The sequence below is a fragment of the Equus quagga genome, unplaced genomic scaffold (genome assembly GCF_021613505.1).
Source record: "Equus quagga isolate Etosha38 unplaced genomic scaffold, UCLA_HA_Equagga_1.0 220_RagTag, whole genome shotgun sequence".
Lineage (NCBI taxonomy): Eukaryota > Metazoa > Chordata > Mammalia > Perissodactyla > Equidae > Equus > Equus quagga.
The window spans coordinates 1-115,363 of NW_025799647.1; the positions used below are offsets into that span (position 1 = coordinate 1).

At 38.1% G+C, this 115,363-nt stretch overlaps 1 protein-coding gene across 1 annotated transcript; it reads left to right on the forward strand.

Moving 5' to 3' along the window:
* Positions 1-38,913: 38,913 nt before the first annotated feature.
* LOC124233750 (cytochrome c oxidase assembly protein COX16 homolog, mitochondrial-like) lies at positions 38,914-113,831 on the forward strand. Its single transcript, XM_046650921.1, has 6 exons — positions 38,914-39,084; positions 62,395-62,531; positions 72,965-73,060; positions 95,143-95,214; positions 111,688-111,750; positions 113,446-113,831. The coding sequence occupies exons 1-6, from the start codon at positions 39,021-39,023 to the stop codon at positions 113,560-113,562; spliced, it is 549 nt and encodes a 182-aa protein (XP_046506877.1). The 5' UTR covers positions 38,914-39,020; the 3' UTR covers positions 113,563-113,831.
* Positions 113,832-115,363: the final 1,532 nt, after the last annotated feature.

Below are 115,363 nucleotides of genomic sequence, written 5' to 3' on the forward strand. Positions count from 1 at the left end.
ATTGTATATATGTACCACACCTTCTTTATCTATTCGTCTGTTGATGGGCACTTAGGTTGCTTCCATGTCTTGGCTATTGTAAACAGTGCTGCAATAAACATTGGGGTGCATAGGACTTTTGGGATTACTGACTTCAAGCTCTTTGGATAAATACCCAGTAGTGGGATGGCTGGATCGTATGGTAGTTCTATTTTTAATTTTTTGAGGAATCTCCATACTGTTTTCCATAGTAGCTTCACCAGTTTGCATTCCCACCAGCAGTGTATGAGGGTTCCTTTTTCTCCGCAACCTCTCCAACATTTGTTGCTATTAGTTTTAGATATTTTTGTCATTCTGATGGGCTTAAGGTGATATCTTAGTGTAGTTTTGATTTGCATTTCCCTGATGATCAGCGATGATGAGCATCTTTTCATGTGCCTATTGGCCATCAGTATATCTTCTTTGGAGAAATGTCTGTTCATGTCTCCAGCCTATTTTTTGATTGGGTTGTTTGATGTTTTGTTGTTGAGTTGTGAGAGTTCTTTATATATTATGGATATTAAGCCTTTGTCAGATATATGACTTGCAAATATTTTTTTTCCCAGTTAGTGGGTTGTTTTTTTGTTTCAATCCTGTTTTCATTTGCCTTGAAGAAGCTCTTTAATCTGATGGAGTCCCATTTGTTTATTCTTTCTATTGTTTCCCTTCTCTGAGAAGGCATGGTGTCCGAAAAGATCCTTTTAATACTGATGTCAAAGAGTGTACTGCCTAGGTTTTCTTCCAGAAGCCGTATGGTTTCAGGTCTCACCTTTAGGTCTTTGATCCATTTTGAGTTTATTTTGGTGAATGGTGAAAAAGAATGGTCAATTTTCATTCTTTTACATGTGGCTTTCCAGTTTTCCCAGCACCATTTGTTGAAAAGACTTTCTTTTCTCCATTGTATGCCCTCAGCTCCTTTGTCAAAGATTAGCTGTCCATAGATGTGTGGTTTTATTTCTGGGCTTTCAATTCGGTTCCATTGATCTGTGCACCTGTTTTTGTACCAGTACCATGCTGTTTTGATTACTGTAGCTTTGTAGTATGTTTTGAAGTCAGGGGTTGTGATGCCTCCCGTTTTGTTCTTTTTTCTCAGGATTGCTTTAGAAATTCGGGGTCTTTTGTTGCCCCATATGAATTTTAGGATTCTTTGTTCTAATTCTGTAAAGAATGTCATTGGGATTCTGATTGGGATGGTGTTGAATCTGTAGATTGCTTTAGGTAGAACAGACATTTTAACTATGTTTATTCTTCCAATCCACGTACATGGAATGTCTTTCCATCTCCTTATGTCGTCATCCAATTCTCTCAGAAAGGCCTTGTAATTTTCATTATATAGGTCCTTCACTTCCTTAGTTAAATTTACCCCAAGGTATTTTATTCTTTTTGTTGCGATTGTGAATGGTATTGTATTCTTGAGTTCTTTTTCTGTTGGTTCATTACTGGAGTATAGAAATGCTACTGATTTATGCAAATTGATTTTATACCCTGCAACTTTGCTGTAGTTGTTGATTACTTCTAACCGTTTTCCAATGGATTCTTTGGGGTTTTCTATATATAAGATGATGTCGTCTGCAAACAACGAGAGTTTCACTTCTTCCCTCCCTATTTGGATTCCTTTTATTCCTTTTTCTTGCCTGATTGCTCTGGCCAGGACCTCCAGTACTATGTTAAATAAGAATGGTGATAGAGGGCTCCTTGTCTCATTCCTGTTTTCAGGGGGATGGCGTTCAGTTTTTGCCCATTGAGTATGATGTTGGCTATGGGTTTGTCTTATATGGCCTTTATTATGTTGAGGTAGTTTCCTTCTATGCCCATTTTGTTCAGAGTTTTTATCATAAATGGCTGTTGGATCTTGTCAAATGCCTTCTCTGCATCTATTGAGATGATCATGTGGTTTTTATTCCTCAGTTTGTTGATGTGGTGTATCACGTTGATTGATTTGCGGATGTTGAACCATCCCTGATACACAAGCGCATTTTTAAAAATTTTTATTGAGGTATGGCTGATATTATACTAGCTCCAGGTGTATAACATGATGATTCAATATTTGTATATATTGCATGTGATCACCACTGTAAGTCTAGTTAACATCTGTTACCATACATAGTTATAAAAATTCTTTTTCTTGTGATGAAAATTTTTAATATCTACTGTCTTAGCAACTATCAAATATACAACACAGTATCATTAACTATAGTCACCATGCTGTATATTACATCCCTATGGCTTATTTATTTTATAATTGGAAATTTGTACCTTTTGACCCTCTTCACCCATTTTGCCCACCCCTCACCTCCCACCTCTGGCAACCACCAATCTGTTCTCTATATCAAGGCCAGGGCATTCTTGATGGTTCCACAGCCTCACATGTTATATGCAGTACAGCATGCCTACTTCTCCTGGCCTTGTTCTACCAACTCCCATGGAAAATTAATCATTTCCACTGTGCCCAGGATGGGCTACTGCTTTCTCCCTGCTTCTAAGTGTCACCCTAGCAATGAGTATGCCCCATCTCCTAGGGTGGTGCCCTTGCCAGGATGGTTCTTGCAGCTACTTCAGTGTGTAATCTCATTCCTCTCATATCAGGGCATATATGTCTTCAGCCAGGTTATGCTCACACAGCAGCCCAGATATGAGGTAGGGCAGCCAGGAAGAACAGCGGGGACAGTTCCTCATGGGAAACAAGCTGTGAGCATTCATATGGATCTGCAAAGCCAATATCTTCAGGGGCATCTACCCAGATGTCACCATCTCATGCTTAAAGGTCCTGGGTTTTCCCAGGATAACAGACTTGCTCTGGATGACCCTGTAAAAGTCTCTGGCACTCTTGGACTCCACCTAATCCTGTGACTGCTCCTCAGCTATGATTTCACATCCACCCAGGAGTTTCGGGCCCTTTGGTAAGCAACCAGAGAAGCCTTCTGGAATTCACTTATAGCCTTTGCCTTTGAGTAAACTAGGGTAGTTACCCTAGTTCTCACGACCTTTTACAAGGCAGCAATACAACTTAGCGATAATCACACAACTCTGCCAAGCACATAGACATTGCTGCTTCCATATCTTTCAAACGCGTAAATCATTGCACGTGAAATAAAGTTCCCTCCACCAGGACCTTTTCCTGGGTCACCACTGGTAAATGCTTCAGCAGTGGGCTACCACTTTTTGATAGGGATAATCTTTTTCTCACGTTACTCTTAGGATAGAGTCCTCCCTGCCAGCGGAGTGTTGATTGAGCAGCTCCCAAACCCCATCCTGCTGTTTTGTCAGGCCACTCACAGCACCACTTGCATCATTTCATGTCCTTCGAGAAGCAGATGGCAAGACAGAATTATACATAAAGGAGGTTTATTGAGGGAAACATCTATAAGGATAAAGGGAGAGAAGAGAAGAAAGAGAGAGCCTTCAGGCCACGATGCATTTCCTGTGAAAGGAAGGGAAAAGAGAACTGCACAGAAGAGCCTCAGCCACAGAGTAGGTCTGAATCAGGTTCATCTAGGCCAGTGGGGAGCCCTTGAGCCAGAGGGACTCACAATTTCCTATGTTGGGCAGCAATGGCCTTATTCAAGTCTTACCATGCCCATACATTGGTTCAAGAGAAACATGGCCTGGAGCGAATGTCTCCATAGATTCAAAGGAGCCTATTGGTCTGTGATACTCCCTGCAGTGGATTCTGCCAAAGGGTGACCTGAGCAGGGCACCTCTGTGGCCCACAGAACAAGCAATTGCCATAATCAATAAGGTTTTTGTCAGGGGCCACACAAGAATCTTAAATGGAAATATAAGATGGACCACTATTCTTAAGTCCTTGAGATAAACATTATCTCTGCAAGTGCCTTACTTACATAGTCCTCCTGTGTTGGGAGAGGAGGCAGCTTAAAGAGCTTCCACTCGGCCTTGGCTGCTATAGAGACCCTTACTCTTTACGCCGGGGAACCCATGGGATCATTCTGCCAGCCGCTGAGAATATCCATAAATTTTTTGGTGAAGTACAAGGAAAATGACAGCAGGCACGTCTGTCAACACTTTGCATAGGATATGAAAGGACTTGTGCCAGCAATCTGTTTGTTACCTTACCTCCATATGCCCCCACACTAATGGAGGATAAATGGTAGCATTTTGTTTCCCTTGTTATCAATGTCAGCTCAGACCCTGTGTCTGACAACACTGGTAAAATCTGAACATCTCCCTTTCTCCAAGATCTGAGCATCATTTGAGCAAGGGGTTAGGGAATGGACTCTATAAACACATTTACTGTTGCCTTCAGAATCTTCCTTTGAGAGGATCCTGCTTCCACTCCAATAAATGAGTCTGGGTCTGAGAACTGGCTCAGGTCTGGCCATTGGGTGAGGGACTACGATTTTCCATTATGGGTACTAACATCATCTTTTAGATCTTTTTGCGAGCATAAGTTATGCTATACCCTCACGGACTCCCCATCTATCTCTATCATAGGAATATCATGTTCTACTAGACATCATCATAGACCCCTCTGGGTCAAAGTTCACAGGGTTGACATTCCAACCTTCCTTAATGTTACATGAATTACACTTTGCCTTGCTTGGTTAAATGTTGCCACCTGGCCCCTGCCATTCTGGAATCATGTCATCTTCAATGAACCTAAGGGGCCCAGTTCCATAGCAGCATCAACCTAAGTCTACAGAAGATAACCACTACTGACCTTCTCATGGGTGCCAGTGCCCCTTTCACCAGTGCATTCCTTGCACATGTAGTGAAGAGATGCCTCTGAGCCCTTCCAGGCAACATGTCCAGCTGGTGGATTTTCTAGTCTTACATGTTAAATTCATTCTAGCATGCCCACCTCTCTGAGCATTAGGCCTGATTTTCATCACACTCTGCCTTTAAGTTTCAGGAGAAGAGTACCCCTTTAAATGGAACCTTTCTGGGTTTTATAAGGTACTCCAACTTGAGAGCTGGCTGATCTGAACATTCAGGGATTCTATAGAAATTTAAAACTGCCATACAATTTCACAATTATAGTTACCATTGCTCCAGGACTTTCAAGAACTAGAGCTCTTACCTAAGCCATTGCATCTCCTTGTTTTACAAGATTTAAATTTCTATCTATAATATAATATTTCTCATTAAAAGTGCTCCTAATCTTTCATAATTGATGTTGCTATTGTAAATGGGAATTTCTCTTCCATTGAACCTTGTAAATAGTAATAGTTTATATATGTGAAAGCCATATGTTTTAGAGTTGTTTTCTCTTGTGTTTAATAACTGAATTCATTGCTGTTTGAGTTTACTTTTAATCATCAATTTAATCATTAATTCACCTGGGGTTTCCATGTATATTTTGACATCAATTGTCAATAAGACAATTTTTATTTCTCACTTCCTAGTTCTTCTGCTGTTCACTATATTATCTTGCCTGATTGCTTTGGAAAATAGTTTTTAAATGTTAAGTCATGTTGGAGATAATGAGCATCTAAGTCCTTTTCCTGTCTTTAGCGGGAATGCCTCCCCTGTTTCCTCCACTGTTTCCACCTTCAGTAACATACTGACTTTAGAGCTAAGAAAATATTGACTTTACTGTATTAAGAAGGCATTAACCAATCGCAATTATGTGGAGGGATTTCACTTCTAAATCAGGAATGGGTACTGAATCTTGTCAAAAACATTTCCAATGTTCCTGAGAGTAATCATATTTTTTTTATTTTTAGACATTTTAATGTATTGAATTTTACTGTTTCTCATAATCATGGGGGTTGGTGAGCCAAGGAGTCGAAAGAAACATTTCTTGGACTCTCAAGGTCTGGCAGTAGTGCTCTTTCATTTAGAGAATAGTGTGGAATAGCATGGGGACAGGACCCATGGGCAATCAGAGCTGCTGCTGTATGGGGACAGGACCCATGGGCAGTCAGAGCTGCTGCCATGGGGACAGGACCCATGGGCAGTCAGAGCTGCTGCTGCAAACATGGGTTGAGGGTAGGGCTAAATTTAAGGCATAGGTATGTGAGTTATCTCTTTACAAGACCAAGGAAAGAATATGTTAAAAAGTCATTAAAATGGTATCAGTGCAGGTGGGGTCTGGTTATTGGGTGGTCCTATAACTTTAGATAAGAATCACACTGGATTAAGTCAGGATGTCCTATGCTTCCTGGAGGATGTTGGTGGTGGGGGAGTCAGCTACGTGAGGTTACCAGACAAGCACAATAAACAAGACTTAAGTCCTTGCCGTCCCCATTAAGAGTTTCTAGAGATAAGGTCATCCCCACTTCCTCCTGGTGCAGAGAGGGAGACACCCCCACAGATGGAGACTTCCTTCACAAATGCAAATGTCTCTAATCAAAGGGCAAGCAAATTCCACTCCTCAGAGCCTCCTTCCCATCCGCAGTTTTTAAAAGTAACTAGCCTAAAATAATCCTCATCAATAATATCTATCCATCTTTACATATTCAGAATGAAAACTATTTGATCATTCTGTATTATATTTTGATAAGAAATTGGTTTCTGATTTTTCACTTTATATGATTTTTGCATCGCTATTCATAGATTGGACTATATTTCATTTTGTGAAAATTTCAGCAGGTTTAGCTACCAATGTTATATTAACTGTTATTTCCTCAAATAAATTAATGTATAATGTACATAAAATAAAAAAGAGATTTCAGTATATAGTTCTGTCAGTTTTGAAAAAAGTGTATATCCATATAATAACCAATCCAGCTGAGATAAAGAATATGTCCATCACCCCAGAAAATTCTCATACTTATTTTCAAGCAATCTCCCCATCCCTGATCCACATAACCACTGATCTGATTTCTTTCATAAAAGATTGGTTTAGCTGTTCTAGAAGTTCATATAAAAGTAGTCATACCATACCATATGTAATCATGATGTCTGGTTTCTTGCATACAACATAATGCTGTGAGATTCATCCATGTTGTTGTGTGTCTCCACATTTGTTCATTGTTATTGCTGTATAATATTCCATTTTATGGATATACAACATTTTGTTTAGCATTCCACTTGTTAATGAACATTGGAGTTGATTCCACTTTTTGTCTATTCTGAACAAAGCTGTAATGAACATTCTCGCACAAGATGTATTTGGATGTAAGTTCCAAGGAGAGGAACTGCTGAGTCATAGGGTAGGTACAAGTTTAACTTTAAAAAACTGCCAAACTCTTTATAAAGTGGTTGTACCATACTACAGTCCACCAGAAGGGTGCATGAGTTTCAGTTGCTCTACAGCCTCACCCAAACCAACTAATCTTAGGCATGCTAAGGGATGGGAAGCAATATCTCAATCTGGTTGCAATGTCCATTTCCCTGATAACTAATGATATTATGCATCCTTATTATGTTTACTGAACAGCTCTATATTTCCCTTTATGAAGTGACAGTTCAAGTCTTTTTGCCCATTCTTGTGTTGGGCTATTTGTCTTAGTGTTACTGAATTGTGAGAGCTCTTCATATATTTCAGATACATATTTCTTTGCTCTTATGTGTATTGCAAATATTTTCTCCAAATTTGTGGCTTGTCTATCCATTTTGTGAATGAAATCTTCTGAAGAGCTGACATTTTTCATTTTGATGAATCTCAACTTATCATTTTATCATTAATGTCTATTACATCCTAAGAAATCTTTGCCTATCCAAAGTTAGCAAGAATATTTGCTTTATTAAAATTCCTAGAAATGTAAGCCTTTTAGCCTTTATCTTTAGTTGTAAGATCCTCCCAAGATAATTTTTGTGTATGGTAGGTGTAAGAGTCCAGGTTAACTTTTTTCACATAAACATCCAGTTTTCCCACCACTGTGTGTGAGAGACTGTGCTTTCCTCATTAAACTATCTTGGTGCCTGTGTTAGTTTTCCATTGGTCCTGTAAAAATTAGCACATATTTAGAGGCTTAAAATAATGGAAATTTATTATCTTACAGTTCGGTAGGGCTGTATTCCTGTATGGAGGCACCAGGGGGCATTTGTTTCCTTGCCTTATTCAGCTTCTAGAGACAATCCACATTCTTTGGTGCGTGGCCCCCTTCCTCCATCATCAAAGCCAGCAGCACAGCATCTCTCTGACCATTCCTTTGAAGTCAGCCTCTGACTACAGCCTAGAATAGTTCTCCTCTTCTAAGAACTCAAGTGTTTAGATTGGGCTTACCTGCATAATCCAGGCTAATCACCCCATCTCAAGGCCCCTAACCTTAATCATATCTGCAAAGTCCCTTTTGCCATGAAAGATTACATAGTCACATGATCAGGAAATTAGGACACTAACATCCTTGTGGTTTGGGGAGCATTATTCTGCTTGCTTTTTCAAAACTAAATTGATTTTTTTTGATTCTTTAAAATATGTTTTTCCAATTGTGAAAGAAATACATGCAAATTGAAAACTTTTTTGAAAAAGAAAACATAGAAATATGTAAAGACTCGCATAAACCCCCCTAAAACTCTTAAGATAATGCTGTTAACACTTTTGTGCATTTTCTTCTAGCGTACAGCCTTAAATTTTGTGGTTTTTTTTCATATAAAGTTATGTAATGAACATTTTCCCATAATTCTTGAGGGCAACAACTGTGTTTATCATTTTTCAAAAAATTATTTTATTGAGGTCACAGTTTATAATATTGTGTACATTTCAGATGTACATCATTATATTTCAGCTTCTGTTTAGACTGCATCGTGTTCACCACCAAATGTCTAGTTGCCATTCATCACTATACGTACATACCTCTTCACCCCTTCTGCCCTCCCTCTACCCCCTTGCCCTCTGGTAACCACTAATCTGTTCTCCTTATCTATGTGTTTCTTTGTTTATTTATCTTCCACATATGAGTGAAACCATGGTACTTGTCTTTCTTTGTCTGACTTATTTCACTTCACATAATAGCCTCAAGGTCCATCCATGTTGTTACGAATGGCATGATTTCATCTTTTTATGGCTGAGTAGTATTCCATTATATGTATATACCACATCTTCTTTATCCATTCATCAATTGATGGGCACTTAAGTTGCTTCCAAGCCTTGGCTATTGTGAATAATGCTGTAATGAACATAAGGGCGCATATATCTTTTTGAATTAGTGTTTTCATGTTCTTTGGATAATACCCAGAAGTGGAATAGCTGGATCATATGGTATTTCTACTTTTAGTTTTTTGAAAAATCGCCATACTGTTTTTCATAGTGGCTGTACTAGTTTACATTCCCACCAGCAGCATATGAGGGTTCCTTTTTCTCCACATCCTCCCCAACATTTGTTATTTCTTGTCTTTTTGATAATAGCCATTCTGATACTTGTGAGGTAATATCTCACTGTAGCTTTGACTTGTGTTTCCCTAATAATTAGTGATGTTGAACATTTTTTCATGTGCCTGTTGGCCATCTGTATATCTTCTTTGGAAAAATGTTTGTTCATATCTTCTGTCCGTTTTTTGATCACGTTTTTCGTTCTTTTGTTGCTGAGTAGTATGAGTTATTTATATATTTTGGAAATTAATCCCTTATTGGATATATGATTTGCAAATATTTTTCAATGTTGTGCAGAAGGCTTTTAGTTTGATGTAGTGCCATTTGTTTATTTTTGCTTTTGTTTCCCTTGCCTGAGGAGACACTGTATTCGAAAAGATACTGCTAAGACCAATGTCAAAGACCATACTGCCTAAGTTTTCTTCCAAGGGTTTTATGGTTTCAGGTCATACATTCAAGTCTTTTATTCTTTTTGAGTTAATTTTTGTGCATGGTGCAAGATAATGGTCTACTTTCATACTTTTGCATGTGACTGCCCAGTTTTCCCAACACCATTTACTGAAGAGACTTTCCTTTCTCCGTTGTATGTTCTTGGCTCCTTTGTCAAAAGTTAGCTGTCCATAGATGTCTGCATTTATGTCTGGTCTTTAAATTCTGTTCCACTGATCTGTGTGTCTGTTTTTGTCCCAGTATTATGTGGTTTTGATTACTATAGCTTTGTAGTATATTTTGAAATCAGAGAGTGTGATACCTCCAGGTTTGTTCTTTTTTCTCAGGATTGCTTTGGCTATTCAGGGTCTTTTGTTGTTCCACCTAAATTAGGATTTTTTTGTTCTATTTCCATGAAAAATGTTATTGGGATTCTGATTGGAATTGCATTGAGTCTATAGGTTGTTTGGGTAATAAGGTCATTTTAACTATGTTTACTCTTCCAATCCATGAGCCTGGAATATCTTCCCATTTCTTTACGTCTTCTTCAATTTCTTTCAATAACGTCTTACAGTTTTCATTGTATAGATCTTTCACTTCCTTGGTTAAAATTATTCCTATGTATTTTATTCTTTTTTTGTGATTGTAAATGGGATTGTATTCTTGATTTCTCTGTCTGCTAGTTTGTTTTAAGTGTATAGAAATGCAACAGATTTTTGTATGTTGATTTTCTACCCTGCAACTCTACTGTATTTGTTTATTATTTCTAATAGTTGTTTTGTGGATTCTTTGGGTTTTCTATCTATAGAATTATGTCATCTGCAAATAGGACAGTTTTACTTCTTCCTTCCCAATTTGGATGCTTTTTATTTCTTTTTCTTGCCTAATTGCTCTGGCTTGGATTTCCAATACTATGTTAAACAAGAGTGACAAGAGTAGGCATCCTTGTCTTGTTCTTTTTCTTAGAGGAATAGCTTTCAGTTTCACCACTGAGTACGATGTTAGCTGTGGGCTTTTCATAAATGGTCTTTTTTATCTTGAGGTACTTTTCTTTTATACCCATTTTATTCAGAGTTTTTATCACAAACGTATGTTGGATCTCATCAAATGTTTCCTCTGCATCTATTGAGATGATTATGTGATTTTTATTCTTCACTTTGTTAATGTTCTGTATCACATTGACTGAAGTTGAAGCATCCCTGCAAGCCTGGAATAAATCCCACTTGATTGTGGTGTATGATCCTTTTAATGTATTGTTGTATTCAATTTCCTAGTATTTTGTTGGAGATTTTTGCATCTATGTTCATCAGTGATATTGGCCTATAATTTTCCTTTTTTGTGTTGTCCTTGTCTGGTTTGGGGATCAGGGTAATGCTGGCCGTGTAGAATGAGTTAGGAAGTGTCCCCTCCTCTTCAATTTTTTGGAAGAGTTTGAGAAGGATCAGCAGTAAGTCTTTGAATGTTTGCTGGAATTCACTGGGGAAGCTGTCTGGTCCTGGGAGGTCCTTTGTTTTATGGGAGGTTTTTGATTATTGTTTTGATCTTCTTCCTAGTGATCGGTCTACAGATTCTCTATTTCTTCTTGATTCAGTTTTGGAAGGTGATAGAATCTATCCATTTCTTCTAGATTGTCCAATTTTTTGGCATACAGGTTTTCATGGTATTCTCTTATAATCCTTTGTATTTCTGTAGTGTCCACTGTAATTTCTCCTCTTTAATTTCAGATTTTATTTATTTGCGCCTTCTCTCTTTTTTTCTTGGTGAGTATAGACAAAGATTTGTCAATTTTGTTTATCTTTTTAAGGAACTGACTCTTAGTTTCACTGACTTTTTCCTTTTTTTTAGCCTCTGTTTCATTTATTTCTCCTCTGATTTTTATTATTTCCTCCTTTCTACTGATTTGGGGCTTTGTTTGTTCTTCTCTAGTTCCTTTGGGTGGATTGCTAGATTATTTATTTGAAATTTTTCTTGTTTCTTGAGGTAGGTCTATATTGCTCTACATGTCCCTTCTTAGTACTGCTTTTGCTGCAACCCATAAGTTTTGGTATGTTGTATTTTCATTTTCATCTTTCTCCAGGCATTTTTTTCAATTTCTCTTTTGATTTCTTCATTGATCCAATAGTTGTTCTGTAGCATGTTGTTTAGTTTCCACATATTTGTGACTTTTGCCACTTTCTTCTTGTAGTTGATTTCTAGTTTCATACCATTGTGGTCAGAAAAGATGCTTGACATAATTTCAATCTTCTTAAATTTACTGAGATTTTTTTTGTTTCCCAAGATATCATCTGTCTTTGATAATGTTCCATGTGCACTTGAGGAGAATGAGTATTCCACTGTTTTTGGATGAAATGTTCTATATATATCTATTAAGTCTATCTGGTCTAGTGTTTCACTTAAAACCACTGTTTCCTAGCTGACTTTCTGTCTGGATGATCTACCCATTGACGTAAGTGGAGTGTTAAAGTCCCCTACTATTATTTTGTTATTTTGTTACTGTCAACTTCTCAATAGAGGTCCGTTAATAGTTGCTTTATATACTTCAGTGCTCCTATGTTAGGTTCGTATATATTAATAAGTGCTATGTCTTCTTGATGGGATGTCTCTTTTATCATTATATAACATCCATCTTTTTCTCTTGGTATCTTTTTTGACTTGAAGTCTGTTTTTTCTGATATAAGTATGGCTATACCCACTTTCTTTTGGTTGCCATTTGCTTGGAGTTTCATCTTCCATCCCTTCACTCCGAGCATATGTTTGTCTTTATAGCTGAGATGGACCTCTTGGAGGCAGCATATTTTTAGGTCTTGTTTTTCAGTCCATCCCACAACTCTGTGTTTTTGATTGGTGAATTCAATCCATTTACATTTAGAGCAATTATTGATATATGAGGGCTTTATAAAGTCTCATATATCACATAAATACTGCCATTTTACTTTTGTTTTCTCATTTTTCTCTCTATTTCCATTGTTTCTTTTTCCTTTCATTCATTTCTGCCATTTGTTTGTTGGTTTTCTGTGATGTTTTTCTCAGTTTTCTCTTTATTTATGGTTTGTGACTCTGCCCTGATTTTTTATTTTGTAGTTACTGTGACGTTTGTATAAAAGATCTCATAGATGAGATAGTCCATTTTCTGCTGATAGAAATCTTATCTCCATTAGCCTATGCAGTTTCTGTCCTATTCTTCTTCCCCTTCTTTGTTTTTGTTGTCACAAATCATCTTTTTATTGTGCTGTGCTTTTGTGATTGATGTGGCTTTAGTTATTTTTTATGCTTTCTTTCCTTTTAGCCTTTATGTTATAATTAATTGTTTACTGATCTAGTCTGATAAAGAGTTCCAATTTTCAGATTCCATCTGTCTGCCTGTCCCCTTGCCAGAAGCTTTGTAAACCTTTGCCTTTTTGTTTCATGCATGAGCGTTCCTTTCAACATTTCTTGTAAGGCAGGTCTAGTGATGATGAACTCCCTCAGCTTTTGTTTGTCTGGGAAAGCTTTTATTTTTTCTTCATATCTGAAGCATAACTTTGCTACATAGAGTAGTCTTGGCTGATAGTTTTTGTCTTTCAGTATTTTGAATATATCTTTCCACTCTCCCCTAGCCTGTAGAGTTTCTGCTGAAAAATCCACTGATAGTTTGATGGGTGTTCCTTTGTAAGTCATTTTCTTCTCACTGGCTGCCCTTAATATTCTTTCCTTGTCATTGATTTTTGACAGTTTTAATATAATATGCCAGAAGAAGGTCTTTTTGTGTTGAGATAATTAGGAATTCTATTATCTTCATGTACTTGTATATCCAGTTCCTTCCCCAGGTTTGGGAAGTTCTCAGTTATTATTTCTTCGAATAAGCTGTTTGCTCTTTTCTCCTTCTCTTCTCTTTCTGGGATACCTATTATCCTTATGTTGCTTTTTCTAATTGAGTTTGATATTTCTTGTAGAATATCTTCATTTTTTAAAAAATCTTAGTTCTCTCTCCTCCTCCACCTGAATCTTTTCTAGATTTCTATCTTCGAGCTTGCTAATTCTCTCTTCCATATTGTCAGCACTACTTTCAATGCTTTCTATTTTATTTTTCATCTCATTAATTGTGTTCTTCCTCTCCAGAATTTCTGTTTGGTGTTTTTTTAGAGTTTCAATCTTTCTGATAAAGTACTCCTTCTGTTCATTAATTTTACTCCTTAGCCCATTGAACTGTCTGTCTGAGTTTTCTTGTAATTCAATGAGTTTCTTCATGACAGCTATTTTGAATTCTCTGTCAATTAGATAACAATCTTCTGAGACTTCAAGTTTGGATTTTGGAGAGTTGTCATTTTCTTTCTGTTCTGCCATGTTATTGTATTTCTTCATGGTACTTGATGAGTTGATCTTCTGCTGGCACATTTGTGGTAGTAAACACCTTTCTTATCTGGGTAGGGCTTTGGTTACTTTGGTTCAGAGCTGCTTCTGGTTGTATTTGAGAGCCTGTACTTTCCACCATCCACTGCATCTGCTAGAGGCATTGTCAGTGCCCTCCTTGTGCTGTTTGTGCCTCTGAGGTTGCTGGTTCTTTGCTGCTTATGATGTTGCTGTAGTCTCAAGTATCACTATTAAGGTCACCAGGCTGTGAGCACTTCTACTGCTTCCAGAATTGCCTGGGTCTTATGTTCTTCCACTGGCTCTCCATGGGCTCTCCACAGGCTCGGGTGCTGCTGCCCCATATCCCCCCTCACTGATGTTCCTGGGTTGCCTGGGGGTGCTGGCAGCAGGTGACAGAGATGCTTGTTTTATGGGTGCTGCTGTTGCTGCCAAGGGCCTGAGGTCTTATATGGAGCCTCTGATGCTGGTAGAGGCAGTGTCAGTGGTGCCACCACTGGGGGCCGGGTTAGGGGTTCTGATTTGGTTTCTGTGGCCTCAGGTCACAGGTGCCACCCACCTCTCCTGGGGGGTGAGGCAGGAGTTAAGCTGAAAGTGAATGTCATTGCTGTTCCTGCAGGCTTCAGTCCCTGGCACACACTGGTTTGCTTGCAAACCTCAGGTCAGGGCATCCCTCTCCAGCCAGGAAAATCCACATTTTGGAAAGTGTTCCTACTGCTGAAAAGACTGGCACCAAGCTGAGGGAGGGAGGTGGCTGAGTCACCAGCTCCACTGTGTCCTGAAGCCTCAGGACATGTGCACCACCTGCCACTGCTGGGGGGGCAGAGGCCAAGCTGTGAGTGAGTTTCATTGCTGCTGTGCAGCCTCTGGTCCCTGGCACACACTGCCAATGTGAGGGTCCCTGTTTTGGATTACTGCTGTAGGGGAAGGTGTAGAGGGCTATTCCTTTAGCTCCATTGCCTCCCAGATGTCCAGTCCACTCACCTTCAGGTGTATAGATGCAAGGATCTCTCTAGCATTCTGGAACTCCGTGCAGGGAGTCCTTTGTTGATCAATGGATGTTCAACTGGCTGTAACTTAGAGGGGAGAGACAAAGGGAACTCACTCCATCATGATGCTGACATCGTTCCTCTTCAATTTTGTATATTCGTTTATCGCTGGATGCTATTTTTTTCAGTTACCTATTTGACCATTCTTATGACAATATACATTATGTTGATTACTGTAACTTCATAATAACTCTTGATATCAGCAATATGTATGCGAGGGATTACTGTGAGCATCTTTGCAAACAATCTACCACAGTGATAATGTAAAGATACTGTTTATTGCATTTAGTTTTCCAAATGTTAATTGTGAGGATGTGGAGATGCAATAGAGTTTCTATATTATACTCACAACTTGGGCAAAATTTACTTATCAATTCAATAAATTCTGCATAAATATCTTAGGGTTTCCTAAATAAACAATCACGTTGTCAGTGAACAGCAACAAAAACAGCAGTTTTACATCTTCTTTCCAAACTCAACATTATGTTTATTTATTTTTCTTGTCATCCTATATTAGCAATTGTTCCAGTAAAATGTTCAATAGATGTGGTCAAAGATGGTACCCTTTATTTTTCCCAATCTTAGAGAGGAAGCATTCAATACATCTCCATTCACTATGAAAATAGCTGTTTATTTGCTTACTTTTGGTGTATGCTGTAGGGGAGAAAGACATTTCCTCTCCCCAAATGGGGGTTCGTCTGGCCGGAGAATGAATTAAATTCACATGAGACAGACTAGCAAGAGAAAATTAAACAAAGCTTTAATGAGGAACCATGGCCCGGGGCCTTTCTTCCCGAAGGAAGAAAGGGCACCGAAGAAGTGGGGTGCACGTAGTGGTTATATACCCCCAAACAGGGTGTTTCACATGTGATTGAAATGTCCCTCCCACAATAGTCACAAGATTGCCCTGTCGGCGCAGTGCTTGATGGGCACAGCAGGTAATGGTCTGCTATCTCGGTGGGCATAGCAGGAGGCAAGTCTATGTCCGGAGTTGGGCGGTCACAGGTGAGCGCAGCAGCAATCGGTTACTAGCCTAAGGAAAGATGCTTAATCCTTAAGGAATGCCAACATTGGGAGGGGGAAGGAAGTCAGTTACAGGAGGTTACCAGACTAGCACAATAAAATGCAGATTTTAAGTCCTTGCCTTTGGTATTGATTAAGAGTTTTTAGAGAGAAGGTCATCTCCTTTCTTCTTCCTGGTACAGAGAGGGAGGCACCGTTTACAGATAGATTTACCTTAGAAATGTAAACGTGTCCTAACAAAGGGCAAGTTCCATTCCTCAGAGCCTCCTTCCCTGTCCCAGTTTATCAAAAGCAATCAGCCTCAAATAATCCTGATGCCAAAGAGACATATCTTGGGGTGGCCAATTCCAGGTCCCCACAATGCTCTTCATCAAATTGAGAAAGCACTCTTCTAGAGTTTGTCAAGTCCTTTTTAAACCATGAATGGTGCTAAAATTTATCAAACACTTTTAATGCATTTAAAAATTTCATATGACTTTTTCATGTATCTTTTCACAGAATACTTAGAATTAACATTGTATCACTGCATGCCAATATGCTTTATTTTAACCACTCCCATCATTTGTGTGATTGTGACCTTATATTTTACTTCTTCATATTTTGTGAACACTGCAATATGTTATTAATATTTCTTGGAATAATTCAATGTTTTCAAAGAATATTAAAACACAAAATAGTCCTGTATATTTACCCTTGTGATACACTATTTATTCCTAGTATCATTTCACTTGTTGCTGAAAAAATTCTTTTAGCATATCTTGTAGTATAAGTTTTAAAGTAACAAATTCTTAGCATTTGTTTATATGAAAATCTGTTTATATCCTATTTTATCCTCAGTTTTATTGAGGTATAACATAGAATAAAATTCACTCATTTACAATATACAGTTCAATGAATTTGGACAATCTGTGCAATCACCACCGCAATCAAGACAGAATATTTTCTTCACCATGAGAAGCCTGTAGTGCCCCATTGCAGTCAATGCTCCCATCCACTGATGCAGAAAAGCAATTACCTGCTTCTAGTCACTATAGATTAGTTTTACCTGTTCTAGAGTTTCATATAAATGGAATCCTACAAATTTATCATTTTGTGCCTGACTTCTTTCAGTTGGTATACAAACTTTCAGATTCATCCATGTTATTGCAAACATCCGTGGTTTATTCACTTTTTTCAGGGTTTTCTCTAGAAATCTTCATTGTCCTCATCAGAACTCAATAAAAGAAGGGAATAGCTGTCTTCATAAGCTCAGAACTAGAGGCAGAAAGTTGAAAAGTCAAAACTTAAATTTATTTTATTTTTAGAAACCAAGCTCTACTAATCCTGATAATTTTATGCACTTTAGCAACTTTTATCCTTAGGAAAAAATCCTAGAATTGTAATAAGAAGTGCATTTTAAGCCTTTTGATCTGCGTTGCTAGGTCAATATTGTAGAGGAGGAAGAAATTTTCCTCTATCCTTCTAGGTTCTTCTGACTGGTCTAATAATTAAATTGACATGAGATAGAATAACAGGAGAAAATCAAACAAAATTTAATAACATGCACACATGGGAGAAACCCAGGAAAACTGAATAACTCACCAAAATGGCTGAAGCCACCACCTTAAATATCACCTTCAGCTAAAGACAAAAGAGGATGTTGGGGGTAGTGGTTTGGGACTTCAAAGAGAGGAAGGCAATTCATGTGGAGATAGAAAAGCAAATGTTTGGTAAACAAATGTTTTCGAAGCTTTGTAGAGACAATGGGACGTGGAAAGAACTCTAATCAAATTGGCCTTGCTAGATTCCTCCCTGTCTGCCACACTACATAGTTTATTTTATACTACAGCTATGTATGGTGAAAGTTCCTTCCTGGAATAGGACTTCTAACTTAAATTCTTTTAGTCAGCTGGGGGGAAGATCAAAGTTTCTTCCTGAGTGTTTTGTTCTTAAAATAATCAATTCAAAGAGACAGGTGGTAAATTCTGTTCCCCTACAATATATATAGCCAAGTCATATTTCTTGGGTGGTATATGACAGGACTGTGTTCCCAACACCCTTACCTATACTGGGGACTCTTCTAAACCTTTGCAAATTTAATAGGTGAAACAGACCTCATCATTTTAAATCACGTTAAAAATTATGAATGAAGATGAACAATTATCTTATGAATATTTCTCATCTATGTTTCTTCTTAAGCAAATTTCTTGTTCATGTCCTTTCTCTATTATTCTATAAGATCGTTTGTCTTTTCTCCTGATTTGTTGGAACCTTTCATATAAGTGACTCCTTTGGTGTTTAAGTTGATTTATATCGCTTGTTATGAAAATGGCCCATTTACTTTAAAGAGCTATTGTGTTTGCAATAGAAGAGAATTAAACAGAAAAGTATTTGGTTTTAACATAACAGCACTAGTAAGACTTTTGGTTTAAAAAAACTGTAAAGTAAACAAGAATTTATTTCTCTTGGGGAACTTTTCCCTTTAGTTTCCATCTCTTAAGTTTACTAGGATTTGCGTTCTTTAATTGGAACTACTGCTTTGCTGTGGCCACAGCAACACATCTTAGCTGCCATGAGCAGCACACACCTTGACAAAATATTTTTTTAGCAAATGGCTTTTAGATAGAATTCATTATCCAATGTGTTCATGGAGAATCTAGAAGAATTAATGTGTGGCAGACCCATAGTTGTATAATAATAATAGTAATACAAATAATGAAATTAATAGTTACTTCTATTGATCACTTACTGTATTCCAGCCACAATGTTAAATGCTTTATGTTATTTCATTTTATCTTCACTGTAATACTAGGTCACAGATGTTATTATCCTTATTTCATACATAAAGAAACTGAGACCAAAGAGCTAGGCAGCTTGCCCTGGGCTGCATAGTTGCTAAGTAGTGGAGCTGGACCTTGTCCCTGATGCTGTGCTGTCTGAGTCTTACAGGCTTATTACAGAATGCCATTGAGGTATACACTTACTTCAACAGTGGCAGCATGTGTGGTAAATTATCTTGATTGTCAAAGCTTGAGTCAGTAATACTAAACTAAGACAAGATGAGGATCAATGGGCCACAGCAAGTCTTCTTCTTATAAAAGTCAGAGATGCTTTATTGGATTCAAAGAGCCAAAAACATAGCTGCCCCAATATATTATACCTTACAGATCTCTTGATGACCATAGAATTGGAATAGGGTCTCTAATGAGGAAAAGATGGAGTTGTAAGACTTCTTACACACTAGGACAGATTGACCACTTTCTGCCCCCACCCCAGGGTTTTGAGGTATAATTGACAAATAAAATTGTGTGTGTGTGTGTGTATATGTATATATATATATAAAAGCATATATATGAAGTGTATAACATGGTGATCTGATATATGTATACATTGTGAAATGATTACCACAATCAACTTATTAACACATCCATCACCTCACATGGTTTTACTTTTCGTGTGTGAGTGTGTGTATGGTAATAATGCTTAAGATTTACTCTGTTAGCAAATTTCAAGTATACAATACAGTATTACTAACTATAGTCATCATTTTGTGCATTATATCCCCAGAATTTATTAGTATTATAACTGAAAGTTTGTATCGTTTGACCAACATCTCTCCATTTAGCTACCCTTCAGCCTATGGCAACCACCACTCTACTCTCAGTTTCTGTGAATTTGACTTTTTTAAAAAAAATTCTACATGTGAGTGAGAGAGTGAAATCATATAATATTTGACTTTTTCTGGCTTATTTCACTTAGCACAATGTCCTCCAGGTTCACCCATGGGTTGTCACAGGTTGCAAGACTTCCTTCCTTTTTATGGCTGAATTTTATATATATATATATATATATATAATGTGACATATATAATTATGTGAGATACATATATCATATTTTATCTATTCATCCATTGATGGACACTTAGGTTGTTTCCAGATCTTGGTTATTGTAAATAATTCTACAGTACCATGGGGATGCAGATATCTCTTTGAGATACTGATTCCATTTCTTCCAAATATATTTCCAGAAGAGGGATTATAGGATCATATGGTAGTTTTATTTTAATTTTTTGAGGAACATACATACTGTTTCCCATAACATATGAACCAATTTACATTTCTACCAACAGAGCACAAGGATCCTCTTTTCTCTACATTCACACCAACACTTGTTATAGCTTGTCTTTTTGTTAATTGCTGTCCTAACAGGTGTGAGGTGATACCTCATTGTGGTTTTGTTTTGCATTTCTCTGACGATCAGTGATATTGAGCACCCTTTCACATACACATTGGCCATTTGTATGACATATTTGGGGAAAAAATGTCTATTCAGATCCTTTGCATATTTTTTAATCAGATTTTTTTTTTTTACTATTGAGTTGTATGAGTTCCTTATATATTTTCAATATTAACCCCTTATCAGATACATAGTTTGCAAATTTTTTTTTCATTCTATAGAGTACCTTTCCATTTTGTTCATTCTTCCTTTTGCTGTGCAGATCTTTTTGGTTTAACATAGACCCACTTGTCTATTTTTGTTTTTGTTGCCTATGCTTTTGGTGTCAGATTCAACAAATCATTGCCCAGACCAATGTCAACAAGATTTTCCTCTATATATTCTTCTAGGAGTTTTATGGTTTCAAACATTACATTTATGTCTTTAATCCATTTCAAGTAAATTTTTGTGTATGGTGTAAGATAAGGGTCCGATTTCATTCTTTTGCATGTAATTACCTGGTTTTTCCAACACCATTTATTGAAGAGACTAACCTTTCCCCACTGTGTTTTTTCTTGGCACCTTTGTGAAAGACTACTTGCCTGTATGTACATGAATTTATTTCTGGTGTTTCTAGTCTGTTCTATTGGTCTATGTGTCTGTTTTTATGTTAGCATCATACTGTTTTGACTACTAGAGTTTGTAATACAGTTCGAAATGTGGAAGTGTGATGCTGCCAGCTTTGTTCTTTATCAAGGTTGCTTTGACTATTCAGGGTTGTTTGTGATTCCACACAAATTTTATGATTGTGTATTCTGTTTCTGTGAAGAACACCATTGGAATTTTGATAGGGATTACATTGAATCTGTAGATCACTTTGGGTAGTATGGACATTTTAACAATATTAATTTTTCCCATCCATAAATATGGGATATTTTTGCATTTGCTTGTGTCTTTTTCAATTTCTTTCATCAATGTCTTATAGTTTTCAGTGTAGAGATCTTTCATCTGTTTGGTTAAATTTATTCCTAAGTATTTGATTGTTTTTGAAGCTATTGTAAATGGGATTATTTTCTTAATTTGTCTCTCAGAAAGCTCATGTTAGTGTATAGAAATGTTACCAAACCTGAAGTGAGTTTGCTCACCCGTTGTGCAGCAAGCCAATCTCTGACACCAGGGGTAATGGAAGAAAGTAGGGATTTTATTTTTTGCACAGTGCTGAGCAAGGAGAGAGGGCAGCTAATGCTGAAATCCCAAACTCCCCAAAAAGCTAAAAGGAAGGGTTTTCATTGGGAGTTTTAGGTAGGGGAGTGGGTGCATATGGCCTTGCTGGTCAGAGCTTTCTCACCAGCCTGTCTTTGGCCTTGAGACACTTACAGAGAGGAGGGAGCCTGTGACCTTGCTGGTCAGCAGCTTTCCCACCAGCCTGTATCTCTTTGCAGGGAGGAGGTGATCGGGGTGCTTGTCCCTGACGGTGTCTGTCTCCATGGAGGATAATGGATTCTGGATCCAAGAAGCCAGAGAGTAAGCAGGGAATGAGTGTTTTGGTTTTAACCCCATATATGCTGGGTTTAATGTGGGAAAACTGATATCAGGGTCGATATCAGAAATGCAGTTGATTTGGTGTGTAGAAACATATATTGATTTTGTATCCTGCAACTTTACTGAATTTGTTTATTGGTTCTAACATTTTTTTGGTGTAGTCTTTAGCGTTTTCTCTATACAAGTTCATGTCATCTGCAAGCAGAGACAATTTTACTTTGTCCTTTCCAATTTGGATGCTTTTTATTTTTTTCTTGCCTAATTGCTTTGGCTACAACCTCCAATACTATTTTGAACAGAAGTGGCAAGAATGGGCATCCTTGTCTGGTGCCTGATCTTAGAGGGAAAGTATTAGCCTTTTACCATTGAGTGTGATGTTAGTTGTGGGCTTGTCATATATGGCCTTTATTATGTTGAGGTAAATTCCTTCTATACCTAATTTTTTTAGAGTTTTGTTTAATCACAAAAGGATGTTGAATCTTGCAAGTGCCTTTTGTGATCTATCAAGATGATCATATGATTTTTATCCTTTGTTCTGTTAATATGGTGTATAGCATAAGTATTGCTAGTTTCCTTTCATACAAACAAAATAGAGATTGAAAAACAATAGAGAAAATCAATGAAACCAAAAGTTGGATCTTCAAAAGGATCAACAAAATTAAATTAAAGATAAATCTTTAGCTATATGAATTTAAAAAAAGAGAGAAGACTCAAATTGCTAAAACCAGATAAGAATATCGGGACATTACTATTGATTCTACAGAAATAAAAAGGAGTATAAAAGTGTACTATGAACAATTCTACATCAACAAATTGGGTAACCTAGGTGAAGTGGACACATTCCTAGAAACACAAAACCTAATAAGACTAAGTCATTAAGAAATAGAACATCTGAATAGATCTATAACTAGTAAGGAAATTGACTTAGTAATCAAAAATCTCCTGACAAAGAAAAGCCCTAGATCTGATAGCTTCACACATGAATTCTACTAAACATTTAAAGTACAACTAATACCAATACTTCTTAAACTTTTCCAAAAAATTAAAGTGGAAGGAACACTTCTTAACTCATTGTATAAGGCCAGCACTGCCTGATAACAAAGCCAGACAAAGGCTAGAAGGCTACTTAAAAAAGAAAACTATAGACTTATATCCTTATGAACATACATGCAAAAATCCCCAACAAAATACTAGCAAACTGAATTCAGTAGCATATTAAAAGGATTATACACCATAACCAAGTGAGATTTATTCCTGGAATGGACAAATGGTTCAATATATGAAAATTGATCAATGTAATACTCCACATTAGAAGAATGAAGGGAGAAAACCACATGATCATTTCAATTGATGCAGAAAAAGCATTTGACAAAATTCAAAACCTTTCCAGAAATACACACAACAAATTAGGAATAGAAAGAAACTATCTCAATATAATAAAAGTCATGTATGAAAAACCCACAGCAAACATAAAACTCAATGCTGAAAGACTAAAAGCTTTCCTTTAAGATCAGGAGTGAGACAAGGATGCCTTCTTTTACCACTTCTATTCAACATAGTACTGGAAGTTCTAACCAGAGCAATTTGGCAAAAAAAAAAAAAAAAAAAGAAAGAAAGATAAGAAAAGAAAAAGAAAGAAATTAAAAGCATCCAAAATAGAAAAGAAGTTAATTTGTTTTTTTTTTTTTGCAGATGATAAGATCTTATATATAGAAAACCCTACAGATCTTACAAAATAACTATTAGAACTAATAAATGAATTCAGCAAATTAGAAGGATACAAAGTCAACACACGAAAATTAGTTGCATTTCTATACACTAACAATGAACAAACTGAAAAGGAAATTACAAAACAAGTCCATTTACAGAAGCATTAAAAAAATAAAATATTTAGGAATTAACTTAACCAAGGAAGTAAAAGTCATGTACAATGAAAACTACAAAACATAGCTGAAAGAAATAAGAAGACATACATAAATGGAAAGGCATTCCGTACATGGATTCGATGACTTAATATTGTTAAAATGTCAATACTGGGGATGGGCTGGTTGCCTAGTGGTTAAGTTCAGTGTGTTCCACTTTTGCGGCCCAGGTTCAGTTCCTTAGTGCAGACCTACACCACTTGGCAGCAGCCATGCTGTGGAGGTGACCTACGAACAAAATAAAGGAAGATTGTCAATAGATGTTAGCTCAGGGCAAATCTTCCTCAACCAAAAGAAGAAGATTGGTAACAAATCTTAGCTCAGGGCAAATCTTCCTCAGGAAAAAAAAAAAAAGTCAATACTACCTGAAGTGACCTACAGAATCAATGCAATCTCTGTCTAAATCCAATGATGTTTTAGGCAGAAATTGAAAAACCCATCCCAACAAAGAATGAATAGACAAATAAGATGTGGTAATACACACACATACACATACACACACAAACAAAATGGAATGGAATACTACTCAGCTATAAACATGAACGGACCTCGAGGGTATTATGTTAAGTGAAACAAATCAAATGTAGAAAGACAATTACTATACGATTTCACTCATATGTGGAAAATAAACAAACAAACACATAGAAACAGAGAACAGATTGGTAGTCACCAGAGGGGAAGTGGGCAGGGAGAGGGCAAAAACAGGTAAAGGGGCACATATGTATGGTGACGGATGGCAACTAGACTTTCGGTGGTGAACACAATGCAGTCTATACAGATGGTGAAATATAATGATGTACACCTGAAATTTATATAATGTTATAAATCAATGTTACCTCAATAAAAACAAAAGAAAAACCCATACTAAAATTCATATGATATCTCAAGAGACCCCAAATAGTCAAAAAATCTTGAAAAAGAAGAACAAAACTGGAGGACTCACACTTCCTGATTTCAAAACTTGCTACAAAGCTAAGGTAATCAAAACACTGCAGTATTGGCAGGAAGACAGACATCAAGATTAATGGAATAGAATAGAAAGCCAAGAAATAAACTCTCACGTACACGGTCAATTGATTTTCAACAAGGGTGCCAAGGCCATTAAATCAGGAAAGGACAGTATCTTCCACAAATGGTACTGGGAAAACTGAAAATCCACAGGCAAAAGAACGAAGTTGGACGCTTCCCTAATATCACATATAAAAAATAACTCAATAGAATTTTCAGTAAAGTTAAGGGGAATGGTAATCAAATTGTGGTCAGAACCACAATATGGGACTGCAGACTCAGTAGTTAGTTAAATTTTAGATGTTTGGGAGAGCTTCCCCAGGGCATTCTCCTTCCTTCATGAGGAAGGTCCCAGTGACAGTTCTGAAAGACAAAGTTTCTTGCGTCCCTCTCTCCTCCATACCTCCCAGGGTCTAAGGCATTCCTTCCTTCAGTTCTATGGTTGTTCCTCTCCTTCTACTGCTACGAAATTGGTCTTTGTCATCCCTGTAGGCAAAAATTCACCTTTGAAAAATCTTTTTTAAATCTCCTACTCAGACCTACACCTTCCTTCTGGAGCAGCCAAGAAAAAGAGGTACCAGGGCATTTTTATAAAATTTAACATGAATTAAGCTTCTATTCAGGCTATACTCCTTCTATTCAGGCTGCCACCCAGAGGATGTACTGCCAGGGTGGTACACCTGGGGAATGAAAGATGCATCATGCCTACAAAGGGTCATGGCAGAATCCAGAATTTTCAAAATAGTGCTATAAACCCTTCCACCCCTTTTGTCCTGATCATTATCTAGGAAGGAATGATGACTTGGGGATGATGATGAGGGAATGATTCCTTTCTAGAGATAGCTTCATTAAGTGACTAAATCACCTTACTAAATTATGTGAGCCAGGAGGAGATAAGGGAGGTAGAAGCAGAAATATTCTTCAATCAATTTTGGGGGAAGCTGTTCCAACACTCGATAATACCAGATGTCTGTGGATCATAGAGAAGGTGGAAGGTTTGCTGAATACCTTGGCTGTCAGCCCATTGTTGAGTGGCTTTAGTGATAAAATGTGTGTTTTGTGTAGGTCTCAGCCTATCAAAAATGATGCTATTGACTAGGAATGCCTGGGGGCACTCATCTGGGCCCGTGCTACTCCTAGTGAGCCCCCACAGACATTTCCCCCACCAGAGCCAATGTTGTGGCTGGACTGGCCCTTGTGGTTCTTATAATGATTGCAAGACCCACTTAAGCAACCATCAGGAAACTTTGAAAAAAATCAGGTTTATTACTCACAAGTCCTAGATGGGTACACAGCACACCTGGGCCACATGGCAAGGTTGGGGGAGGGTGTGGACCTGGAGTTCTGCCTTTACTGGGGTCAAGGGTGGGGTGCCTAGGGTTTTGCAGGTTTACTCCTTATTGGTGAATTTAAAACATAAGAGCAGGCATTAAAGTGCAGGAAGGGAAAAGTAGGTTCACTCAAGCTGTCAGTTATCTAGGTTACCCAGGGCTTTCTAAAAGGGGAACTTCATGGGGGAGTGGCCTGGCTATATACTTGTATGGCTAGCAATACGTTTATTGAGATGGTATCTTTGTTTTTTATTTTGTTTTGTGTTTTTTTTTTTTTTTTGAGGAAGATTAGCCCTGAGCTAACTGCTGCCAATCCTCCTCTTTTTGCTGAGGAAGACTGACCCTGAGCTAACATCCATACCCATCTTCCTCCATTTTACATGTGGGAAACCTACCACAGCATGGTGTGCCAAGTGGTGCCATGTCCGCACCCAGGATCCAAACAGGTGAACCCTGGGCCGCTGAAGCAGAATGTGCGAACTTAACCACTGCACCACCGGGCCGGCCCCAGAGATGGTATCTTTGAAATGGATGCCTCAGCAATCAAAAGCTCAACTTCAGGCACTTACAAATTATAATCAGAAAAGCCTATTGTCAGGCACTTACACTACAATGTGCACCATTGTCAGGCTGCAAGTGGTTCAGAAAGCCGAAAACATAACACAGATTAGTTTCAAAGGTCACAACTGTGTGGCTGAGGTCTGTTGATCAGTCTGGAACAGCAATACTGTAACTTCAAAAAGTGTCAACAGTGGTAAGGCACCACTGGTAGCCCCAAGAAGGGATTGTGGTAGATCAGAATTTGCCACCCCAAAATATGTCTCTTTGGCTTGATTTTTTTTTCCTGAGGAAGATTAGCCCTGAGCTAACATCTGTGCCACTCTACCTCTACTTTATGTGTGGGTCACCACCACAGTGTGGCAGATGAGTGGTGTAGGTCCATGCCTGGGCTCTGAACCCACGAACCTGGGCCACCAAAGTGGAACGCGCTGAACTTAACCACTACACCATGGGTTTGGCCACTGGCTTTTTCATTTTTAAGAACAAAAGACCCAGAAAAAAACTTTGACCTTTCCCCTAAGTGCCCAAAAGAATTCAAGATAGAAGGCCTCTTCCAAGAAGGAACTAATATCTTAAGATACCTATAGTATAATATAAACTAGGTGTGATAGTGTGATAGCAAGGCCAATTTGATCAAAGTCCTCCCCACATCACATTATCTTTGCAAGGTATAGCAGACATTTGTTTACCAAACATTTGCTTTTCTATCTCCATGTGAATTGCCTTCCTTCCCTTTAATTCCAAAACCACTGCCCCCAACATCTGCCTTTGTCTTTAGCTGAAGATGGTATTTAAGGTGGTGGCTTCAGTCATTTTGATGAGTTGCTTAGTTTACCTGGGTTTCTCCCAGGTATACATGTTATTAAACTTTGTTTGAGTTTCTCCCGATGTTCTGTCTCACGTCAGTTTAATTCTTAGACCAGCCAGAAGGAACTAGAGAGTAGAGGAATGGTTCTTCCTCCCCTACAGGATCAAAGTTCTAATGTGGTCAATCTGCCAGGAGCAGGTGGGGGCAGCACTCACGCACCATGGGCTCTCTTATTGTGAAACAAACAAGTCAACTTTTAGCAAGAATCACAAGTCTGGCAGGCAGTGGTAGCCTCTGCATCAGAAACAGAGTCTTCTACTTTCTGCCTAGTATAGTAGAAATTGATGTGTCATATGCTTGTAACTCCTGAAAAATAAGCTTGTGCCCAGTATATGATGGTAGATGTTTGGCCATATATAGTATGATGATGGGTCTAGGCAGCAATGACAGCAACCTAGGTAGTACAAGCTCCGTAATTAGTTTGATTACCTAGGATCTCAGCAGAGAACAGGTCTTTAGCAGAGATATCTACATGAGTGACCCAGATGGTTCAATCTCCACAACTTGCTTCCAGAGTTTTGGGCCCCAAAAGGGTGTCATTAATGTGCCAGTCTGTAGTATTCTAAGTGACAGACCAAGCAGGTAGGTCATTGGCAACGGGCAAAAATGAGTAAAAGTACAATAAGGTAAATCAAGGAGAGTATTGGCCAGAGTTATGAGAACAGCCTTGACTTCTGCAGAGTGATAATTTCTGCTTTTGGTTCTGCATAGTTAGTACTGAGGCTGAATAGCCACAGCAGCCTAGTGGATACCAGCTTAGAGGAACCATCAGTGAACCAGACCCAGGCATTTAGGAAACCTCTGCAATTGAGAGCATCCCTGAGGCAGTGGTTTTGCTGCAGGCAGGTGATAGGAGGATAAAATTTCACCCAAAGGGAGAGTAGTCATTTTTTCATGTAATGCTAAGATGCTGCTGAGGTCAGGCTGGTTATATTCTTGAATATACCACCTACATTTGACAAGAGAGAGTGAGGTTTATTGGGCCATTCCCTCTTATTATCTGCTTAGTTCAAGTTTTCCCATTCCAAAGTGGGAATATCATAAGAATTATAAGATCTTCATGGGTCAGCCATTCGGTCTAGCCAAGAGCCAGCAGAAAACTAATAGCTGCTTTTCAAAAGGGGTATACCTGGTAGCCACATTGGAGAGCTAATGAATCTGAAACCTCAAGTGAGAGGGCCTCTGAATAGAAGCTGCCTCCCTTTGCCAGAGGCTTCAATTGTAATATCATCTAGTCATAAAGACTGGTAACTCAAAAGGTTCATGGTTGTGGGGCTTCAAAGGTAGAGAGTAGGCAACAACTTGCTGGGCAGTTTCCAACATAGCCTGCTAGTTTGGATCTTGTCTTGGTCCATTTGGGTTGCAATAACAAAATATCATAGATTGGGTAGCTTATAAACCACAGAAATTCTCATAGTTCTGACAGCTGGGAAGTCTAAGAGCAAGGCATCAGCAGATTCGGTGTCTGGTGAGAGCCTACTTCCTAGTTAATAGCCACTGCCTTCTTGCTGTGTCATCACATGGTGAAGGTCGCTAGGGATATCTCTAGAACCTCTTTTATTAGGCACAAATCTCAGTCGTGAAGGCTCTACCCTCATGACTTAAGCACATTTTAAAGACCCCATCTTTTAATACCATCATCATTGGGGGTTAGGATTTCAACATACGAATTTGGAGAAACACAAGCATTCAAGCTACAGCAGGTCTTACTCAAAGGATGTTGATTTCAGATTAGCCAGTATAAAGAACCAAGTAGGATGCCCAAATGAGGCATGCACTCTCTTCAATATTCAAAGAGTTCAAAAGGTGCTGAATTTAATTTTTTGTGGTTGGGGGTCAAAGAAGCAGCAGTTTTTCTTTGTCTGCCAGAAGGATTGACTTTTGTAAATTCTCCCACAGAACCCTAACTAACTTTGCTTAGTGAGAAGGCCCCTGGATTTTGTCAGGGTTTATCAGCCAGCCCTGCTGGTGTAGGCGTGATAAAATCTGAGTGAGAGCCATGAGAATGTGGCTTCTGACACGCTAACTAACAAGACATCATCTATATAGGGAAATCTTTGGGCATTAGAGGACAGAGACACTTACACTAAATCCTGACTCACTCTGCTTATGGGTCAATGAAATTAACATCTAAAGTTTTTGGCCTACCCAATCTCTAAATCTTCATTGTAGACATCATTTATTTCTGCTTTGAGGATGTCACAACTCAGTTTAGCTACAGCCACAGTGCATTTTAGCTGCGGCTGCAGAGCTTTCTGCCTCCATTGTCATAATGACATCCCTTCCCCATCCCACTTTGGAGGAGAATGAGCAACAATCAAAGAAGCATTTGATTGACTTGTTTTAATCCTAACTCTCGCTGTCCATCCTCTAAGCATTTATTAAAAGTAGGACAGAGGGAAACTCTTACTTCCTTCTTGTCCATCACTTGGGCAAGAGCATTCACTCTTGGATCCTAGGGAGTCCTGTTGTATCCTCTAATCTGGCTTGTGGGGGCCTTTGTTCTTTCTATTCCAGAAAGCCATGTGTCTGTCAGCATCCCATCTTTGTCACCAAAAACTGTCAAGAAATGTGATAGGTCTGAGATTTTACCTACATGCAAGCTAACAAGTTGGCCTGCCACAGTTTTATGGATGCTGGCAGAAGATAATGAGATACTTAGTTCAGAGACAAACAACTTTGTTACTCACAACACAGCAAGGAACATGAGTGTCATGCTCTCATCAACTTAATTTACTTCAAAATCTCATGGGGGCAATGCAAAGGGGTCCTAGGGATACTGCACACATAGTGATTTTACATTGCAGCTGAGGAACTCTGAGCTTTGGGAAACTAAATCTTTTATGGTAGGCTACTAGCAAACCTGCCCAATTTTTGCCCTGGGGGAAGACATTATCTTTATTATATTGGACAGTAAACAAACCTGCCCTCTTCTCTGGAGAGTGAAATTTTATCTTCCAAGTCTGTCCACTATATAAACATCCTTGAAATGATAGTCTGGAATAATATCTGTCAGCACCTCTGCATACAAGATGTACAGAAATTGAAGAGATCCACGGAGAATTGTCCACCAACAGACAAAGATTTAGAAACATAAATATAGATAAACGTATTATCTAGTTCAGTCTTCTGAGAGGGATTAGAAGCAATTATACCACAGTAGCAATGAGCACACTTAATCCTCAGATCTTGTTTTATAAATATCATTATCTGCTCAAAGAAAGCACGGATCCTTGGGAGCAACTGATAATTCCAGAACCGGGGTAGGTAAAATACAAGATGAGTCTAAAACATTTTGTGTGAAAAAGTAATGAAATGCTCAAAGAATGAAGGAGATATGTTGAAAGGACACAGAGGCCAGCTTAAAGGTGCTCCCAAGGGTCAAATCCAAGACAATTTAGCATTAAAATACATAAATAAGAGTAATGGATTATAAACCATTTAATTATATAGAAATCCATGAGTCCACACTGATATAATAAATAAATGAAATAATGGAAAGGGGGAAGCCATTTCTTATAGTAGAATGCCAAACAGTACATGTAGATGGAATTATGGTAGAAAATCATCATTTGACAATATTTATTGTAATAACTGTTTCAGTGGATGATAATCAATGAATGCTGAAATTAGTGGGTGAAAATTTGATGAAGAAAAGAGTAATTACATAGTCTTAAAGTAATTCTCCATAAGCTTCCTATTAATTATAAAGAGAAACTTAGTCACTTGTTCAGTGGAGCCATCTGTTGGACAACACTGCAAGAGTTCAAAGTTAACATAACCAGCAATAGGACCAACATCTTGTTCCTACTGATTAATATGGACTGAGATGAACATAACATCACTGTGGTAGTACTGCTTCCAAAAATAAAGCAGTACATTAACTAAAATTGATGGGTTTTCTGCAAAACAGCTGTTCTGCATTCTTGTCATGAAAAGACAATGAAAGACTAAAGAACCGGTTCAGGTTGAAGGAAATTTAAAAGACACGGCAATTGAATGAAATGTATGATTCTTGATTAGAACTCAGGCGGGGAAAAAAGATATAAAGGGCATTTAGGGAAAAGATCAATATGTCTGTGAATTAGACAACAGTATTGTATTAATATTAAAAATTCTGATTTTGATAACTATACTGTACTTATGTATAACACCTTTTCATGTATTTATGTGTCCCCATCTATCTATCTCCCTCCATTACTCCTTCTCTTCCTTTCTTTCTTCCTACTATCTTCTTTCTTTCTATTAATGTACATTAATACATACATATGTATATATATGCATATATATATATACACACACATACACACACATACCAAGAAAGCAAGAGTAAGAGTGAGAGAGAGAGAGGATAAAGTGAAGGGGATACATTATAAGAAACTGGAGAAGCAGGTAAAAGGTCTATGGAAGTTCTGTGTAATCTTGCAACTTCTCTGTAAGAGCTAATTCAAACCTATGTGGAAAAAGGAAAACACTCCAATAGAATAATGGGAAAAGAGCAAGACTTTTCAGAGAAACCAAAAAGGATAACAAATAAAAAGAGCCAATAAATATATTAAAATAATCTCAACAAGATGCATAAGTGCAAAAATTCAAATTAAAATAAAATATTATTTCCCAACTATCATTTTAGTAAGGATATACGGGTGTGATGATAATTCCAGTATGGAAAAAAGACATTCTCATATAATGTTGGTAGAAGGATGATTGGTGCAAGCTCTTTGAAGTAAAATTTGGCAATATTTTTCCCAAAATTAATACATACCTACACCTTTGACCCAGAAGGTCCACTCCTAGAAATTTTATTCTCCTGAGATTCTCACACTGATTCTGAATTTTCACTTAGAATTGTTTGTTGTGGGAATAAAACTTAAAACAATCAAAAGACCCATCAATGGAAATTAAAAGTTCATGAAACTTCCATAATATGAACTATACTACTACAGATCAAAGTAGATAGCCTAAATATAATGTTAAACAAATCAAGCTGCAGATAGTTATAGTGCAGGAAGTAATACTCTTACGCTTCCCACCCTGTATCCATCTTGATCCACAGGAAACTCCAATTGTCTCAACTCCACGACCACCTCTTAATTAACATAATAGTGAATCTGAAGAGTTAGGGTTTGACCCTTTCAGAACCAACTTTATGGGCCAACACATTGAAAGCCAAGACTCCCTGGCTATTCTCTAGTCTTCTTTCGCCATCCTCCCAGAGGTAGATTATAGTCCTTATCATGAAGCAATAGGATCAGTCATACCTCTCCAGGAAAACCTGCAGGATACTAAAATCTAGATTTTGGGCAAGAGATACCAAGCTTATCTTCAGCCTCATATGTAAGCCATATTTTCTGACACAGTTGTAGGAGGAGCACTAATGTTGGCGGTTTGGGGGTACTTGCTCAAATTAATAAAATTGGTACCAATTTGTGACTCATCTAATGATCATTTCACGTCTACTCTGCTGGAAAGAATACAGAGAGAAAGAGTGTGCTAGTATGACTTGGGTCTCCTACCACTTATAATGTGACACAGAAAAAAATAGTGTATTTGGGTTTGTGTATGTGTTTGTGTATATTTTGCTAATTATTCACTTGTATCACAGTAGTAGGCCTACCCTTCTCTGCTGCTTTTTAATACTAGTACTGGGACTCTGCAAACTACATTTCCCAGATTCCCTTGATAGCTGCCTTCTGGATAGATTCTGCCAACTGGAGATATTAGCATGAGTTCAGAAGTTGGGAAAAGGGATTTCCTTCTTGTTTGTAGTTTCTGTTGGCATTTCTCTCTAGCAGCAAAACACAGTCTGGCTCCAACTTCCACCTTGTTTTGGTGATCCCATCACCAGCAGTGCTGTCCCACCTTAAAACTACCATCACTAGCTAGCTGTGAGCGCTGGGTGGGCAATTCCCTGTATTGATTAAATCCATGTAGTTTGAAATATTAGTATGGCTTTTGTGTTCATGACTAGACTGTGAATTTTGTACTAAGAATTTCTAGACACTTCAATAAAAAATATTTAACAATAGTTACCCTTGGGGAGTGGGACTGATAAAGATGGGGGAAAAGGAAACTTTTACTTTCCATTTTAGTCCTTCTGAATTCTGTTTTATATTTACTATAAACTGTTTTACTCCTACCATAAATTTTGCTATGATGTCCATGATTTAGTTCATAATAATTCAGCATATAGACTTAGCTGCCTTAATCAGAAGTATCAACTCCAGGGATGACTGGCTAGGACTGAACAGAAAACCCGTACTCCAGAAATGATTACTACTTGTCTTTTAGCTTTCTTTACCCTAATCAACACCAGAGGTTTTATTAATGAGCTTAGTGAATTTTAGAAACAGGTTTTCATTGTTCTACTGAGTGAGGAATAATTAGAAGATCTTTTGAACTTTTGCCAAACTCAAAGTCAAAAAATTAATATCTCATTATTTTTTTATGGGGCCAGCCCCATGGCATAGTGGTTAAGTTTACCTGGCTCTGCTTCACTGGCCTGGGGTTCACAGGTTCAGATCCTAGGCAAGGACATACACTACTCATCAGCCATGCTGTGGCAGCATCCTACATACAAAATAGAGGAAGACTGGCACAGATGTTAGCTCAGGGCTAATCTTCCTCAAGCAAAAAAAAGAGGATTGGCAACAGATGTTAAGTCAGGGTGAATCTTCCTCACCAAAAAAAAAAAAAAAAGATAGATATCTCATTATTTTAATTGGTGAATCTGAGTATCTTTTCATATGGTTCTTGGCTATTTTTTTTATTTTTAACAGTGCGTAGAAAAACTTTTTATAACTGAATAAATGTCCCTGTGTTGTATTATTACCAGAATAAAACCAAGCAAACACGCAAAAAAAAAGTCATAAACTACTATATACAATAGAGTTCTACTTTTTTGTCAAAAGAAATATAAAGAGATATACATATATATATTGATATAGATACATAGACACATTTATATTTGTACCAAGACCTTGGGCTAAATATTTGCAACTCTGATCTCATCATTTTCTTTCTCCAAGTTCTCTTACTGCACATAAAGCAACTAACCAACCCCACATTTCATAAATGCTTTATTTTGACTAAAATGTTCTATGGCAGCAGATATTTGACTCCAGGTCACCACTGGTGATAAATTAAGTAACTGTTTTGCCGCTGAATGCTATGGAGAACCAACTGCACATTCCCACCTTAGATTCTATTTCTCTGGAACAAGCTTTGGTACCAATAACTATATCATTCAGCACTCAATCAGGGTTGCAGAATCACTATCAGTGTTTTAGGATAAGGGGTCCATATAAAGAAATTAGACCTGGGCTGGCCCAGTGGCGCAGAGCTTAAGTTCACACGTTCCGCTTCGGCGGCCTGGGATTCCCCGGTTCGGATCCCAGGTGCGGAAGTGGCACTGCTTGTCAAGTCAAGCTGTGGTAGGTGTCCCACATATAAAGTAGAGGAAGATGGGCACGGATGTTAGCTCAGGGCCAGTCTTCCTCAGCAAAAAGGAGGATTGGTGGCAGATGTTAGCTCGGGGTTAATCTTCCTCAAAAAAAAAAAAAAAAGAAAGAAAGAAATTAGAACTTAAACAATTGTGGAGAAAGTGGGGAAGTGAAGGTCCAGAAGGGGGTCCTGGTGAATCAGAGAAGGGATCATCAACCAACCAATCTGAGAAGCCACGCACATCCAGCTTCCGAAGTAGGAATATAAAGGGAAGTTGTTGCCTGTGTTCCTCTGTGTGTCTCCAGTCAAGTTTCTGGTGATAGGCCTGGGGCCACTCGATCATCTGGGACAGGAAGAAGAGTTGTCGATGGAACAGAGGAAAACAAGGACAAGCTAGAAGCCACAAGTCACCTCTGCATCTGTCCATCATCATACATAACTGCAAAAGACCTTCAAAAACTACTACTCCACTTCTGCCTTCCAAATCAAGCACACATTTTTCTTTCAGCAAAATCTAATTAGAGCCATACAGGGAGAAGGATTCTGGGAAACTTAGTTTCTAGCGTAATCAAGTTCAGCCAGATTTAGCACAGCACAATTCATGACATTACCACCACCATTACTGTAATTATCACTACTATTTTTCTAATTTCACCTGCTCTATGAGCAGTGAATTTGAAATTCAGAAATGGTTATTAATGTAGTTGGTCCGAATCTACATGCTCATTTCTGAACGCTGAATTATTATAGCAAGCTACCAGGAGTCCTAATTGTATCAGAGTCTCTGGGACTCGGGGAGGGAGACGTACTGGAAAGAACATCAACACTTAAGCCCTAAATTCAGATTCTGACAATGCTTCTTTCTAGTCATGCACTCTTAGGCAAGTCAAAGTCTTCCCTGATCCTCAGCTTCCTTATATATAAAATAGACTCAGTAGTACTTACTCTAAAAGTTACTGTGAAGATTAAATCAAATAATATAGTGAAACAAATCCACTTCACCCCACCACTAGTTAAATGATAAAGTGGACTTCAAGATTGACACTAGAATTAAATTTAACAAACCAAGAGATGATAAAGGCTGCTCTATAATTGGGGAGTGGGCATGAGGGGAGAGCTGGTTTAGAAGGAATAACTGAGAGGGGATCTTGTAGTCTGCTCAGAGATAACAGTTAATAGCTACCTGAGAAATTGATCCTGTCACTCAAATATCCTCTGGTCCAATTCCAGGACACTTAAGTTATTTACTTATTCAACAAATATTTAGTGAATAATCACTACGGATGCATCATTGTACAGGGGATATAAATAGGAAAGACACAGGGGCTGGCCCGGTGGCACAGCAGTTAAGTTCGTACATTCTGCTTCAGTGGCCTGGGGTTCACTGGTTTGGATCCTGGGTGCAGACATGGCACCGCTTTGCAAGCCCATGCTGTGGCAGGCATCCGACATATAAAGTAGAGGAAGATGGGCACGGATGTTAGCTCAGGGCCAGTCTTCCTTAGCAAAAAGGGGAGGATTGGCAGCAGATGTTAGCTCAGGGCTAATCTTCCTCAAAATAAATAAATAAAAATAAATAAATAAAATAAATAGGAAAGACACAATTCCTTCATCTAAAATCTAAGGTAAGTGGACAGATAAAATGTATAGCTTAATACAATGTGATAGAGGCACATTAGAAATCTGAGGTACCCAGATAGAAGGCAACTAAACTAGTCTTGCCTGGGGAGGCAGAAATTGTCAGGGAAGTCTGCCTGGAAGAGATAACCTCTTTACTAAGATGTAACGATAAACTGAAATTATCCAAGAAGAAAGGCTAGAAGAATAATCAGGGTACAGGGAATAAATAGAATATGCAAAGGCAAAGAATTTTAACCACTATGCCAAATGTGAGAAACTGCTTATAATTGAGTATGGCTTGATATGAACTTAGATTCTATTGAGAAGGAGAGTGAAGATAAATAAGTAAACATATAGATGAACAAGATAATTTGAGATGTAGTGATAAATTCTACAGTAAAGAAGAAAGGCCTAATGTTCAGTATTTAGTGGTTAGGAATGCCTCACTAAGGAGACAACATTTTACTTGAGATGTGAACAAGAAGTCAGGCATGTGAAGGTCTGGTAGCAGATGACCCAGTGATGCTTTGGCTGAAAGCAAGAACATGTAGAGAGTAGACCAGTGTGGCTGCAAAATTGGGGGGGGGGGGGGGGGGGGGGGGAGAATGGGGGAGGGTTGCAGAGGATTGGGATAGTAGGAAGAGGGAGAGACTGTGGTAGTAGATGAGCTAAAGAGCTAAAAAGGGACCAGATCATATAGGCCCTATAGGCATCATTAAGACTTTGGCTTTTCTTGTGAAATGGATAGCTATTGAAGGGTTTTGAGCAGGGACATAACATAATCCAATTTACACTTTTATAGCAAGAAAATGTTAGAAAGAAACATAAAGGTCAGGAAAGCCAGATCATGAATTACTGTGTGCCCTACTAAGAAATTTGGCTTTTACCTGGAGGCTAAGAGAAGACACTGATGGATTTTAAACAGGAGAGTAATAGCATAAAATTTGGATTCTAGAAAAGATAACCTGGGAACATGTGGAGGATGAATTTAAGGTGTATGAGACTATAGTCAAAGAAACCATTTAAGAGGTTCCTAAAACAATGCAGATAAGATTTCAAGGATATTAACTAAAGAAATTAATTTAAAAACAGAGAGGAAGAAATAGTTTCGATACTTAAGCACTAGGACTTACTGATTGATTGACGGAGGGAAGGCGGAAGGAAGGAAATTAGAGAGAGAGAGAGTCTGGGCTATCTCCCTGGTTTTGTGCTTAAGTTGCTGGGTGTATAGAGACATGATTCACCTAAACAGAGAATAAAGTAATAGGAACAGATATTTTTTCTGAACGTCTTAACTGTAGGGACTATGAGACTAGTCAAAAGTTTCTTAGACAAATTTATCTCAAGCGCATGTCAAATTTTATTAACTTCTTAACAAACAATTCAGTTAGGTGACTAAAAAAAGAAAAGTGGACCAATTCAGAGACATTATGAAGGATTATATAGGAGAGAAACAGAATACTTACGTAGGCAGCTAACCGTTTTTTTAAAATAAAAAAGATTGAAGATTCATTTCATAAGGTCATAAAAAGATCATGTCCATATCAATTGTTACAAAAGAAGTCTGTGGAAGGATGACTTAAGACGTCAGGCAGGCAAACTCTCTCCAAAAGGAAAAAATAGCACATTTAAGAAGCTATGATAATACATCTGGGTCTGATATTGGAATAACAAGGTTACAACCCAGGAAAATTTTTTGTAAGGTCCTGGGAGCCAACTCTTCCAAACGTAAATAACCAAGGAAGTTAGTGCCCCATCTCCCTGTCACCACAGGAGTTACCCTAGGTGCCTTGCTCCAAGCTTCAAGCACGCGCTTGTTGTGGAGATGGACAAGTTTTATTTTCCCTTGAGATAAGGCAATTAACTAACACAGATGGCCACACCCAGGGTGACCTACCAAAGCAAACGGTGTTAAGTCCTCTTACACAAGAACATGCATGTAACCGATGTTATCTGCCCGGCTATGTAAAAAGGTGAGATTTCTGTATCTTTGCAATCTCATTAGCGGATTGCCTGTGACGCCCATCCCACTCTGGTTTAATGCTTACTGAATAATACAATTCTCTTTTTTTTTTCCTTTTCTACATTTGTGGAGATTTTCTGAGAAGGCAGATTTTATTTTCAATTTTTCCTCTACAATATCATTTATCTCTCTTACCTTTACTATCCCCCACCCCCAACCCCTCCCCCAATGGTAAATTAGAATGGTAACTTCCCGCTAGCTCATCTCACACGTTGCTTTGAGGAGCGAGTAAGATAAAGCAGCACGTCGGCGTCCAGAACCACAACTCCCAGCATTCCTGGCGCGTCCAGCGCTCCCGACTTCCTCTTCCGGTCCGGGGTCTGCTGAAACCGAAAGTGTTGTGCGTTGGGCGCCCGCGCGGAGGTTGGTTCACCTCTACCTGTGTGAGTCGTAGTTGACCCTGGGAAGCAGACAAGCTGTAAAACATGAACGGAAGGGTGGATTATTTGGTCACCGAGGAAGAGATAAATCTTACCCGAGGACCCTCAGGTATGTGCGGAACAGGTCACCTCTGGGAGTAGGGTACTGGAGGGTGTAATTGCAGAGCAGGCGCTTCTGGTGCTGAGCCAGATTCTTTTGGACTCCGAGCAGGCAGGCCGCAATCTCGTGGTTTCCTGCAACGCTTGTGAGCACGTAGAAGGATATGTTGGCATCCATCGTTAGCCAGACACGGATCATCGGAGGGATCCACCTCGTTTTGCAGTCGATCACCACATGTATTTGTAGTTAGGAAGGGTTTCTTTGTGCTACTGTTACTAGAAAATCCTGGACAAAAGCCTGCTTTTTACCTAGAGTACCGTGAACACCCCACCCCTCCTTCCACTGCCTGCTCTATCCGTGTTCCTGTGAGAGACATTAGTAAAAGTGGGGGCATAAGTGGTGTGAACTGTAAACGCATAGGGAGCATGAATGGTGTGAACTGTAAATGCATAGCCGTTTTCTTGCTGCTGTACCCACCTTCCTTCCTTTCATTTCTGGGAAGTTCATTTAGCGTGTCAACTAGAATGTTAAAGCAGAAAGAGAACTTAGAGATCTATTACAGGAGTTCCCCAATCTGGGTCTGCCTAAAAATTACCCGGGGTTTTTTGGTTTTGCTTTTAAAAAGTTAGTTCCTAGGTCCCATCTCTAGGAATTTGGATTCAATGCAGGGTTTTTGTTTGGTTTGTTTGTTTATTTCTTTTTTAAGCAAGTGCATCCCGTGATCCTGATACCGCCAAATCCTCACTTACCCCTCGGTCCTCTTCCCCACTGACGCTTTTCTGTCGACTGGGGTCTTTAACATTGCTGCATGCTGCCTGCTTTGGATTTTGTCGCCTTTTCTTTACAGCTGTCTAGTGTATCGATGAAGACCTTTAGCTTTGGGATTATGTAGGTCCGAGCCTGGTACCTAATCTCTCACTAGTTCTTTGATATTTATTGGCTGACTGACTTTACTGATGTTAGCCTTAGTTTCTCATCGTAAAATGTGCATGATGATAGAATACATTTCATAGAATCCTGAGAATGAAATGAATGAACCTATGTAAAACATTTAGAACATTGCCTGATATGGTAAGTACTCTGTATGTGTTTGCTGCTTTGTTGTTACTGTAAATAGCTGAATGGCTAGATTAACATGGTAAATCCTGCTAAATATTGTTATTCCAAGAGTCTCCAATAAGTCATCAAGTACTGTGAGCTCTCTACTCTGTAAGCCTTCCATTCCTTTCTGTTCCCATCACCACTGCCTAGAACAGTCCGTCGTCTTTTCTCATCTGGAATTTTGCAATAGCTTGACCACCGCTCATGGATTATTCTTCATAAAATATGGCTTTCAGAATCATCTATACTTTTTGTCTTCTTGCGTGTTATAAAACACTGGAAGCCAACTTTATTTATGAGACTATAATTCATTGCTAATCTGCATAGTTTAGTGTCACGCTCCATATAAGCTCCTAAACTTTTGTCAAAAGCTCATTCAGTATGCCCAAGTCTCTTCGATTCTCTCTTTCTATTTTATGTAGATTTTTCCTTCTCTCACTCTTAATATTTATTGAATTTTGAGGCTAACGTGGAAAATTATTGTTAAAGCAAAATCTGTTTTTCTGTACTTTTCATTCCTGAGTACTTGTTCTTCTCAGGGGCAATTAAAACAACGGTAGTTCCTTTCCTGATGCCCGGCAAGTATTTAAAGGCATCTAATTGTTCTTCTCGTCTTGTCTCTTCCTTCTATAGCTTTAATCTCGCTAGTTATTACATTAACTCTCTTGTGATATGGTTTGAGGTTTGATTCTTGTCCCCTTGCTTAAGAATTTAATGTACTTTGACATTGTCCTTTTGCTGCAGCACCTGTAGTGTTTCCAGGATCTCCTGACAGAGCAGAGCAGAACTCTGATATTATCTTGCGCATTCTAGTCACTAAATACATTTAAAGTTCAGTATAATATCACTTCAGCTTTTTGAGTATTTGCATAATCTGTTGCTTAATGTTTGGCTCACCATTCACTAAAATTTCTGATGTTGTTGATCTTGCGGACGTGAAGTTCCTAGTGTTCTCATTTTTCTGAATCACTGGAGTTAGGACAAACTTCAAGGGACTGATGAAGAAGAATAATTATACCTAACTATTATGTTTCCCCCAAAAGTGGTTTAATTTCTGTGTTGTATGTGCATTTATTCCACATGAATGGATTTATTCACCAAGTGGCTTCTTTAATTTTCCTAAGCATTTTCCTGTCTTACTCATATAAGTTGATAAACTTAGAGTTTAGGAGAGTAGAACACAAATTTAGGATTGAACTTGGGTAAAAACAGTCATTAGAACTTTGGTTGGTTCAGTTAACAAGAAAAGGGTTCAAGTTTCTGTTTGTCACCTCCCAGAGCTAATGCCCTGATATGTGGGACTCCTAAGAAGTCGCAGGGTCTAATTCAGCTTTTCTTCAGTGTGTCATCATGAAGATACACAGGTAAGAAGCGGTTATCACCACTAGAAACTTCCAATAATTTTGGTCGTCCCATAGAGATCTTTCTTTGTATAGAAGAAACATGAAAAGCTTCCAGTTCTAAGTATGTATTTCTGTTTGTAGTCAGCATTGTCACTCTTTGTCTGTATACAGCTTCCTATGCAGGGACTTGCTAGTTTAATCAGGTAACCGCAAGAATGCATATACTTTTACTTTTTTGTGCCAGTGTTCTGTCAGAGGCAAGAGTCTTAGATATTTCCAGTTTGGGGGCCCGTTTTGCAAGGCAAATGAGCCTATTCTCTCTCATCTTGCTTACTGCAAGGGAAAAAATAAAATCTTGGGGAAATTATGACAATGAAGTGAGTATCTGGGGAGGCAGAAACAGACTTGGCATGTAGCTTGGCATCTCTCTTACGCCTACTTCCTCAACTGTGTAAGGAGAGGCTTAGGCTGGATGACTTTGGAGGTTTCTTCCACTTCCAAGAGTTCATGATTCTTTGGCCCGTTCTTTGTGTTATTTTATCATTCCTGCCATTTTGGACTGAAAGTGGGTGGTCTGAAGAATCATCAGAGGCAGTGGTCACAATCTCAAATGCCTTTAGGAGTTTGAAGAGTTCACCTTTTATCCTTTATGGGACAGTATTTATGTCTTTTCTTTCTGTGGGAGTCCAGCTTGATTGCAGTCTCTAAGCCTCCCACTTTTTCCTGTATCACATTGAGAGTTCTTGATTTTGGAAAGACTCAATTACTCTAAGAAGTATGACAAGAATCTAATCTAGCTTTTTTTCACTCTTAACCTGTAGGGATTGTCCAAAAAGACAACCCCAGTACACATTGGGTATTAGGATTAGGATTCCTTCTTCAGGACTGAGGCCTCAATGGGGTTCAGGAAGTTGCTCCTGGTATACTGTCTAAAAAGGGAAAAGAATCTGTGTTTTTCTACTTTCTTTAAAGCAGTTGCAGAGGATAATGGGTTGGTACAATGTTTTAATAATGAGTAATTAAGGAAGTATTATCTTTCTGGCACTGTGCTAGTTACTTTGTATACTACCTCCCGGTATGGTAGCCATGTCTAAGGAGTTGACTGCCAAGCTTTCACCTGACCTTTATTTTGTTATATCATGGCTTATTCCCAGAAGGATTTGAGACATCTTAAATGATTAAGACAATCTACAATGGAAAGTTTTTGATTTTTTACCTTTAACAACTTATTTTCTTTAACCCTAAAGATCCAAAATATTTCAGTATGTAATCAATTTCAGCAAGTAATCACTATCAAAAAAAAAAATTTTTTTTTTGACTTCTTGTTATGCCGTTTTATTTTTGGTTTTTTTGATCATCCCCCCCCCCCAAAATTATTATTTTTTTATTGAGGCTATGATAGTTTACAACATTGTCAAATTTCAGTTGTACATTATCATTTGTCAGTCACCATATAGGTGCATCTCTTCACCCTTTGTGCCCACCCACTGACCCCCCTTCTCCCTGGTAACCACTAAATAGTTCTCTTTGTCCATGTGTTTGTTTATTTTCCACGTATGAGTGAAATCATAAAGTGTTTGTCTTTCTCTATCTGGTTTATTTCACTTAACATAATACCCTCAAGGTCCATCCATGTTGTTGTGAATGGGACAATTTTGTCATTTTTTATGGCTTAGAAGTATTCCATTGTATATATATACTGTATCTCCTTTATCCAGTCATCAGTCAGTGGGCACTTGGGTTGCTTCCACATCTTGGCTATTCTGAATAATGCTGCAGTGAACATAGGGGTGCATAAGTCACTCTGTCTGGATTGTTGATTTCAGGTTCTTTGGCTAGACACCCAGTAGTGGGATAGCTGGGTCATATGGTATTTCTGTTTTTAGTCTTTTGAGAAATCTCCATACTGTTTTCCATAGTGGCTGCATCAGTTTGCATTCCACAATGGAAAGTTTTTACAGTTTGCTGTTGGTAGAGCTAAGGGCATATCAAAGTGAGAATCTAAAAACAAGAAACACCATTAAGTCCAAGCATTTAAGGCCCTACAGACCTGTCATGTGATTTGCATTTAACCCTGAGACTGTTGCTAACAGTTTTCTGATCTGTTCCATCATGTACTAAATAGATCTGACATTAAAGTGCTGTATCCTTGCCCTCTTTTCTCTTGATAAATGAAGCCTAGCCCTCATGGAATCTCTGTTCTAATGGAGACATGACATTCACATGTGAAAAGTTAAATCAGTGCAAAGGTGTAGATGGTTAGGTCTAGGATGAGCATGTATGTAGTGGGAGGGCAAAGAAAGTGTGGAGGAGAGTGTGTTAATCTGACCCTCTGCTGGGAGAGTTCAAAGACTGGAGGCATGATAAGGGCCAGACTGATCAATTACAAGAAGGTGGAACTTATGTTGGTCTTATGGACAGGCTTTAGGCTAATACTAGGAACAGGGACAGGTATGACCTAAGCAGTAATAGAGAAAAGAAAAATAAAGCATATTCTGAGGTCAGTGAGTAAACCAGCCTGGATAAAGGAAGCGTCATTTAGGAGAGTTAAGGGAGATGAGGTTGCTGAGGTAGGTAGAGACTGGGTTATGAAAAGTTCTCAATGCCAGTGTGGAAACTTAACCTTTCTCTAAGGTTCCCTCTTGATTCCTTCCACTTCCTATGCGTTGGTTAAGACTCAATTCAAGAGTCACCTCCTCCAGGTGACTTACCTAGGCTTCCTTACCTAGGCTAGATGCCCCCTTATTATAAATATCATACTCCACTTACTGAGTGCCTGTCATGATTTCTCAAACTAAGCACTTTATTTCATCTATTCCCAAGCAGGAACAGATGAAATGGTTATTGTACATTTTTCAAATGAGAAAACCTTGACTCTTATGTCACACAACTCTTGTAAGTGGCAGAGTTAAGAATTGGATCCAACTCTGTGTGACTTAAAAATTGAGGTTCTGAACCATCATACAAAGTTTTTTTCCTCCTTGTGCTCCCACAGGGCTCTCTGCATGCCCTAGCTTACTGTTTTTTTCTACGTTTGGTTCCTTACTTGTGTCTCTTCCTCCCTCTACTTCACTCTGAGCTCTTCTGATTCAAAGGATATGTGTTTCATCTCTTGTTTCCTGGTGCATGACACAAAGTGGTCAGTACAAGTTGATGAAATGACTTAGGCAGGCTGATGAATATCAGAAAAATATGATAGAATGTTAAGAGAACTAGTACCATGGTCTGTTTCAGCTTTCAAAAAGTGATTAACAAGGTTCTCCACTAAATACAATTTAAGAGAGAAGGAATGAATTTGGACATAATGTGTTATAATGGGTAGGAAACTGACTAAGATACAAGAAACAAGGAGATGGAATAGATGGAAAACCACATAGAGCGAGAAGAATATATGGTACCAGTCTCTGAAGATTGCTTCAAGGATCTGTCTTAAAGATTTTTTTCAAGACAGTTCTTAATAACTGTAAAGTAAAATGTCTAGGAGTTACTTTGGAGAAGTAGAAAGGCAAGTTGATAGATGCTCAACTGTAGAAACATTTTGTAAAGCCATTTGACTAGGCAGCCAAGTAGCCAGTGACTGTATTTGAATAAATATGAAATTATTTATTGAGGAGAAAATCTATACTTAGATGATAGAATCAAAAGAAACTCTTGGTTTCAGGAGACTCAGAAACAAAGGGAAACTGTTTGTAGAAATATCATTTAGTGTTTACTGTGTGCCTACACTATGATTAGGAATCATGGATACTAGAATAAAGAATAAGAAATGATCCCTATTTTTAAGAATTTTGCAGTTCAGTAGGAGGATAATTATGAAAGGCATGTGCTAAAGTACCCTCAAGATGTACAATAACCAAAGAGCTATGGACCATCATAAGATATGTTCTGTTGCTTGTGAAGTCAGACTCAATGGACCATTTCAGATAAAAGACCCAGTGATTAAGAGCCAGAATGCCTGAGTTCCTAGCTGTGTGACCTTGGGCAAGTTACCTCACTTGTAGGCCTCAATTTCCTTAGCTATAAAGTGAGAGTATTAAGAGGACCTACTCATAGAGTTGTTGTGAGAATTAAATGCATTTGTTTTTTGTTTGTTTTGCAAATAATTTTATGGTGTTGACTCTGTACCAGGTACTGTTCTAAGCAATTTACCAAAAGATAACTTATTTAGGGGCCGGCCTAGTGGTGCAGTGGTTAAGTTTGCACGTTCTGCTTCGGTGGCCTGTGGTTTGCTGGTTTGGATCCCAGGTGTGGACCTACCCACCACTTGTCAAGCCATGCTGTGGCAGGCATCCCGCATATAAAGTAGAGGAAGATGGGCATAGATGTTAGCTCAGGGCCAGTCTTCCTCAGCAAAAAAGAGGAGGATTGGCGGGGGATGTTAGCTCGGGGCTAATCTTCCTCAAAAAAAAAAGATAACTTATTTAATTCATTTAAAGTGCTTAAATGGTGCCTGTTATTACTGCTGCTATGCAGAGAATAGCTTTAGTGGGGCAAGGGTTGAGTCATCTAAGAAAAGCAGGGTAACCTGTGTCATGGGAATTTTAAGGATGTTGGGTTTCCTCTTTTATATTTTCCTTCTTTTCTTTTGTGCCTTCTTTTTCGAGTTATGAAAAAGCCTCCCTAGAGGCTCACAGAGACATTTTTAACCTTACTAGATTTCCCCAGGCCTAGAGATATTAGGAATTTCTGGCTTAGGTGTTATTTCCAAAGGCATTAATAGTCACTTGACACCAACTGAATTCTGTATATGTACTAGGTACTATATGGGCACAGGAGACATAAAACAAATAAAAGCCCTATCTGTGCATGGATGTTTATAGCAGCTTTATTCATAATTGAACTAATTATTGCAGTGGGATAAAGAGGTAATTAAACAAGTCATTTCAGTGAAGTATGTTTCCAGGCAAAGGGAGGAAGACATCAAAGGCATGGAGATATGGAACAGCTGTGTGTGGAAGGGTGAAAAGCAGGGAGGTAGGACTTATTAAATTTTTTAAATTAAGACTATTTATTTAGAGCAGTTTTAGTTTCACAGCAAAATTGAGAGGAAGGGACAGAGATTTCCCATATGCACCTCATCCCCACATATGCATAGCCTTCCCCGTTATCACCATCCCCTACCAGAGTGCTGCATTTGTTACAGTTGATGAACCTACACATTGAATCACCCAAAGTCCATAGTTTACATTAGTTCACTCTTGGTGTTGTACATTCTATGGGAATGGACAAATGTATAATGACATGTATCTACCATTATGGTATCATACAGAGTATTTTCACTACCCTAGGTTCTCTGTGCTCTGCCTAAACATCCCTCCCTATCCGCCAACCCTAGTAACTACTGAGCTTTTTACTGTCTCCATAGTTTTGCCTTTTCCAGAATGTCATATAGTTGGAATCATATAGTACGTAGCCTTTCCAGATTGCCTTCTTTCACTTAGTAATGTGCATTTAAGATTCCTCCACATCCTTTCATAGCTTGATAGATCCTTTCTTTTTAGTACTGAATAATATTCCATTCTCTGGACATACTACAGTTTATTTATTCATTTACCTACTGAAGGACATCTTGGCCACTACTGTGTTTTGGCAGTTATGGATAAAGCTGCTATAAATAGGTGTGCACAGATTTTTGTGTGGACTTAAATTTTCAATTCCTTTGGGTAATTAGCAAGGAATGTGATTGCCAGATCATATGGTAAGAGCATGTTTAGTTTTGTAAGGAAATGCCAAACTGTGTTCCAACATGGCTGTACCGTTTTGCATTCCCACCAGCAATGACTGAGAGTTCCTGTTGCTCCACAGCCTCGTCAGCATTTGGTGTTGTCAGTGTTCTAGATCTAATAGGTTTGTGGTGGTGTCCCATTGTTCTTTTAATTTGCAGTTCCCTGATGACATATGACATGGAGCATCTTTTCATGTGCTTATTTGATATCTGCTTTGGTGAAGGCGATTATTAAATTTTGTTGTTACTCTATAGTGCAAAGTAGGGAGTGTCCAAAATGGCTAGATAGGTAGATTATGGGGATTTTAAGTTTAAACTTTGTCTTCTAGGTCAGCATTTTCTAGTTTTTTGTTTGTTTGTTTTACTCTAAACTCCCAGTCACATTAACTTTTAATCTTTTTTTAAAAAAAGATTGGCACCTGAGCTAACAACTGTTGCCAATCTTTTTTTTCCCTTCTTCTCCTCCCCAAAGTCCCCCAGTACATAGTTGTATATTCTAATTGTGCCTCTGGTTGTGCTTTGTGGGATGCCACCTCAGCGTGGCCTGATGAGCAGTGCCGTGTCCGCACCAGGATCTGAACTGGCAAAACCCTGGGCCGCCAAAGTGGAGTGTGCGAACTTAACCGCTGAGCCATGGGGCTGGCCCCAACATTTAGTCTTGAGTCTATGCTTAGGATTAAAAAAATTGTTTTATCATATTTGCATAGAAAAGGTACTTTGTAAGAAGTAGGGTAACCAAATTTTCTTGCCTAATTACCACCAAATAATTGGTGCTTCAAGTAACTTTCTTTTTTTTGGCTAATCATAAAAGTCAATTATAGATGCTTAGAATGCTTGCATTTTTGCACTTAAGAATTGCCAGGTTTGTTTTTTAATCAACTTTATTGTGGTATGATTGACATCCAATAAAGTGCATCCATTTTAAGTAAAGTTCTAAGAAGTTGACAAATATACATTTCTGTAATTATGATTTATCACTTCAGAAAATTCTCTCTGTATAGGCCTACAGTCAACCCTACGCTCCAGGCGACCACTGATCTTATTTCTAACACTGTAGATTAGTTTTCCCTGTTATAGAATGTCATAGAAATGGAGTCATATAGTATGTATTAGGCTTCTTTCACTCATCTGTGCTTTTCTTTTTTGTCTCTGAGTAGTGTTTCATTGTATAAATATACCACAGTGTGATAATCCATTCACCTATTAATGGATATTTGGATTTTTTCTAGGTTTTGACTATTATAAATAAAGCTGCTATGAGTATTCATATACAGGTCTTTGTGTGGACATGTTTATGTTTATCTTGGTTAAATACCTAATAACTAGGAGTGGGTTTTATGCTAAGTTTTATGATAAATGTATGTTTAGGTTTAAAAGAAACTGCCAAACTGTTTTCCGAAGTATTTATTCCAGTTTACACTTCTACCGTAATGTAGGACAGTCCCAGTTGTTTCACTTTCTTGCCAATGTTTGATGTTGTCATTCTTTTTTACTTTAGCCATTTTGGGGTTGTAGAGTGGAACTGTGGTTTTTATTTGCATTTCCCTGGTAACTAATGATGAGCATATTTTTATGTGTTTATTGGCCATTCGTATATATTCTGAAGTATCTGTTCATGTAATTTGCCCATTTTTTCTGGGTTGTTTTCTTATTATTGGATTCTAAGAGTTCTTTATATATTCTGGACAGAAGTCCTTTTTCATGTATATGTGTTGCAGATATTCTGGTCTGGCTTGCCTTTCCTTTTTGAGGGGTAGGGTGCGTGTTTTGAAGAGTAGAAGGCTTTAAGTTTTATGAAGACCACTTTGTCAGTTTTTTTTTTTATGGTTGGTGCTGTTTGGTCATGAAGTCTTAACTACCCCAAGGGAAAGAAGATTTTCTTCTGTTTTCTAATAGAAACTTAATATATTTGCTTTTATGTTTAGTTCTATGATCCATTTCAAACTAATAGATGTTTTGAGTATTGAAGTTCAATTTTATCTCTATCTCATATAGATATCTAGTCCAAACACTGTTTGTTGAAAACGTTATCCTTTCCCCATTGGAATACATTATTACCTATATCAAACATCAGTTGGTTGTTTATATGTGAACCCATTATTGATCTCTGTTTGGCTCTGTTGGCCTGTCTTTCTCTATACAAATACCACGGTGTTGATAAATGTAGCTTTGTAATAAACCTTGAAATAAAGTAGTGTGAGTCTTCCAATTTTGTTCTTTTTTGAAATATTTTAACTATTCTAGAATAGAACTTTAAGAATGTAAATTCCCATGTAATTTTAAAATCAGCTTGTCAATTCCTGCAAACACATCTGCTGGGATTACCTTGAAACTATCCGTGTCAATTTAGAGAGAATTACTGTCTTAAAAATACTAAGGCTTCCAGTCCATGACATGGTATAGCTTCATTTATTTAGTTTTTAATTGAATTCTCCCAGTTATGTCATATAGTTTTTAGTATAGAGGTCTTCAACATTGTTCAGGAAATTTGTTCCTTAGTGCTTATGGTTCATTGATTTAAATGGTATTTTTTTTCTACTTTTTTTTTTTTTTGAGGATGATTAGCTCTGAGCTAACATTTGCCACCAATCTTCCTCTTTTTGCTGAGGAAGATTGGCCCTGAGCTCACATCTGTGCCCATCTTCCTATATTTTATATCAGGCCTCCCACAGCATAGCTTGATAAGCAGTGCATGTGTCTGCACCTGGGTTCCAAACCGGTGAACCCTGGGCTGCTGAAGAATAGCATGCGAACTTAACCGCTGTTTCACTGGGCCAGCTCCTAAATAGTATTATTTTAAAATTTCATTTTACAATTGATTTTTGGATATTGACTTTGTATCCTGTAACCTTGATAATTTCAGTTATTGATTTTAGTAGTTTGTGTATTTTTTGTTTTTAGACTCATTCACATTACCTATATAGACCATCAGGTTACCTTTGAACAGAGATAATTTTCTTTCTTTCTAATCTTTGTCTTTTATTTCTTTTTCTTTTTGACCTGACTAGGACCTCCAGTACAATACTGAATAGTAGTGGAGAGAGTAGACATCCTTTCCTTATACCTAGTTTTAGGGGTGTTATCTGTTTGTAGATCCTTTAATCAGACTGACAGAATTTTTATCATGAAAAGGTATTGAATTTTGCCACCTGCCTTTTCTGCATGTACTGAGATAATCATACAATTTTTTCCTTATTTTATTAATTGCTGAATTTGTTCATTTTACTGACCAATGTTAAAACAACCTTACATTCCTTAGAGAAACCCCATATTCATCCTTTTTATATATTGCTGGATTCAATTAGCTAATAATTTCTTGAGGATTTTTGAGCCTGTGTTCTTGAGGAATATTTTGTTGTACTTTATTTTTCATGTTTTGGTATGAAGATTATAGTGTCCTCATAAAATGGGTTGAGAAACATTTTGTGAAATTACTGAACTGTATTGTGGAATTTTTTGCATAAGGTTAGAATTATTTCTTCCTTAAATGTTTCCCACAATATGCCAGTGAAACAATCTAGGCCCAAAGTTGTCTCTATGGGAACGTTTTTGATTGTGAATTCAATATCTTTAATACACTTGGAGATATTTTTAATAGAAATGGGGATATTCAGATATCCTGTTTCTTCTTGAGTCAATTTTGATAACTTCTGATGTTTTGAAAGAATTTTTTTGTTTTCATTCATTTTCATTCTGAAATACCATAATTATTCATAATATTCTCATTTTAATATCTTTAGGATGTGCAGTGATGATCCATTTTGTATTCTGATATTGGTAATTTGTAAATTCCGCTTTTCTGGATTAGTGTTGCTATCAGTTTGCCAACTTTATTAATCCTTTCAAAGAGCCATCTTTGGGCTCTGTTAAACTTTTTTCTATTTTATTGATTCTGCTGTTATTGTACGATTTTTCTTCCTTCTACCTCCTTTAAGTTTAATTTACTCTTCTTTTTCTAGCTTCTTAAGATAGAAATTTGTATCATTGATATTATACTTTTTTATTCCTTTTCTGTTGTGAGCATTTAAAGCTACAAATTTCCCTCTAAACATTGCTTTGGCTGCATTCATACAGTTTTTAATATGTTGTGATTTCATTGTCATTCAACTAAAATGTTTTCTATTTTCCCTTATAATTTCCTCTTTAACTCATGGGTTGTTTTCCAAACATTTAGCGATTTTTTACATATCTTATTGTTATGGACTGAATGTTTGTGTCCCCCCCCCCCCAAATTCGAATTTTGAAGCCCTAACACCTAACGTGACTATATTTGGAAATAGGGCCTTTATGGAAGTAATTAAGGTTAAATGAAGTTGTAAGGGTGGGGCCCTGATTCTATAGAATTAGTGTCTAACGTGACTGTATTTGGAAATAGGGCCTTTACGGAAGTAATTAAGGTTAAATGAAGTTGCAAGGGTGGGGCCCTGATCCTATAGAATTAGTGTCTAACGTGACTATATTTGGAAATAGGGCCTTTATGGAAGTAATTAAGGTTGAATGAAGTTATAAGGGTGGGGCCCTGATCCTATAGAATTAGTGTCCTTATAGAAAGAGAGCCAGAGATCTCTCTCTGTCTCTGCACATACACAAAGAAGTCATATAAACACACAGATCGTCACCACCTACAAATCAAGAGAAGAGGCCTCAAAATGAAATCTATCCTGTTGGTACCTGGATCTTGGACTTGCCAAGCCTCCAGAAGAGAATTTCTCTTGATTAAGCCACACAGTCTGTGGTATTGTGTTGTGGCAACCTGAGAAGACTGATACAATTATTTATCTGATTTCTAAATCACTTTATCTTTTGAAACTTACTGAATTTATTTTATAATCCAGCCTACGGTCAATCTTTGTGAACATTACCTGTGCAATAGAAAAGAATGTTTATTCTACAGTTGTTGAGTGTGGTGTTCTGTGAAGGTAAATTAGGTCAAGCTGGTTCTTAGTGTTGTTCAAGTTCTATATTTTTACTGATTTTTCTCTTGTTTTGTCAGTAATTCTATCATTTACGGAGAGAGAAGTGCTGAAATCTATAACTATTATTTTTGATTTGCCTTTTTCTCATTTTGATTTTTCTTCATTGGTATTTAAGTTCTGTTATTGGATGCATTTATATTTAGTGTTTTAATGTTGATGAATTGACTCCTTTTTTGTTAGGAAATGTCTCTTTTCATCCCTTGTAATATTCCTTATTCTGAAGTCTACTTTTTATGATAGTAATAAAGCCAATCCAGCTGCTTAGTATATCTATGTCCATCTTTTTAATTTTACCTTGTTTTTACCCATGTATTTATGGTTTCTGATTGTATTTATTTCTTCATATAGATCCAAGTTTCCATTCAATATTATTTTTCTTTTGCCTGAAGAGTTTCCTTTAGCATTTATCATAGTGTAGATCTGCTTGCAACAAATTCTCCCATCTTTTGTTTTACTGAAAAAGTGTTTATTTTGCTTTACTTTTTGAAGGATATATTCACTGGATATAGAATTCTAAGTTGACTTGTATTTTTCTTTTAGCATTTTAAAGATGACATTTCATTGACTTGTGGCTTGCATATTTCTGAAGAGAAGGCTATTGTTCTTATCTTTATTCCTTTGTACATAATGTGTCTTTTTTTCCTCTGACTACCTTTAAGATTTTCTCTTTGTACTTGATTTTGAGCAATGTGATTATGATATGCCTTGCTGTTTTTTTCTTTTGTGTTTATCCTTATTGGAGTTTGTTGAACTTCTTGGGTCTGTTTGTTTATATTTTTCATCAAATTTGAGCCACTCATTTCTTCCACTATTTTTTGTTTCCCTTTTTCCTCTCCTTCTTGAACTCCAGTTACATATATATTAAACCACATGTGACTGTGGTTTCTCTACCATGTCTTCAGGTTCACTGATCTTTTCTCTTGTGGTATCAAATTGGCTATTAATCACATCTAGTGTATTTTTCCTTTCAGATATTTTAGTTTTCAAACCTATAAGTTTCATTTTAAAAAAAAATCTTACATTTTCACACATAGATCAATGGAACAAAATAGAGAGCCCAAAAGTAAACCCACACAAATATGGTTAATTAATTTATGACAAAGGAGCTCAGATTATACAATGAGGAAAGCTTAGTCTCTTCAATAAGTGGTGTTGGGGAAACTTGACAACCACCTGCAAAAAAATGAAACTGGACCACTGTTTACAACGTACACAAAAATCAACTCAAAATGGGTTAAAGACTTGAAAAACGTCTTCCATTTTCTCATTATGTTTGACTTCCTTTAATTATTTCTGCATAGTTATAATAGACTTTTATACATCGTTGCCTGCTAGTTTCATCCTCTGTTATTTCTGGTTCTGTTTCTATTGATCAATTTTTCTTTTCATTATGAGTCATGTTTCCTTCTTTAGCATGTTAGTAATTTTTAATTAGATTCTAGATGTTGTGAATATTTCATTGTTGAGTGTCTGCATTTTGTTTTCTTACATTAACATTGTTAATGTTAGATTATTGAACTTTATTTTGGCAGGCAGTTAAGTAACTTGCAGGTCAGTTTGACCTCTTTAAGGCCTCTTTGTAAACTTTTCTATGGTGGTTCTAAAGTAGCATTCACTTCAGGGATAGTTCAGCCCTACAATGAAGTATATTCTAAGTGAGTTTCCACTGAATTTCCAAGTGAATCACTGAGGAGTTCCACTCTGTCTGGTCAGAACTTGAAGGTCTCCCTGCCTTGTATGAGCTCTTAAGAGTTATTCAGCATACAACTTCTTAGTTTTTGTTTGTCCAGCCTTGTGGAGTTTCACTCAACATATGCATGGCCTAGTACCCGGTAAGGACTTATGCAGACATTTGGAGGTCTTTTTTTTTTTTCTTCTAAAGATTGGCACCTGGGCTAACAACTGTTGCCAATCTTCCTTTTTTTTTTTTTTTCCTGCTTTATCTCCCCAAACCACCCGGTACACAGTTGTATATCTTACTTCCAGGTCCTTCTGGTGGTGGGATGTGGGATGGTGCCTCAACGTGGCCTGACGAGCGGTGCCATGTCCGCGCCCAGGATCCGAACCCTGGGCCACCGCAGCAGAGTGCGCTAATTTAACCACTTGGCTACGGAGCCGGCTCCTGGAGGTCTTTTTTTTCTAACTCCCTCCTTTCCAGAAATTTGCCCTGCAGCTTTCAGCAACTTCACCCTCCCCAACCACTGATCTCTATTTTATCTCCTCGGTGAAGCTGCTAGGTTCTGCTTAGGTCCCGCTCCCTGTGGTCATGATCCAGAAATTGCCTCCACACAGAAAGCTAGGGTGATCATAGAGCTACATTGTTTTAACTTAGCAGCATATTGAGAGGATTATATCCCATGATAAAGTAGGATTTATTCCAAGAATACGAAGATGGTTAAATATAAGAAAATCAATCAGTGTAATACAATACATTAATAAAGTGAAGGAAAAAACCCACATGATCATCTCAACAGATACAGAAAAAGCATTTGAGGAAATTCAATACCTTCCCATGTTAAAAACACTCAACAAACTAGGAATAGATGGAAACCACCTCAACATGATAAAGGCCATATATGAAGAATTCACAGCTAACATCATACTCAGTGATGTAAGAATGAAAGCTTTTCTTCCAAGATCAGGAGCTAATCAAGGGTGCCTGCTTTCACCACTTCTATGCAACATGATATTAGAAGTTCTAGCCAGAACAGTTAAGCAAGAAAGAAATAAAAAGTGTACAAATTGGAAAGGAAAAAGTAAAATTGTCTCTATTCACAGATTATATGATCTTATGTGTAGAAAACTAAAGATTCCACACAAAAATCTGTTAGAATTATAACAAATTAAGCAACGTTTCAGGATACAAAATCAATTAAATTTCTATATATTAACAGTGTACAATCTGAAAAGGAAATTAAGCAAACAACTCCATTTACAATAGCATCAAAAAGAATAAAATACTTAGAAAGAAATTTAACCAAGGAGGCAATAACTTGTACATTGAAAACTACGAAATTTGGCTGAAGGAAATTAAAGACATGAATAAGTGGGACTACAACCCACATTCATGGATTGGAAGATTTAATATTGTTAAGCAATCTACAGACTCAACGTAATCTCTATCAAAATCTCATCAGCCTTTTTGCAGTAAGAGAAAACCTCATCCTAAAATTCATATGAAATCTCAAAGGACTCCCTAATAGTCAGAGAAATCTTGAAAAGAAGGAAGGAAATTGGGGACTCACAACTTACTGGTTTCAAAACTTTCTAAAGGCTACAGTATTCAAACAGTGTAGTACTGACATAAGGATGGATATATAGAGCAATGGAATAGAATAGAGATCCCAGAAATAAACCCTCTCATATATGGTCAAATCACTTTTGAAAGGGTGCCAAGACTATTCAGTAGGGGGAAAGACAGTCTTTTGAACAAATGGTGTTGGGAAAACTAGATATCCACATGCGTAAGAATGAAGTTGGGTCCTTGCCCTACACAATATACAGAAATTAACTAACAATGCATCAAACGCCTAAATGTAAGAGCTAAAACTATAAAACTCTTAGAAAAAAAGATAGGGAAAAAAATGTTATGACATTAGGTTTGGTGATGATTTCTTGGATATGACACCAATTGCACAGGCAATAAAAGAAATAAATAAATTGAGTTTTACCAAAGATAAAATTTGTGCATCAAAAGACACTATAAAGAGAGTTAAAGATAACCCATAGAATGGGAGAAGATATTAGCAAGTCATATGTCTGATAATGGATTAATATCCAGAATATGTAAAGGACCCTTCAAGTCAACAAAAACCAAAACAAAAAATTCAGAAATAAGCAAAGGACTTGAATAGACATTTCTCCAAAGAAGATATGCAAATGGCCAATAAGCTCATGAAAAGGTGTTCAACATCACTAGCCTTAGGGAATTGCAGATCAAAACCACAGTGAGATACCACTTCACATCCTTTAGAATATTATCCAAAAAATCCGAAAAGTGAAAAAAATGAAAATAACAAAGTTGCTGAGGATATAGGGAAGTTGGAACCATGGGCATTGATTGTTAGAATGTAAAATGGTGTAGCTGCTGTGGAAAACAGTTGGACAGTTCTTCAGATTGTTAAACAGAATTACTGTGTGATCCAGCAATTCATTTCCTAGATATGTGCCTGAAAGAATTGAAAGCAGAGACTCAAACAGATACTTGTATACCAATGTTTATAGCAGCATTATTCACAATAGCCAAAATGTGGGAAAAAGCAAATGTCCAGATGACTAGATAAACAAAATCTGGTATATACATACAAGGGAATAGTATTCAGCCCTTAAAAGGGATGAAATTCTGATAACATGTTATGACATGGATGAACCTGGGAGACATTATACTAAGTGGGATAAGCAAGACACAAAAGAATAAATATTCTGTTGTTCCATTTATGTAAGGTATATAGAATAGGCAAACTAAGAGACAGAAAGTATAATAGAGGTTACCATGGCCTCGGGGGAGGGAGGAGTTATTGTTTATTGGATGTAGAATTTTTGTTTGGTATGATCAAAAAGTTCTGGAGGTGCTGGCCCGGTGGCGCAGTGGTTAAGTTCGCACGTTCTGCTTCAGGGGCCCGGGGTTTGCCAGTTCAGATCCCCGGTACGGACATGGCACAGCTTGGCAAGCCATGGTGTGGTAGGCGTCCACATATAAAGTAGAGGAAGATGGGCATGGATGTTAGCTCAGGGCCAGTCTTCCTCAGCAAAAAGAGGAGGATTGGCAGCAGATGTTAGCTCAGGGCTAATCTTCCTCAAAAAGTTCTGGAATGGATAGCTGTGATGGTTGCACAACATTGTGAATGTACTTAATGCCACTGAATTGTACACTGCAACGTGGTTAAAATGTTAAATTTTATTACATATATTTTACCACTAAATGAACAAACAGTGAGTTATGTGTGTAATAGAGTTTGATTTGATGTTATGTATATTTTACCACAAAATAATTAAGTAAATAGTGGGTTCTGTGTCTAATAGAGTTTGATTGATGTCCTGGGAAAATTAGTGAGATTGTCTTGGGATAGAAAAAGCCTGCAGGTAGATGGGGGGAAAATAAGGTGTTTGTCAGGCTGTTATTCATAACTCATCAAGTGGCTATCATCATTGGTGTTAATGGACCATTTTGTTTCATTTTAATTCTATCCAGCATTATTTCCAGACTAACAGGTTAACACTGGTCTTTTACTTTATAACCTTTAGATTTTATAGACAAGAATCTGAATGGCCTGAAAGTAAGCAGTAGTGACCCTGATTAAGGCAACAGAACTTCAGAATGACCAGTTCTTCCTCTGGAATATATTACCCTTGGGGACTGTCCTACCATCATTGTCCCAACGTTGCTTATTCAGAGCCAGCCCAAAGACAAGTTGACTTCCAAGAGAGCCAGCAGTGCTTAGCAAACTTCTTTTCTAAAACAGTTGTTCATATTTTCTACAAAGATACAGTATAGCAAAATGGTTTAAAACTCACACTTTGAAATCAAACATCCTGGGCCCGTGGCCAAGTGGTTAAGTTCACCCACTCCACTTCGGCGGCCAAGGGTTTCACTGGTTCAGATCCTGGGGGCGGACATGGCACCGCTCATCAGGCCATGCTGAGAAGTCATCCCACATTGCACAACCAGAGGGATCTACAACTGGAATATACAATTGTGTACTGGGGGCTTCAGGGAGAAGAAGAAGAAGAAGATGGGCAACAGATGTTAGCTCAGGTGCCCATCTTTAAAAAAAAAAGAAAAATCCTTAGTGTCTTGCCTTTGGGAAGAGCTTGCTGAGTGACCTTTTGTAAAGTTGCTTAATCTCTTCATGCTTTACCTTTTAAATTCATCATAATATATAAGTAATAATCACTTCATGTGTTTATTGAGAAAATTAGATGTATATAAATACATTTATGTGTGTGTGTAATGTATGTAAAGTGTATAGCGTGGTACCAGGTATGTATTAAATGCTCAATAAATATTAGTTGTTGCTGCTGCTGTTGCTGCTCTTATTCGTAAACGAGCTCAAGGTCCTGACCTGCAGACGGGAAGAGTCCGCAAGAAGGCATTTCTTGTTTAATTTTCCAAGGTTCTTATACTAGGCACACTTTCTTTCTCTCTCAGTCCTATGGTGGTATCATTCTAATGTCATCTTTACTTTTTTGTGTTTCGACTTCTCTTCTAAATTAGAGACCAAGAAACGCATTTTAATCTTGCCACATTTTTAAAATCTGTTGATACATTATAACCAGAGTTCACTAAGCAATACTTCTTCGTTCATTCGCTTTTTTAAAAAGTCTATTAAATCCCAGTTTTTTTCTTTCTCCCTCTCCTCTCAGCCCCTTTTGGACTGTAGATGCCAGGAACTGAATTAATTTAATTATGTCTCAGCTCCATAACACATTGTCATCATCAGTACATGCAAGGTCCCTCTCTGGTTTTATTTTTACCCTTCATCCCTAAACCTCATCCTGTATCCTTCCTTCATAGGTACCCACTCTAATGTGTCTTTATATGTCCGTAATGTGCATGCATTTTTGTAAATAGGTAATATGTTTTGTGTGCGTGGGTTTTTAATTTATAAGAAGATATTATGCTATTAATATCATTACATTTTAAAACTCTGTTAACTTTATATATGATTATTCAGTGCTTCTAAATTTTAACTATATTTTAGTTATCTATTCCCCAAAGGATGGACACCTAAATTACCATCAGCACCAAACATGCTCTAATTAGCATATTCTTACATTACCCTTTGTAGATAGGATGATCACATTAGTCCAAACTGAAGTGCTTTTGAAATTGAAGGGGACTATTTTAATAATACTGGGACAAGAAGTGTATATCAAGACTCCCAGACAAACCAGGACATGTGGTCCACCCTATTTATGGAAGATTTTCCTAGGACACGGCCAATAACCAGCAGATGTGCACTGGGATGACCCTTCCCTTTCTGATTATTTCCAGGTGACATCTGTTGGAATTGCTTGGTTCATGTGCTAGACTGATTGTTGCATCTTTTAAATACCACCTTTGCTAGACACTACTCATGAAGGGTATGTCTGGGTCACAGGTTATAGACATACTTAGTTTCAATAAGTTTTCGTTTTGATCCAGCCTTGTCGAATTAATAGGTGGATGGACCTTTTAATTTCCCTGTCTTCCTATATTTCAGGACTTTTCACATTTATACTATATATTTGGTCGTCCTTTATCCATCAAACTATGTGGTTTGGGGCTGTAGCAGACTAGTTTATTGACAGCTACTCTTAATGCGTCTACTCAATATAGCAACCACTATGTACTTTATAAAGGATTTTTTCAGATTTTGTGTTATATCAGGCCAGTCTGGTGGTACGGCAGTTAAGTTCGCATGTTCTGCTTCAGTGGCCCAGGGTTTGCCGGTTCAGATCCCAGGTCTGGACCTACGCACCGCTTGTCAAGCCATGCCGTGGTGGGCATCCCACATATAAAGTAGAGGAAAATGGTCATGGATGTTAGCTCAGGGCTAATCTTCCTCAAAAAAATTTAAAAAAAATTTTTTTTAATGATTTTCTGTTATTGGACCCTAACAATTACCTTTTGAGGTAGAGGGGGCAAAATTTGTGATCTTTATATTACAGAAAAGGAAGCTGAGGGTCAGAGATACACTGACTTGTTTTAGTCCACATATCTGCGAAGTTATGGTGTTGAATTTGTGACCCGGTCTTCCGGCTTTCATTCGCTTATGCAAAAGCTAAAAGGGGCAGGGAAAAGGATAAACTTCTGTTTGTGGTTAAAGCAGGGACTATCCAATTTAGCTTTATGTCTTCCTCAGAACATAGCACACAGTGCCTGGCACATACTAAATGATCAATAGTTTTTAATGATCAGATGACTGGGAATTAGGTAGGTATCCGCAGGGCCCAGGTTTGAATTGGTGATACTGCTACGTGGGGCTTTGGTGACTCCTGTTTATTGCAGCAGTGCTTCGAATTATAGGTAAGTTCAGTTCTGTAAATGTTCTGGCTGAAGAAAGGGACTTCCCGTTGGTCCCGGAGTTCTCGTGTTAAGTGGTGTGGGTCCTTTACAACTGAAATGTTTATAATAGGTTATAAACATGCCTATGGAATGTGATTTCTGTGGGGGAGTAGACTGTAATTGTTTGTTAATAGAAAATGTTGGTAAGATTTCTTCCACTCTCCTTTTCTAGACGCTGATCTGTAGCTTTAAATAACCAGTAACAAAGTTCCTCCTCGCTCTCAATATATTGCATTCAGCTGCGTATAACATGCTTCCTATTCCCAAGATCGCCAGAGGCAGCTGTAGTGTTTGGTGAGGGTGTTGGATTTCATTGAAAGATTTTCTCCAAATTGTTCCAGTATTGAGAGAGGCTGATTAGCCTCAGCCTCCTTGCTCAAACCTGTCGCAGTTTTGAAGTCATTTCAAAGCCTTCCATAATTAGGCTCCACCCACCTTTCCATCTTATCTCAAATAATTACCCACCATCGCCTTTCTAATACCTTCCACCGCTATGATACAAATTAAAAGTGTTCTAGGAGAAACCATTTAGTGACTTAGATTTTTCATACCCTACCCTTCAAGGAATTTGAAATAGCCATCTTCCAGAAGTAGTTTTCTAAATCCTGCATTTCATTCTCCAGCTATAGATACTCTGTGCATAAGATATGCTATTTAAATTAGACGTTTCCTGCTGCTTCTCTCTTTGGTCATGTGTTTCCTTAAGTCACAGATTGGTTTGCTAGTGCTTATGTTAATGCTGTGAGCTTTACATGTAAGCTCTCATCCCACCAATAGGGAGAACTTGTTAGAAAGTCCACCTGTGTCTCTTTAAGCATCTGTTTTCTGTCGAAACCAATAGTAGGCTAGTGATTATGGCTCTTCCAATTGTGCCACTGGATTTTTGATTTTTTAATCGTTTCTAAACTCTCTCTTTTCTCTTTGTACCTTGGCTTTGAATTCTGCAGTACCTGACATAAAGAAAACCTTCGGGAAGTTCCTTTTCTTCTTTTCTTTTTAATGCATAGGTAAAATCTCTTTATAACAAAGGTTTTTTTATAGTGAAATTCTTCCCCCAACTTAGTGGTTGGTCCATGGAAATGGTACTTGTCAAAGTGACAGTCAGGTTTTTTTCTTTTTTTAATTTTATTTCATTGTGGTAAGAACACTTAAATGAGATCTACTCTCCTAACAGATTAAGTATAAAACACTAGTATTATCTGTAGGCACAGTGTCATACGTCAGATCTCCAGAAGTTATTCATCTTGCATAACTGAAATTTTACACCTGTTTAAAATAGTCACACATAGAAGCGAAGAACAGAACAGTGTTTGCTAGAGGGAGGGGGAAATGGGGAGTTGCTAATCAATGGGTAGTCAGTTTTCTACAGTGAATAAAACTTGGCAATCACTGCACCCAAGTATGTGGTTGTTTGCACTTGAGGTAGAAAAGGAAAGAAGAGTGAATTTGGTGATTTAGTCCTATCATGAAGCACTAGTTACCTTTCTAGTTCACCAGTTTCCTGCCAACACCTACACTGCTGCCCCCTCAACTCAAAATAGAAACAATTAATGAAACTCCCAAGACCATTTCTTCCCAAACACCACCATACACAAACTCTCTCAAAGGTTGGAAGAAGAGAAGTATGGAGGACGGTTTGGTTAGGTATCTCTCTCCCACTAAATTAAGCACAGTTCATTTGCTAATTAGTTAAAAGTAGTTTCTTCTCATGAACACAGCTAACCCTGTTACATTAGTAGCAGGAAAGTCAAGAACTGGATCCTATGAATGCCACCAGCAGAATCAAAATCAAATGTGAGCAGAAGCACATCTTACAAGAATCACCATTATTCTTTCACTGAGTTCAGTGTAGATCCTTCTTTTTATATTCAACAAACCGTGTTGATCACTTTGTTTGTACTTTTAGTCCTGCCTGGTCTGAGTGGACAACTCTGAGTACTCTTGACCTTTGTTGGTGATACTAGTCGCTGACCTTGTTCGTGACTATACACTAGCTATGTCACAGTCTGACTTGCCAGCCTTCCCTCCCTGCTAGGCCTTTCCTCTCTCTTTATCCTCCTCTTCTCTAACTCCTTTTCTTTCTTCTTCACCCCTATCTCCTTCACAACTCCTCCATGATTTTCTCAGGGCTGGGCTTCAACATCGTCGGTGGGACAGATCAGCAGTATGTCTCCAACGACAGTGGCATCTACGTCAGCCGCATCAAAGAGAATGGGGCTGCGGCCCTGGATGGGCGGCTCCAGGAGGGTGATAAGATCCTCTCGGTGAGAACCGGCTTCGGCCTCCTTCACTGTCCCTGGCTCCCTAGACCCTATTCCCACCCTCTAACCCTTCCTTGGGACGATTCCTGCCTGCCTTGTTGGCTCTGAAAATGTCCAGATTATAGCATTCAGTGGGAGGGACCTTGATCAGTCATCTTCAGCCCTACCAAAGAGCGTGGAGGACATTTTCTCGCTTGACAGACTAGACAAATTAAGTGCAGAATGTGAAATTACTTAGCCAAGGTCCAAACACATGGAACAGGGAGGGTGAGGGACTGATATGGGGGAAGGGAACTTAAAACCCACGCTTTCTGTCGTTCTTCCATTTACTTTATCACCTCCCTTTTGTTAATTAAAACACTAATGTGTGTCTTCCTCCAAAAGAGACAGAAAAGTAGGGTAGCAATTAAGTGTCCTCCTGAGACTCACAGCCCTTTTTCATCCATTGTTAATGTGAAAAATTGGAATGCAGTCTGATTTGGATATCTGTCCACCGTGCTCCCATTTCTCTTTGCTAATTTCTCTAATAAGAGACTTAATACATGATAACCATTAATTGTATTATTTTTGGAAGTTCATCAAGGGCAAGGACCAGATCTTTTTTTAATGTTTTATATCCTAGCACAGTGCCCAATATGTATCTAACAAGTGAACAAGTTAGGAAATTCAGGCAAACTTAGAAAGGTTGGCTGATCCAGAATATAAATATAGTATCATGGATGGTAATATCCTATTTTAGTCCTTTTTACTGGTTTGCCTCTTTTCAGTCCATTAAGCTTCTCCTAGACGTGGTATATTAATCTGTGAGACAGAGAGAGTGATAATCTACCTTTTATCTCAAAAGGATATTGAGAAGTTTAGAAGCAGATTATTTCCTACAGCTGCCAAGAGAAAGACATTCTAAAAACACATCACCTTGAGTGTTAGAGTAAGGAAAACCTGAGAGTGAGTTAAAGTTATGGCATGTCGTTAGAAACTGTGCAGCTTATATTTTGGCACATACCACATTCTCTCTAGAACACTGGGCCCTGGTCTCCATGGGTAAAGAGGGACTTGAAAAGTATAGGGGTTTAGAAGAGAGCCTGTTATTTAGAAAGCTTTGGTTAAAGGTAGGTTATTGAAACATGAGAATGGTTAGAAGTTTTTGAATCCTATATATGCCACACAATATGCTAAGAACTTTAAACTTACTTACTGTTGTAGTAACCCTATGAGGTGGGTACAATTATTATGCCTATTTCACAGCTGAGGAACCTGAGGCTTAGTGAGGTCAAGCAGCTTGCCCAAGGTCACACAACTAGTAAGTGGCAGAAGACTAAAACTTTGGGGTCTGTCTGAATTTGGAGCCTCTACTCTTAAACCAGTATACTGTACTGCCTCCCAAAAGGTAAATGAGGAGCTAGGATTAGGTATCCTAAACAGAAAGTTGTATGATGAATTAATACTGGATTTTGTGTATGGTCTTATGTAGAAACTGAAATTAATCTTTCCATAAAGGATAGAATTAGACAGGGAAAAAACTTGAATGTGAGAGAATTTATTAGACATAAGCTGAGATGAAGAGCCTTTCTTATGTGGGCCGTTGCGTTATAGAGAAAAGAAATTCTTGGAAGGCCACTCAAGTTTTTAAAAAGGGTATTGTAGGAGATAAATGTCAATGAAGAGAAAAGTCGATGTCTAAAAAACTCAGCTCACTTGACTTTAAAATTTATAGCAAAGAGGATTTTACTTTATCAAAATAGAAGAAATAGTACAAAGATCTATCTAAGATATTAAACATTACAAATATATAAGACATGTTACAAAGAAGATTCAAGTTTATGTTGTGGCCAATTAAGAAGACATGTGAAAGAAGAGAGGGGGAAGTAAAAGCAAAAATATAAGACAGATATAGAAAGAAAGGGGACAGAGAAAGAGAAAAAGCTGGCACATATACAAGAGGAAAAGGTCAGTTTATCCTCTCCGTTCTATCCAGGGCTATATTTTTTGACTCCAGTTTCCCTTGCAAGTGTTTACTCCACAATTATTCTTTCTAGATCCCATTCCTTGAGAAACATCACCTCTGTTGCCTGACTCACCATCCTATTCCTTCTCTATCCTTAAGTGAATTTGTTAGGCATAACCATTTAACAGTTACAGCTATAATTCTTTAGCTCACTTCATCCCTTTGATGTACTTACGTACTCATTTATTATTGGCTTTGACATCTCTGTAAAATTATACCAAATTATTTATTAGCCTATATTCCCATTTATTCTTTATGGGCTTTCCTGTCTTCCTCACATGAGTTATTTTTCCGTGTTGTAAAGTATGCCCCAATTCTTTCATTTAAGTTTTGTTAGATAATCAGACTAAGAATATGTCCCTTCTTTAGTACATATCCATTTCGGATAACTAATAGAAATATCATTAAGTGATCTAAATTTCCTGTCAGTTATTATTCACTATTAATTTAATCTTTCCGTTTCTCCCTAAATAATGCCCATGTTTTGTCTTAATTGCAAGTTCTAAGATTAAATAACTGCATGACTTATCATGCAATTTACCTTTCTCATCAAAAGTGAAATTTAATTTTTTGTGATCATTGTGGATGGTTTAAACAAAAAAGAAAAAAGAACAGAAATTTCTTTCATTAGTGAATGTAAATGATTTTTAAGGCCCTGTTGCATTTGACAAAGAACCATTAAACAAAAACAGATATTACCTATAGAAGAACAGGCCTGAAATTGAGCTGAGGGCTGGAGATTTCTCACCCAAAGTTCATTTTGTGTGTATGATTGTGAGGATGGTTTGATATTTGTATAGGTTACCAGGGAAGCTGGGGAAATTTTATTTTTGTGAGGGAAATATAAACTGTCTAGGTTTCTCATTTCCCCTGTGTGTCTACCTAAATGAAGGGAGGTGGATAGTCAAGAATAGTCAACCCTCAGTGAACTCCACAATTTTATGAAGCTTAGGATGATACAGCTGATTATTATACTGCACAGATGAATGTTCCATTTTGACCAAACCTCTTATATAACAAAATGGCACAGATTGGGTCATTAGTCAGCTGCATTTCATATTCTCTTCAAATACGGTTCTTAATTTGATGAATAAAAGAGTTGAGTAGTCATCAGCATTTATCAACTATTGTACTTGATGGCCTGCAGAGCGCTGTGCCAGGGACTATGGAAAATTAAAAGAAAATGAAAGACTAGTCTCTGCCCTTAGCTTAGAAATCAATGAGAATGACCCACCAGAAGCCCTCATCCAGTCAGCTGCAGAGGCGTTGAAATATACAGAATACAAAGTGCCTCTATGGAAGAGTCTTTGTCTTCTCGTCTCTGTGTCCCCAGCACCTAGGCCTGTAGCTGGCACAGAGTAAGCATCTAATAAGTTAATTGCTCTGTGAATGAATTATAGTGTAACAGACTTTTTTTGTTTGGGCTTGATTAGTTGGAACTAGATAATCTATTTTTTTCTTCCTTCAACTGATGAAAAAAGGGGACCCCCCCCCCCAACTTTGTGGTTCATTTCAGGTTCTTGATAAAAAATTAAAATATCCAAAGTATAATCTGAGGTCAGTGTTTATTAAATTGAGCCTATTCTTTCTCCACATCATTTACAGCTACATTTGTGTCATCCTATAGTTAGAGCTCCTGTAACTGTAACATGAGCCTGAGATAATGTTAGATTATCCTGAGGCAATTCAAAATTATTAATCATCGGAGAAAACTAATTTTAACTCAGTGTACTCATTTCCTAAGGCAGGAGATAGGAAACTCATTTTTAAAGACTGCTAACAATTATAGTTAAAGCAAAAAATTATATATTTCCCTATCAGTTAACTAGAATACCACCATCCTAATTCTTGAATATTTGGTCAGCAAAATTTTCAAGCACGTTGCAAATTTGCCATATCTCAGGTTCAGAAAAACTTACTATGACTTGAGTTACAGAAGCTGAAGTAGCAAGTTTAGTTAGCAGTGTTCTATGGTTTCGCAGTTGAATAGCTGTTGGTACTAAAGTTGGGGTCCAGGGATCATCTGTTATCACCTGGGAGCTTCTTAGAAATGTAGAGTCTCAGGAATCTTCCCAGACCTATGGAGTCAAAGTTTACATTGTAACAAGATCCCTGGGTGAGTCTGTGAATAAAGTTGAGAAGCACTGCTGTAGGCAAGTGTTTTCCAAACCTTTTAAATTATGACCTGTAATAGGAAATACACACATACGCACATATAATTGAAGCAGAGTTTAACAAAATAATACCTATCTCTTCTATATGTGATGCAGTCTGGTATGTTGTCTTTTCTTCTAATTTTGCTTTTTTAAAAATTAAATACTGGTCTTGACCCACTGGATTGACTTCAACTTCCTCTTTAATGGGTCAGCAGACCCATATTTGAAAAACCACTACTCCAGCAAATGGAAAAATACTGATGAAATCCATGGATGCATAGAGTATGTATTAAATAGGGTAAGTAGGCTGGGTGTGGAGACCAGTAAGAGGACCATTTCAGGCAGTTTAGGTTAAAGATAACTCAAACTTCAGAATTACCTGGAGGGCTTATTAAAGCACAGATTGCCACAATGGGCTCTAATAATTTGCATTTTTAACAAGTTCCAGGTTGATGCTAATACTGCTGGTCCTGGGACCACACTTTGAGAACCTTGGGTCTATAATATTAGTAAGGATAGTCATAAAGAGAGTGGATTCCACATATATTTGGAGTTAAAAAAACAGAGCTTGTTGGTTAGTCAGTGTCAACTGGAATCTATAGAAATGCTTGGAGGAGGTAAATATTGGAAAACAAATTCTGCTTTGGAATAGAGATGACATTGTCAAGAGAGAAAGAATCACAATATACTTTATGGGACTGGTTTACATTGGGCAAAGGATCAGAAAGGGTTCTTTAAAAAAGAAATTCCTGGGCCAGTCCTGGTGGCCTAGTGGTTAAGTTCAACGTGCTCCACTGCAGCAGCCTGGGTTTGGTTCCCAGGTGTGGACCTATACCACTCATCTATCACTGGCCATGCTGTGAAGGTGGCTCACCTACAAAATAGAGGAAGATTGGCAACGTATGTTAGCTCAGGGCAAATCTCCCTCAGCAAAAAAATAAATAAAAATAAAAAAAGAAATTCCCTTTGCAGTTCTGAAAGGCCTCCAGTTTGGGGTTTTATTTTTTAAAAAGCAATGAAAATAACTGTCCTCTTATACTAAGATAGCTTTAGGCTTAACTGAGAGGGTTGTAAGGCAGAACTGGCATAATTAGCCTGTGCCCTGTATAGCACCTGATGTCACCAGTGTTTTCTTCCCTGTTAGCAGAAGGAGTCTCAGGTGAGGACCAAGATTACACACTGAGTCATCAGGATGGAAGCTGCCGTTAGAGTCCATGCCTGGGGCCAGCCCGGTGGCACGGTAGTTAAGTGTTTAAGCAGTTAAGGTTCTGCTTCAGCGGCCCCGGGTTTGCTGGTTCGGATCCCGGGTGCGGACATGGCACCTCTTGTCAAGCCATGCTATGGATAGGCATCCCACATATAAAGTAGAGGAAGATGGGCATGGATGTTAGCTCAGGGCCAGTCTTCCTCAGCAAAAAGGATTGGCAGCAGTTAGCTCAGGGCTAATGTCAGTCAGGCTTTGTAGAGTTATAGCCTTTGCAGGGTGCACTCTGCAACCAAACCTCAGGAAATCATGTGACATTTATTACACTCAAGTGTTGTTCAAAGCACTATCCAGGTATGATAGGGGTTATAGTGATGGGTTGAGATAAAGCCTCTCCAGGTTATTTATAGTAGCCTGTAAAGTGATAATCATATAAGGCAAAGTTCAGTTTGAGCTTTAAGAGAGTAATGTAGTGTGGAGATTCTAGGAAGGAAATCAGTCACATCTAATGGAGTTATCTAGAAAGGCTTTGTCAATGAAGTGACACTTAACTAAATTCCTTTCTTAATTTGATGTTACTTCAATATATACAAATGAATAAAAATATTAATATATACACACCTTATGTTTTTATACAACTGTAAAATTTTAAAGTGTATATAATGTATAGGTACAAATGAAACTGCAAAACCAATACAGATTCAATTTGCAACATTACTGTGATGGATAATGATATGTGCTGAAATAAATTCCTTGCTTACAATGTAAATTTCTATAGTGTTTTAAAGTAGAGGCTTTGGGGCTGGGCTGCTTGTATTTGAATCCTGGTTTTGCTATTTCCATTCTACGTGCCCATGGACAAGTTGGCATGGCCTCCCTAGTTTTATCACCTATAAAACAAAGGTTCTTAACTTATAGGGCTCCTTTGAAGACTTAAATAAGTTAGTGCATGTAAAATGAATTAGATAGCTCCAGACATAATATGCAATGATTTCTGTCAATTATTACTGACACTATGGGAAAGATTATTTTGAACTCAGTATTCCTGCCATTGAGTGTCATGTAGTGACTCACTTCTTCCACTTGCATTCATATTACTATGAAACTTGGCTCTGATATTGAGCTATGACATTTTTCGCATTCATTGACATAACTGCATCACGAACTTACTTGTTTATCTCTAAGAGAAAATACCTATTTCTTTACAATGATAAATAGAGTTATCACGTGGGCTAGATTAGTCAAGTGAGCATTCACACTACAATCAGCAATCTCACACCTATTCTCTCTCCTGAGGAATTACCTAGAAAATGGGTTCATTGAGAATTTATTGTGATGGTTCTAGAAATCCTAAAGTTCTTTCCCTGTGGCATATCTACCCAAAAAACCAAGGCATAATCAGAAGGAGGCTTGGTAGCATGAAATCAAAGTCCATCAATTAAAAACCCTGTATTCATTTCTACATTATAGGTAGCAGGACTGATCCTATTTAATATCAATCTTGGAAGATAAATAGAGTTTTTTTAAAAGGGAAGGGTATTCGGATGGTGGATATAGCTTGAGCACAGTTATGAAGGTAAGAATATATGTTTTATGTCCCAGAGTCAGTGAGTTCTGTGATTTAGCTAGACCATAGGATATATCAAAGGGCGTAATGAGAGATTCAACTGGGAAGGTAAGTTGGAGCCAATTCCTAGAGGATTTTGCCTACCAGAATGAGAAAACAAGCATGCACTTTCTTCCCCTGCTTCCAGTTTTGTTTCTGTTTTTGAGTGGTAAAGTGAGATAAACAGAATTGCACTTTAGGGAGATTGATCTGGAGACTTAGTATTTGAATAGGTTAGAATGAGGGAGGACCTAGAGGAAAGTAGATCAGAGAGAAGGTGATCACAGTAGTTCATCTAAAAGTATCCACAGCTTAGAGAAAAATAGCATATGAGGAATGTCATTATGTTGGACTACAGGATTTGGCAATATATTGTATATGAAGATTGACAGAGTGGAGAGAGTTTTAAAATATTCTCAAAATTTTTGTCTGAAGGAATGGAGTGACAATAAGAGGGAAGTTGGGATAGTCTGCTTTTGTGGGAAGTAATAAAGAGGCTTTGGAGATGTTGAATTGGGGTCTAGCCAGAATATCCAAGTACAGGCACTTGGCAGGAAGTTCACAAATCCAGAAGTAGAAGTAGGGATAAAAATTTGGGAGTTGTCTTGCAGATTACAGTTGAATTTGTGAAAGATCACCATAGGAGAGAAGATATGAGGACAAAAGACTACCGACATTAAGGAATATTTATCTACCTTAAGAAGGAAGGAAGGGAAGAGGAATCTGAAAAAGAACAGTTCAAGAAGTAAGGGAGCTAAGTGTTCACAAGCTAAGACAGGAGAGAACTGCAAAAGGGAGGAGGTGGTCTGAAGACTGAAAAAGAGCTCTGGGACTTGGTGATTGGAAGTCACTGCTGACCTGCAGGACAGCATGTTCTTCCCTCCTACCTCATTTATTCTGGGATTACAATGGAATAAAGAGTGAATGGATGCTGAGGAAGTGGAGGTAGTGCATACAAACAGTTCTTTCAACAAGTTTTACAATGAAGAAAAGAGGAGAGAAGATGGGAGGAGGATGATAGTGGGTTCCAAGAAATATTTGTATTGTTTACTTTTTGTTAGTGTTGTCAAGTTGATCTGACTCCTAGTGACCCTGTGTACAGGAAAGCAGAACGCTGCCTGATCTTTTTGCACCATCCAGCACTATATCAGACAGTGTTCTGCTACTATTCATAGGGTTTTCGTGGCCAGATTTTTTAGAAGTGAGCAGCCTGGTCCTTCTTCCTAGTCTGTTAGTCTGGAAGCTCCACTGAAACCTGTCCACCATGGGTGACCCTGCTGGTATTTGGAATACTGGTGGCATAGCTTTCAGCATCACAGCAGCACGCAGCTACCACAGTATGATAACCAACAGATGGGTTGTGTGGTTCCCTGAGCAGGACACCAACTCAGGCCGTGATGTTGGGAGCACCAAATCTTAACCACTAGGCTACCAGGGCTAGCTGTTTTCTTTATGGATGAGGATAATTTTAGTTGAGAAGGAATGGAGAGGGATATAATTAAGGAATCAAGAAGAGTAAATGACTGCTTATTATGTAAGGAGGCTAGAAGGTATATGATCAAGAGCACTAGTGGATGGTTTAGCCTCAATAGAGGAAATAAATCTAATTCAGAAATAAGGAGAAAGCAGCAGTGAGAGGATATCAAGAAACTTTGAGAGGAAAGGAAAGAAATTGGAGAGAGTGCCTGTGAGAAGTTCTTAATATTCTCAAGAAAGATAAGGCAAAGGAATGCTAAGAGGAGAGATGGGATTGGAGTTGGGGTTTGATGATAGGATGTGGAACAGCTACCACTGAGTATTACTGAGTTCACCAGATGAGTAGAAGGGTTGTGAGGATATAGCTGGAGTCAGCTAGCATGGATTTGTGGTGGAGAGTGTGACTGTGTGTCTTTCTCCAGGAATATTAAACTCAGTGATGACAAGGAAAGTAAATGCAGTGTGTTGCCCAGGACTGGAAAGATGACAGAAGACCATGGGGACACGGGATTCTAATAGTTTACCAAGTGGTTTGTTGAAATAACAACAGGAACTCCTAGATGGGTAAGGATGCAAGTCAAGTCTAAAAAGGTTAAAAGCTTTGATGAGGATAAAGAGGAAATTCAGTAGAGGAATAAGAAGTGTGAAGGAAGTAGAAATGGTAGCCAGTTTTTTAAAGAGTTTTGAGATACTAGAGCTGAAGCATGCCTACTGTTGAAGTCCAAGGCTTCTGCCAATTGGTGACTAAAGTAGACTAGATCTGGAAACTATTCATTTGGGAAGGTTGACATACTGTAAGGCCAAAGTATTGTTAGATTGATTCACCAAGGATATTGGCAGGAGATAGAGTGGAGGGATGACTATGAACCTCTTAGAGAAGGGAGACTGTGACAAGGAAGATGAGAGGGTTGAATATATCAACGGCTTGAGCTTCAGCTGAGTGGAGAGTAGTTGGTGAGTCAAGATGGAGGAATAATAGTGCAGAAGGAAGAGTAAAAGGAAAAGGTACTTTCATCTTCCTTCCGGTATTTAAAAACCCTAACCCTAGCTCCTACACCTACTATGACTTTGGATAAATTACCTAACCTTGCTAAGCTTCAGTTTCTTCATCTGTGAAAACATGGTAAAAATAGTATCTACCTCATAGGATTATTATGAGAATTAAATTAGATAATGTATGTAAAGCATTTAGCACAGAACCTACCAAATAAATATATTAGATGTTCTTGCTGCTGTTGCTGTTGTGTGAAAGATATGTAGATCTTGCATAAAGTGGGCTATGCTGTGTCAGTATAAGCTAGATATCACTTCTGGTCAGTGTCGCTTCTGACACTGAAAAGTATTAATACTGGAAGTCCGTCACATCTCTTACCTCTAAGTGGTAGGACTGACCTACACTAAAACATTTTTTAAGAGTTTATATCATCACAGAAATATGGTTTAGTAAATTTGAGGAGGATAGGAGTATCCATGGAATCAAGCGAAATCATTCACAATAGAGCAAGATCAATAGAATGGGCTAGATTTGCACCACATTGGAATAAATTGTGGGAGAGTTTCATAGTGTTATATTTCTAGAGTTGAAGCTGGCAATGCCAGGGATTAGGAGTATGAAGGATAGAGTGGTAACCTGGAAGACTGCGTTAACTCTAGGGACGCAGGCTTCTGATCGTGGAAGACATAGAAGTCCAGTAACAGAATCCAAAGTGTCAAAACGAGACAGACAGTAGAGCTAGGAGGAAGAGGAGACTACCTTTTTTCCTTTTTTGACTTAGGAGCTCTTCAAATGGCCCATGGAACCTCAGTGCTAGGAAGATAGAGCTTTGAAAATGAAAAAAGTTATTCTGAGTTCTAAGTCACTTTACCCATTCTCCTAGCCCTTGGTGTCAGAGTTTGTTTTCTAACTGTTTGGTCACATGAAAGTAAATCTTTGACTTATGAGAGTTCGCATTCCCCCTCTCTTACTCCTTTTCCCTGCTGTTTTGACAGGTGAATGGCCAAGACTTAAAGAACCTGCTGCACCAGGATGCTGTAGACCTCTTCCGTAACGCCGGCTATGCCGTGTCCCTGAGGGTGCAGCACAGGGTAGGTAGTATTTGCAGCCAGCAGCCTGGCACCAAGCTTTTGTCCCATTCTGGTGAATAAACCCTGTGGTGTCACCTTCAGGAGTGTGTTTGCCTTTCTTTCTTTCACTCTCACTCTGCCGAAGGGCTTGTCTGGCACAGGCAGGCGTCTTCTGGGACTACTTCTTGTTATTGAAGGAAATTCGTAACAGTACACCTGCAACCCAGCCCCTAGCTTCATGGTAATGTGCCTTGAAGATAAAGCTCAAGAACAAAATTAAAATACACGGGGAAAAAAATATAACCAGAATCGATTTTAATTTTTAGTAGATAAGGAAACATATGTCTGCCCTTGAGCATTTTTATTTATAAAACTGTAAGTACATGTGGGTTTTCTGATACCCGCTGTGTACTTTTCCCTGTCACTGCCGTGAAACCCTTTTTCATCACCTTGCTGACCCTCTTGACCAAGGCTCAGGTCCCCAAAGGGGAGCTCCAGGAAAAGGGAAATTGAATTCAGAATTCAGTGAAGTTGATACCTATCCCTGCGTCCACCTCTTAGTTCCTGGGCTTTTATAATTTGGATAATGGGAAGAGAAGCCTGGATAGACATAATTCCTCCCACAGCACCAAGGACTTCAGAGTACATATACAACACAGGTTCAATGTGCTTTTAAAGTTACTCCCTCTTAAATTGATGCTGTCTTTGCCTCACTCAGCTCCTGAGTGAGGCTTCAGAGGCTGAAGAAGAGTTCAACAGGAGATAGTAAAAAAGTAGAGAGAGCAAGTCATGAAGATCTCTGAGAAAACAGCTGGGGTTGCAAGCAGAATCTGGGTTTAGAGGGATTAGAAAATAGGTCAATGGGAGACACTCTCGGTCATCAACTGCTTCTCCCCTGGCTCTTCTCTGTTTCTAAAACATGGGAGAATTTATGCAATAGATAAAGGCACGTAAATATAGGCATACACTTCAGCTGTGATTAGAGTTCTTTTTGAAGGCATGTGGGGAATGATTTCTGAAGTTCACTCTTTAGGAAACATCCATAAATAGCTCCTAATAAAACAGATTCTTGTGGTCAGGGAGATTTTTCGGGCCTAGCCCTACAAACCATGTCTTCTATTGAGCACGCCCACTCAGGACATCTCATCAGGAAATGAATGAAAGATGTAGAGGTGAGAGAGAGGATAGAAAAGTAGTTTGTGGAGTCTTGCCTTTCAGATTGAGGGGTCAGAGTTTCCTGGATTGTAATGAGGTTAAATCTAACTGAAACAAAATGGTGCCATAATTGTTGCAAGTTAGCTAAAAAAGTTAATATTAAGAAAGGCCACCTTTAAAAAAATGGCTGAAATGAAGAAAGACCATCAGCCTCAAAAAGGAATGCTTAGACAATGGAAAATTATAACCACTAGGATATGATTTCTTTTTACTTATTTAACTCTGAGTCTTTTACCTCTGTTCCATATAGTTTTCACCTTTATGTGTGTCTAGTATTACAGATTAGGGGATGAAGAACTCAACCCCATCTTAGGATGGAGTGGGTGCCTTTTGAGAATTGGCAAGTATTTCCAAATAATGGCATTGTACCTGTGGTAACATTGCTCAGATCTGCTCTTATTGCACTCTGATGACTGGTAATCTTTCTAAGTAAACATTGCTAGGAAGATAGACACCTCCCACCCCTGCCTGATAATTTCCACGTTCCCTATTGGATCAGTAGGCTTCATCTCATATCTTCATTTTCCTGATGATAGAATACACATGTAGCTTGGTGGAGGCAGTACAGAAACAGAGGTTATCTGACTTACCCTCAGTGGTCCCTTTAGGTCAGAAGCACAGCAAGATTAAATGCCTCCCCATCAGACTTATTTGTTTCCAAAGAATCGGTGACACTGATGTATCAACTCAGGACAAACAGAGGGGATTCCTTCTGCTAGATAGTGCTTGGGGTCTACAGCTTTGGGTGGCCTAGAGACTATAGACCCAGGTAATATGTCAACCTGGACATTTCAGTTGTGGTAAACACATATTGGTCACTAGAGTTAACATGTGTCTTTCCCTTCTAGTTACAGGTGCAGAATGGGCCTATAGGACATCGAGGTGAAGGGGAGCCAGGTGGTATTCCCATAGCTATGGTGCTGTTGCCAGTGTTTGCCCTCACCATGGTAGCAGCCTGGGCCTTCATGAGATATCGGCAGCAACTTTGAAAAGCTTGCTTTCTTCCAGTGCTCGCGATGAAGATACATTTCTATTTCTCTCATCCTGTTCCCCTGCCATTCTCCCAACCTTTTCCCTCTCTCTGCATAGCCAACACGTGACTTAAAGAGACTACTACCCAACCAGAACCTTGCTGTTCGACATCTCCCAAGTCCTCGTATTCTGATGAGAGAGTAAAGGCATTGTTTGAAGGAAAGCTAAAGAAAAGACTTGCTTAGAACAAATGAGGAGTTGTATATTTTACTAGGACCACCCACAGAAGTTCAGCTACAACCCAAAGAGGGAAAGGTCCAGTCTTTCCATCACCACGGTTGATACCTTTTTCCTTAGTTGGCATGCCTCAAAGGCCAGCGGTGTGACAGAAGAGAAAAAGAAGATTTTTCTTTTTAATGATCTTCCTTGGGAAGTTTTTGTGGCCTTTATTTAATTTCTAACTACATACTTGGGTGCCTATATCAAACAAAGGATAATAAGAAGAGCATTTTTACTTTTTTAAAAAAGGAAATATATGTATACACACACACACACATACATATGCACATATGATAGTATCATAGTGATGCCTTATGGAGAATTAAAGAGGTGGAAAGCTACTCTGTGGTTTCTAGGTTTCTGATGTAAGGGGTGAACTTAGTTGAAGAATTTGATATATAGTGGGAATGAGAGAGTGAGCCTTAAAAGATAATACCCAATCTGAGTCATCAAAAAAGAAAAGAAAACTGGAGCAACTAACTAAAAATCTTAGAACAATATTTCTTCTCATAATAGCTATGGTGAAGTTGAGGTTGGTTTTTAGTGCCGTCGAGTCACTTCCGACTCCTAGTGACCCTGTGTACGCAGAGCAGAGCCCTGCCCGGTCTTTTTGCTCCATCCTCTCACCTGATGCTCTTATGAGACAATGCTCTGCTGCTATTCATATGGTTTTCATGGCCAGTTTTTTTGGAAGCGAGTGGCCAGGTCCTTCTTCCTAGTCTGTCTTACTCTGGAAGCTCCACTGAAACCTGTCCACCATGGGTGACTCTGCTGGTATTTGAAATACTGGTGGCATAGCTTTCAGCATCACAGCAACATGCATCCACTACAGCCTGACAGCCGACAGATGGGTGGTGAGGTTCCCTGACCTGAAAACGAGCTTGGGCTGTAGTGGTGAGAGTGCTACCTCTTAACCACTAGATCACCAGGGCTGAAGGTGAGGTAAAATGCCATAATCCAGCTTTGCACAAGTCCGTCTGTTCAAAAAACTTTGAGATGTAAAGATAAATCTTACCAATCTCTGAACTACCTTTTGGTACCTCATAGTCCTGTTAAAGGATCAGCTGGAATGATTGTGGTCAGAGCTGTGGTGGTGGGGCCAAACCAATTCAGTGAAAAAACACTGAAAGGAAAAAAGATAGTGCCTCCAAAGTGTCACCTGACCCTCTCTGGCTGTCTACCAGTCTTTCTGGTTTCTAGTAACAGGCAAAATCTGGGAGAAGGAACTGCTCCCTGGCAGGATGGGCATGAAATCAGTTCTCCTTAACTGATTCTGTTAAGTTTGAAAGGGTTTGGATTGCTAGTTTTTTGAAAGGCTCTGAACAGTGGTTATGGCTTTTAATGAATAAACCATTTTGCAGGGAAAGGGAAGAAAAAGAGTTATGTTTGTCTTAGGGAGTAGGAAAGTTCGGTAAATATTTCATGGAGAAACCTTGAGAGAAGGTTATGGATGAATGGATGCTAGGGAATAGCAGGAATACTAATGAGGTGGGAACCATCCTATTCATGTGGTATTGAAAGTTCGTTCTAAAACACTAAGGAGAGCTGAAGCAAGGCTAATTTTCTGACTTTAAGAAAATCGTTTCCCTCCTCCAAATGTACTGGCCAGACTGTAGGCCTTATATAATCTTGACAGCAAGAGCGTGAGGACTTTCCCTCAGGCAGCTAGTTGTGTCCACTTTTTAGCATGCGTGATCTAGTGAGTATTTTACAAATGTCGATTGGACATCAGCTTGTTAAGACACTTTTACAAAGAAGTAAAATACGTAGGCTCCATCCTAAAGGGCTTTTTGGTTCCAGTTGGGAAGGGAATACTTATACATGTAAAAGTGGAATTAGCTGCATAGGCAGGCCAGCATAAGTTGGTGCTGAGTTTATATTGCAGACAGCAAAAGGGAATGCTGAGACACTTGAGGAAGTTCCATGGAGGAAGGGGACAAGTTAAGGACCCTTGAGGAGCTTACAGTCTAGTTAAAAGAATTCATGAACAGATAAGTTAAAAGTATATCACCAGGTTAAGAAACAATTGAAAGCCATAATAAAAGAAATGGTACCTTTCAGAATACAGTGTGACAACAAAGATGTGCAGGCAACCATTGCATTTTTTTAGTAATTTAGGAAAAGAAAGCTGTCACAAAATGGCATCAGACAAGAGTGGAAAGAGAAGGCTTTTAAAAATAACAATCCCAGAAAGACCTACCTCTGGGTCAACTATTGGTATAGGGAGAAACTTGCTTTAAACAATCCTGATGTGGCTTATGCCTTTAGACCTGAACTGTTGTGTCTTTGAGACTCGTTAGCTAACTGCACTGGTAGGTTCCACAGAGAAACACTGACAGTATTCCAGTTATCACCTCAACCAGCCCCACTGTGGAGGCACAACCTCCAGTGCCCTCTCTCTATCTGGAGGCGTGTGCAGCAGCTTCTGCAGTGGGCCTGCTTACCTCCCGCGATTCATCTCAGGGTTTGGACATTAACTCCTGAGAGGACCTTGAGACACAAAATGAAGCAAATGGCAAGCAAGGAGGAAAGCTATTTAGTTTTTATTTGTTGGTTTATGTAAATAAGAAGAACACCTATCCTATCCCATTGTTGGTAGAAGTTTTGCTTTGGTTGATAATAGGGATTCTGATGCACTTTAATAATTTAGATTTTCTCTGGAATTAAAGAGCATTTAGAGATCAATATATTAAAGTTTTAGGCAGGTATGCTATTCTTATTTCTGATTCTCTAGAAAACTAAATTATCATAGATCAGGTATCGGAGTCTATTGTAGGTCATTAGAAAAATTCATGCTCTTTATAGGTTGTATCTAATATTCTTACCACCTAAATTACTACAGTCAAAGTTCTAAAAACTGAATGAAAGTGTTTTAAAGACCATCTACATAAAACACTTCTGTGTTTATCATCCTATATTATACGTGTGATTCTAATAAGATATTGTTTGCTTCAGTTGTCTCTCTTCATTTCCTGCCAAGTTTTAATCTGTGCTGTTGATTTAGCTTAATTAATTACACGGTTTAGCCATTTGTGATGGAAAAAGGAAATTAATGTTGTTACTGCATTCTGTGCCAGGCACTATACTAAACCCTGATTGGTACACTATTTGTTCATGCCTCACAACTCTGATATCTAAATATTGTTATAAAGACACTGAAGAAAAGAGAATAAATTACTTTCCTAAGATCGCATAGGTGGTAATAATAGGATCAGGGTTTAAACTCAGGATTTCAGATGCCTCCATCAGTGAGATTTCCTCACCGGCAGTGGTTCTCAAAGTGAGGTCTGGACAAAAGCATCAGCATTTCCTGGGAACTTGTTAGAAAAGCAAAAGCTTGGGCTTCACCGCAGACCACTGAACCAGAAACTGAGTAGGGCATCCAGCAATCCGTTTTAATAATCCCCCCAGGTGACTGATTCATGCTAAAGTTTGAGAATCACTGCTCCGTGCCAATACAGATCTTCCTCGACTTAACAGTGGGATTACATCCCGATAAACCCATCGTAAATTGAAAATATAAGTTGAAAATGCATTTAATACACGTAGCCTACCAAACATCATAGCTTAGCTTAGCCTAATTTACACATGCTCAGAACACTTGTATAGCCTATGGTTGGGCAAAATCATCTAGCGCAAAGCCTATTTTATAGTAAAGTGTTGAATGTCTCATGTAATTTATGGTACACTATACTGAAAGTGAAAAACAATGGTTGTACAGGCACAGAATGGTCCTCAATGTGTCGCTTGTTTACCCTCGTGATTGCATGGCTGACGGGGAGCTGCAGCTCCCTGCTGCTGCCCAGCATCACGGGAGTACTGTACTGCATATCACTAGCCCAGGAAAAGATCAAAATTTGAAGTACAGTTTCTATTGAACGTATCACTTTTGCACCATCGTAAAATCGAAAAATTGTGAGTCAAACCATCATCGTAAGTCGGGGACCGGATGTAATTGTCCCCTCCTCAGGTTAGAATCACCTGGAGAGCTTATAAAAATTCCAATGTCCAGGCTGCACCTAGACCAATTAAGTAGACTAGGGATCAAACTGAGACAGCAGTAAAATAAAGTTCATCAGGTGATTCCAGTGTGCAGTGTCAGTAGAAAACGCTCTATGGCATTTAAACCTGGACACTGTTTAAATTATTAAATTACATACAGGCATTGCTCCTGCCAAAAATGAGAATTTCACTTGGGCCTTTTTAGACCCCAGCTCTCTCTGAGCTTCTGCCCCAAGTACAGATGTGGAGTAAGAGATGCAGCACTCTTTGGCTTCTGATTTGCTAAGGACTGATCAACCTCCAGCCAAATGTGTTAGTGAATGTGTCAGTTTGTGCATCTGTTAAATTAGAACCAAATCATAGAATATTGGAGCTAAAAGGGAACCAGAAAGATTTCTAGGATGAATCTGTCTTAGGGATGATAAAATCAAGGCTCAGAGAGGTGAGCTAACTTAACCCAGATCAGAGACTTAGTATGTGGCAGAGGTGCACTTTCTGTCTCATATTTATGTTTTGAATGTATCCACTACGTGAACATACATAAAACTACCCTTTTCATCTCAGTCCCCTTCCATCTTTTCTCTTCGGGCCTTGGATAAAGAGCAGGAGAACAGATTGACAACTGAAGCATGTTGCAAGCATCATACAAAATTGGGAGATTCCACAGAATAATCTGAGAAAGACCCAATATCAGATTCAATCAGATGAGTTCTTCTGAGACTAATTCCAACAGTTCTAAACTAGAGAAATATGTTTTTTGATATTGGGCATTGTAAGCAATTTTTAAAATACATTTAAAGAAATGAAACAACATAAGGAACATTAGTGTGTCAAGTATGTGGGCAAGTGGACTTCATGTAATTTCATGTGGGGCCGATGTTCTGTTCTAGTCAATTTCAGTTGAAATTCCTCTTTAGACAGATGAGGGTTTTCTCCATTCAACAAGTGAGTACCTACTATATGCTGGATGCTGCAGATAGAGAAATAAGATATAGTCACTCTAAGCTGAAACAGCTCATCTGAAAGTGCAGGAGTGTTTGTTGCTGATCTTGAAAAGTATTTTTCTATCACCTAGGAGTAGAAGACTGAGTTACAAAGCTCTCTACCTCTCACCTGTAATAGATTTAGAGTTGGTTACTATCCTGGGGTAAACCCCTTTTGCTGTTTCTCTTATCTGTAAACTTTCTGAGACCAGCACTCACATCCACAAGGGCAATTTTGATCAAAAGGAAGACAGTATTTTAAGGAATTCTGTTCTGATGGGAACCAGGTTCTTAACTGCCATAGATTTGCCTGATGTTGATATTTTTATATAGACTACAAAGCACTTGATCCACTTACCTGGTGCACTTGATACTGTAATAGCCTATATTACAGTAAAGCATTGCTGTGTCTAAGGAATCAAGTAATAGCAAACACTAGGTCCTGTTTCTAAACGTTTTCCTTACTGTTCATGTTCTCTTTCTTTTTGCAGGGGGAGAGGGATGGGGAGAGAGCTGAAATGTGTTTTCAAATGCAAGTCGATCAGTAACTAACGAGTCATTTGCAAAAGAACTTTGTATTTACTGTAATCATTAAATTTATTGACCAATCACAGGAAAATGGGATGATCCTTCTTCCTGGTTTGCAGATTTGCAAATGGAATCACAGAATCAAATCCCATTTTATTTCTGTATCTGCAATGCTGATTTGAATATGAGTTTCTTATTACTGGATATATGTGCATTTTACCCCCAGGCCATGTTGATTCTTATAAGATTATTTTCCTTATGAACCTTATTTTATTTTGTTTCCTTTGTACTTTGATCCTAATGTCACATTGCATGCCTGGATCTAAACAGCAATCAGTTTCTCAGATCGAATAGATGCCCTATTGAACCTTGGAAAACACATGGACGTAAAACCATATGATCTAGGGAATATCACTACAGATCAAATACATTAATGAGCCCGTCAAAATAGACAACCTCCCCTAAGCTTTGCTCTTTGATACTAGGTATTGCAAATGAAATAACGGTGTATCTAACTTTGCCTAGCCCAGTATTGGCATTCAATAAAAACTTGTTGCATTTGTCAATGAATCTTTACAATCTTTTCTCTTCCACCTTATTTTGGAGACTGTTGAATAAATATCTCATTTTTCTGCCAACTTCTTAGAGTAGAACCTCTGACAGAAGAATGAAAAGAGGAAAGAAAGAAATCGAAATGATCAGTTTGAGGCTTAGCTTTGACATAGGAGAGAAGGATGTACTATCATGTACTGCTCATACTGATAATAAGTGGCTAACAATTATTGAGCTCTTATCAATACTTCACCTACTGTTCTAAGCATGTGTTTAAGCCTCACAACAACTAAAATAATTGCTGTTATCCCCATTTTACAGATGAGATAAGTGAGGCATGGAGAGATTACACAGCTAGTAAGTGCCGGAGCTCAGATTTAAATCCAGAACCTGCATACATAACCATGACACTATACTGTCTCTACTCTCCATGATACCGGGCGCTACGTTGGGCCATCCTTTTCCATGTAACTAATAACACATTCTCACAACTGCAAGACAGTATCAATAGTCCCTTTTTTATAGATAAGGTAACTCAAGGCTTAAAGAAGTTAATAACTTGCTCAAGATACATAGTGCTAGACCTGGGAATTTACTTCAGGATAATGAGGAGTCCACTCCCCCCCATTCCAGAAAATTGAAGTTTGTGATACTAAATTTGGTTCAGCCATGCTATCCCAGCCTGCCATTATGGATAAAAGGTGATTGCACGAGATTAAATGTCCTACAACAATAGCAGGAGGAGTACTATTCTGTATCTATATACAAAGTTTGAAAGCAATTGCCAACATTTACTATCTTACTCGCATCCCCTCCTTTCCCTAAAGCCTTACAAGCTATGGAGAAGGCAGGGATGATTTGTGCCAAAGGATGGAAAAGGACTTGTCAGAACTGAATGTTGACCTTTAGCCTAAGTTACTTTGCATATAGCTGATTTTGATATAAAAAGAAAAGGCTGTGTTGCGGTAAAATATTTACAAGACAGTAGGCCCTGCCAGGCCATAGTCTGAGGACCACTGACAACAACTATTACAGGTTGAGGTGGACTTTTAAGAGTAAGAATGAGAGGAGAAAGCTCCCAAACGTTGATCCCTTTGAGTCCCAGATTGAACAGCATTGACACATTTCCTAGGAGTGGCTTTTTGAAAAATCTCTTATCCTCCAAAAAAAGAAAAGCCAGGGAAAGTCCAATATAATTTCGCTTGGTGTAATTTTGGAAATGAGTTGAAGAGTGACCATTGTCAGACTTGATTGAGCACCCATCATGGCCAGGAGACCATCCAAATTTCAATAATTCACATAAAAATACTAGCAATATTAAGTACTCATCAGGCACTTTATAGAAGTTATTTAATGCTTAAATAATCTTATTAGATTGAAGTTTTCCCCCCATTTTAAAGATGGAAAAATAGAACTTCAGAAATGTGAAGTTACTGTCCCTAGTTAGTATCATTAGGTTTTAACGGTCAAGATTTGAAGCCAGAACCAGAACTTTTTCTGTGCTCCTTATACCACACCACATTGCCCTTGCCTTTTGAGTTTAAGGAAAAAATTATGTAGAAGAAAAACTTATTCATGGAAAAATTATTTGCTAATAGTCACAAAAAATAATGTCTCTTCAGGTACAAAAGGGAATAAGAAAGAATTCATTTTCTACCTGTTTTAAATATTGTGTACTAATAGAATACTTGAGGTATAATAAGGCCAAAAGATCAGGAGACAACTGGCATTGAAAAGAGTTTGGGGGCCTGCCCGGTGGCGCAGCGGTTAAGTGCGTACATTCCACTTCGGTGGCCCAGGGTTTGCCGATTTGGATCCTGGGTGCGGACATGGCACCGCTTGGCAAGCCATATTGTGGTAGGCGTCTCACATATAAAGTGGAGGAAGATGGGCATGGATGTTAGCTCAGGGCCGGCCTTATTCAGCAAAAGAAAAAAAAAAAAGATTGGCAGAAGACGTTAACTCAGGGCTAATCTTCCTCAAAAAAAAAGATGGTTTGTTACAGTTCCCAAGTGAAGGGGACACACCATGTCATGGGGGCCACACAGGGACGCACTGGTGTTGGTCACAAGGCAGAGAAAGGGAGGAACTGTGGGAAAGAACCATTTTTGTGGTTTCTGGGGGAAGGAACAGGCAAGGCCAGGTATGCAGGGTTAGGATTGGTTAGTTTGAATAATTTCAGTGGTCTCTGTGGCACCACGGTGTCCCTAGTTGTCTAGTACCTGGCCTTGGGGTGATTGGGGCATGCAGATAATGACCCTCCGTGGGAGAGCTCAATAACAGAGGTCGGTAGAGTGCGGGCTTTGGGTTGGTTGGTTTGTATTTGAAAAGTACTCTCATGAGAGAATTGTCTACTATTCTAGAAATTGGCTACCTCTGGGAGGAGCAGTCCCTCTAGGGTCAGCAAGATCCCAGATGTCAAAGCCTGAAAGTGCGGAAGCTAAAAGACAGTGAACACACTACCACTGCTACTATAGTGGGTGTCTATCCCTCTAATCTCTGCCTTTACTCCCAAACCTACAGAAAGGATGGATATCCAAAGGTAATCTGAACTATCTAGAAAACAGCCAAGAACGAGGAAGGAGGCAAAGCAACAACAGCAAAATGTTAAAATCCCCGATCAACCAAAACAAACAGCACCAAAGCCATGCACAAAGAGTCCTAAATTTTATTGTATATACCTTTCGAACAAGTTTGTTAGCTGTTTTCCTAACCCATAATCAATTACTGGTTAAAGTAACGGCGAGCTCTGCTGCATGCTAGCGTCTGGCAATATGCACCTGCCAGGCCCCAAGCAGTTATCGGGAAGCGATTCTTCCATATCACAGCTTTCATCCGCCTTCGACCACACTGGACTTGCATTTCAAACTTTGTACATGAGGTCAATGGTTAGTTAGAAACCACTCTATAAAGTCTTAAGCCGCAGCAACTCTTGTCTCCAGCCACATCAAATGACCCTGGGTACCCAGTAGTTCTTGGGCCTGTTAACTTCAGTGACATGTTGCTGTAAGCATTTTTATTCTGTCTCCCACTGACTATTCCCAACCTCTCACGTGGTTCCTTGAATCTTAGTCCAGACCACCGTCCAATTTACTTGAACTACTGCATTAGCTTCCTACCTGCCGTCTTCACTATCCACCGAGTCCCCCTCCAGTTTGCTTTCCATAGACTAGAGATCCTGGTAAAACGTAGATTTGATCATGTCTCTCTGCTTCGAAATCCTTTAGAAATTTCCCGTTGGCCTTAGAATTCAGTCTAAAATACTTAGCATAGCTTATAAAGCACTGCATGATCTAGTTACTGCCTACTTTTCCAAACATTTCACTCCACACTCCATCCTTTCTGATCCCTCTCCTCCCTGGCTATTCAGTTGCTCAAAAATCCCAGAATCTTCACCTCAGGGTCTCCCTACAAATCGTAAAGTTTGTATGTTTTCTACCCCATTGATTTCCTGGCTAAATTCTCAGCTTAATGTCATTTCCTTAGAAACCTTCTCTACTTTCAAGCTTGTCTGGTCCTAAGAGACCTTGGTTCCCTAGATACACTCTCCACACCCTGTCCTGGTCACAATGCACTTCAGGTACCTTCCTTCTCCCCATAGCCAATCTGCCTCTTTGCAGAAACCTCCAGAAATTAACCTTTTAACATCTAGCTGCTTCATCCATCAGTCCATCCTAATACCAACTGCTCATTCATTTATGCTTGTTTTCAAATTTGCGTTTTTTCTCATTATTGCTCTAGTCTCCAATCCTTCCCCTTGGGATTCTAAATTTTCCCTGGGCATCAACTCTGGGCTTCAGAGAAAGTGATAATTTTCTGTTTGAGGGACACCCAACATGTATACACAGTGAAGAGCTTTGCACCCACAGAGGACATGAAGGACAGGCCATAAGAATTCAAATGCTTCCAGAAACCTTCAAACGACTGTCAAAGAAAGTTGACAGCTCTGTGATCACAGTCAGGGGGAAAGGGCTCTTGAATCCATGAAATGGTAAATTCCTTTAAGGTACAGTAAAAAGTGCTTATGTAGTAATCTCCAAGAAGATCTTAATAGAGGAGGAATAAAATTTTGCACAGGGGTGGGGGTATAGGAAACAAGTGTATTTTAATCTGGCTCAGGTTGGGGAGGGGGTGCTGGTGTACAAATATAAGGAAATTTAACAGCATCATTTAAACAACGGGTCATTTAATGCTCGTCTCGGCTAGAACAAAGTAAATGACAGACTGCTGAGATAGGGGAAGTATAAAAAGCTTTTCTACATTTCAGCATTATTTTACAGAGTCAGGAAATTTATTTTAGACTTTAAATAAATCTGGATTTCTGTGGATGTTCTAAGTAGAGGTTCATCCTTTTAGATAATGAGTACAAGATCATGAAGAATCTTTCCAAGGAAACTTGTGCTGTGATAGATGTTGAGCAATAAGTAAAATGTATTTTATTCCCGATGTTGTTAAACTTTGCCCAATCTATTTACCCTGTCATTTGCTAAAAGGACCAGTTTTTCGCTGGACTTTTGAAAGATAGTTATGGTTTGGCTCAGTTAAGATGAATGTTTCCTCCTATGTCACAGTCAAGGGCCTGGTCCTTCTTCCTGGTAAATTTCCAGTTTCCTTAGTAATTGGTATGTTCAACTTTTAAATAGTCATTCATGTTTTTATCACAAAACCATCAATTTCTCTAGCTGTTCAATGTATTGTAATAGAACAGAACTTGAAATTCTCATGTAATCCTTTTTACTTTCTTATTTATCTATGTTTTTATTTTCTGTCTCATTCCTAACAGATTTAGAACGTTTTTCCTTAATCTACTGATTGATTCTAATAACCAAATTTTGGTTTTATAATAATCCATTCTTCTGGTTTTGTTTGTCTGTTTTCCATTTCTTTTATTTTAGCTTTTATTTTGACTAATTCTCTCTTTATACCTTCTTTTGTTTTTTTTTCTTTCTTAGTTGAATATTTTCTGTCATCTGAATTCATAGGATTTCATATGAAGTTTTTTTATTAATTGCCATACAACTTATAATTTCTATTTTGATAGCATTCTTGATTTGGAGGTTATTCAAAATAGTGTTAAATAACAGTATTGTAGTAGATCCTAAAAGTTCTCATCACAAGGAAAACAAAATTTGCAACTATGTACATAAAATCATATACATAAAATCATTTTGTTGCACACACTAATCTTATATAATATGTCAATTATATCAATAAAACTGGGGAAAAAATTAAAATTTTTTAATTTTTCAAATGTGGTTAATTTAAGTAACCACTTCATTTAAGTAAAAAGTGGCCAATCTACTTACTTCACTCAAGTCTCAATTTACTTCATTTAAGTAAAATTTAAGTAAAAAGTGGTTAATTTAAGTAATCACTTCAAAATCGAGTAACAAGTGGTTACTTTAGGAAGCAGACTCACTTTTGAGGTGCCAAGTTCCAGTTTTATTGGATGTCCGTTCTGTTTTTACTTATAGGAAACTTTATATGTACGATGATATTTGACCTTTTTTAACCACCGGTGGACAACAGACAGTACTCAAACACTTCAAACATACATAGGTACAGGCCATTTTTTAATGGTCTCCTTTTCAAAAAGTTCATCTTGAGATAAAAGTACATTTTACTTGCTCTGGATTCAAACATATGTCTTTACATTTTTAAATATAACTTTTTCTGCAAAGTTTCTTCTTTTTAACATAAATGTCAATAGATAAAATCCTGTTTCACCTTTGACATATCGCAAAAGCACACATCCACCTACCCAAGAAGGAAGCCCTTCTTAATTTTAATTGATAATGTTTAGAAAGCTTTCAGATGGGCGTTAGTCCCGTGGCAATTGGAAGGTTAAAGTTTTCCTGATTTGCTCTACCTGATAAAATTTGTGGTCATCTAGGTAATAGTGCACTTTGAGACAATGCGGTTAGCTTGGGATTCTTTTAGGTTTCATTAATTTGTACAGAAGAGTTACCTTTGCTTCTCTACAAAGTGTTACACAGCAGGCTTTGGTTTGGTTTAGGAATCACTAAGGAGGATTCTTCACTGCATAGCATGATACGGGAAGCTCTTGCCACCCTTCCAGTTGTCATTTCATTTGTTTTTCCAGAAATTATGGATTGTGGTTTAGGGCTACGAAGGAAGTCATGAAGGACAGAAATATGTTAAACATGGTCCCATTCATTCCACAGCTAATACTCCATAAAAAGCCATTCAACAAATACAGAATAATTCTAAAACTACAATGTTAATGATCACTCTCATAAGAAAAATGTGCGTCCAAGGAGAAACAGTTGGTCATCTAACTGAATAAGGTTAAGGACTTAATTTTAACTGGTTTCAATTTGGACTGAACTGGAAACAGAGTAGCCAACTCTTAGCCACTCTGTTCTAGCCATAGGAATTAGACAGACTGCAGGGAAGGACCCCCCACCACCACCAAAAAAAAAAGGGAAAAAGAAATCTTTGTGGTATGTTGACTTTGAGGTGTTAGAAAACCATTTAGGCTACTGGAAATGTACCAGAAGTCATTCACACTATGATACAATTTGAAGCCATGGTGAAAGTTGAGTATTCCCAGGGAAAAAGGATAGAGCAGTAGTTCTTACAGTGTAGTCCCCGGGCCAGCAGCAGCAGCAGCATCTGGAAGCTTGTTAGAAAAGTCAACATTCAGGTTCTATCCCAGACCCCTGAATCAGAAACTTTGGGAACTGGGCCCAGAAACCTGTGTTTTAATAAGCTATTCAAGGGGTTCTGTGCACACTACAGTTTAAAAGTCACTGGGACAGAAAAAAAATGGAAGAGGGCTAAGGAGTCCAGTTAAAGGTCTACAAGGCTGAAGAAGACAAAAAGAAGTCTCAGAGTTGGAGAGGATCCATGGAAGCCAAACATCCATGGAAGCCACAGGAGGAGAGAATTTCAAGAAGGAGATAGGCAATATTGTCAAATGCCACAGGAAGTTTAATTCCATTTGGGGCATTTGTACTACTTCACAAAGTGACCTTGTGCAAGCCTCTTAACCTTTCTGAGTCGCAATTTTCTCACCTGTAAGATGAGTCTGGAATCATGCTCTTCCAAACTTTATAAGGTTTTTGAGTGAATCAAATTAGATATTAGATGTCAATTATGAAACCAAAGATTCGTGAACTAGCTAATCCTTCCATACCATAACCATCAAATTTGGCCATAGTTCTAAAACCTAAACTCAATGCTAAAGCTCTCAAGATTGGTGATTTTGGTGACAACTCTCCCATATACTTGGATGAGTTAAGTGCTAGGTAGAGCAGATACTGGAGGATAATATAACTTGCTCAGATATTAAGAAGGTACAGGGGCCAGCCTGGTGGTGGAGCAGTTAAGCTCACACCTTCCGATTTGACAGCCTGGGGTTCGCCAGTTTGGATCCCGGCTGTGGACATGGCACCGCTTGGCAAGCCATGCTGTGGTAGGCATCCCACATATAAACTAGAGGAAGACGAGCACCAATGTTAGCTCAGAGCCAGTCTTCCTCAGCAAAAAGAGGAGGATTGGTGGCAGATGTTAGCTCAGGGATAATCTTCCTCAAAAAAAAAAAAAAATACAAGTCCTTAGGGGCTGGCATGGGTGGTGGGGATGCCTTGCTCCTTGAACATACATTTTTATATCCTCCCACTTGGAAGTGTGATAGTTAAGACGGCTGACTCAACATTCTGACTACTTAGTAACACTGGAAAACACAAAAATGAGATCTGACTCATATTTTCGAGAAGGCAACAGAGCCCATGCTGATGAGCTATTCTGTGTTTTTTGTGAGAATTATAAAAATGATGACAAATATCACTCTGATTTAACAGATAAGCTGAGGTATACAGTAGTGATGTTTAAGGTGAGCGCTAAGCAACGACAACAGAGTTTACCACCTATATAATATTATTTGATAGGTGCTTAAATTCCTCACTGCTCCAAATTTTGTGCCCTTACAATCTTCCAGCATCCTTGTAATTCCTACTATTTAGTCTAGGGCCATCCTCAAGTTTCTCCATAAATGCTTATTTGAATGACTGAACAAATGAGAGACTGAAGACCTATATTCACTTAAATTGAGTATATGCTTTATCTGAAAAGGTAACAGATTATTAGCTATAGCATTACCTAGAATATATATATATACACACACACACACATATATATGATTTAATCCATTATTAACTATTAGCTGAGTGTAGGGCTTTATTGGAGTCGAATTCAGTAGGGTGATGTCTTACGTGGTGAAAAGGTAGGAAAAGGTGTGGGCTTTTATAACAGTGCCCTTGGCATCTCCCATCTGAAGGAAAGTAGGAGAAATAATACACTTAAGTAATCTGGCTGCTGTATAAGTTCTGAAATATCAAAAGAAAGTGAATGAGGAAGAGGCAATGCCATATACAAATTTTGCATACTTCACAATGCATTCTGTAATAAACCCTGTGCTCCTTCTCTGCATAGAGTTGAATTAAACAGACAACAAAAAGCGTAAATCAAACAATCCAAAATAAAGCACAAAGGAATCACAACTTTAAAGGAGACCCCATTTATAAACCATAGCAACCATGTTTATAAGCCCATCCCTCCAATTCTAAATTCTGCATACTACAACTGCTGAGGAGGGAATAATTTAATTACCTGTGGAGTAAGGGAGGCTTCAAGAACCTGGTGTCTGTGAAGGTGCATTTTGAAGATGTGGATGTTCATGGAATACTCAAGAAATAATTATCTCCTCCAGGATGGAGTATGGTGTGAATGAAGAACAGTGGCAGAAAAGGCAGACCAAAGTCATATTACACGGGGCCTTAAATTCTTTGCTTAAGAAAATTGAAGTTATTACTGTAGGCAAAAGGAGGGAGAATCTCATTTATGCTTCGTAAATAACTTTCAGCAGTGTGGAAGATAGACTTGAGAATCACAATGAGAATTTTTTGTTTGTTTTTCGTATTTGACCCGGTGTGTACCTATAGATTTGGGTGTTATTGGAGCAGCCTACAGGTAGATCTGGAGTTTCTCCTCTGGAGACTACCTAGGGACAACTTTCATAAGATGATAAGGGATTAAACCAGGAACGTTTCAGTGGCCATAGAGGGCAGGGACAGATGGAAAGATTTCAGGGCTATCATGGGAAATGTTACTCCATGCCACCTGCACTCTGTCCTAAGTCATCTCAAATAGTACCTAACAGGCGAGGCTTCCCGTGACTCACCACGGCAAATGGCACATGTGGGGCCTGTTCCCTAAGCTGTCACAGTGCTCAAGACACGTTTATTTGTGTGCCCGTTAGATTGCCAGCTTCTTTAAAGCAGGGATATTTCTTCATCTCTGTGTTCCTCGAGCCTTCTAATGACCCGCGAAAAGATGTGCTGGATGGTTGCTGAATGAGTGGAAAATAGACATTCATAAATGACTGGAGATTATTATTTCACAGTAAAAGAATTAGCATTAAAGGTTCAGTGATAGCAAGACAGTACGCCGATTACCAGTCAACTGAACATTTTGTGACCACTTATTTCTAAAAATCTTTCTTTTTTAAGATTTTATTTTTCATTTTTCTCCCCAAGGCCCCCAGTACATAGCTGTGCATTTTTAGTTGTGGGTCCTTCCAGTTGTGGCATGTGGGATGCCGCGTCAGCATGGCTTGACCAGCAGTGCCATGTCCGCGCCCAGGATTTGAACGAGCGAAACCTTGGGCCACTGAAGCAGAGCGCAGGAACTTAACCACTCAGCCACGGGACCAGCCCGTAAAAATCTTTATTAAGCTGGTAAACTCCCCATCCCACAAATAGCCATAAAGGCGAGAGTACTAGCTCCAAAGTAACTTTTTTTTGTCCTTAGCTGATTTTATCCAGCGGCAATGTGAGAAGGAGTGTTCTAAGAAGACGCTGGTCAAGACCCCGAACTTGGGAGGTACTGGTTTCCATATCAATTGACGGTGACTACAAACACGACTTAAGTCCCTAAGTCCCAACGGCTAGGTGGCGTGCCGGAACCAAACCGCGGATACTCGAATTTCCGGGCGGACGTGGGCGGAGGTTACGATGGATCGATTGCTTTCGCCTGGCGGAGGCCTATCAGGAGAGAACCATGCAAGAAGAGGTCAAGAAAGGGAGGTGAGTCTCGGACGTCCTTGCCTGGCCTAGAATTTGAGCCGCTGAGGTCGGGGAGGCCGCGCTGGGCGCGTTTGGCGGCTTGTCCGAGCGGGTCGGAGAGTTCACTCATGTTTCCACACGCGGTGATGCGCGCCCTGCGCAAGAACAAGACCCTTCGCTACGGAGTCCCCATGTTGGTGAGTGCGGCGAGGAAAAGCGTGGAGGCGGGGTTCCGGAAGGGGTGGGACTTCTGGTCCGGCTGGAGCGAAACTGCGGGGACTTTGTAATACCCGCGGCTGGGACCAGCAGCCTGGGCTGCAAGGGGCTGGTGGTAGGTTGAGGACTTTTAGGCAGTCCTTCTAGTCTTCTCCCCGCCGCGGTAGTGGCATCTCGAGTTCCCCTCTTTCCTTCCCTGGTAGTTATTAGGGTGTGCTTCACAGAGCCATGTCAGAACCAGATTTTCACCCACGTTTGGACGATTACTAAACTCACATTTTTTCCCCCGCTACAGCTTGACGATATGCTAGATCATTGAGACTAGATGTATTTACCTAATTTAACTGTACGGTCTCGGGCATCTCTGTATTTCAGGTTCCTAATTTGTGATCTGGCTTAATTTTTCCAGAGTGCTGTTATGAGTTGAATAAAACCTGGTGAATTGAATATTTAGCACGGCCCCTGCGTAGCAGCCCTTTAAAGGTCGCTGAATTACAGTGGATGTTTTTAAAGCACATTGAAGATAGTTTTGGTGTTGATGTATTTGAGCCCAATCCCACACTGAGTTCCCTGAAGATCCCATTCGTCATGAAGATTCAGGTTGAGGTTGACATAAAACCAACCAGAGTTTTTTATTCAGTTCTCATTATCTCAGTGTGGTTGATCGAATCACTGGCTACGTGACTGAACTCAGTCTATAGCACTGCTCTCCTCCCTGGACATCTGGAGGTCAGGTTGATGTCACATGGCTCAGGGCCCCAACCGTCTAGTCACATGATTGGTCGTTCCAGCATGGCCAGCCTCTATCCTAACTATTTAGGGGCCTACCATGAGTCACCTCGTTAGTGTAAATTCAGGTGTGGTCCCAAGGGTTCGTCATGAATAACAAAGATAGTCCTCTCACTCAGGAAATTCCAAGTTAGTAGCTCCCTCCCAGGAACCTGGGACAAAGACTAGACAAATTCTTTATTATTTATAGTAACATATGGGTACTGTGGTTTCAGTAGTCCAGGAGAGGGATGATGGTGGCCTGGCCTAGAGTGTTAGAAGAGCATATAGTCAGAAATTGTCAGATTCAAGAAATATTTTGAAAGTAGAGGTGACGGAACTCAGGGATGGATTAGATGTGAGATATGAATGAGAGGAACTAATGATGACTACAAAGAAGTTGGCTTGAGTAACTGAATAAAAGTAGTTGACATTTACTGGCACGTTGAAAGATTGGTTAGGGGCAGGTTGAGGCAGAAAGAGTGTTGGGGTAAAAATCAAGAAGGGTTTTTAAAAAATTAATTTGTGTATACTTGTTAGAGTTTCAAGTGGAGACGTCAAATAGAAAGGCAGGTCTTCAGTTCAGTGGGCTATTTTCCATTGAAAATGTACATTTGAAGGTTGTTAGGTTATAGAGGCTATTTAAATCCACAGAACTGGATAACGTCACCCAGGGACTCAGTGTTGGTTGTAAATAGGTAGAACAGGTTTGAAGACTGAGCCTTTTGGGATGGTCCAACATATTGAGGTTGCGAAGGTGAGGAAGAATTAATATAAGGAGACTGAGAAGGAATTAGGAAACCCAGGGGTGTGTCTTTTCATTGAAATTAAGGGACAAAAGTTATTTTACTTACACAAAGAATTCTTACATATTGACATTGCAGGCATTAGCTGCTTATATATAACAGATGTTTTTCCTGATTTGTTGTCTTTTGATTTCATGTTGTTTGTATTTCATTTATTTGTCAGAATAGACATTTTAAATTTTTATGAGGTCAGATTTATTGGTTTTTGAAATGCATAGCCTCAAGGTTTTGTTAGTATGCCAACTTCAAAATTATAAAATTTTATATTGTACAATGTCTTATATCTTTTTATATTTCTTTAATTGGTAATAATATGTTGATATAAAAAAGAAGGTAGGGGAAACAATAAGTGTTGGAGAGGATTTGGAGTGAAGGGAACCCCCGTACACTGCTGGTGGGAGTGCAAACTGGTGCAGCCACTATGGAAAACAGGATGGAATTTCCTCAGAAAATTAAGAATAAATCTACCATATGATCCAGCTATTCCACTGCTGGGTATTTATTGAAAGACCTTGAAAACACAAATGTGTAAAGGTACATGCACCCCTATGTTTATTGCAGCATTATCCACAATAGTCAAGACTTGTAAGCAACCTAGGTGCCCATCAAGGGACAAATAGGTAAAGAAGATGTGGTATATATACACAATGGAATACTACTCAGCCATAACAAATGATGAAATCTGGCCATTTCTGACAACATGGATGGACCTTGAGGGTATTGTGCTAAGTGAAATAAGTCGGAGAAAGTCAAACACCATGTGATCTCACTCATAAGTAGAAGATAAAAACAAGGACAAACAAACACATAGCACCAGAGATTGGATTAGTGGTCACCAGAGGGGAGGTGGGGAGGGAGAAGGGCGGGCAAAAGGGGTGATTAGGCACTGGTGTGGGGATGGATTATTATTAGTCTTTGGGTGGTGAACATGATGTAAGCTACACAGAATTCGAAATATATTACGAGATACAGCTGAAAGTTATATAATGTTATAATCCAATGTTATTGCAATAAAAAAAGAAAAAAAATGAAAGTGGGGAGCAAACTTTATTTTTTTCCAAATTGCTAGACTTTTGCAGCTTTAGGATGAGGGATGAAAGCCCATTAGAGTATTTGAGGAGATGATAAAGCAGCAATGACAATTTAAAGGATCTTTTAAGGTTTACTGCATGTTGAGAAGTGTGGCATATTTCATGAGATTTTTTTATCACTTGGTAAGAAGATGGAAAAAAACGCTCTACAATTGGCTTATTTTGCAAAACCATAAAATTGAAAGAATTCCAGTCTTGAACAAACAAGGCCAGAATTTTATTGCTGGCTTTGCCCAGTGTAATCAGGGGCAAGTCATTTAGTTACCTGTGCTTCTATTTCCTCATCTGCTAAATGTTTTTTTTGTTTTTTTTCTTAGATCATAAGTCTTTTGTAAGGATCAACTAATGAAATGCTTACGATAATGTTATTTAAACCATAAGGTCAAGTAAAAGTACTGATTTTGGTATTTGATAATGTGCTCAAGTGTTTCCCCGTGACAGTATGAACTACATCTACTCTAACGGATGGATGGTAACTCACCAGGGAGGATGATCTGTAGGATTTTGTATAATCTGTCACTGGTGGCATTTAGATGAGTAATCTGTAGATAGACTGAATTCTGCCCTTCTATTTTGTTTAATTGTTTCCTTTCCTTGTTTCAGTTGCTGATTGTTGGAGGTTCCTTTGGTCTTCGTGAGTTTTCACAAATCCGTTATGATGCTGTGAAGATTAAAGTAAGAACTGTAACTGGAGTTTGACATGTGTCTGTGTATACGTGTGTGCTGGCTGAGGGGCCGTGAATACTCAGTACACTAAGCAGTCTGAGTTTTGTCTTGCTGTTCACAACTGATAGATGATCTTTGGGTTCTTCTTTAAAATAACATTAATGATCTGTAAGTGAATCATGAAACAAGAATTTAGTAATCTTTCTCCTTATTCACTAGAAAATTTGCAGTACTGTTAGTTTTCTCCAACAAAATATGCTCTGGTGTAGTTGTTTTTAGGATTTAGAAGGGACTAAAGAACATGGGACAAAAATTTCACTCCATTTTATTACTCCAATTATAAATTAGCTATTTCATATTAATACCAGTAATTTTATTATAAGTTATATTGATATGTATCTTTAGTAACTAAGACTAAAAGAAAGGAAAATTCCTTTTTATTATGAATACTGATACCTTTTTATAGGTGTCGTTTTTATAGGTATGCCTTTGGGTTAGACTGTACTAGTTCCTTATGTATATGTTATTGTCTTTATTTTACAGGTGAGGAAACTGAGGCTCAGACAGTTTAAGTAACTTGCCTAAGATCATGTGGTTATTTAGGGGTAGGGCTAGGATTCCCACTCTCTCCCACAATTACTGTCAAATTCTCGTCAAGTGTTACATAAGAAGTCTGGTTAATTCATTCAGAAGGGTATAATTTTTGTTTGTGGCATACATCTGATATTTGAAGTTTTTTGCATTATATATATGTGTGTGTATATATATATATATATATATATATATTTCATTAGCAGACCTCAGTAATATTGGTGGGAAAGTAAAGACTGTTAAAGGCCTATTCAATTTTCTCAGTTACTTTACAGTTTAGGAGAAGCACTAACTCCATCTCCATGGCAGGCATTAGAGTAAATATTACATTTTAAATGAATATATAGTTGCATGAGGGAATAGAGCAGTTATCAACTGTGTTAAGAAGTTTCTGTTAGCATTCCAATTATTAAGGAATTTTTCTCTTTCCCTTTAAGGTGAAAATTATAAATCTGACTTTTGAAAGTGAGATAACATGTACATATTTGAAAAATAATTGGATATTTGTCAATTGGATATAGAGCCTACATATAAAGTTTAAAGAAACTGGTTCTTACAAAGCTTATAGCATAATCGAGGCTGGAAGACATCTAATATAAAAATGTTCTCAAACATATAATATAATGGTGCCCAGTAAAATGCTGTATTAGAATTTTGCATAAAACATTTCTAGAACTTCCAAGAAGAGGCATACAGTTTAGACTTGGGAAAGGGGTATCGGAGAAGGTTTGTTTGAGGTATCAAGTTTTGAATTAAGGTGAGTAAGAAAGAGTAAGAGTTAGCTAAATGGTGGAAATGATTAATATTCTGTAACATAGAGGGAGTATTAGGCATATGGTCGGATTTTCATTTTGGAAATATCTCTGGCAACGGAGTACAGGATAGGTGGGGATTGGAGGAGCAACAGGATGGAAGAGATTGCTTCAATTGGAGATGAAGAGACCTGTTAGGATGCTTTGGCAGTAGTATAGATGAACAATGTTGGAACCTGAAATAAAACATTTTCAATGAAGATAGAAATGAATGGGTTCCAGGAAAACTTTAGCAGCAAACTGATAATATTTGATGACTAATGTGATGATTATAATATAAAAATATGAATAAATCTTGGATGGCTTGAAGTTTTGGTTTTGAGAACTAGATAAATGGTGGTGCTGACCACTCAGTTAAGGAGAAAGATTGAGGAAGATTGTGATAACGGGAGAGGCCTACAAGATGGAGTCAAAGTAAAGAGAACAGAGTTAACTAAAGTTGAGAGAGTAATGTTCATTGAAGTTGAGAGGGCAAGGTCAGTTGAAGTCAAGAGAACGAAGTTGAGAGCATGAGGTTGGTCAAGGTCTATGGAAGGAGGCTGAGAGGACAAAGTTGAGGTGAGAAGGATTAGAGGACAAGACTTACTGAGATTGAGAGGTCAAGGTTGGTTGATGTTGAGAAGTCAAACTCAGGTGAGGTCAAGAGTCAGTACTTGGATAAGGTTGAGTTCAAACAAGGTAGAGAGGATGAGGTGGACTAAATTTGAGAGGAATTGAGAGCATTTCTGTTGAGTTGACAGGGGTTTACCAGGGTTGAAAGGTGAGAGTAAGGGTGTCAAGAGGGCAAGATTGCTGAGGTCAAGGAGAGTCAAGACTGGGATTGAGAGGACAAATACTGTTGAAAAGGACCAAGAGAGGATAAATTCAAGTGAGAACTTTTGAGAAGGGTGGAGAAAGACGGTATTGATTCAGAGTGACCAGATGTCTTAGTCTGCCTGGAACTGTCCTAATTTTAGGACTGGAAGTCTGGTATCCCCAGACACAAAAATTCCTGCTTTTCAGTCATGGAAAGGAAAGTACAGAACTCAGGAGGTGGGCTAAAAAGAATAAGCTGAAACCAGCAGCTTTCAATTCTAGTGTGAAATAGATGTGACATAGTTTATCCGCCTTCCTTAGTGGCTGTTGCTCTTTTTCTCCTGTTCCTAATGCTAACGACCCTGGATCCACAATAATAGATCATCCATTGTTGGATCACTGCAATTAAGTGTGCAATTAAGTGCATTGTAATCCCGGGCATTAACAGTCTTTCCTTTTTTATTTGCTTGTCGGTTGTGCTTTGTAAGGAAAATTGTGCTAGTTTAATTTTTAACATTGTAAATATCATGACCATGTTTTCTAAGATTCGGATAATGAAAGTGAAAACAATTACAATATTAATGCCAGTATGATCCAGACATCACTGAAAAAGAAAGCTAAGTGACTGTGTTATTATTTTTTTTTTTTGAGCAAGATTAGCCCTGAACTAACTGCTCCCAATCCTCCTCTTTTTGCTGAAGAAGACTGGCCCTGAGCTAACATCCATGCCCGTCTTCCTCTGCTTTATATGTGGGATGCCTACCACAGCACGGTTTGACAAGCGGTGCATAGGTCCGCACCCGGGATCCAAACCAGCGAACCCCGGGCCACCGAAGCAGAACGTGCACACTTAGCTGCTGCACCACTGGGCTGGCCCCATGACTGTGTTATTTTAATGACAGATGGAAAGACACGTACAACTGGATTAGGGAGTTAAGTAACCCAAACAGAGCATACTGCAAAATATGCAGAAAAGAACTTGAGATTGGGCATGGTGGAGACAGGGATGTGAAAATACATGAAGGAAGACCAAATCTCACAGGTCCAGGATGAAACAGGCAAGTGCTTGTAAATCAATCAAAAGTTTACTGATCTCCCCCAAAAGACGCCAATACTCAGTCGAAAATAGAGCTGCTGAGTTGCCTTGTGCACAGCATGCTAATGAGAACATGCATTATCATACTATTCCCTTAATTGGTCTATGAAACTGAGTAAAGTTAGATTTTTCTGATTCAGAGGTTAGTACTAAATCCTGTGGGCAAACAGAAGAGGAAATTTTGGTACCAGATGCGTTGACCTCTTACAATATAGAGCTGCTTGTGTTAAATCTTACCAAAGACCATGCTTTCTAAGTAGTCAAGTGATAAATTGAATCATGGCAACAAAAAATGTTCACATTAGTTCTTACGTACTCTGAGTTGAAAATGGAGTTTCAAATTGTCTTCTGATTTCTGTGAAGATTTTAATGAAACCACAGAAAACATAAAACAAAAAATTGTTGATATCTTGTGAAATGTTGCTTTTGCCCAGTTTTCTGTCTGCTTCCTTTATAGGACTCCAATCCAGATGTACGTTAGACTCTTTATGTCCAACATTTCTATTATGCTTTTTTTCTCCTGTTTTTAAAATTGTACATTTTCTATTGTCCTAACTTCTAGTCACTAAACCTGTCGTTTGCTGTGTCCAATCTCTTATTAAAGTCATCCTTTGATTTTGTGATTTCAGTTACAATATTTTTTAGTCTTGAGATGTATGTTTAATTCTTAACTATATATTCTAGTACTCTGGAGAGATCTCCCATAAAGTCATATTTTTATTTATTTTTTCCATTAATGTTTTGAATTTATATGAGTTATAGTTACTTTAAAGTCGTGTCTCCAACGTAAAGATCAACTATAGATCTGCTTTTATTGTCTAATTTTTCTCTTGGTTTTTTGGTTATATGGTTCTGACTTTGAACATGCCTTGTAAATTTTCTTATTAAATATTGGATGTTGTTTGTAAACAACTATAGAGGTTCCAGATGGTATTGTTTTCCTCCAGAAAGGCTTTATCCTTTTATCTGCTAGGCAGATAGAATAGGGGGCTGACCTCTTAATCCTCTCCAGGAGTGAGCCAGATCTGGTTAGGCATCTCTGCTTCTTCCTGATCCCTGGGGCCTGACCCTAGGTGGCTTTCTGCTGAGACTCCAGGAAATTCAGCTTCACTTTTCAGAGATTTCCAACCTTGCTGTATACTCTTGCCTTATGCAGTTTCAGAATTTAGGAACTATCCTCGGGGGGATCCATGTTGGATATTTAAGACCCTTGATCTGTCTTTTTGTCACTATAGCCTTGTGTGATGGTTTCTCTAACTCCCAGGAGCAGCTCTCTACCTGGTTTCAAGCCTGACTCTCATCCTGTAGCTGTTTGAGGTTTAGCAAGTATACCCAGGGCAAAAGTGGGCTTTCAGCTCTCAGTTCTCTGGCCCCCTTCCTCTTAAGCCCCAAGAGACTGCAGGGAATGGTTTGTTGTTGTTGTTGGTTTCGATTTTGCAAATTGCTTTGACATCATTAGACATCTTTCTAGTCCTATTTTGTACAGAAAATGAAGGCACAGGAAGATGGTTTATCAAAATGTTATACAGTAGAGTGGCATCTTTGGTAGGGGTTTGGTTTAATGTTTGCCAGTATGACAGAAATTGTACAGTTGCATACTATCAAAAATTAGTGCTGAAAATCCCTTTAAAATCACCCAAAGTACAGACATATGATCTGTCAATAATACAACCAGTTTATTCCCCCACTGGCATTAGGTCTTTTGCCATGTTCTCAGTTGAAACCATATGAAGGAGTTGACTTGTATTGTAGGTTTTATTCCCTTTACATACATTCAGTGATTAATATAGTAATTCATTATTTTATTTCTTTAAGTTGTTTTCTTGTGGAATATAGCACAGAAATCAAGGAGTGCATTCAACGTACTTAAACAGTTTAATTATTATAAACTGAACGCTGAAGTAACCACTATCCATGTCAAGAAATAGAAAATTATTAGCACTCCAGAAACCTGCTCCCTTCTCCATGCCCTCCTCCTGCCCCAGGGGTAGACGTTACCATGCTTTTTATAGTAATTACTTCATGGCTTTTACCATTTCGGACTACATCCCAAAGCAGTAAGGTTAATTTTTTTTGCTTTGAATTTTGTGTCAGTGGAATCATATATATTCTTTTGTCTGACCTTTTTTTGAGATATAATCGATGTGTAACATATTGTTTCAGGTGTACAACATAATGATTTGATATTTGTATATATGGCAAAATGGGCACCATGATAAGTCTAGTTAACATTCATCACCGTACATAGTTAAAAAAAAGTTTTTTCTTGTGATGAGAACTTTTAAGATTTTCTCTTAGTAACTTTGAAATATTCATTACAGTATTATTAACTATAGTCACCATACTGTACATTACCTCCTCATGACTTATTTATTTTATGACTGGAAGTTTGTACCTTTTGACCCCCTTCACCTGTTTCACCACCCCCACCCCCCAGCATCTGGCAACCACCTATCTGTTCTCTGTATCTATGAGCTCAGTTTTTTTTCTTTTTTTTTAGATTCCACATATACAGTGAGATCATACAGTATTTGTCTTTCTTTCTCTGACTTGTTTCACTTAGCATAATGCCCTCCAAGTCCATCCATGTTGTCACCAATGGGAGGATTTCTTTTTTATGGCTGAATAATATTCCACTGTATACATTTACTACATTTTCTTTATCCACTCATCTGTCAGTTGACACTTAGGTTGTTTCCACATCTTGGCTATTGTAAATGATGCTGCAGTGGACATTGGGGGGCATATATCTTTTTGAGTTACTGTTTTTGTTTTCTTCAGATAAATATCTAGAAGTAGAATTGCTGGATCATATGGTAGTTCTATTTTAATTTTTTGAAGTACCTCCATGGTGGCTGTACCAATTTACATTCCCACCAACAGTACATAAGGGTTCCCTTTTCTCCACATTCTTGCCAACACTTGTTATTTCTTGTCTTTTGGATTATAGCCATTCTAACAGGTGTGAGGTGACGTATCATTCTGGTTTTGATTTGCATTTCCCTGATGATTAGTGATGTTGAGCATCTTTTTCGTGTAGCTGTTGGCCATCTTTATGTCTTCTTTGGGAAAATGTCTATTCAGATCTCCTGCCCATTTTTTTATTGGATTTTTTCTTTTTTTTTTTGCTATTGAGTTGTATGAGTTCTGTATATATTTTGGATATTAACCCCTTATCAAATATATGACTTGTAATTATTTTCCCCCGTTCAGTATGTTGCCTTATCCTTTGGTTGATTGACTTTTTTTCAATATTATGTGTGTGAAATTCAGCTGTATTTTGGCTTTAAATTCAGAGGTCAGCAAGCTTTTACTGTAAAGAGCCAAATAGTAACTGTTTTAGGCTTTGTGAGCCATAGACTCTTTTACAGCTATTCAACTCTGATATTGTAGCATAAAAGCAGCTGTGGACAAACATAAACAAATGAGCATGGCTGTGTTCAAATGAAACTTTATTTACAAAAATGTGTTAAACTAGATTTGGTCCATGGGCCGTACTTGCTGACCCCATGATTTTTTCAGTGCTGTATTGTATTCCACTAAATATACGATAATTTATTGATTGATTTTACTGTTGATAGACATTTGGGTTGATCAAAAGTAAATTTGAAGATCTAATTGGCTTTATCAAATGACTTGTGAATCGGGCAGCATCTCATCCAGCAATTAGAGGGGTTGTACATCATGGAAGGTTTTTATAGGAAGAAGAGTTGGTCACGGGAACTATTAGCAAAAGAAAGAAAGGATTATTTTTAAGCCAGGACATGTTCTTTTTTGCCAGAAGGGACAGGCAAGGGTTTTATCATGTAGATTGCCTCTTCTTTCTCTGAGGGGTGGAGAGGACCTGTAGTGACAGATTGTTTCATTGGTGCTGATTGGGAAATTCCAGACTGATTGAGTAAGATTTGCATTTCTGGGAGAAGTTGACACTGCAATTGTTAGGTCTTAAACCTAGGTTTGGTATCTGGACTTTAGCATGAGTGACAATGTTTTGGGCTTGTGGTTCTCTCTTTAATAGAACATTTCTTATATATTTCTCTTGTAGCACATGTACAAAAAAGGAATTGCTAGGTTGTAGGGTATACGTGTCATACTTCACCTTTATTTGATAATTTCCAAACTGTTTTTCAGAGTGATTGAATCAGTTGTAGGGGAGGAAAAATAGTGTTCCCTTTACCCTTCTAGGTTCTTGGGTGAGAACTCCCTGTAATAAAAAGTTAACAAGAGAAAAACAAACAGAAGTTTAATAACATGTATACCTCCTGTATACATGGAAGATACCCAGGAAAACTAAACAAAACTCTCCCCAAAATGACCTAAGCCATCACCTTAAATACCATCTTCAGCTCAAGACAAAAGAAGGATGTTAGGGGTGAGGGTAGGGGAGCCAGTTACGGGACATTACCAGGAAAAGCACAGTAAATAGGGTAAGGTTGTTATGCAGATTTAAGTGGATGCCTTCTCCCTTGATAAGAGTTTCTTGTGTTTTAGAGCCATCCTTCTCTTCCTGGTACAGAGCAGAAGACACCCTTACAAATAGAGGTTTCCTTTATGAACGTAAACGTCCCTTACAAAAGGGACAGAGCTTCTGTGTCTGCTGTTTCTTAAACAACCAGGTCAAAGTAATCCTTATGCTTTCAAAAGGGCATATTTTGGGGTGTCATATTCTGCTTCCTTTCACAATCTACACTGCTACCAACAGTTTTTTGTTCCCAAGATTCCAAATACTTGCCAATACTGTAACCACAGGCCCACTAGAACCATACAAACTGACCCCATCTCTTATCAACAGAGTGATTAAGAGTTATTTTTCAGAAAATTTGCAAAGTCACATAGCCAGAGCATGCACAGAATAGGAAATCTTGCACTGAAATGACACCAGTACTAAAGGTTCTCGCCACTGTGGAACCAAAGGACTGGGACATAACTGGAACTTGAAAGTCAGACTCTCATCAGAGGTGAGGGGTCCATTGTCTAGGAAGATCTGGTGTTAAAGCCCCTTCCACATCTTACCATAAATGTTTAAAACCTTACCATAAATGTCTAAAGCCCTCCAATCAAAACCTCCTGCCAGCTTTTCCACAGGCAGCCTGTTCTCGCTAATCGCTTAAATTTCATCCTGAATCCTGAGTCAGGGAGACATCTGAGAACTTTTGCCTTCTGTCTCCTTGCAGGTCGACTTTGCAGTAAAGCCTCTTCTTTTCTCAAAAGCTGATGCCATAATAATTGGGGTTTTTTAAATGCACATTGGGCAGAGAACCCCACTTGTGCGGTAACAATGCTTGGTATTGTAGGGTTTTGGGGTTTTTTAAAGCTATTTTGGTGGGTGTGTTATAAATTGTTACCTACTTATGTCATGAATTTTGATGCGGTCTCAGTGAGTCGAGGAGTCGAAAGAAAGATTTCTTGGACTGTCAAGGTCTGGCAGTAGTGCTCTTTTATTCAGAGAATAGCATGGGGACAGGACCCATGGGCAGTGAAGAGCTGCAGGCATGGGGACAGGACCCATGGGCAGTAAGAGCTGCAAACATGGGTTGAGGGTAGGGCTAAATTTAAGGCATAGGTATGTGAGTTATCTCTTTACAAGACAAAGGAAAGATTATGTAGAAAAAAGTCATTAAAATGGTATCAGTGTAGGTGGGGTCTGCTTATTGGGTGGTCCTATAACTTTAGATAAGAATCAGATTGGATCAGGTGCTTCCCAGAGGATGATATAGATTGGTATGTAGGACAAGTCACCTTGAGCTTCTCTACCTGGGGCAGCCTTGATCCTCATCAAATTTGAATTTTTCTTGATGATTGATGAGGTTGATCACTTTTCATATGTCTATTGGCCATTTATATTTCCTTTTTTGTATATCTTCTATTGCAATGTTTCAGGTCTTCATTGCTTTTTTTTTTCCACTGGGTTGGTGGTCTTTTTCTTATTGTTTTGTAAGATTTCTTTATACATGCCAGGTTATAAACCTTTTGGTCTTCACTCTTAGTGATATGTTTTGATAAACAAATTTTCTTGAGTTTATTGTAGTCTATTTTATTTCTTTTTTACTTTATGGTTACTTTTTCTTTTGGTCTTTTTAATAAAAATTTTTCCTACTCCAAAATATAATTATTTTTCTGTATTATTGCTAAAAACTTTGTTTTTGCCTTTTATATTTGGGTCTGCATTCCATCTGGAGTTGATTTCTTTGTGTACCATGTGAGGAATTATGATATTGTTATTTATAAGAAATATGTACATTGTTGTTGTCCCCCTTTCTGGCAGGGAGATCCTAAAACCCTTGAAATTTCCTAAATGATGAGAGCAATCAAGATGTATTTTGTTATGTTAATGAGGTGACTTTTGGAACCCGCCCTGGGTAACCTAAAGATGGGAGCTGGTTGCCCAGGCAGTCAACCCTGTGATCAAAGGATTGGAACTTTCAGTCCTACCCCCCTAGGCTCCAGGGAGGGAAGTGGGCCTGGAGGTCAAAGCAATTTCCAATGACAATGATGTAATCAATCATTCCTATATATTGAAGCCTCCATAAAAACCCTAAAGGTTAGGGTTCAGACAGCTTACTGGTTGGTGAACACGTGGAGGTACTGGGGGAGTGGCCTGCTCAGAAAAGGCATGCAAGCTCCAAGCCTGTTCCCCATACCTTGCCCTATACCTGTCTTCCCTCTGCTGTCCCTGGGTTATATCCTTTTATAATAAACTTGTAATCCAGTGAGTAAAATGTTTCTCTGAGTTCTGTGGATGGCTGTAGCAAATTAATTGAACCAGGTGTTACCACCCACGGTGTGGGGGAGTCATCTGCCTGCCACAAGACATGCCAATAGTCAAAAGGCAAGGTGGTAGGAGAGAAAGGGTTTTATTACAGCTCACTAGCAAGGGGGAAGATGGCCAACTAATGTCTGAAAGAACCATCTTACAGAACAAAGACTACAGGCCCATTATATAGGGGGCTGGTCTCCAGGTATGGACAGATATCTGGTCTTAGTTCCTGATAGTCTTTTGTTTTACTGGATGTCCATCAGAGACCGGAGCAATGCCCTATACCCTGATCTTTCAGTTGTCATTGATGATGACTATCAGCACAGACTCTCTTCCCGGGGGTCATCACATCCTAAGGAACTCAAAAGAACAAAGTTATCAACTTATAGCAGTTAGGAGGGGCCATAAAATCTACAGAGCATGTCTGGGTTAGTTAATCAGAGGTCATTCAAAGTTATAATATAGTTTCTTTTCTACAATGTGGCTTCCCTCATGTGAACGTTGTGTTGAACCAGTATCACAAGAGGAGGGCATTGGAACCTCTAATCTATATCCAGTCAGTCAGAAGCACAGGTGACAACCGCTACTTGCATTTGCTGTCTGAAGTTGGGGGAGGGGGAAGTCTTGTAGGACTGAGCCCTTAACCTGTAGGATCTGACACTATCTCCAGGTAGGTAGTGTCAGAATTGAGTTGATTGTTTGGTGGTGTGAAAAAAACACACACATTGAATGAACGTTTTCCCTAATGTATGTAACAAGTTGTCCAAACACCATTTACTGACGATAACATCTTTTTCTTCCTGCTCTTCTGTGCCTATTTTGTCATAAGTCTGTTTCAGACCTCTGTTCTGTTGCATTAGTTTATTTGTGGATTGCATTGTGGTTTTCAAATTAACTTTGCATTCCTGGAATGAACTCAGTTGATCATGGTATACTGTGTTTTTGGTACGTTGCTGGCTTCTTTTTATAGTGTTTTCTTTAGGAATTCTGCATTAGTGAAATTGGCCTATTATTTTCTCTTTCTGTCTTTTCAAGTTTTGATATCAAGGTTATTATGCTCGCCACATAACTAGAAGATTTTTTGTTGCATTGATGTTATTTCTTCCTTAGTAGAATCCATTGGTAAAGCCATCTGAACCTGGAGTTTCCTTTGTGTGAGGTTTTTAATTATAGATTCAACTCTTTATAGGTTATAATAGTATTCAAATTGTTTATTCTTCCTCTTTTAGTGTTGGAAAGTTGTATTTTTCTATGAATTTGTCCATGTTGTCTAAAATTTCAAATTTATTGGCATAAAGTTATTCATATTATCCAATATCTGTTTGTTGCACATAGAATTTATGTTGATACCCTTTTCATTTTGAATGCTCTTTTTTGTAACTTCTCTTTCTTCTGTGTCAGTTTCACCTGAGATTCATCAACAGCTTTTGGCTTTGTTGATTCTTTTGTTACACACTTGTTTTACCTTTAATTAATTTTTGTTCTTTATTTGCTTTTTCCTTTGGGTTACTTTTTTTTAAGTTTATGAGGGTAGGTTCTTAGCTCATTCACTTTCCATCTTCTTTTGTAATATATGCTTCTAAGCTCATGAATTTAATTTTAAGCATGATCATAGCTGTGTCACACAGTTTTAATATGTAGTATGTTAATAATTACTCAGTTTTATAAAAATTTTCATTTACCCATGAGCTATTTAGAAATGTTTTTGCTTAGTTTATAAACATATAAGATTTCGTAGTTATTTTTTATTGATTTCTAACTTAAGTGCATTATAATCAAATATTTTCAATAAGTTCTTTTGTGTGTGTGTATGTGTGTGAGGAAGACTGGCCCTGAGTTAACATCTGTTGCCAATCTTGCTCTTTTTGCTTGAGGAAGGTTGTCGCTGAGCTAATGTGTGCCAATCTTCCTTTGTTTTATGTGGGATGCCGCCACAGCATGGTTTGACGAGCGCTGCTAGGTCCACAGGTGGGATCTGAACCTGCGAACCCAGGGCCGCTGAAACGGAGTGCGTGACTTAACCACTAGACCACTGGGCAGACCCTTGAGTTCATTTTTTTTGTATTTGTTGAGACTTGCTTTATGACCTAACACATGATCAGTTTGTATAAATGATGTGTGCTTGAAAAAAATGTATATTTTTGCAGTTGTTGGGTACCTAATAAAAACTTAGCCATTTGGTCAAGTTTGTTATTTGTGTTTTTTCAGATTTTCTGTATTGTTAATTTTTTAAATCTGTTCCGTTACTGAGAAAATTGTGTTAACATCTCTCATTGTGACTCTTTGTTTCACCATGATATTAAATGGTCGTATAATTTCAGAATTATTGCATCTTTCTGGTGAATTGAATTTTTCTTCTAATGAAGCTTTGCTTGCCAATAATGCTCTTTCCCCTTAAAGCCTATTTTGTTGCATATTAATATGGCTTCACCAGCTTTCTTTTTAATCTCACCCTTTCTGTAAACTTAAGTTTTACATGTATCTCTTATAAATAGAATAATGCTTTTAATAGTCTCATCTTCAGTTGGATCATTCAATGTAATTTTTTTGTATATTTGAGTTTAAATATACCTTCTTTTTATGTGTTATTTGTTGCAGTCGTTTCTTTTTGTCTTTTTTTTTCCTCCTTTGGATTACTAATACTTTATTATTATGTTGTTGTTCTGTTAGTTTGGAAGCTATACTTTATTCTTCCAGTAGAGGTTACACTAGAGATTATTATGGTCTGTAGTTTTTGGGTTTTTTTCCTTTTACTGTCTTGGTCTTGTGGGGGGGCAGAATATGCTACCCCAAAATGTGCCACTTTGGCGTGTGTATTGTTTTGAGGTAAAGGCAGTTAAGACCTAGCAGGCTCAGGAAAAGCTTTTTACCTCTCTTTTAACTGCCTAAAAGAGTTTAGATAGGAGGCCTGTACCAGGAAGAGAGTTATTACCAGACATGACTTTTTATATCAGAAACAGTTATCTGCATGGCAGGGCAAACACTTGTTTACCAAACATTTGCTCTTCTCATCATCCTGTGAATTGTCTTCCTCCCTTTTGGAACCTGAGAGCTGTACCCACTTTTTCCTTAGCTCGGGATGGTATATAAGCCTCAGTTGCCTTACTGCCTGTGAGTCTCATAGCTTTGTGGAGCTCCCATACATACATAATTAAATTTGTTTTTCTCCTGTTAATCTGTCTTATGTCAATTAGGCCAACCAATGAACCTAGAAAGGAAGAAGGGAAAGGTTTTCCTCCCCAACAGTCTGGTTTTGGTATCAGGATAATGCTGGCTTCATAACATGAATTGGGAAGTGTTCCCTCCTTTTTTATTTTCTGGAAAAGATTGTGTACAATTGGTATTACTACTTCTTTAAATATTTTAGGGAATTTGTCAGTGAAACCATCAAAGCCTCAAGTTTTCTTTTCAAATGTTTTAAACTATAAGTTCAGTTTTTTAAATAGATAACACTATTCTAGTTAGGTATTTCTTTCTTTTACATTTTCTAATTCGTTTTTACTTGAGTAAAGAAACCCTATTGATATTGTTTGTGGATTTATGCACTTTGATTTTTGTGTGTTGATTTTGCCACTTTGTTGAATTCTCTTAACTGTGATTGTAGTAAATATTCTTTTTTTTTTTTTTTGAGGAAGATTAGCCCTGAGCTAACTACTGCCAATCCTCCTCTCTTTGCTGAGGAAGACTGGCCCTGAGCTAACATTCATGCCTATCTTCCTCCACTTTATACGTGGGACGCCTCCCACAGCATGGCGTGCCAAGCGGTGCCATGTCCGCACCCGGGATCTGAACCAGCGAACCCTGGGCTGCCGAGAAGCAGAACGTGTGAACTTAACCGCTGCTCCACCAGGCCGGCCCCAGTAAATGTTCTTAATAGAGAAACTTTAGAAATATTCTCATTAAACCTAGGAAGAAGAAAAGAATATCTATAATTGTAACTACTTTTCAGTACTATTTTGGATATCATAGCCTATGTAATCAAACAGCAAAAAGAAATAAATGGTATGAAGTTTAGAAAGAAAGAGATGAAAATGTCATTTTTATGTGCAGATGAAATGTTGTATACCAAGAAATTTGTCTACCCAAGAAGATTAAAACTACTAGAATGAAAAACTTCAACAAAAACAGTGTGGCTCTTCACTTCTAAATACTTCATAATTTTCACTTTGATTTCCTCTTTAACACATTAATGTATTTTAAAACCTTTTAGCTTTCATGTGTATGGATTCTTACTGCAAATATCTTTTTGCTATTGATTTTTAAGTGTTATCAATTGTAGTCAGTGAATGTGGTATGTATGTCAATATTTTCTACATGTGTGAATTTGCCTAGTTTTCCTTTCTGCCCTAGAACAAGTTTAATTTTTTATAAATATCTTGTATGTATTTGATGAGAAATGGCAATCTAAATTTGCTGGGCTCAAAATTCTATATATACCTATTAGAAAACTTGTTAATTATTTTAGTCATCTTTCAGTAATCATGATTATAATCTGCTTAATCTGTTATGTTAAGCTCTTCTAGTATGTTTTGTGTGTTTATTTCTTCTTATATTTTTACCCATTTTGCTACATAAATTTCTAAGCAATGTAGTCACATAATATTTTATAATTCTAATATCTTCTTGAAAAATTGTTTTATTTATCGATATAAAGTATTCCTTTTTGATGGTGTTTGCCTTGAATTCTGTTTTGTCCATTATGAATATTGCTATGTATTGAGCCCCCTGGCCCCACTAGTTTTTTATTGGTATATCATTTTTGTAACCCTCTACCTTCCAACCTTGTGCTTTCATTTTTTTTCTTTTAGTGCATTTCTTGTAAGTAGTGTATAGCTGGATTTCTAAAAATTTGAGTCAGAAAATTTCTGTTACTTAATAGATTACTTCAACATTTACTGGGATTATTGATATGGTTGTATGTATTTCTACCTCTCAAAACAGTGATTGAGAAAAAATCAAGTAGAAACCAAGAAAGAAAAGAGAAAATATGAAAGTAAAATTGAGGTTCAAAGTAATCATCTCTCTATATCAACATTGAAGATGTAGCATCATCTTATTGTAGCATTTGAAGTTGCTTATGAGTAGTCTTTTTTTTCTAATTCTCATCCCTTTGTTAGTAGGCTATCTTTTCATTCTTTTTGAGATTTTATTTTTAATATTCTAAAGTTTTACTGTTACTTGATTAAGAATGGGCTCTTTTTTTGTTGTGGTGGTGGTTATTTGTTTATTTTTGAGGAAGGTTAGCCCTGAGCTAACATCCACTGCCAATCATCCTCTTTTTGCTGAGGAAGATTGGCCCTGAGCTAACATCTGTATGCATCTTCCTCTATTTTATATGTGGGACACCTGCCACAGCATGGCTTGATAAGCAGTGCTTAGGTCTGCACCCAGCATCCGAACTTGTGAACCCCTGGCCATCGAAGCGGAGTGTGTGAACTTAACTGCTATGCCACTGGGCCAGCCCCTGTTGTGGTTATTTTTTATTTTGTTCTTTCTGTCTGAGAACTCATGTCCTCTCTATATATTGTATACTTAATTACTAATTATTTAATTATTGCCCTTCCTCCATTCTCCTTATTCTCTAATTCTAAAAGCCCTAACAGACATATATTAGAACTTTTGGATCTAGCTTTCATAATTTACCTTTTCTTTCATTTATCCCAATGCTTTCTGCATCATTCTAATGGAATCCTTAGGTTGTATTTCTAGTGTACTAATTTGGTCTTAAGCTATATTCAGTCACTATTCTGCTATTCCATTTATTTTAATTTGGGTTTTGTTGTTACTTATTAATTTCAGAAATCACTTTCTTCTTTCCTAAAGCCTTTGCCACACATAGGTAACAGGGCATCAGCTCCTGTTTACCATTGTGGAATCTTGTCTAGTTCTTTTTAGATACTTCTTTGTTTCTGGTATATGGAAGGTGTTCTTTTTTGTTTTCAAGGGCAGCATTATATTTATTAGTATTTTTATATCATTTCTATGTATAATAACATAATTTAGGATGGTGGTTGATAGCATGGACTCTGAAAGCTGGGAGCCAAGGTTCAGAGCCAAGGTTCAAAGCCAAGTTCTGCCTTTTTGAGAAGTTAACTCAAACCCCCTGTGTCCCATTATCCTTACTTGTGATCATCATAATAATACTTACCTCATAGGTTTTTGTGAGGATTAAGAGATAATATATGTCAAAACGCCTGGCACATAACAAGTGCTCCCTATCAATTGATAAGTAAATCTTAGCTGCAGTTACTTGTGGTGGTTGGTGGTGGTGGTACGTTAGTTATCATTATGCGATTGGATGGATAGTGGAGATTTTTGCCATCTTTTTGTAATCCACCATACCATCCCAGCCATCCCTTATGTAACTTTTTAAATTGAAAATTGAATCTAACTGACTTAAATAACTTTTGGCTCCTCTTTCTTTTCTACAGATTGATCCTGAATTAGAAAAAAAACTGAAAATGAATAAAATATCGTTGGAATCAGAGTATGAGGTACAATATGTTAATATAGTCTCTCTTTTGTAACAATCTTCCATGGCAGTGACTGGTTCTGTCTGCCTAAAGGTAAATTTAAGTTATTACCAGTGCAGAAAGAAGTTATTTCCCTTGAACATATGGTATTGGGACAACTATGTAGTCATTTGAAAAGAAAATAAAGATGGATATGTATTTTATATACTACAAATGAATAAATCCTAGATGGATCAAGAATTTAAAAATAAAAAACAAAATGTTAAAAGTACTAGGAGAAAAGAATGGAGATTCTTTCTTGTGGTCTTAAGTCAGAAAAGCCTGTTTAATACAAAACCTAGAAGCTTTTTTTTTTAAGATTTTTTAAAAAGATTTTATTTTTCCTTTTTCTCCCCAAAGCCCCCCGGTACATAGCTGTATATATATTTTTTCAGTTGTGGGTCCTTCTAGTTGTGGCATGTGGGATGCCGCCTCAGCGTGGCTTGATGAGCAGTGCCGTGGCCGTGCCCAGGATCTGAACCAGTGAAACCCTGGGCCACCAAAGCAGAGTGTACCAACTTAACCACTTGGCCATGGGGCCGGCCCCAATACAACACCTAGAAGCTTTAAAAGTAAAGGTTGATGAGTTCATACATAAAAATTCAAAAGTGCAGTCTAAAAAAAAAATGTATATAAAGTCACTAGTTAAATGAGAAATCCTAAAAATATTGTTTATCTTATCATGATGAATTAATTTATTTAAATATGAAGAGCATCTATAAACCAAGATGGAAAATTTAACTCAGTTGGTCAGTAGGAACATGGGCAAAGCATGTAAAGAATTCAGAGAAAAGGAAATAAATATCATTCTTAAACATAGGAAGAAATGCTTAACTTATACTAGGAATGTCAGTTAAAATTATAGTAAGGTGACGTTTTTCACGTATCTGATTAGCAAAAATCGAAGAGTTTAATGGCACATTGTATTATAGGATGTGGTGAAGGGAGGATGTTCCATCTCTTTTAGTTCACTTTTTGTATGAAAATGCATGAAAGTTACCGTGGGAGTGGTGACAGAGGGTGAAGAAACGTTTGTGTTCTTGCCTTTTGTCCTGCGTTCTGTTGTGCTTGAGAGACACTTCACACTAACTGAAGGTAGATGATGCAAACTGGAATTGAAGCTGGTTTTTATTGCCCAGAAGGGCTTTGCTCGTGGCAGCTATGGGGAGTCTACTCGTACTGAAGCCCAAGCTCATTTCTCAGGTGCAGGACAAATCATCTTGTTCTCTTTTCTTCCTTCTGGCAGACTTGAGGATCACCACGTTTGTTCTTTTCTTCTCATTTCCTACCATCACCCATGCTAATCTCTGCTGGTCATTATTATGCTAGATCAGCCTTAGAAGTTGGACTTTGTTTTCCCAGTTTCTTCCCTTTCTTTGTGTTCTCAAAAATAAAGCTTGTGGACTCTTTTTCTGTTTTAATACTTTTATTCTTAAGGGGGAAAAGATAGGCATTAACATCAATAGCCCGCAAGGAAAATTCTAAATCCTAAGAAATATGAACATTTATTCAATTATTATGCTTGATATGCAATTGATTTATTTGCTAATATTACAATTGAGCGCCTGTTGGATTCTTTCCACTCAGTTATTTATTCATTCAGTGATGTCCTAATCAAAGTGACCGGGCTCCTACACTAATATATGTATATATACTTTAATTTTTATGGCTCTATAGAAAATAAAGGACTCTGCTTTTGATGACTGGAAGAATATTCGAGGACCCAGGCCTTGGGAAGATCCTGACTTCCTCCAAGGACGAAATCCAGAAATCCTTAAGACTAAGACAACTTGACTATGCTGATCCTTTTTTTCTTTTTTTTAACAAAAGTGTTCTCAACTGGAATTCCCATTACATGCTCCTATCATGTAAGGATGGGAAGTAAAATGGGAAGAAAATTTCAGACCTGCAGAAGCCTGGATGTGAGTAATTTGATGTCAGATGATCTTGATAAAAAGTCAAGTACTGGTTTTTATACGTCCCAACTTTTCCATTTGCAAATGAAAATAATGATGTTGACTACATATACTTTATACTGCTGAATAAAAACGTGAATACTGCTACTTAGAGAGTATTGTTTATTCCACTCCCAACTACCCTCCCATTTTCTTTTCCACCAGCTACCAGAGCAACATTTTGATACTTCAGTCTGATTCCTAATGAGAGTAGCAGGTATGGAACCAAAGTTCTAACAGGAACATCAAGCAGAGATTTTATGTCAAACCTAGTAGGAAAGTAATATTGATCACAGTCTGATAAGAGTCTTGGTTTTATTTATAATACTTCAATGGTATGCTAATCAATTTCCAAAGCATCACCTGATAATTTTAGTGATATCATTAAAATGTGTTAAGGAAATTATATTATTGTTCCTGAGTAAAGCAAAAAATCATGTAGTACATATTATATGTAGATATGGCAAAAGTATTGAGGTAATCCACAGATGACTGCAGTTTGCTAAACACTGATTTAAGCTATGCTTTATGCCTTAACATAATTTGCATGCAAATAGTGTAGTTTTTTTTTGTTTTTTTTGTTTTTTTTTACTTGGGGTTTGCTATGATCTAAACACTAGGCAAAAGGGTAGAATTGAGGGAAGTTAATTTTTTTTCAACTCATGTTTTTCTCTTCACCCCCGTCTTGGGCAGCCTTGTCTTCCTACCTTCTGATATTTTCATGCTGAGAACCAGATGCCTAAAGTCTCAATTGAAATACACCTCCATAATTGCAAAAAATTATAAATCCACCTCACCTCTTCCCTAATTAAAAATCTCTATTTTCGGTGGGTTAGTTTTAGCAAAAAGGAAAGCAAGCTGATTATCTAGTGCTGATAATTTGTGATAGAGATGATTCATTAGTTACCTGAGGGACCAATTGGATTTCATAGGCAAACAAAAAAGAGAACCTCTACCTAAACCTCATTCCTTGTACTAAAAGTAACAGAAGGATGAGATTTAAATGTAAAACATAAAACCTTCAGAAGAAAATGGCGGAAAGTCTTCAGGACCTATTGTATAGTTCTTGATAAATAGTTTTTGCCAAAAAATTCATAAAAGAAAAACTTGACAAAAAATTAGACCTCGTCAAAATTAAAAGCTTTGGCTCTCCAAAGATACTTTTAAAAGGATGTAAAGGCAATCTTAAGACTGAGAGAAAATATTTGTAAACTACCTATCTGGCGACAGATTCATATCTAGAATATGTAAAGGACTCCAAAAACTCAATAGTAAAAAAGCAAACAATCCAATTAGAAAATAGACAAAAGAATACAGAGACATTGCACTGAAGAGGATATATGGATGGCAAATAAGCACATGAAAAGAATATTTGACATCACTAGCCATTAGGGAAATACAAATTTAGACCACATTGAGAAATCACTACATACCTGTTAGAAGAGCTAATATAAAAAGTAGTGACAATACCAAATGCTGGTGAAGATGTGGAGCAACTGGTTCTGTCATCCAATGCTGGTATAATACAAAATGGTACAACCAGTCTGGAAAACTGGCAGTTTCTTAAAAAGCAGCACAGGGGACTTAGAGTTTCCTGTCCAACATGTAGGAACCTTGGAAGTCATAGCTTCCATCCTAAC

What these genes read in the sequence shown, in the direction of transcription:
- LOC124233750 (XM_046650921.1), top strand. Translation starts at nt 39,021, where the DNA reads ATGAACGGAAGGGTGGATTATTTGGTCACCGAGGAAGAGATAAATCTT. An exon ending in AGGGTGATAAGATCCTCTCG is followed by an intron (nt 62,532 to 72,964) that starts GTGAGAACCGGC and finishes CTGTTTTGACAG; the next exon opens with GTGAATGGCCAAGACTTAAA. An exon ending in ATGATGCTGTGAAGATTAAA is followed by an intron (nt 95,215 to 111,687) that starts GTAAGAACTGTA and finishes TCTTTTCTACAG; the next exon opens with ATTGATCCTGAATTAGAAAA.